This window comes from Bombus vosnesenskii, unplaced genomic scaffold, assembly GCF_011952255.1.
Source record: "Bombus vosnesenskii isolate JDL3184/JDL3185 unplaced genomic scaffold, Bvos_JDL3184-5_v1.1 scf7180000013383, whole genome shotgun sequence".
Classification (NCBI taxonomy): Eukaryota; Metazoa; Arthropoda; class Insecta; order Hymenoptera; family Apidae; genus Bombus; species Bombus vosnesenskii.
In genome coordinates, this window is record NW_022883012.1 from 579659 (window position 1) to 721404 (window position 141746).

Here is a 141746-nt window from a genome sequence, read left to right on the forward strand (position 1 = left end):
CGCAGCTGCTTAATTCGATCATGCCGCCGAATAGACGTATATACGTATTACGCGAGTTATAGAAAACATTGAAAAATCGTATTAGCGGTGAAACGAGACGCGTTACGATCTATCGCGTTCGTACGACTCGTAAAATTTGACTGATAACGATAACGACAGCTGTCCCGATACTTAGGAAGAAAAATGGACCGATAGAATAGCACGTAATGAAATTACGCGCTAGTAATCGAACGATCAGTTTCTTCGTTTCTCTCTCGCTTCGTCTCCTGTTTTTGGTCCGCGTTACAAAAGTACGTGCCCTAAATAAAATTTCAGAGATGAAAGCCAAGAGAGGAACTGTTTTATTTGCTTCCATGTTATTCAGTGGAGATTCTCCACCCAGGAGAAGGCAACCACGGGCGTTTAGTATATTGTGAGATCTCGCGGACGACGCGTCGCGATGAATAATGGAAGAAACAAAGTTAAATGATCCGTTCGGTCGAGTTTCTTATACCGTTTCCACTCCTACCGTAGAAACCTACGAAACACCTTTTGGATTCCGTGATAAAATTCTACTTGTCGCAGTTTTACGCGTCATCTATTTTTACCAGTGATGATAATTGGCTATCTAGGAATCGTGACGTTGGAAAGCTAGCGTCATACGTTTTTATATCGCGAAAGAAAACGGGCTTACGAGTGGACCATGCTTTCAAGAGTTTAAACGTGTCAAACTTGCCAACTTTGCTTTTTTTTAACTCGTACGTTTGATTACCGTACTACGTACGTGTATATCGTAGGTACGCGATGAACGTTCCATTCATAGATTCGTTTATCGAAAGAAGCGACGTAAATAATATCAAATTATATCGCGTTACCGCTAAATTCGTCGTTTGTCCGGGAAATTTGTCTCGAAAGATTCGGATAGCGAGAAAAATAGATGATTCGAAGCATCGATTCGTCGCGAACCGGTGGCCTGCTACAGAGTCGAAGAATACGACGCGTTTAACGTTTCGAACTTCAAACAGATCGGCTCTTCGGCTTTCGTCTTCCGCGTGATTCGACATCGTCCCTTCGACAACCGGACCAATCAAGCGACGAGCTCATCAGCCAACGACGAAACTCGCTTTTCCTCCTTCTCCCTCTTCTGTTTCCTTTTTCTTCTCGACCCTTTCTTTAAAGCAGCTGTTTCCTTCGCCTCTCCGGTTCTTCGTTCACCAAAAGTTCCTCCGTTAGATCTCGTTTCCCCGGCAACAGTCTTTTATGCTTTCGTTCGTATTAAGCCCGGACCGATGTTTAAACCATGAGTTGGTCCGCCGTCCGCCGTCCGCCGTCCATCGTCCGTCGTCCGTCGCGTCATTCCATCGGCAACGCCGGCAAATAGCATCGTCGGTGATTTTGTCTTCGGACTGACCACGTTTCTCATTTCTCAACGTCCGAGGCATTCCTTCGCACGCCATGGAACATCACCCACATAACGTGTGCGGCCGTTCCGTTCCCCGCCTTATCATTTTTTACAATTTACACCACTGTGTCTCTCAGTCTCGTGATCTAAGTCTGCCTTCTTCCCTTCTCGTTTCTCTTCTTTCGTTTCGTTGCCGTGGTCGATCGTACGAAGGGGCGAGAAGTTGCGTAGAAAGAACGGAACATCGACCGTCATAGCGAGGTGGACAAAGGACGTGGAAAGGGCAGAGTCGCAAGAATTCGATCGATCGAGTCTGCTCGTGCAAATTGATAAAGAGCGGTGGACGCGAACAGGGACGCTCCATTTTTTCTTTCCAACTTTTAAAGCGCGACAGGGGTCTCGCTGGTAAGTGACTAGCTAATCTGACCAACTTTTCACATGTACTTAATTTGTGACAAGTATCTGTGTGGAAGTACCGCGGCGAAATTATTTAGATTTAGAGCGAGATTTTGCGAGTGTTGGAAAAATTCTGCTCGCATCGCTCGTAATCCATTCAAAGTTGACATAAATTGCGCGTGATGAAGCGATGGAGCGTCGTGCGTCGCGCCTATCGAATCTTTCGCCGAAGCGACAACGGCGAGCTGCACCTTTTTCCTGCTGCACCGTGTTTCTCGAAACATTCGTCGCTCGTTGTCTGTTCGCGTTCGAGACGGCAAAGATCGAAGAAAAACGGTATGCTTGCTGCTACGAACAAATATCGCCTTAAAATCGATACGATATTCGCCGCTCGAATATTCTTTCGATTACGTTGCTTCGACGTAGACGCGCTGCTTCCACGAGATGACGTTCGTTGCGTACTGCGTTTGGAACGCGCAGCAACAAGATAGGACAACGAGTTCCTTGTCGTTGACTCGGTGAAAAGGCGGCCTTAAGCGAAAAGTAGAGAGGTTGCGATTATAAATCCGTGCCGTAAATCCGTATAAACGCATCGTTATTGTCGATTCCTCTGATCTTTGTTTTATTTACTTAGTTCGTGCATGCTCCGATCGTCTCCTACGGTCGCGTCTCGTCTCGTTACACCGCAAAAATGTAAACATGCACTCGTACACAGGTACGTAACTTTTTTACCGTGTTGTGTAACGCGAATCGCGTTGAACGAATCGGTACGATCCGTACGACGGATTCACCGTAAAAAATATAAGCCGATGGAAGTTTATAACAGAATAATGAATTCCTTGGAAAAAATAAAACTGAATAATGCATTACTTACGTATTCGTATTTAAATCGTTTACATGGTTGTAGAACGCAAAATGAACAGAGTACAAAACAGGCAGATTCGAAAGACCGAAGAAAGAAACGAGAGAACCGGCGGACAATGGCGAAACGGTATTGTCTTCCAACTGCTAGTCGATTTCCACGTAGCAAACTGGTGGCCGCATTTTCCAACAAAGAATTGCCAAATTTTCAATTACTCGTTCCAGTTTCATAATAATAATAATAATGATAATAATAATAATAATAATAATAATGATACTAACATTCCGATAATAATAATCGCGAGATTAAGATTTAACGTGTAGTTGAATTTTCAAAGTTACATCGTTTACCAGCGTTTGACGAATTTGTGCAAAAAAATCAGACATCGTACGATGAGTGTCGTAAATTCATCGATTAATGATAATATTTTCTAAGAAATTATTATTGTTCTCTGAGAGGGGACGAAGAAAGGATGTAGTTTTTGTTAGTCGAGCGATTACGCTATTAGTAAGGCGCTAATATAACGTTGCCACTTCTCTTTCTTCGTCGATCGCGTTATGCGATCGAACGAAAAACCGAGAGCAACGAAAGACGAGATACAGAACGAATCGATCCTCGAGCGAGTACAGGCGTCGAACGAATATAAATCCGTGTACGCGATAACGAATCGTCGATATCGAGAAAAACGAGGACAACGTTTTCCGTGAAGCCAAATTTTATTTCGGTGATTCAGAAATAAATTACGATATCTGCAAATTCGAACAAACGAAGAACAACTGGCGGATGTGTTTTCGTGTCTATCGAGGATCGTTGAAATTTCCGACTAAAGCGAAGAGTGAGTATTTTCGGTGGAACGAAACGGAAGTTAAAGTGACACACGCGTGTTTCCGATAAGATCGTGACGTTAAAAAAATTGTGCAACGAAAGATATTTCAAGAAATCGAATCGTATTTGAAGGATAAATCGGTATTTGACGAAAACGCGCCAAACATCGATTCTATACGTAGTAAATTTAACGAAACGGAGAACCACGAAAGTTTCAAAGTTGACGAGTTCGTTAAACGAGTGAAATTACCGAACAAATTTATCGATGTAAGAACAATTAAAGCTGCGATTAAAATTGACCATGGTAACAAGTTTTTTCTAAGAACTGTCACTAACTATTCCGCGATAAATCACGCGAGAAACGTAGATCGAGTAAGAAATAAAGGTATTAAAAATTGATTTTATGCGACGATATCGAAGGAAACGAGAATTGGTAATGCGACAAATTAATCCGAACGACCGACACATAGGAAATTGACGTTAAAATTAGAATCACGATGGAATATAGATTCCGATCAAGGGCGGATTGTGTTTCTACAATTTGAATCTTCTAATTGCTAGGCTGACACGGCATGCTTTTGCGAGCAATTGCCGTACCATGGCCAGATAGTTAACGGGATTATATTTCTTCGATTTTGGTCTCTCTCGAATGTAAACCGTGAAATCATGCGATCGGACTTCATAAATATTCACCGAACGATTAATAATTTCCATATGGCAACATTAACATCGACATATCGGTATAACGTTACGAATTCCTATTAAGATTATTCTCCGACTTATGAATTAAAAGAAAAAATAGTCTTACTACTTTTGTTACAAATATTTCACACGCGATCGAAGCGTAGGTATTCGAGGAGATATGTACGTAAAATCTGAATGGTTGAACGAAATTACAACTTGCAAACAAACGTTACCGTATCATCGTAAAATATACTTTGTCGTATCGGAAGAGGAGAAAAATGTTGAACGTAAGACGGTAAGTAGATGTTTGCGTAATATCGAATGATTTTAATCAAAATCGCCGTCAAAATAGAGAAATATAACTTTACGTGCAGACTCTACATAGACTAGACTATATAAACTATATAGCGGCACATGTATACTAATACAGATATCTGCGTACAACGTTGAAAACTCGTTCGTCATCTGTATTCGCTTCGCTAACAATGTACATTATTTAATTGCTTAATTAAAAACCATCAATTATAACAGAATAGTTAGTTTCCTTTGAATCATAAAGAACCTGTTTTAATATTTCCAACTCGTTAAACGATTACAGGCAGGTCTGGAAAATTATACGCTCGACATAAATCAATCGACGTTCGATTCTTAAATACATACATCGATATGTACGTACAGACGTACGTATGTGATACTTGGTCGTGGGGTTAATAGATTTATTCGCTACGTGACACGTTCGTTACGTTCGTTCATCTCGCTCCTCTAAGCACTTAGGCCAATTAACTCGATTCTATTTAATTATTCTCACACAAAACGATCGATACTTATCCGCTCGTTATTTTGTCGCAAAAATGACTAACACTTTACCATCGTTCGCCGTTCGCAACAAAAATACATCAACGACGTTTGAACGGCAAATAATAAATTATTTATAGCCGATTCTCGATTGCAAAAAACAATGAAAAAAGGAAGTTGATCAACGCCGTGATTCCCATTAATTATTCATTTTCGCTTTCGTTGATTATTCACTTTGTAAAAACCGAATCGCCTTCGATGAAAGGAAAAATACTGGTGAAAAATCCTAAGCAGTACGTACGTATCAAGAGTTGGTCGAGCAAGCGTATATCGGTTTCAGTTCTTTACAACTTTGTCCGCTTTGCTAAAATCTCTTTTTTCCTCTTATTTCTTTCGTACGACAGATATTTTTTCCACCGCTAGTCTCTCGACGATCGAATTTCTTTCGAACGAGACATTTATTTATCCGACGTATACGTTTGATTTGCTCGCGATCGTAATTCGTTTTTACGAAAGATGAAAGAGATAAGCATCTTTGTACTGCCAAGTCGTGACGCGCTCGACAGTTTCGGTTCGATTGCGCTCGGAAAATCCACGTCTCGATCGCAACGTTCTTTCATAAGCACGCGATAATCGAGAAAAGAAGGAGATAAAGACGGAGATAAAGAAAGGATCGTTTATTCGTAAATCTGAAAGTCGAGGAATAAAAGACGAATGGACGTGGTGCGAATAGAATGAAAACGGGTGAACAGAAGAGTCGGATAGCGTGTTGAACAAATGCGAGAGTCCGGCAAAGAGACGGTGGTGGCAACGAGATTTTGCAACTATAGCCGGCAGAATCTCGTTAGTTCAATTTTAATACGAATCAAACGTCTACCTTCCTTTTTTGCGAGTTTCGCGACCGGTCGAAAAAGGGAGAAGAAAGTATTTACGAGCTTCGTGAATGTAAAGTGAAATAAAATTCCGAATTATCTTTCGCGAATGTAAAGTTATAACGTATCGTGTTTTAAATTTTAAACTTTGGTATCTCGAGAGATACGCGCGCACATAACGTACGGTTTAAATTATAAGAAGATATTTTGTTCTTCGTGCGAATGCCGCGCGAGTATATTGCCTGAAATTTGCGATACGACGCTTTCTGTCTTTCGCCTACCGTCCTTGTAATCTCGATATAAGGGAATTTGTACCTAGGCGTTAAAAAGAGAAAGGAGACGTTGCGCCTAAATCTTCAAAATGACTTAATTCGTAACTCGAAGAGTAGTTACAGCCACGCGCATACGCGTAAAATATGTAGAGTTTGATTGCGCGATCGATTCCGTGGTCAGTTTCCAAGTTTCAAGAACTGCGAGATTCGATTCGACGACGAATATTCGTTATCCCGTAATGCTAGAACGTCGATTATTCGATACTAATTATCCGAATTTCCGATTCGGATTATCGCGAGACATTAAATTATCTGGACGTTGATATTCTGGTGATAGATCATCCAGATATGCAATTTCGAATTGGTTTCAAATTTGACCAATACACGGAGGAAACGTGAAAAATGCTTTACACGACGCATAGAAATTTGTAGGTTTGTTCGAACCTTTGCGCAAAATTATATTTCGCTTCGCGATATATTACGTATACGTATATGGTATTATAGGCGCGTATTTCACAAAGCATGGTGACCGCTACCAATTCCGAAAACCACGATTCGCAGGTACGATGCTCGACGAGACAAAAGTAACGCAATAGCAAGAACAATGGAAAACTCTGTACGATTACCAATCGACTTTATCACGTACGTATTGTCAGCCTGTGACAACCTGGCCGACTTCACCGATCAGTCTCGTGGCGTCAACCACACCCCTGACGCTCGGCCATTGCACAACATAAGCGAATTCGTCCAACTAATTTCCACCGGCGTGCTGAACAACGTGACTTGCCTGAATCACGCTCCACAGCTGACCAGAGTGGTCGTGGTGAAAGTGATCGTGCTCTCGGTGATCGCGATCCTCAGCTTCGTGGCGAACGTCGCGACTATCTACTCTATCGCGATAAATCGACGAAAGCAACACGCTTGGTCGGCAATTTACACGTTGATCCTGCATTTAACAGTGGCCGATCTGTTGGTCACGGTGTTCTGCATGGTAGGGGACGCGGTGTGGAGCTACACCGTGGCTTGGATCTTCGGCAACGTCGCCTGCAAGTTGTTCAAATTCGCACAAGTGTTCAGCTTGTATCTAAGCACCTTTATACTGGTGCTGATCGGAGTGGACAGGTTCTTTGCTATACGATACCCGATGAAAGGCATGAATACCGCTGACAGGTGTCTCAAGTTTGTCGTTCTGGCGTGGATACTGTCCTTTATATTCGCATCGCCTCAGGTAAGAGTCGCTACGAAGCCTTGTTCGGATTAGTCAAAGGGATGAATTTGCATTAGCGAAACTGCATTGCCCCGGTCCAAATCGTTCGAATTCAAATAAACGTGTGTACCTCGAACGGACGTGCGATAAATACGATCGATCGTAAAAGAAATTCGATACGACGGGCGGCAAAAATTCAGAAAAAATCGACGACCTCGTTTTTCAAGCTCGAGTCTATCGTCTTGATCGATATTTCATACTTATTCGTCTGCTTCGTTCGAACGCGCATTCCGTTTATTTCCTTATAAAAGTTTGTTCTCCGAGGTTCGCGGCAATTAAGATTCAAAAAGCGTGGATTCGCGATTTATTCGTCTTTAGTCGGAAGCGATTCGATTTTGTCGTACGACGATCATCCGCGTCAAGCTGCTTTTCTGGCTCTTCTTTTTACGTAACCTACGATATTCTAGTCTACGAATTCAAATGAAGTAAGAAACTCGTTTATTTACATCTAAACGGACGTAAATGTAGCTCTCTATGTTCATTAAAATTCATCGTTAAGATTTATTACGTTATTTAGTGATTTAGTAAAGGGAACATCGTGTTGTGTCAGCTATAATTACTAATGACTGCTAATTAGAAAAATATTAAGTTCGATATACATTTATGAGCGTGAATTGATTCGACGTTTATCGAACGGGTATCGTTTCGCTAACATCTGCCAATACCCGCGTAAAGATAAATTCGTTTAATGCGTATAACAACTTCGTTAAATGCAAAACACTTTACGAAGTTAATATCGAGTATAAATCAATTACGTGCAACATCTGAATACGTACGTAATATGTAAAACATAATGGAAGAATTGGTTCCGTGCTACGTAAATCGTAACGAAAGCAATCGCTCGATAACAGTTATTATATATTATAACCATACCTTTGTAATTATTACTTTCGATTTAACTTGGTTTCTCTTTTAACTTTAAAACTCGGCGAAAATTAAATCCTTACGAAACTAGTTACTCTGCTACTTGTATTCCATTGTATTCGATCTCGATAAAAAGAATCAATCCGATAAACGAAAGATTCGGTCGTCGATGTACGAGAGATTCGAGTATGACGCGACGCAAAATCGAAAAGTAGCCAGGTTATCAGGGGTCGATCTCACCCGTGAATTTGAGGCTGAACGATGAATTTGGCCAGCAACAAAGAATTACATAACCCTTACGTATTCTCAGAGTTCCGTAATTTCTTGAATCTTCGGCTCGACGATCTTTCCTCGTTGGTCTACGCGCGTCGATTAACGCGTCCCTTGCCAATTCCAGTTGATCGACGATTACTTTTTCTATTGTAGCTGCATACGGCGCAATTTATCGTCGCGGAGTGTCGTAGTGTCGCGCTTTTAATTTAGCCGAGAATAAAGCACTCGTCACGGGCGCGAACAGAGAAATTGTATAATGCTGGAAAACATCGCATCGAAATTGGAAACCGAAGCAACCACAGAACATCACGCGCCGCTTTCGCGATAAAGCCGAAATTCTGAATGGAGGCGTGTAAAACAGTTGCGGATGTCTGGATAGGGGAAAAAATTCAAATTTATATGTAAATTCGCGATAAAGTAAAACCGAAGCGTAACGATGTTACGTTGTGCCATGAAAAATGAACGTTTATACTAATTAAAAGAAGAAGCCAGACAAGAAATTGTTTTAAACGTCGGAGAAATTGATTTAAAAGATCGAATCGATATTCCGAACGCTGAATTTAATTAAAAATCCTGGCCACTTGGAATTTAGGTTCGACGAGTTTGATACGGTTCTTAGATCGAGACTCGTTGTTAATTGCGAATGTTACCTATATACGTATAACGATGGTGTGAGACAGGTATTAAAAGTGAGATTAGATCAGTCTCGAATCAATTTCGATAAAATTCCATTACCGTTTCGGTTATTCCTTCGAATACGTAAATCGAGATATACCAATGTGTTTGTAAATCGAAGACCAAATATACGAATGACGTATTTCAGCAGGATTGAGAAACGCTAAATATAAATAACGATACATGCTAAATCGTATAAAAGTCAACGAGTTATCTTGCGTTTAAAAAAACCCTATGAAAGGAAAATTTTCAATTAGCACTGAAATATTCGAGGAGACGATTACCGATATTCGCTAGTGGTATTAGTAGAAACAACTTCAACTGTATAATTTGTATATTTTTCCTCTCAAAGTTACAAAGTAAATGAGACACGACAAAATATTAAAGCCATGTCCTATAATATAACATCTACGCAAAAACGAAGTCTACTCTAAAATAAAAATGGTAATAGAAAAACCGAATGCACGCAAATATATAAACGCCTCTAAAGATGACGCATCTTGGAAAGATCTCGTATATTTTCGATCTTCTGCCCTGGCCTATACGATGATAATTTAATCTTGTTCTTCCACTACACGAGTTTACTACTTTTTCTTCCGGTACTGCAAAACATATCGATATATTAAAATGTATAAATAGACGCTTTTATACGCCTAATACGATACCGTGAGATATCTCTTTATCTCTGAATTAAATTCTGCTTCCCACTTTATCTATTCTTCGCTCTTTTATAAATATTGTCTCAGCAAATACAGCAAATACTCCGCCAATCGTTAATACCTTTCTACTTGTTTCAATTTTCCATCTTCCATCTTCCATCTACCGTTTGTAAACCATCCATTCGACCATCCTCCATTTTCTCCCAGCCATGTTTACCATTTTATCAATTTGTTACGAAACATAAGAACACACCCCTAAAGGAAAGCTCCTCGTATAAATTGCCGTCTTAAGCTTTGCTTTGTCGCGGTACATGCTGTCTCTGCTGCTGCTCGTCTTACACCTAAAACGAAAAGAAGTAGCTCGTGTACTTCGAGACGCTTCGAACTTTAAGGCAAAACTAAGCCTTTTCCGACTACGGCCCGGTTACGACCTACGAATCTCGAATAACGCGTAGATAAGTAAAACTCCATCTAGCCTGGTATCCAACGTATCCTACCTTCCGACACAAAAATCTTGCAAAAATTAAAGCGACCCACGATATACCTACCGATGAACGTTTCTAGTCCGTTGCCGAGGTGATGCTGGACAAAGAGGTTTTCTCGCTGGCCGCGGAATCGTAAGCCTCCGACGGTTCGAAAAGTCTCCCACTTGGAAAGTTTTCGGCCGCATGGGGCATTCCGGCCCGTTTCGTCCTATCTGGATCACCTCTCCTGAGATCTCTTCCTAGACCACCGCACCGACACTTCCTCTTCCTTCTCCTTCTCCTCCTTCCGCAAACTCTGCTTCGTCTTCTTACTCTCCTTCTTCGTCTCCGCCTACATCTACAGAACTTTCTTTTTCTCCTTCTACGTCTACGCCGTCTCTTCTTGCACTTGCAGCCCAATTTTTTCTGCATTCTGTTTCTGCGACAGACGTCCAGTAGATTGACCTCCTGTTCGGCAATTTCTTGGCAATTTATCTCGCTGTTCGTCGGTAGAATGTAACAGCCCCCGTTCTTCTTTAGGATACCGTAGGCGACGCCGCGCTTTAACGCGGTCTGCATCTGTTTGCGTGAAATTATCGTCGAGAATCGAAGGGAGTCGTTCGAACGATACGCGAATACGCGCGATCGGAACGGTTGCTAACCTGACGACGTGCCACATTTGGTGAAATATCGTAGACGGACGAGAGATAATGTAAAATTTCTCGAGAAGTCGAGCCTTTCAATTCGCGAAGATTTTTGATCGCCGTGACCACCAGGGCAAGAATTTTTGCCGAATCGCTCACCATGATTATATTCGTTCTCCAACTGCAAGCGAACCGATCAATCTTAAAAATGTTTGATCGTACGCGAATCTTTTTGTTCGAGGAAAGATCGAATTATGTCGTGCTTGAAAATTGCTACGCCACGTTTTTCTGCGTCTCTTCAATATTTTTTTAGACGTTGATCGACTTATTCGTAAGACCTATTCGCTCGAACAAAACAGGCAAAAAGTATGAGTTGTACAGCTGGTTAAGACAGAAGTAACTTCAAAGTACACTTTAAACGTTGTATTTTTGTTCCTGCATGCGTAACGCGTGTAATTTATAGAATCAATTTCACGTGGAATAAACGTAAAATTGACAACGTTGCGCGAAAAGTTCGATCTAGAAATTTCGAGAAGTTATTTCTTCGTACTTGACTACGAAGAAAAATTGTACGAAAGCATAAACAGTAAAAGCGGAGTACCTTAATTGGCAGCAGCGATTAATTGGCTTTCAGACGACCTAGACGCCACTTAGTCTTTGTAAGCTCGCTTCCATTCGGATCGCAACGTTTAATCCATGATTCGTTGATTCCACTTTCCACAGAAATTAACTAAATACAAGAAATTTTAAGATGATACAACGAGCCGAAATTTTCTTCCGTCACATTGCTATTGAACGATCGACGAACGAGCGTCGGCGTTTACAAATAAACGATGCTGTTTCGAGCACGATCGAAATAGCTTCGTTTGTCAAAATGGCGATGAATAATTTTTCCATCGAGGTCGTCCTAGCGCGCAAAAAACAGCTGAAACGTATGGTTTGGGAGAATCGTAAAAAGTTGGTGGTAAAAAGTGCCTACACGTGCGACTTACGATTATAAATTTTCATGATTAATCGCACAGCATCGATGACGAATGTCCTTCTCGCGCTTCGTACATTTCTACATACATATGTGCCTATGTACACAGTATAAACGAAAGTAGGTGTAAAAGCCACCATAGTGTGATTCTACACCTTTGGATAGGCGGAGATTTTTTGAAAAACAATCGTGCAAAATTGATCTTGACGATAAAGTTCAAAGTCGAATCTTTTCTTCGTTCCATCGTATTGTTCTTGTATCGGTCGCATAACTCCACCGTTCTCTTGGACAAAAATATTTAGATTGCACTTGTTATCGGTGCAGGCAAATAAACTTCGTCTTGAATGTCAACGTCTAATTTGCACCGACTTTTTACTATAGATCGCGTTCTTTACTATAGGTTCTTTGTAGGTTCTTTACGCGTTCTTTGTAGAAATATTTAATTTCTCATACTAAATTTGAGGGTACAAGCCCATGCGCGAATAAATAAATTAATAAACGAAGGTTTTAGTTATATTAATAATAACCTCGCGATGTTAATCGATCAGCTTATGGAAATTGCAAAATGCACGAGTTTACCGATCTGTAACAGAATAAATTCCGAAACGAAATCGAACATTCACGCTTGCATATATTTATATACGCTAGATTTGGATTTAATAATGTTTACTATTTCCAGATTTTCATATTCCATGTAGTTCAAGGACCGTTCATCGAAGATTTCAAACAATGCGTGACCTACGGATTTTACACGGAACCTTGGCAGGAACAACTTTACGGATCCTTCGTTTTGTTTTTCATGTTCCTTCTTCCTCTCGCTATACTCGTTGCTACCTACGTTTCCACCGTAATCACAATCTCTCGTACGTATTCCACTCTCATTACGTACGAACTGTACGTTCGATCTGAGCTGCGAGCAAAATAATTTTAGGAAGCGAAAGGATATTTAAATTGAAGCTAACTAATAACATTATACGTCACGTAAATGGGAATACAAACCGAAGAAAATTAATGCATCGAGCAAAGGCCAAATCATTGAGAATCAGCATCGTTATCATAACTGCTTTCATCATCTGGTGGACACCGTATTATACAATGATGATCATTTTTATGTTCCTCGATCCTGACAAACACGTAAATAGTTTAAATTAATCAGATTTACTTGACGATCTTCGCGAGAAGTCGATCCGATTAACAGATTGACTGCTGATTGCTGGCCTGGTTGCTGCCGGGGATGCATGACGCCACGTTGTCGTCACGCTCAAATTGTTTTCAAATGACGTCGGCGAGATCGACAAATTTTAAGAGAAAAAGTTTCAGTAACGATGAAAGACCACGCAACTTCGGCCCAACGGTCGATGTGTTAATATAATTTACTAAAAATCAATTACTTTTATATTTTAAGACGTTGTAAATATTTGAATCGTAGTGATTATAAAAAGCTTTGATATTTTCAGCTCAGTAAGGAATTACAAAACGTAATCTTCTTTTTCGGCATGACCAACAGTTTGGTAAATCCTTTGATATATGGCGCGTTTCATCTATGGCCGCGAAGGAAACGTTCCATTCACAGGTTATTAACATTATAAAAAATAACAATTCTCGTTCTTCCAATTATTATCATTGGTACCTGAATAAAATAGTTCTACAAGTTGTTCGTATATTCATCCAGGGATAGAGAATGTATTTGACAATATTTTGCAATTTTCAGAGAATTGTCTACCGTGCAACGCAGACTTACGCCAACCAGCTGTGAAGGTAACGGCAAACAAGAATCACGAGAAACACGAACACCATTTATACCGAAAAATAATTGAAATACTAATATCTAATCAGAGTTAACGAAACGATTAATTACGACAAATTCGGTCGTATTCTTCTGTTAGAGAGTTCAACATTTTCATATTCTTTGCGTCCATACGTCAATGATCAACGGTAATCACTAAAATTCATACTTAAAGTTTATCGTCAGATCTAGTCCTTAGTCTTAAGTACATATTAATTAAGATCACGCTACATCTATCGCCATTGTATACGAGTATCTAAATGTGAATTAAGTGTTTGAAAATAACAATAATAAAATAACAGTATAAGAACAAAGTAGAAGCAGTAATATAATATAATTGATGTACACAAACAATATTTACATATACGATAGTATTGTAAGTAAAAACTGTCCACGTTATAAATTCCTTCGTTTTGTTTTATTACGTGCTACATGCCTTATATGCGCACATTTGTTATTAGGTCCAAAACAAATTTATTTCTACCAAAATTACTAGTTAATAGTTGATTATAAGTAAATAAAAATGTTAAGTAGACTGTCACATTGCTCCGGACTGTATGAAAATGCATGGCTTGTACAAGCTTGACAAAATTAAAACTCCAACACGTTTACTTTTAACGCCTCGTACCAGATGGGTCGAAAATTTCATCAAAATCATTCTACAGTGCGAATGAAATGGAAAAGCGTTACTGAAAAGCACTCTCCATTAGATAGTTAGAGCTATTGTTTAACCATAGAATAAGATATCCTATAATTCATTCTTGTAACACTAATTATTAATAGACACTGCAGATCATTCGTGTTGTTTAGAAATATTTTTGTGAATAAATAACTTTCTTACTGAAAAAATGATTTAAAAATTCATTAAGTGAAAATGTATTCGTATATTATTTATTCTTCGTCTGTAGTTAGGTTAGGGGTTAGGACCTAACTGTTAGCTTTTGAAAACCTATGCGCAAGTAAGTACGTACGAACACGATCGTACAAACAGGTCTCGACGCTCATATACCGAAAGCATAGAAGATAATTGGCGGAAAATTGAAAATCAAATAAGCCGTCGTGAAATATCGACATGAAAAACAAGAACGTTCTCATTCTGCGCCATTGGGCATAGAAATATAGGAATCGAGTGACTGAAGCCGTTTCCGAGGAACGTGGTATTTTGGGGCCGCGTTAGTAATTAATTGCATTCATTCAACAAGCGCAGTCTTATTTTCATCGAGTAAGAGCGAGCCAGTGTAACTGGTCAACTGTTAACTGGCCCTGTGTGCTATGAACATCTCAGATAGAGACAGATGCACTCTACTCGTCTCTATCTATCTGGCAAGAACGAGAATTTCGTTGCCTTTCATGTTCATTTTTCACAACTCAAGTTTCGGACGCTTTTCCCTAGTAAATTTCCTAGAGATATTTAGTTTAGTTTAGTTAGATCGTGACTGCGATTATTTCCACGTGTTACAATCTATGTCTATATAGTATAACAGTCGCTTTGAAGAGGTTAGTTTGTTTATAGATTTATGGTAGTTATATGTAGTATATGTTACATGTGCTGCGGAAACAACAAAATATTTAAAATACTAGAATTGTAATTATAAAATAAATAATTTTATGATTCTATATTACTTATAATTTATTCTGACATTGCAATGACACTCTTTTAGAAAACGTCTAAAACGTAATATAATATATATATATATATATATTTACATATATATATATTAAGACATTAATTGAATAAAAACAAAAATGATTTTTTTTAGTAATATCGTAGAATAATTATTTTAGTTTTAATAATTAAAATAAACAGTAGTTTTCATAAATGAACATTTTTCAGATATGAAAATAACTTAAAGTGTTTGAAAAAAGGAGAAATACAAATGAATAATATATATTAGATAATGAATTATTACATGGTAGTAAATCTTATGAAATAACAGATGGAATTACAAAAGAAAAACATATTAACACAAAATGGAACTCCTAATAAGGGAGTTAATAAAAAATCATTGGTTAACAATGGAAATGTAAGTTCTGAAACTAGTCATGCAGACTTAGATTTAAAAAAAGGTTGCAGCAATGATGAAATAACAAATAAAAGTCAACAATCGATAATTAGTGTAAGAAAAATAGAAGATTTATGTAGGACCCCCCAAAAAAGTAATACATTGGGAGGTTTAGGAAGCATAGAGAACATTCAAATAGAAAATATAAATAGCTTAAAAAATTTCACTCCTAATAGTTCAGGTATAAATTTAATGAAATGGCATTCACAAACAGAAACACCATCGAAACATAAAAGAAAGAGGCAATATCTCTGTAATGAACATACACCTGAAAGAAAAATAAAAAGGGAACTTTGTAGCGACAATGATTATGATCAATTGTCTGATGCAGTCAAATTAGAATCATGTGATAATGAATTAAATGATCTGGAAGCTATTGATATGTTGCATGATCTCGATTCTGTGATGGATTTTGAAGAAAGTAAAATAGATACAGACATTTTTTGTTCGACGATTAATGAGACCATGCAAGACGATCAGACTGTAGAAACATCCAGAGATCCAGAAGTTGATCCCCTTTATATCACTGACAATGAAGAAACTAGTACACCTCATAAAAATATAAAAAACCAAGAAACAAGTGTAGAAAATAAGATTAGAATGACAGGAAAACATAAATGTAATAAAGAAGATACCGACAACGATTATGACGACTTGAAACATATTTTAGGAGAACTAGATATTGAAATGCCATTAGAAGATGAAGAAGAAGAAGAAGAAAGGGAAGAAAGAGAAGAAGAAGAAGAAGAAGAAGAAGAAGAAGAAGAAGAAGAAGAAGTAGAAGAAAAAGAAGAGAAAAATGAATTATCTGAAGATGCAATGAAGGTAAATATCTGCATCAGTCGTACTTCACATATATTAATTATTTTATATTAACTTATTATTCTTTTAGAAATTATATAAGCTAAAAGTAAAATTAATGCATAAAGTACCGAAACAGCATAAAATTGAACATACTGCAGGCTCAAAAACATTAACGAGAAGAGAGAAAGAGCTGTTCTTAAAACATGGACCACTAAAAAGTGGCATATTTACACCTAGCGAAGATAAAATTATCAAGGATAATTGGAAAGCATTTTGTAAAGTATGTCTAATTAATGTTATATATTTCTCTTTTATTGATAATCTTTCATATGCAGGCTCATGACTGGAATCCTAAATGTGTGAAACCCTTCATTCATATGAAACATGCTAATAGATTTTATATAAAAAGCATGGAAGAGAGACAAAAATTTACTCAATTTTTAGCAAATAATTTACCATGGAGAACACTGTATAGTGTTTTTCATAGATTCAAACACTTATATGGAAATCATGAGAAAATTTTTCAAAGGTACCATCCATATCAAAAGCTCAATGCATTCGTGTAATATTAATTACTAATGTATCTTATAGATATACATCAGTTGAAGATAAGAAAATTTTATCTTACATGAAGAATAAACAAAATGAGGAAAAAGTACACAGATTTTCAGAATTAAGTAAAATGTTGGGACGTTCAAGACATTCAATTTGGTCACGTTATCAACTGCTTAAAAAGATGCAGCAAGATGAAGACCGTAAGTTTCTTTCTAAATATTGCAATTTTTATAATATATGTCGGAGATGAAAGGACATTGGAGCCTTCCCTTTGGAACTTCGGGAAAATCCCTCAACACCGTAATCTAGATTCTATCATAGGCGTAATTAAACAATTGTCGTCATTCGATCCGATTGTATTTGTTCGAGATTTGTGATAATGAGCTTGACAACCAGTCGCCGAACGTAACCGCGGTCACGGGATGAATGCTTTGTCTGGCAGAGGCATAGAGTAATTCTATAGCTCTCCTTAAAAAGGAAATAGTTGTAACACTCGACATTAAACATTCCAACGGTCTCTGTCCCGTAGCTTGCCATTTGCAGACCCTATTCTTCAAGATGATTGCCAGACGTTGATGCGTTTCCACAGTACACGTGCAGCTTTCCCTCGAGGGCAGCTAGCATCTTTTTCTAACCACCAACATTAACAGCAACCAATTAACAGCAACGTCAATTTCCCTCACTATCTGAACGAAGGCTATCCTCGATGAATCCGATGATCTTGTGTCCTTAGACACACCCCATCATAATTTTCCTCTGCAGCATCATCGCGACGAAAAGTCATTTCTCTCGTGAAGTCGTATTAGCGAGTTACTTAGCGTCTTTACGCTCGGTGGCTGTTCCACGTTTTAACAAAGAGTTAGTTTAGTTAGTTAGTTTAGTTAGTTTAGTAGCCAAGCAAGTCGAGTACGATTTGGGCTTTGGAAGAAAGCGCATCCTGTTATCCCGTTAACCGCGGATTCGTTATTGAACCTAGGACCATTGCCATTAGCTTCCCGACTATCTAAGTACCACGGTTACTTGTCAAGTCCTGTAATAATCGTATTTGCACTAGTCAGTGTCTTCTCTATTGCATAACGACAATGTGTAATCCAAATGAAGATTCGTTTCACGCCCCTAATCCTAATTCTAATGTAAACCCGACATATATATAATAATAATTATAGTAATAAAACTAATGATAAAACTAATTCAATCGCGCTTTATTGTAGCATCGTCTGAAATCAAATGGACATTATCTTTAATTGGTAAATTTATAAAAACTCTCATGAGCATAACATTATGTGAGACGGTGGAGGATTTAAAAGATGCCATTATCCCAAAACCGGTTTGGCGCAAATTAGAAGAAAAGCTAGGTATACACCATAATACATTGAAGAAATTCTGGATATTTCAATTGCACATGCAATTATTTTGTCCAGAACCTATTTATTTAAATGATATAAAAATAAAATTAATTGAATAGTAAGTTAATAACCCTTCATAATACAGAAACTTCGTTATATCTCCTAACATAAGTAATTATTTTTTAATATAAAATATAGTAAATCTGCTATATGTATACTGAAAATTATATTGCAGCATTTATGGAAAAGGGATTTCGAATAGTCGAGAAATAGTCTGGTCAAATGTAGCGAAATATTTTGATGGAGTTACTAATATCTTTTTGTGTAAAATATTTTTTTATCTTGTGCAAGAAGCTGCTCTAAAAATAAATACAAAAAACTTTACTGGTAAGTTTTTAAATTAATAAAATTATGAATATTAAATGCTTTGTTTTATAATAATAATAATTTTCACTTCGTATTTTTTAGACATCGTGGAGTATTTATATAATGAAAAGATACAAGATATAAAAAATGAATTAACTGATAAATTTCTTCCTAGACTCTTTTATAATGGAAAAGTTAAAATTATAGATGAAGACTTAAACGAAGATATCAGTATATAATAAAATAGGAAAAGATAAATTAAGCATTTTGAATATTTTCTCATATAATTCATATTTGAATTACATCGTCATACATATAAGTTTCTACTAACTTTTTTAGTTTAGAAAAATTCGAAAAATAATATATTTACATCTATTTTTAAAAACACATTGCTATAATTTATTCAATAATATTTATGCAGTATACATACATTCCAATATTTTTCTTATACGGTTCAGAAAACCAAGATTCAAACTTTATTCTTCTTTGATTCCTTTTCCAATGCCTTCTCCTTTGCCCTTTGATATAGAGGCACTAACTTGCCCTCTTTAGCAAGCATTTTGAGAAGCTCCATTATCAATGGCAAATAATTATGCTTCCTTCTAATATTCTCAATCTGATATCTTTTAGATTTTCGAATTTCTTTCTCGATCAATGTTTGTAAACGTTCCAATTCTGCTGGATCACAGACATTTGCTATTTGTCGTTCATAAACTACTTTTCTATCTGTTACTATTGCCATTAAATTAAAATGTATTTCTCCTTCGTTATATCTGCAAACATAAATTGTACAATTACTACATGAAACAAATGAATACATTAACCAGGTGATATTTACTTATTTATTCGTTTCTGTATTATTGGTTTAGCTGATTGAACCCATTGATCGCCAAGTGGACAAGGACCTAAATCCATAGGTCCATCTTTTAATCCATCTAACTCATATAACCGTCCGTCAATAGGAACGTAGCTCACAAAATGAAATACATCATCATCTTTAGATGCTTGTTTTGAATCATATTCAAATATTGTTTGTCTACAATAAATAATGTTTATTTTATGTCACATATATATATACATATCATATATATATATTTTTAACATTAAGATATGCAAAACACACACACACACACACATTGTTATATGAAAAATACCTTGAGAAAGAATTATGTACTTCTCTTATCACATCAGAATTACTAAGAGCCAGACCCCTCATGTTAGCGTCAAAACTCTGACAAAAATTTTTAAATTCTTCCAAATTTGGTCCTAATGATACATCGGAATGTTTGCAATTCAGTAATACACTTAAGATTGCTTGCGTTGCACAAGCATTATTAATTACCTAAAATTTTCAATATTTTTATCCTCTAATTTACTATTGAGTAATATTTAATAATAATTATAAAAAATACCTGTTTTGCAAAAAAAATTTTATCCAACCTATTATCTAAAACAATACTTCCAGAGGGTTCGTCATCTTGCACCCATTTGAACAAAAATATCAAGCCATGTATAGGCCTAGTAAATAACAAAATTATTATTAACGTATCATAAAAAATAGGAGATTAATTAATTTAAATTCATTTATTTCCTTCAAAAGTTTACATGCATGTGGTTATAAGCTTATAATTTTAGATTTAAAATTAAGTTTTTACTATATTGTTATTGTTTATTATCAATACGAAAAGATATTAGATTACATTATAATTTGAGATATTCGTTTACACTACGAAACAAAAATAAATCAATATTAAATAGGTTATGTTATATGAACAAAATACTCACTTCAAATTATCAAATTGCTCATCATCCAAACTCCATAATTCTTCCACTTGGGCACCTTGAACACCTTTAATAAAGAGAAATTATATTAAATGCCTTGGAAATGTATAATCTTACAAGAAATAACAATCCAAAATGCAAGTGTTCAAAGCAATCGTCAACAGACACAGATACCTCCTAGCATAATCATATATAAATTATTTTCGACAAAATTAAAGTAATTAGAAGCAAATCTAAATAAAACCAATCAAACTTTACCAAATTCTTTTATTAATTCCGTAAAAACTCCAGGATCGCTTTCAATAAGACACCAATTGCCCGCTGAGTCCGCCATGTTTCATTTCTTTGTCATGCTCCAAAATGTGATACACACTACTCACTACTTATTCTTAATACTCATCTACCGCTTTTACAATTGGAACATGCATACCTACAAACCGATTTACATTGTAATATCACAATGTAACGAAAATTGTTTCCTTAACCAATATTTAACTTAGCATTATGGAAATTAATATTCATACACATTTGAAGAAAAGTAAAAATAAACATTGAAACAATATAATTCAAGTTCAAAGTCTATTGTATAATGGATCACTATAACTTGAAAAAATGAATTAAATAGTTAAGAAATGTCAATTTGAACTTGACAGAATTGAACAGTTCAAAAGCAGAAATAATATCATACATTGTTATGAAATAGAACAGACAAAAACAACTTCCCAGCATTAAAATATTAAAAAGTATTTACATAAAAATATGTAATTTCAGGCTTTCAATTTTTTTTAAAGCTTCTATTACACTAAAGATGGTATCTTGTAATTAAGATTGGTTAATTAAATGATCATAATTGAGGGTTGCATATAGCATCTTAAACATAAAAGTTTTACTCAAATTGCAAGCACAGCCTGATTTATTAAGTGATTGGAATAATAAAACATGAAAAAGTTATACAATCCTTTCTTAGTCATCAATCAATATTATAACACTAAAATACAATTTACACTATGTACAAGCAATAAATTAAAGTTTCAAAATATATTAACTAATTATCATTTACGCTGCTTATCAATTCGCATTATTAATAAGTCGCTCAACAGATAAAATACACTTAATTTACAATAAATTTGAGAATATAGTTTATGCGATAAAAGTAAATTAAAATAATTTTGAATAAAGATGTTTTGATTATTGGTGGAGTGATAAAAGGAACTAATAAAAAAAAAGAAATTGTAGAAAAAAATTGTACATCAATAAATCACACATACCAAATTACATACATTGGCAATACAGATGAACTATTTTTATTTTTATACGTTATAGATAAATCTTGTATTAAATCCAATTTTTTTCATAAGTGATCACAAGCAGTGATAGCATTTGGCTAAAAATTTTATTGAAATGCTCTTGCTGAAATATTGTGATACGTGTAATGAGAATCGCATAAATCTATGACGAGACACTATATGCTGGTTGTATATATTAACATTTCTCGTTGAAGCACCTAACATTGCATTGATTTCGATATTAGTTATTATTTTCTGTTTGACATAATGACGACAGAATATCCTCATACCGCCGCATATTTGTTTCAAATGTTTCCAACTGTTTCGTGAGATCTCCTACTTGTTCTGCAAGTGTTCTTTCCTCCATAAAAGCTTGAAGCTGGGGTGCACTTTGACACTCACGATAAAATGCTCCTAAATCGCTATTGGTGTTTGTTATTGCGAAGGGAGTCTTCTGTAATTGCAACATTTAAAGAGTTTAGTCAAACATTTCTAGTATCTTAAAAATATAGGAACGTTAATTACCAAATCTACCATAATAAAATCATCGTTGGCACTGGTCATTGAACAACTACTCCTTCTCGATCCATTTTGAGAGTTACACTTTGACGTTGTGTTATCATTTGTAAGTCTTTCATTGTTTCCATTGCTGCTATCCGTAGCAATGATTGTTGTTGCAGTCTTTGTACTTGTGGTCTCAGCCACTGAGACTGGAGGAGGTGAGGTTTGTCTAGGAGTTAGCAAAGAGCTAAAAGGTACATCTGGTATAACAAAATCATCTTCGTTAACAGTGACAGGCTTATTGACTACAAATGCTCCAACCTTGATAGTATCACTAAGCGATTTCGACGTTTCTTCGCTAAAATATGAATAAAGAAAGTTTCAATTAATCCAATAGAAACTCATTTCACTTCACAAAACAATTCACTTCACTTACCTTTGTTGATACCTAGCATGACGAGGACTCAAGTCAGAATGGAAATGATCACTTTTTAACATTATTGAATCACGACCAGTATGAGTAGGAGATATAGTCATTTTTGTCCTATATGATACTGATAAATGAATTGTCCCCACTGGTGTACACAACTGACCTACCCTAACATGTTTGTAATTATCACCTGCAAAAAATTGCAATATGTTTAAAATATTATCAATATTATAAGTAAACTTATAAATATAAATCTTATTTAAAAAGATAAAATTAGATTTTAATATAAAATTGATCTATTCTGTACCTAGTGTATGTAGCTGGGGTTCTCCCATATAAATCCTATAACAAATAACATAGGAATCCGGACCTTGCCTCCTACTTAATTTATAAGCTGGAGTAATTCTTGATACAGATAATAACGATTTGAGTAAAATACCCATTCTATTATATACTGTATATGTTACTCTTACAGTAGGATCACTATGCTCTGGCAATACACCCAAACTCCATGTTTCTAAAACCATTGTATCACCTTCAACAGTTCTTAATGAGATTTCGATGCAAAGAGGTATGGTTGAATTTACTATTTCTCCACATAATACTCTTTTAGCTTCGGCCAAAACTTCTGGTAGATCATGGATAGCAAGGTTGAACTGTATAATAAAAGGATATATAAGTAGGAAACTATAAACATCTCGATTAACATATTGGAATTAATATAAATATTAACTACATGTTTTCAATTATGTATTATACATCAATAATAATTTATGCGTTTGTTTGTTATGAATTTTGTATTTGCATAAATTCTTTTCAAACTTTTCTTCAGCATAAAAACCAATAAAATGCTGTTTTAACATATTGAATAAATAAAATATAATGTCATTTAAGAAATTCGAGAAAAGAATAAAAAGATGTTAAAAGATAAATATGTGCATTATCTCTAACATATATATGCAATCAAAATTATTATAAATAGAAGAACTTACCCAATCTGTTCCAGATGAATTTGGCTTGCACTTTGTGCTAACCTTTTCACCTGACCTCGACTGCACAATGATTTGTGCAGCCTTTAATGCCAAAAATTTGGTGAACTTGTCCAAGTCCTTTTTGTCCTGCGTACTCAATTTTAACGTGGACATTTTAACGCTGTTATTTTTTTATGGAGTTCCTTTCAAAGAAACACAGATGTCCAATCAAAAACATCGAATTCCACTAAACTGAATAGAATTTTGAACATATCAAAGCATCTCTTCTTGTCTGTGAAACTACATGGTAAAATCCTTTCTGACGCTCGCACGTGTAAACCATCGCACTCAGATTGGCAAACGATTTCTCCTCTTTCTATGATTCGCTAATGCACATAGTCCAGCCAAAAAACGATAATTTAACAACAGCATAAACATCATATCGTTGCATTGTGTTGCGTACAGCTGCGTGGCAGGTGATACAAGTTAGATCGATTCTGTTAACTAGAATCTAGATTATTGTTGATCAATTATGGAGACAAATTCGAAAGTTTTACTCAAATCGACTGATCAACCTGAATATCGCTTGTCTCGAATAATACGTGCAACTATCGAGTATATAGTTCTTATTTCGCTATTTTTATGACACACTGTGGATCGATTTTATTTCGTGTCGCAATTACCTTAAGATAGGAAGCGTTCACATGAATAACATACGTGAATTTGCCGAGTCAAATGTAAATTGAACTTTTTAAATATAATTTACATTTACAAGATAGAAACACAATAAACGCTTCCTTGTTAAAAGTTCAAAGTAAATTTCGAACCACAGTGCACGCCGCGTTCAGAAAATGACTGTTATTTCATTTTAGGCCTTACATCTGGTAAATAAATCTATCACTATTAAAGCATAGAGTTTTGTAAATTATAGTAAAAAATTAAAAAGTTATTATTTCTTACTTTTTTGATCGCAAATTAATTTTTTTTTTTAATTTCCGGATAGATTATTATATAATGTCAACGTTCTATCAGCTGATTGGTGTCAAATAATGTACAACAGTTGATCAAACCGAAACATCGTTTTCAAAGTATGATTCATACTACTCGTATCGCCTTCTTTTGTTTTATCTCTTCTAGGGAAGTTTTTCCATTTCCCTATATTTTTTACACATTTTGATTGCGGCAAAAGGATTTAGTTATAATTGACTTTGTTCAAATACATTATCTTATTTCGCTCTTTCATCAATTAAATTACAAAATTCAAGTAAATTAGATAAATTATAATCTAATTGTTACATTTAGCGATATATAAACATAAAGGACAGAGTAACGTTTAAAATTAATTAAATTATATTTTTATAACATTAAATGAACTCTTCTCTATAAATTTATCGTTAATATTAAATATAGTTCTAAACTAATATTTGCAATTAGATTAATAATCTATACATAACATTTAATGTATTTTATTCCTCATAATTTTTAAAAGTGTAAAAGATAGAAACAAACTTAATAAACAAAATTGCCTTGAATATAAATTTATATATATATATTACTGTCATGGAAAACAAAAATTACAAATATAGTTCGTGTTACAAAATCTATCACTAACATTATAGAACAGTAATATGTTATAATATGTAATAATGAAAAGCGCTCGAACAATATAAATACGTATACGTATAAAAAGACAATTTTTACATTGCAAGCATAATCAAAAGGTGCTAGGACGCAATCCTTTTCCTACGTGATTAGGACAAGTTAATAATATTTAGTTTTCTTAACAATAAATCATAGTTTCAAAATTGAAATTAAGATTATTATCGTATCTCTTTTAATTTTTGTTCTGGAGATAAAAAAGAAATTATCACTTGTTCGTGATGGATTTTGAGGTATACTCTTCTATCGATGTATGATTTGAGGTCTATTTTATAACCATAAAATTGACCTTCTATCTGCGATGTTCATATTTAGTGCTTATGTTGTAAATGCACGGTAGTTTTCGTAAAAACTTCACGTACGGCAATTGAAGTGAAATTTTGTGAATGTAGATACGTATAATTATAATATATATGTGTTCATGTACTGAATTATCCTTGTATACATATAGTTACCAGAAAATCTGAAAGAAGATAAAAGGAAGAAGTGAGACAAAGAACATGAGTACATATACATTGTATGATTGTACATAAGAATGTGAGTGATCTAATGAGATAATTAAGACTGGTATAACAACAAAAGTAGTTTATTGAATATTATGTACGAATCCTGAATGATGTAATGACACCACGTGACTCGCAACGTGGATGTTGAACATTGGCATTTCACCTTATATTCTTTTTTGTGAGGATTTGTTATACACCGTCTGTCTCTTATTACGCTACAAAATGTCCCATCTATAAATTAGAGATCTGTATGCAAAATAACAGATATATGATATACTTTTAAAACTTTTTTTTTTTTTTAATTGCAAATACCAAAAAAATAAAGACGCAAGATATCTCGTTCATAGCATACGATATTGCGTCGTGAAATATCTCGTTCATGAAAGCTTTCGGTATAAATTTGTACACGAAATATCTCATCCGCAAATGTGAATAGGTTAAGTCATTTCTGCGACTTTGTTATAATACAAAATTGTTTCTAATCATGATATAAAAAAGAAATAATGAATTGTATCTTGTAATAATATTTTCAATGTTTAATATAAGAAAGCCGTTACTTTTATGGTGGACTGTACAGTCACACCACACAGCATGCCAACTGCAATGGAAATTTCCACTGAAGCAGTCGATTGCCACCACCTTGTAGACGCTTTGTAGCCGCGCCTAAAAACCAGATTACGTCCGCTAGGAGACTAAACCGAAGGCCATCCTTATATTTTCAATCGATTAATTTCAATTGGTTAGATTTGCGGTTTTCTGAGGCATCTAGTAATTTGACTACATTCTTTTCAATATAAAATTTAATTACAAATGTCAACGACCGTTTTCCTTGGAGTAAATTTGAATTTTTAATATTATAAGAATTTTTTTATGATATTTTATTTAATTCATATCGACTTTGTTTTCTAGAATGACAGTGTAATAAAAATGTTATATTACTTGAATACTTATGTTACTATGAATTACGTACTGTTTGCATAGCTCTACACATGTCTCTTTAGTTAGGATTTAATCCTGAAGAATTTGAAATCCTCTCTATAGACTATATATACACTATATGCACTACAGACTTTAAATGTAATTATAGTACAAAGTTTCTTTTTTATTCAATGACATAAAAAGCCAGTACTGATCTAAGAAATAAAATTAGAAGAAAATTTAACAAACAATTTTGGGCTAGAAAAATAATATACATCGTAATTAAAATAACGTTCCATAAAATCGTTTATATGTAATCATTGCTTATTCGTATCCCTTTCTTAATAAAATTTGTGTACATTACAGTTAAGGTTCCTGCGCTGTGATTCGAAGGAGTGCCATTATCAGCGTGCAATGTTTCCATTCGTGGAATTTTTGGCGGCAACGGGTAAATATATAAATAAAAAGTAGAATTTTAGATCAATCTGAATGTATATAAAGAACTGAATAAAATAATACTGTTAAGCACATATATATGGATTAATTAATTGGTATCATTCAATCATAAACTGGCTGTGATTGCAATGGTAGTGACATAAACACAGTTGCGGTGATAAGTTGACTTTATTCATAGAATAAGAGCCGTACACTTTGATCGAAAATAAACTCCATCAAGCTGAATATGCAAAAGCTACTCTATATTCTATAGGAACATTAATTTTATTTTTAACTCTAATATAATTTATATGTGATAGAATTATGATCAAAGATACTAAAGATGTGCTGCGTTTAAAGTAAAATCATTCCACATCAAAATGTAGAGCCTCTTATGCGAACAAAGTTCGAAAGGAAATTGCGGCGTAACGAGGACATGAAATGGCCATGGAATGATGACGCAAAAGGAAAAAACTTGCTTTTGACTTTTCTCTGACGTAGAATCGTTCATCTCGATGAGAAATACGTTAGGAATTTTAAGCTGAAAATGTCGCGGCAGACGTCTCAAGAATAGAACGTCATATGCGATCTACGTTAGGAACATCACTTACTTTTGACAGGAAATGTACTCGGGGGTCGAGAGGCCTCGCATGGCCTGGTCCCCTCTCAAGATAAGAAGGCCTAAGGGGCCCGGTTGGACGTTTGCCATAGCGTTTGCAATACTTCCAAGTCTGTGTATTAGAAACGTACTCTGTTCGATCAAGCCAGGATACGATCAACCACATGTAACGAATGTCCTTCCTTCAAAAAGATTCATCCTTTATAATTTGAGGTTTCGTATACGATTCGAAAGTGCGAAAGCAACGAGAGAATCGCATACTCCATTAGAGGTTATGTTTTAATTTGATATGTCCGATAACCGTACAGGATACGAATAAGCTTTACTTCCTTACTGAGTTAAACGTTGGAAAAAGTCTATAGTATTTTCGCTTAATAGAATTGCAACTTTATCTCAATTCGAGGAAGCGTTAACATATTTGTAATTTTTTACGTGTTAAATCTTTAGGTCGTATGCTCTTTTTTGAGAGTAGGAAAGATATTTACGCATGATTAAGAAAAGAATTAATACTCCAATTATGTTACACGATCGTCGAGTTTCACCAAACATTGGATGATGTTACAAAGAAATACGAAAAATTCATACGACATTTTATAAAACATTAATAAGTGCGTATCAGTAAACTCTATATTATGCCAAACGAAGAGTATAGTGAATATATGTGTGTAATTCATGATAGAATAAATGCCATTTGTTTCGTTAGCAAGCAAGTAAATGAGTGATTTACGTGGAATGTAATGCGTAAATCACGTTATTGTATCTACAATAAAATATGTATAGCTCGGAAACGCAATTTTTAATCAGTTCATTTTATTCAATTACATCGAAAAAATGTAATTACAGGATATCGCAAAACTTTCAAATAAAAGCTTTAGTACATATAGGTTTTAGTGAGATAATTATTTGTTTAAACAAATCTTTATTTTCTTCATATTCACCTATACGAATTCTTGCAGTATCAAATAGTGCAGAAAGAGAATTCTACTAATATGTAGGTAAGAGTAAAAGAAAATTTGAAACTATAATTTGCGTATTAAAATAAAAGATCTACGCAAGCATTAAAACACAAGGTCGAATTTCGTACATACATATCTATGGCGTGAAGTCACGTTTATGACTGCAATATAAGCACGTGTTGCTACGTATCCGCTGCTATTTTACGATGATAACGTTAGTAAACGACACTCAAGTAGCAGTTATAATTATTATGACTCGATCTTTTTCTCGACATCGGTAGATCTTTTGATCCGACAACGCATTGTGCAAAATGAAGAAATAAAAGAATAAAAAAGATCGAAGAGGATATTAATTATTAATTATCAACTGTTAATATAATATTGTTACACACATTGTAATTGTAATAATGTTGTACACAATGCTATTATTTATCAGCTTTTAATACAGCTAATGCTAATACTGCTATGACACATTTATATGACACATTATATTTATCAATATTCTCATGAATATTATCGTATTATCATGCACATGGTTATTACATTATTACATATTTACATACAAAGACCTTTGATACTTTGATTTTTTATACTTATCGTGTGTAATCTATATTTATATATCTCTTGTTTTATTTACGAATGTATGCTAAAATGCTCTTACATATTTTTACTTTTACAACGACCGTGGTTGGGGTTCAACTGGCTGTTCCTTAGAGTGTTAGAATGTGCAAATTGTTCATTTATAAATGTTAAGTAACTGACGGTACTTTCCACCGATAACGCCAAAATGTTTCAACCGCATGTTATGCAATTGCAGAATTATGTAAGCAACAGTTTCTCAACACTTTGTAGTCATATTATATCTCCCAATAAGAAAAATTTCGTATGTGTTGTGTACATTCGAGGTATAAATATGTTTTAGAAACGTTGCAAGTCGTCTGAATTTTTTGGCTTATTCTTTTAAGTTATAACGAAGTAATTTATAGATCACACAATCACGAATTGCTTAATTCTGTTAGTTAGCGAGATGCCGAATAGTAATTATGTACTACTTTCTAGCCAGTATCGGGGAAAACTGGTTTTAATAAATACCTAAATTTCCATAAAATAAAAGGAAATCGATCGAGTTTTATCACGCAGATGGAACATGTATGCTAACAATAAATGATTGGTAACAGCATCTTGTCGTAAGCGTTACTGATTAAAACTATGAGATTATATTCTTATCAGACCTTTTAACAATGCTAGAAGGAAGTATGTATTCGTATGTAGCTCAATTCGTCTTCGTATATAGTTATCAATTTACGGTATCTCCAGTATAGTAATAAATCAGTAAATCTTCGCGTGATCGCCAATCAATCTCTGTTATGCTCTAACGAGTGCAATAAATCACGACAACGAGACTAATTTGTTGAAAATGATTTTCATAAACGACAATAATACAATCTGTCACGAAGTACATACGCGCGAGAAATACTGTATCGTCAAAGTGTATGTAAATCATTAATACCAATACATTGGACGAATGTATTGAATTTCATTAACAATATCTTCTCAATTACAAGCAAGATAATATAAAGTAGCAAAAAAAGAAAAAAAAGAAAAGAGAAGAGAAAGGAAGCAAAGGAGCTCTCTCATCTTCCAAACCATTTAGTAACTGTTACCGAATTTTCTAGGCCTCAGGTAACGTTTTATACAGCACATATACGACGAAACTTATAGCTGCACACAAAAACAAAGTCGAATATAGTTCTGACTGCGATCGTGGAAACAACTCAAGTGACGTAACGTAAACAGCATCATCGACATAATAGCCTATTTTCCTCCACTGAAAACAAAGTTCAAGTCTCAAGGACGGTGTTGTTCGCACGAGGATAGCTTTCGTCCTGGCGCGATGATTTAACCAAATCTGGCCTGGATACACACGCGCGTCCGATTCAAGGGATTCATGTGGGCGAAGGACCAATACCATTGTGATGCTTTCGCGAAGTTTTTGCATGTATCTGCGTCATCGTTGTCCATTTATCTTATTGCGACCTATATACAGGCCTTGGAAGCATCGATCGCAGACAGTGAGGCGCTCTGAAAATTCTCATTTGAATTCTGTCCGATTTTCGCACATCCTTGCAATATCTTTGGATTGGATCGACGAACGATCCATCATAAATAGATGGTGTTTTTTACTGAGACATCGATGGATGGCTCGATAGACAAACGTATGTACTATTTATTGAGTGTTTGCTTACAGTTTTGTTTGCGCAAAATGTTCGGGATTCTGTGGGTTGTTTGTTTGTGCATGGATATTGATAGTGTGATCGATGTGATAAGCAGCCTCGTTTGACAGGCAAATGAAGCAGTTCTTTGGAATGAATTCGAGATTTGAGAATGTACGATGGAATCTTTATCATAGAAAACAGCTTCTATTATTTATGTGCAAATACTAGGCTCGTAAAGCCTTTTCTTAAATGACGTACACTTACTGCCGGATATTTGAGTTCAATTGTATGGTGTCGGGTGTGAAATAGAAACGCTTTTTGTTACGCTTCCGTCAAGCAAGATTATCATATCGAGACGAATAAATGAAATCTCAGGTAATGATAGTATCGATGATTAGAAATCACTGGCGCATTTGCAGTTACGACGTTAATCCGTGCGACCAAATACGATTAAAATAAGAATGTCTGCAAAACTTTTGCAATGAGTAGAAATTAAACGGAACATGGACAGTATCTCGTGCACCACGATCGAGTATGCACGGTATCAAGTTTTTGCATTTAAACTCGGTATATTAGATTATAATGAAAACTTGAATGGATACTTTCACGAGAAATCGTTGATGGATATACAATTTCCCCATCGTTAAATCTTTGAAAGTTACGTTTTAAAAGACAAATGAACAAAAAAGAACGAGGATAGGCAATGAAAATACAAAATTATAATGGAATGTAGGTTACTCGCATATTTAAATTTCTTAATTTTCGACTATTTTGACATTTAATCAGGAATGCTCGCTACAAATTATAAGTATAATCATATACAGTTTGAATATTTTCCAAATAATATGGTAACTAAAGTATTTTCAATAATGCAAGTATGTTTACTTTTTTCGGACATGAAATAACTAAGTAGGAAAGATAAACTATAAACATCTATCCAAAATATAAATATACGCTCGTGTAAATGGTACATACATACATGATACATGCGATATTACATATATCAAAACGGTGTTCTCAATGCGCCACATAGAGGTCACCCATATTCTTATTTCTAACTAAGCTAAACCTAACCTATACTTTTATTCAAATAGAATACAGGAGTAATAGTATCTCGATAGTTTTATTCTTCTTCTTACTCTGCCTGGTGAAATCTACAGAATGTTTTTCAGATCAACTATCAGTATGATGTACGAACGGAAACAAGCAAAAAAGTTAATTGAAAATAACGAAGTTCATTCTAGCTGCACGTTCTGACAAAGGAAACCAAGTAAGTACGAACTTCGCGAATTCCTACCGGATGGCCTCGTAGTGGAAAATTTTCTTTCGCGTGGACACGTTGTGAAACGGAGCCAAGCGAGTTTCGCATTACCTACGATATCAGCGTCGTTAAATTCAAATCTTGAGCGTAATATCGTATTGCCGTGACAAAGCTTCGCTGCGCCACCGGTCAACGGTTTCGTATTTGATTGTGGCGCGATCTTTTACACGATGCCACCGCGAAAATATGCGTAGCCAACAAATCCACATGCTTCGCGGGCGCAACAACGTATACGTTGATTAAATTCATTCTGATTACGACGTATCTGCTCAATATGAAAATAACGCGGTTGCTTTAACTAGATCAGTGTTGGATAATGGTGACAAAATGTCATTCACTGATATGATCAGTATTTGTGTGTCTTTAATTTGACGTAAGTTTACTTACGCTCGATACGAGGTTATGAAATTTATATTTATATATATTTTAAAATTTATACCTTTCGATTATATGGAAGTTGTCGATGTTTGCATTTAGTACCGATTAATTTCATAGTTAGGATGAAAGCGAGAAAGTGAGATATGCAGTGGCTCATGAAAAAATATTTGAATTACATGTATATTATGTGCATTATACATTTGATGAAATTTTTATACATTTTATACATTTTCAGATCCGTTCTAAATTTTACCAATATAATCACGATACATATGCCCCGTTACAGTGCTAATGAGATTTCAAGATGTTCTGAATGATATATACGTAAAAAGTTTCTAGAAGCGTTCGAATGCTTTATATTCGATTAAATACTTTATATTTATGTTCGAGTTACTGTATATTTCAAAGATATTTCATAGGATTCTTTTCAATGTTGCTCATTTTATATACAAATTTCTGGTGCTATCAATTAAACGAAAGAGTAGCTGAAACAAGCTGCAGAAAAATGGATATCATATATCCAAGTGTATAAAAATCTTGGTGAAGTAAGTAAGATACTGTGTTAACAACTCGTAGATTTTGAATGCGACGGACATCCATAAACCATGTTAATGTTTTGCGATCTTAAAACGAAAGAACGTCGTTCTGGTACATGCATAAATAGCGTGTATTTGTTACGCACAAGTCATACGGTAACGTCGTGTCAACTACTTGCAGTTTTTGCATATGAAAGGGCGTGTCGCCACATAAAAGAATCACATCTTTCGTTTTAATGCGATTGGGATGCGTAACACGCGCCGATTTTTTATTCTGAATCAAAGACAACGAAATTTTACACGAGTGAAAGATTTCATTGAGCAGCGGCATAAAAAAACGACATCCCCAAAGTATTTTTGTCATAAATAACTCGATCCTAATTGAAATTTAAATTTTGTGTAACTTTTTAAAATTCCATTCGAGAAAGAATGAAATTTTCATATGAAAGTGTGCAGCAAAGTTGTTGAAATTGTTGTTCAACGAATTGTAATTAATTCTTAAAGTTAAAAATATTCCATCGTATTGCAGATGGAGACTGCGCCTGTTGTCGCAGTCCCTTTTCTCCATTTTACTCGAAATTTTCTTTCTTTATCGTTGAAAAGGGTCATTTTTTATCTTTTCCTTGAAACGAGTTTGTTAGCCTTTATCTCGCTGTTCAAGTGACACTGAATTTTCCTCGAGAGGTAAATCGTTGCATTAGTACTCTGTCGAATTTTTTTGTTTATTTTTTTTTAATGTTGAGAGTCTGAACAGAAAATTATATTTTCTTCTACCGTTAAATAGGCACGCTAAAATATTGTTTGCTGTACGAGATGAAACGCGAAGTTATAAATCGGTTAGAAAATGATGAAACCGTATCCATCTAGTCGAATACGATACTCGAAAGCGAACAGTCTTTAACGTGAAAAAAGTATGGAATGTAAAGCACGGTGAAAATATACAAAGTTGTGGTAAAGTTGCGAAATTGTTTCGCACTCTTTAATAATTCTCTATTAATAATTGGCAGACACAAAAATTTGTCTTGAAGCTATTGGACATACTCAAGTGAATTCGATGCGTTTTGATACGAGAAACTTCGATTAAGAGGAAACCAAGCCAACGACGCACTCCAATTCTAAAACTAATTTTTGTTCGCAGATCGTGCTCGCAAAAAATAACGGTGGAGAACCAAAGAGGAGAGAAGAAGATAACGAAAAAAGAAATTAACGAAGCCGATGATTTATTCGCGTCTGTTATTACCGGTCGAAAACGCCGCTCGATAATGTTAATGCGTCGATTGGTCTGAGGGATGCCGACAACTGTTCCCGTAATTGACAGAGGTGAAAGAGACGTCTGCGGCAATTCGCTCGAAACAAGGAGTCAACGATGCCGTTAACCTCGATCCCGAATCGGCCAAGTAGATCGGTACCGATTTACGTTGATCGAACGAATCGACATAACGTCGACGATGATTCTTTCGTTTCTAATCATGGATTCGACCTATGCCCACTATGTTTATTATTAGGCGATGGAAACGAACGAGTACGTGTACGAACGATTACGCGAACGTTAACCGGAGGTCTTGCTAAGGCGGCTCGATTCGAGCAGGAGTAATTAAGGAGCGCGTCGGCCGACTGGTTTCGATCTTAATTCTTTATTTGACGAATGCCAGTTAGGCGACGCTGTTTCTCTAGGATTCCATCGCGAGAAATACAGTAGTCGCGCAAAGAAACGGAAAATCGAACCAGGCTATTATGCGGGAAAATCCAACGACAGTGACTGCCAAATTAATGGGGATCGTTCGATTCTTTAGGAAAAGTAAAGAGGTTGTATTTTATAATTACTATTTATATATAATTAATATTTTATAATGTAATTTCCTCTTATTCCGTTGATATGTTTGTCCGTTTCTTGCTGGGGAAGCTAGTGTACGATAGCGCTTTTTCATAATAAGGAAGTAGAAATACGAAATACAAATTGTCTTACTATTTTAATTTAAACGCTGCTTCCGAAGGAAATGAAAATAACGTTGCTATATCGTATAACTAATCCTTTATCGAAATCAAATACGCTTTCATTTTTCTTCATCAGCTTTAATCCGTATTTTATTTCGAACAAGAAGGTGCGTCGACATTCGTGATGATACGTTTATCGATATTGTTAACAAAAGCTGTTTATTACGCGTAAAACGATATTGCGTGCATTCCAAGAAGACACACAGCACAGATACGCAAACGTTGAAGTAACAGACACAATAAAAGGAAGTGCAAATTGAAAAAAAAATTATTAGACGCATCGCTTTAATCTGCATTCTGCGCACACATCGATAGCAAGGTGTCAACGATGTTATTAACCCTGATCCTCGGAGAATTGGAACAGGCTCGAAATAAATAACGATGAGGTCATAAAATTGACGAATCTTGAATGTTGACACGTGCGCGAGCGGTTATCTTAGCGGTGTCGATGAAACGGGAAGCGGAAAATATGCGAAATTATGTGAGTCACCTATCACCGTGAGAATACGTATTCGTTAAAAAAACCGTATTTCAGCCGTAAGACAGAAACGTTGATCATATTTTATCTTGCTCGTATGAATTTTGACAAAGATCGTTGAAACCAGTTTCGAAGAAGGAGCTTTTAAATCGCGTTTAAATCAATTCTAGAATTGCAGCCATGGGCGAGATTCCAAATCATGCGAAAATATGACTAAATAAATATCCGATGCATTTAAACATTTCCAACGACATCTCCAATCAAAGTATGAAACGACGTATTGTCAGGAGATAGCAATTATCACGACGATATCGACATGTACGAGCGCGATTATTTGAAAGCTATTAAGAAAATGTTTCTGTTGTTGTGTGTTGTCATGAGAAATACCTACATATGTAGGTATTCGCGTGGCATGCGATAAACTTGCTTATGGATAGTGAAATCCGGTAATACCGCGAACAGATAATCAAATTCCATGATTGATGATCTACGTCGTAAAATAATCAAACGAAACTGTTATTTCTAGCTAAGGATATTTACGACTTCAAATATTATCTTTCTTTTAGAACGTTGTCTGCGGGGAAGAAACCCATGAATGAACGTATATATTTCGTAATTCTTGATTCAGATCGCAGCAAGCCAAGAAAACAGTTCTCCCTTTTCGTCGTCGAGAGTGAAAAGAGAATGAAATAAATTATAGTTGCCAGGGAATTTCAGAATCGATAATCCGTGAATCTGCGCTTTTAACGCGTATTATATATGATTTGCTGTTTCGTTCCTTTCGCTATTCGGACGATTCGTCACGAGAAACGATTTAGCCGATTTGAAGATCTCGAAAGGACTATCGAGATGGCTATTGAATCGCCATTTTATTTTTTTTTTTCGCTAATACTTTTATGCACAGTCGCAATATAAGTGCGTGTATTATCGATTGCATGGAAAACGTCATTGATATTTATTATTCTCAAATTTATAGACATCTATAGATAGACTAGAGTCTTACGGAGATTTACAGATAAACGTCTAAGGCTACAGAATTCCTTATTGTCGAGGGATGAAGAAATAACGAAATTCCAGAATTACGTCTTTTCTACGAAAACTCGTAGTCATTCGTTTTCCCACTTTTTGCGCAGAGACGTTAGTCTTATTCGATAAAAGTTTCCGCGTCGATTAACAGGGAAGATATTGGAACGTCCTTGGAAGAAACGAAGCAAATATATAGAACTATGCGCTAGTTGGCAAAATTTCATTTTAAACGAAATCGTCCTATCGATACTGCGAAACAACGTTTCTCCCTTTTGCCAATAGTTACGGCAAACAGATCGATACACGCATCGACCGTGTCCTTTGGTCCGATTCCAGATTCGGTAATCGGTGATTTTACGTTACGACCAATTTCACACTCAACGACGACGATTACCGATTGACTCCGGCACGGGATAATAGGGAGTTAACGAATGGAGGGAAAAGTTAAAGAGCGTGGGGTGCGCGAGGAATTTAGAAATTCAGAAATTCAGAAATTCAGAAATTCCTAGGAAGCGTTACTGCGCTGGATGTGCCAATCTGCCGATATCGTTAACCTTGATTCTATAGCAGGCCGAACATCGGCCGATGCAAGACGATTATTAAGCCTGATAGGCGGATAATGATGCAAAAATGCGTTCGACGTAAATGGATTTGGCATGTGCGATGGGAGTGGCGAATGGTTTCGCAGGCGAAAAAGGAGACGGGTGAAAGAAAAAGAGGTAAAAACGAGCGTCACGCGTCGAGCTCGAGGAGGGGGTGAGACGTATAGACGAGAAGGGAGAGGGGGGAAGGGAGAATCGTTCGGTTAGTTGATGTTATGTGACGGAGAAACGAGAAAGAGAAAGGTAGATCGAAGAAGAGGGATAGAAAAGAAGAAAACGCCGAAGCAGAGGAAGAAGAAGAGAAAGACGATGGAAGTGGTGGCAACGACGCTGGCCCTGCCGACGGTGGTGGTGGTGGTGGTGGTTAGCGTTGTCGGTAGAGGTGGTGAACATCGTCCGAGAACCCGGAGAAGTGAACGTTGACCGTGATCAGGAGGGTGCAGTGGGGGTTCGAGGTTGTGTGGAGCACGATGGTGGGGGAAAAGCATAGTTACCGAGAGGAGCTTAGCCGTTAGGTCGTTGAGTGGTTCGTGGTTGTGCGTGCGTGTTCTTGCGTGTGCGTGTGCGTGCGTGTGGGTCTGTATGCGTGTACACGTACGGTCGTGGGTACGCATGTATTCGGATACGAGGAAAGGGACGAAGGAGGTACTGCCGCGGAGAAGAGTGGGAGAAAGAGGCGACGGAACTGCGCGCCCGCGGCCTCCCACGTCGCGAATCATTCCTAGCCGAGTCTTTTCGACGCTCGCGACGCTTCTCCAGTTCCATTTCCAGAGACACCGATCCTTTTCGATATTTCGTCTTTATGCACGCTTGTCCGGAAACGACACGGTTCTCCACGTCGTGACAGCGTGTGCGCCTTCGCTGGCTCCGAGTGGTGTCGCGACGTTCCAAAAGCTGCCAATTTCCACGCACGATTTTCGGTTTCTCTGCTACGTATACACACGTACATCCTATTTAGCCCTTTTGCCTTTCGGTGGAAGTTTCGCCTGTTCGGTTCCCCGTTTCCCACACTCGCAGATTCCTTTAGCTTAGTCACATCCCCCAAGAGCGGCCGAGAGACAGAGGCAAGGAGAAAGCGTAGAGAAAAGTCTGTAAAGAAAGGAGGAGGATCAGTGCAAGCACGTCCGTTCGCGAGGTTGATTCGCAATCGTCGAAAGTAAAACGGTTCGTTGGTTCCCGCCCGACAAGGCTGTGTAGTACACGCGGTTCTCCTAGGATATATACCGACACGCCACCCACCGTTTGTGTATGTGCCACTTTGTCTGCACGCGTGTTGGTACCATACGATCACGGTTGCGGTGTTCGCACCTTCCAGAAGTGAATTCGACGATTCGGGCCGAACAGCAGCCGGACCAGCCACTTTAACCGCCTGGCTTGGTCTTCGATCGATCGATCGGAGAGAAACTAGCTCGTTAGAGCCCGAGGAGAGTAAACGTACACAGAGGCTCATTTTTGATACACGAGATCGATCGTGATTTTTGACCAGGATGTCGCACAAGATGCTGAGCCAAGGAGCGCCGGTTCACGGGGGCAGCTCACAGGTGAGTTTTTCCACAATTAGCCTGTTATTTTCCCTTTTCTTTCCTCTAAACGGTTCCGTTTACGTTCGATCCTCTCATCGATCGCTCGCTAGCTTTCTAATTATTCGCCAGTGTAACTGGAAAATAACGCGATTCTCTCGCATAGCTGTTGCGCGTTGCGTAACGATGTTCCATTAAAAATTCGCAGTGAAACGCTGACGAAACAGGTTTATTGGCGGATTAACGGTTACATCGTCGAATAGGAGCGGTCATTCGATTGCGTGAGAATTAATTAAATCCCGACGGAAGTGTGTTCGACCGCGGCACGCGTATAAATAGACGTGAGACATCGCGAGGGAAATCAAAATTAACACGACCGAAATGGAAGCGCCGATTTACATATAAAAATTCGCATACCGTTCGTAACCTGCAACGTACGAACTATTGCCAAACGATCTCGTTCGAGAGGCTGCAAAATGTAAGCTAACCAACCGATTGTACGGATCCTGTAAACGATTTACGAAGCGCTCGTAGTCTACAGTCTATATACCGTAGTGACGGTACGTAAATTCGAAACCAAGCAACCTAGTAATAGAGATAACGATGTTAGTCTTTCCGTCGGAAGCACGGAATTGGCGGTTTAATCTTCACCTACAGACCACCGTCTCGGAGAGCAGTTTGAATGTTTATCTCGTCGTCGTTGTTTCATCGATCCAGTGAACAATTTCAGGGCCTACTTTGGCGTACGAGTACGCTCAATTGGAAAACATCTTGATGAAAAAGTATCATTTTTATTTATTTATATTATAGTTATAGACGGAATAGTTGTTTATGAAATCGCGATTTCAACGAGCGACCGATCGAATTTTCATCGATCCGAAAAAAATCGGCACGCAAGTGAAACGACTTTCGTAGGCGATTCCTCGTTCGAATACGTGGAAGCCTCTGGTGTATTGGAGCATGCGATCGCCACGTGTTTCTCTTTTTCTCTCTGTCGATTGCCGCGAATTCCAGCATCGCACGTTGCTTACGAAGCATCGACTAATCAACCAATCGTTTCAACCTGAATTAAGTGTCACGTGAAATTAATAAAACGAGGTCGGGAAAAAGTGCGCTGTTTCGCTAATCGCTTCGTACTCTTTCCCCACTCTGTTCCCTCTCTTCTTCCTTCGCTTATTTATTTTTTTCTTGTCCATAGGTGTTTCGCGGATACTTTCCATTGTTACTCAATCGTGAAATCATTGCACGCAACCCGTGAGTTGGACGGTTATTAGAACGCGAGAATGTTTCCGTTTCGTAGCGGAAATCAAATTCCTCTTCGTTTCGCTTCCAGTATTACGATGAATCCGTTAAGACGACCTTTTTTTCTGGTATCGACCAAGTTTCGCGATCGCGTTAAAATAGATTAATTCGCCGTCTGTAAAAACAGAGGTGAAGTCTGTTAAAACAGAATGAAAAGGTTAGAACGAAAATGGGGCAATTACGTTCGAAGTTTGGAGCGGCGAGATACGTTCGTTACGATTATTTAAGATCGTATGGCGAGATTAACTCGTACAGTTGCGATGACCTAAAAGAAATTCATTTCTGATCATTGGAAGCGAAGGAATCTGCGTGGTACGAATCAGAATATACATCGGTTAATTTCTCTTTCTTTCCAATTCGGTACAATGAATTCTCTGCATTTATCCTTTATGATTTACTTATTTACAAATTTTCAGCATTATATTATCGATAATACACCGAAGAAAGAATAAATCTTTTTGCGATGAAAATACGATTAGACGTATTTTTTAGCGAAAGTTAGTTTTCCAGTCTTGGATTAAATCCGCTCGCCTGAATCAGCGAGCACTCGAAGACAAATAAATATTTCAGAGTATAGGTACAGTTAAATCAGAATTTTTCAATGACGGTTAACCGATACGGAAGTTGGAATCTGTTACGATAAAATTATCGTTTGTATGCTTTTCTTTTTTTTTTTTTCTTTTCGTGATATCGTGCGCGTTCTGTTAAGTAGTGCGATACGCGACGAGCGTTTAATAACCGTGATATTCGAAGGTTCGTGACACAGAAGTAGCCATTTTCTTCGGAAATATCAACGATGGATAGGACAAGGGCTTATCGAAAGAATTCGTCCAATCCATTATAGATACGGACTGAACGAAAGAAATTCGGGTCGTAAAGAAACAAAGTACTTTGTAACGTTCATCGATTTGCAATTGTAAAGTGTTGCCTCGTGATCCAACTATGACTTGCACATGTGCAATTGTTGCGATCAACTCTTGAAAAATTATCGTCGCCATCGTTATCTTTCGACGATTTTGATACCGGAGACATTGGCAAACCTTGGTTCGTCAACTCGTATTTGAGTCACCGATAAAACTTAATTAAGAGTAATTGTATGAAACGAGACGAAGGATAAATAAGAGAGCGTGGGTTGGTGGTATAGGTACGTATACGAAACGTCGTTAGAAGAGCGTTACACGCGTTATCAAGAGCCAAGTGATAAAATGCAGCGACGAATCACGGCCGATTCTCTGCCACTATTTACTTTCTAATCTCACGAATTCAACGGGTTCTTGCCACATCGTCCTGCACCAACGTCTGTCAATTTGATCGCGAGATCTAACGTCGAGGCGCTGTGCCCGGACCGCGATCGCGAGCTGGTTTCTCCTCCGTAAATCGCAATTTTTTTATTCCGCCAATACGAATATGTCGAATCGTCGGATTTAACGAAGTCTGAAATTCTACGCTCTTTCGATTCTCCCGGGGAAAAGCGAGAAATTCGAAAATTTAGACAGATCGTTATAACAGTTTTCTTTCGATCATTTCGTAATAAAAATTCCCAAGTAACTAATTTCATATCTTTTCGTTCGGCAAATTTTTATTGGAAGTCGTGTTTGTTCGGAACCTTTGCCGGAAGACGAAACAGCTTCTTAGAGAGCGCGTGAATTCGACGTCGTCATTCTGTTCTTTGCCTACTTTAAACTAGATGTGTCTTGTTATATGCAAGAGCCGGCTTTAAATTTAATCGTTAAATCGGACGTTGATAAGTGGCGCAAACGTTTCTCTCATTTTTACGTAGCCGTATCTTAAAAATCAATTTTTGGTGATCAGTCTTAATGAAATTGAAATTTAGGTACGCTTTATGATCTTCTCGTTGACATTTAACAATTTAGTTTTGCGACAGTCAAACGTCTATTATCGAATCAGCTTTACAAAATTTTGATTTTCATCGATAGCGCTCGAAAGACCATTGGCAAAGTAATCGTATTAAATAGAATTTACTGCCTTCGGTAAATTAGGATAACATCGATCGTAGACGGCAATCTCTTTTTTCCAGCAAGATAACTTTCTTCTCATCTTTGAGCGCGTTCTCGAATGAGAATAGTTGAAACGAAACTCGTTCGTAAGTCTTGTTGCCAGCCAAATTTACCGTGCAAAGACGCGTAAGAGGATCTCGTTTAACTTTTTCACTGGGCGAACGAGTTTTTCGAAGGGTCGTTTTACGCAGGCAGAAGTTGATCCCGACAGATATTTCCGGCGAACGACCTTGCCCGACTATCGTCTCCAACAGGCCAGAGCCCCGTTACGGTACACTCGAATTACATCCGTCAACTGACACTCGCGATACGACTCCGTTTATCGAAACTCCATTTATTGGGAAGAAATCTTAATTACTTTCTTCCAGACACGTTTCGTTTCGTCGAGGCGTTTTCCAGCGATTGTCAGTCACACGTTGTTTACACGTTGTTTCCAGTATCGTATAAACGAGACGGACAGTTGCTTATCGATATATTATAGAGTATTATGTATATTATAGAATATTGGAAGCGCAAAATAAGTCTTTCCGTGCTTTGTCTATCGATAGGAAGTAATATCGCTCGACCAGAATGGAAGCTTCGACGCGTTTCGGAACCATACATAGTGGGGATAATCGACAACTCTGGTTTATGTCATCTCGTTTGTCCTTCGGGTGTAGATAGGCGGAATTCTATTGTATTCTGATTGACAGGTTAATCCTTTTGATTTCGCTTGAACGACCATGATTCGTTTTAAAATTTCATAAATGCGAATATAACGTTTCTATGATCTCGACCGTGTCCTTTGTTTATCAATTTTCATTCGTATTTCGGGTATCGCATGCTTTACAAGGGAATAAAAGCTCGTTCTTACCTTCTGTGACATCTAGTTTCTGCTTCGACCTCGATCCATTATAATCGACGAATGGGCGTAGTTTTCCACGCGACTTGGTTACCGAACGTTGACTTCTTCCGTCCACGAACCGTCTGTGATCGATGAATCGAGTCCAGTTCGAACGATCGTGTTTTTCAGATCTTTTCGTTGTTTAGCTTTACACCGTATCACGTAGACAAGCAAGCAAGAAAATCTGTAGTATCGATGTAGTTTTTTTTTTTTTTTTAACGCTGATTAACGTAGCTTTCTTAGTATCGAACCACAAGTTTCATTAAACTCTAACAAATTTGTATCTTTGCTATAGAGATGCGTACTTGGGCTTTTTAACGAAATTTTGAGGAATTCTTGTCAGCGACCCCGTCGTAATCTCTTCTGGTAGTCGAGCAATGGCAGATATTTTTTTATAAGAATTTATCACGTAATTTCCACAATTTGCCATCGAGTATTTCGATTATCGCGTAATCAGCCAACGATTGCGCAACGGTGCATTCTGAAACATCTTTTCCAAGTGATTTGTCATTCTTTGTTGAAAGAGACGTTTATCTTTATTAGTCTTCTTAATTACTTGTATCTGTCATCCTAATATCCATAGTGGCAAGATAGGTACTGCAATTCTGCATTTATTAAATCGTTTCAGCCGTTAAAAGTTAACATCTTCGTGTTTTTTCTTCTTCTGTTTACATACACACGAATGTAACAAGTGGAACGCGAGAATTCTTTAAAATCTTGAATTAGAAAGTAGTCGCTAATAAACGACACGGCCAGTACCTTGTGTCAAGTTGGCACATTTTTGACAAATAGAAAGTTGCGCGCGTGCGAATATTCCCACTCCTCCCAATCTGAATAATATCTCGACACGGTATAAAACATCTAAATCGAGTCGAGTTTAATAATCGTCGACTGCCTGATAATTCTATCGAAATCTATCGATCGATAGAAGCATCGATAATCCTGATTTCGTCGAATCCGATCGTAACAGATATTTATCCACAAAGAAAAGAGAAGGAGATGCTGTTAGAAGAAGAGGGACAGAATTCGCTATTAGGCAGAGAAAGATCCGTCAGTGGGACAGAGAAGAATCGGCCAGTTACATTTCCCTTGTAACAGCGGATTGCCAAGCCCGTGAACGGAACAAAGGGGTCCGGGTAGGAAGAAAGATTTCTCTGGCAACAGGATTTCGAAGAAACCGGCACTCGTGCAAAACAGTCTTTCATCAGACCCTTGCTATGTTCTGTCCACTAACCGGGTGCCTCGTTATTCACGCGAACTCGCTCCGACCCTTCTTACCTTCTCTTTCCCCTTGAACCGTGTTCTATCTCGAAAAAAGAAAAGAAGACGGGGACGTGAATCTATGAACGGTGGCGGTCGTCGGGACTTCGACCCTTTTGTTTCGTAACCGAAACTAGTTTGCCGTGTGGCAGATTTCGATCCTCGAAACCGAACAAGTTTCGGTCAATCGCCGACCGACAATGACGCGTGCTTGGAATTGGAAGTCATGGCGACCGACCACGGCAGTATGTGCAGCGTACGGCTACGTCATGGAAATTTCCTCGTCGTCGAACACCTTTCCTCCCCTCTACGCTCGCTTTCGCGTTCTTTCTTGCCTTTTTCCCCTCCTTCCTTCCTTCCTCCCTCCCTCCCTCTTTTGTCGCGGCCCTCTCTATTTCTTGGTGCCCCTTCGTTCGTTATTCCGCCTTCTTAACGTCCATATCCCCTTCCCTTCCGTTCCCGATCTTATCGCTTTTTTTCCCCCCGCCTCAAAACCGATCGATGACTTTTTTCAACCAGTTTCGACCGTTGACAGACGAACGTTTTCCGCGTCTCCCTTCCGAGAATTTAATTATCATGCGAATGGACTGAAACGTCACTTTTCCGTTCGCTTCAACCGGAACGTCCTTGCCTCCAAGACCTTCCTGCGAGCGTAATTCAACGGCGATCGGCCTATGCTCACGTGCGCGTGTCGAGTGAAAGATTTGCGGAATAACGCTATGAATAACTATGCTTGAACGTGTTAATTAACGGAGCTATCCGCGCTGGCAGGTTCCTGCTATGAAACGTAATGGAGCAATTTGTTACGCTGCAAGATTCCGATCCTTCAATGTCTCAAGATTTTAAAGCAGTTAGCTTCTATAGGGAATCTTGAACTCTGTCACGGGGATTCCAGATACCCTCGTTTTCACTATTCCTGGTCAAAATGGATTATTTCTACATGCCGGTAGCACATCCAACGCCTTATCAGAAAATAGAGACTAATCGCTACGTCAGTGTCTTTGTTTATCCTAGAAATTTCACTGAATAATCATCTTGTAAATTACATTATCGTATTTCGCTCTACTAGCGCGAATATGCTACGATACTAATACGGTTTTACCGGTTTATAAACAACGAACTGATAAATTTAGTTGCGAAACTACTCTCTCGCGACGTTGAGTGCCCTGGTTTTCTTTCGCTCGATGATCGTGTGTATTTTTCCGAATTTTCAATTCACCGTAATTTCCGTATTAATGGCTCGAGGATCGCGAGTGTGGCCAACAAATGTTAAAACAGACTCGAGGAATTCCTCTTATTTTCAAAAGTCGGTCAAGTACACGTATGCTTAACGTACTCGAAGTATCTGGTTCAATGACTATTTACTGCGTCCGTGACTTCGATAAAATTTTTGTAAAAAGTAATTCGAAATTCACATTCGTCGTTTAATTATCCGATTTCTTGAATTTCCCACCGAATCGAGATTTATACGCCGTACGATGAAACGACCGAACGAAAGAACGTTTTAATTTTACCACGACATTCCTTGTTTCCTGTTCAGAACGGCAGTAACCGTTGCGATTATTCGCAGCGCGATGCTTTGCTGTTTTTTCGACGACTCGAACAATAAAACGAACATCCGTCATCGTCAGCGTTTTTTTCTCTTTCTCTGCTATTCGTCAATTCTTCTCCATGGTCGTTTACGAGTCGCGCGAATTGCCTCCTTTTTTCTTCTAAGATGATTTCAAAGAATTGCGTTCGTCTTTTTTTTTTTAGAAAAGAACAGACCACTTTATCTTTATCGCGCAATTCGCTTCGTACATTCGATATTTAAACATTTTTTCCAATATGGTTCGTATCGTGAGAATATTTACGACGAGATCTTGAGAATCAAGCCAGTGGATCGTATTTTAACAGTTAATATCACGTTTGTTTTCTCTCGTTCGACGTTGGTATAGAACGGAAGATGGAGGTTCGTTAAAAAGAAAGTTCGCTTGTACATTATGAATCGCCGGTGACCTACGCAGCATTTCTCTTGGATATCCTAACGAAAACATAATCGTGTATTAAGAGAGAAATTGCTTTGTAATTGCAACGAGTCTTTGGCGAACCAGTTTCACTCGTTCGTCTTGATATCGAACGATAAAAGACTCGTTAAGAACGTTCGCTTCCGGTATACTTTACCATAAAGTAGTTCCGGTATACCAGCTTATATCCGAACGAACAAACGAATTTGTGACATGAATTTTTGCAAAATCTACAATAGGGATAATTTCTTACGCAAAGCGACTCTATCGCGCATCTTGACATACACCGCTGTACTTATCGATTTATCGAAAGATGAATATCGTCGAGAACAAGATGCGTTGGATCTTACTCGTATTAGCCATTCGTGGCTCGTGAGTAACTCACACGACGCAAATCGAGACAAAGTCTCGCTACAACGCACCTACGTATAAATGTATTTACTCGTGTCGTGTGTGCAGGCTAAGGTTAGATAAGAACCGGTGCTTCTAATATAAATTTTCCACGGCGCCAGATGATTCATCCAGCTGTGTGCGTGTTTAGTCGCCAGTCACGTGTATAATTTCATTGAAGTACGGAGAAATCAGTAGACGCGCAAGTGCGTGTTTCGTTCGTTAGCGGAAGATTTTCTCGCTTTCTTAGAGAGACAGAAATTGCGGAGACAGTCGTTGGTCGTTCGAAAATCCATAGAAAATAAATTCAAAACGTAACATTATCGAAAAAGGATTTAAAGGCCGATCCATATATAGTCACGATGTTTACAATACCCTTTTATCGCGCGTTATGCGGTCTAGTATCGCGGAGAACGTCGTGTACAGGAAGTAGATCCGTCCGTGTGCATATAATAGCAGGAATGATCCATCTGTTCGAAAAACGACGTATCGAGACTTGTTTGTATCGAGTTAGAATTACGTAACCAGTACGCTATATTATCGAAAATAAGAACAGAATTACGTGTAGTATAAGGAATTTTTTAGCGTACCGAAAAAGAGCGCCTAAATTAACATATACGATGATAAATCAAAAATTAAACGCACTAATGCTCGAATGCTAAATTTGGATAGCGTTACATCTTCGTATATATCTACGCGTGTTGGCTGACGCGTAAAGAATGATGTGCGATGTCGGTAAAAACTTCACCGTACTCTCGAACGGAGAGGTTCTCAAATGAACATTTCCGCGCTTTTGTCTTTAATTTTTAACCGGATTTCCTAAATTCGGTCCTGGTCGGTTTCGTTTTCGTATCGAGAATTTCTTTCTTTTTTGTCTTTCTTCGAAAAAGATACATAAAATACGGTAACTAGACATACACAATCGCAAGACTATGCAAAATACTCGATGTAAAATATCTATTTAGATTGCATTTCTTTATTGGTAAAAGTTCAAATTTATACACAGATTCGCTGATATTCTACGATCGATATAGCAATATCCTAGGTTAGGGAGACCAAGTCTTCGGGGGTGGTTTCGTTTGGGAGAAAAGTTGGGCGGCACTGGTGGAAACAATCGCGTCTCTCCAGTTCTGCAAAGCATGGAGGAAGGTATATTAACATAACAGTACCGGTACACCTACGCGTGGTCGTGTTTGCAAAGGGTGGAATATCGCCGCATAGGCATCGCTAGTGGAAGGAGGGGCGAGTTACCGAGTTCGATCGTCGACCAGGGCGAGTTCACTGGTCTCAAGCAGTAGAAGTCACGCGAGTATACGTCTAGAGTTTGGAGTTTGTAGACTTCCATGCGAGGCACGATACGCGGAACACGTGTCGCACATACGTACGTATAGAATCGCACGGTGAACATAGCGAGACGAGCAGTCTTACACTCGCTAGATACATCTTGTGTTACGGAATTGGAATATTTCGGATAGACCGAAAACCCATTATACTATTATCAAAGTAGAATCAAAGTATTATCAAAGTAGAATCGATAAAAGGTAATTAGCGGGCTAAAAATCGTAAAGGTGTCTACGAACGTACTACTATGTTTTACTTTGTGCTCGTTAAAACGTTTCTTGCGCGATTGTTCCTTTGAATTGTAACGATAGAATTTCTGAAATTTGAAGAAATGTAAAGTAAACTAAAAAAGGTACTCCCTAGCAAGAGGAAGCGAAACATCTCTATCAAGAAAGAATCATAGACATTCGCGGTTTTGCGTCTGGCGAGGATATAAAAATTGTACGGTGGATGTCCGATCTGCTGTGAAATATTCGCGACCATTGCTTTGTCATTGTGTCGAAATCACAGATTACGCACGATCTACTCGGCAAAAAATGAAATATATACCTAGGATGGGTGCTGTGAACAGCGTATGCCCACGCGACGCGAAACAAAGAGGCCACCGTAGGTGGTCAATGATTTCGTGCGATGCATAATACGAACCTCGTAGTGGGTCATTGATGAAACACCATGGTACGTAATTCGTCATGAATCATCGACGACCTATGCAATTCGTAATTATATTGTTCATGCGTCGTGATTATGTAACCGTCCGTTAATTCTTATTACCAGCACTTTAAACGCTATATGGAAATACTTGTACAATTATGCTTCGAAACCAGTTACACGACTCGTTAAGCGTTATGGATCATGAACTTCTTATCAGAGTACTTCGGAATCTAGATGGAGATCAGCACCAGGAGGATTATTTCGATCCGACTGTAACTACTTGGAATTAAAGTATCGAAAAATGGTAATCGTCGATAGAGCTGTTCGATCGACTAACTGCGTAAGGCGAAACGCAAAGAACGTTACTACGATCTTCCTGCGAATCCACGCTTATTCGCGATCATAATCGAATAGGTGACGGAATCGAGAAACTTGGAAAAAGTGGAATTAATCGGGCATGGCGCGCGAGAGGCTCGATCTTCAAAGACTATATACAAATGTGCATGTATGCTCGATGTAAAAACGAATCTAGCTCGATAAAAAGGAGATAAAGCGCGGAATGGGTGATCTGCAGCTCGATGAATCGATCATTGGAATTGGAAGCGTCGTTAATCGGACGATACGCGGCTGTATCCCTAGTCCCGAGTTCTCAGGACACGATGCAATCGCGATAGAAACGGTTCGCTTCTGTCGGATTTATCTGGCGTTGTAATCAAATTAAAAAGGTCAATGCTAACCAGTTTACGGACGCGTTCGCGTCTCGACGCTCGCGGTGCACGCGATTCAGCGGCGAAGGCAGTCGAGAATAGCAAAGTAGAAGCGGCGCGCGCGTCAGACCGTCGCGTCACGCGTGCGTCGCCTCTGTATTCGTTGTCCGTCGCCGGCCGGCCGCACGATCTGGCGTTCGATCGTCGAGTTCACTGCTCTCCTAGAACTAGAAATCACGTGAACGTGTCTCGAGACTGCATTTGGCTATCCTTGCATGCACGCCCGATTTATGTATAGGGTGACTCCATAAATATCGTCGATCGCGTTGCCAACCAAATCCCGCACGCTTTACACGCTCTATCGTTGCAGCTTTGCGTGTTCGTTGAACGATAGAGCGTCCTTTTCCAAAGGTTTTCGTTTGGTTCGAAGAAAATCTTACGATTGTTAGAACGTACCGGTCATCTCTGTTCAATCTCTGTTTCTTCAAACGTTTCGTATAGAAATTGATCGCATCTCTTACGTTTAAGGAATTAGAACAGGCATATATTTTCCAATCTCTCTTATTCGCTATGCAGTCTGATAAAACGTTAGAAAGGTAGAAAAGAGAAATTGCCCTCGCTGTGCAAAGAAACACGGATTTAGATTCCGCCGATTTTGCAATTTAATGTCGCAATTTAATTTAATCGTTAAAATCTTTTAAAATAGAGGAAAAATACGTTTCTAGAACGCGATAAATATTTGGCAGTACGTTGACTGATTTTCGACCAGTTGCTGTTTCGCCGCGCGTAATCGACCGCGTCGATCAACGCGCTATTATTTCATATCGACGGTATATTTTACGCATAGTCGATCGTCGCGCAAAATCGAGAAAAAAAGAGTCGAGATTCGCGTATCAAGTACCAGTCCAGACACCGTTCGACCATTTATTTAGAGCGTTTTTTCGCGCCGATAAAAAGTTCCTGCCGCGTATCAGATAACGATAGCGATTGCGCCATTCTACGTGCGATTGATCGATAAATTCACCGAGGGAAATACGGTCGATATCCTTGCCGCGATAGAAACTCGTATAGACGTACCTTTATCCGATAAAGCGAACGCATTTTACGTGGATAAACTTAACGATACGTTTACGCGTCCCACACTCGAAGGAAAGGAGTTGCAGGCCAGACAGATCGATTGCAAAGTGGATTGTATGAATTTATCGGATGCGTGACTATCAAGTGCTATATAAATGCTGGTTGCGCAAAGAATCGCGTAGTCGATCACGGTTTTGTAATTAAGCTCTAGATAGAGCGAAGATGGTCGCTTTTGGAACGATATCCATCGTCGCGAGTTTCATAGCAAGACTTTGGACTATTTTTAAAAATTACGTTTCTCGTAACTAGAATTTATAAGTGCGACGACATTCATGGTCGAATCGAACTTTTTCATCGTTAAGGCCGCGTTCTGCGAAAATCGTCCAAGCAGCAGATATTTAAAAGAATGTCATTTTCAATAAATAGCTAAACCAATAGCGAACGAATAATATCGAAACGATTCGGAATCGAGTAGTTGTTCCTGCATTTTCAGTAGCTTCGAGATTTATCCCTGGATTCGCGAGATATCATTTCGTAATAATTGCGCAAACAGCGGATTAAACAAGCGTACGATTTAAATTAAAGTTTACATATCGGCAAGATGTTAAAGATCTTGCGTATTTTTGGTTCCCGAAAGTTTCAACGAGAATTCTTGCTTTTGCGAATGAAACTTTTTTCGTTATTCCCTTAAAAATGGCTTTGCGATTTTACGAGAAGCGACGGATGATTTATAGACGTTGAACGCACATTCGTGCGGTTTAGTCGAGATTAGATAAGCACCTCGTACCGCGAAAGATAAAAGTGAATGTCATCGTTCCGTATGTAAACTTGCGCGTGTCACAACGATGTTATAATCGCGTTCTCCGCAATTTACAAGATCGATCTTGTGACAAGTGTTCGCAGTATTGCGAAATCCCTTATTTTAATAAGAATGTCACGCATACTTTTGTCACTTTTGTACTAAAAATTTCACATACGTCATACTGTACAAATATGTCATTTTTATTGCAAACGCATCGCAAGGACGCGTTGCGTAACTCTGGAATCTTTGGTCGAAACGTTCATCTACGAGAAATAGACTGCTAATAGATTTGCTTTTAAACAGAGACTTTAAAGATTTAAGGACTCCTAATAGGTTTGCATTGGCAAAAATTCATCGGTTTATTTTTCATTTTGCGATCCTGTGGTCGTTGATAACAGTCGCCACGATTGGCCTAAATTAAAACGTCGGTACGAGGTCATAATCGATCCACTTATTAATACGCTCGTTAACTTTTTACTTTCAATTCAGCTGGTTAAACCAAAGTCAAGAGAAACGTTGGTCGAAACAGTAGAAATGGACAGATTCGATTTTCGCGAAGAGGAATAATCTCGTAACGTCAACTTTCCACGCGTCGTTATTCGCTAATACCGAATATTTACGATCGTCTAAGACGACTAGATGTACGATTAATTTATGCAACGGTTTCCACGTAATCTACGTTTCTTGAATTCCTGTTATACGTACTCGTAGTCGTTCTACGTAAATGGCGAACAGCCGACTAGCGGAAAATTTCGATCGGTCGATCGTTTCTTTGATAATTTTTGGCCGATAAGCTTGTACGACGGTTAACGAAAGTATTCGTACACTTGGCACAGAAATTCGACCGTCAAAGAACTCGTAGGAATGTGCGAATACCTTGGTAAATGGCCGTATAAAGACGAAACGTGTGCGTCCTAACGCTTATGAACGAGGGTGTAAGGTCACGATGTTGCGTTCGCGTCTGGCCAAAAGCGCGCGATCGAATCAAGAAGGTCAATGCTGTTACGGAGCAGGAGCACCGCAGTGGCATAGCAGCGATTCATCGTGTATCCGCGCGGTGTAACCGGTAATTCAGAGGCAGAAGGAGCAAGAGCGTGCACAGTGCGCAGCCATCCCACGCGTGATCCATGATCGCGCGTCGGACCCGAGATGAGGATGTGACGTTACTCTCAGATTTGTTAATTTGTTATTGCGCTGGCCGCGGTTGATTCTCGTATTAAAAGAAGCACGCGTGCGCATGTGCCAGCGAACGACTCGTCATTGAATCAGGCTGATTCAGCGAACGATCCGCCCCGAATCGTAGACCTCGAAATTAACACCGAATCAGCAACCGACGACACCTTGGATCACGCGCGCGCGCAATCTCGTTCGGCGAAACGAACGGTCAGATAGCGACAGGTTTATTATTCCACTTCTGTTTGATCGTGCGAGAATCGATCGTTCGAGGAGGAACGAATCGCTTCATCGACGTTTGACCTCGATCGTCGTTCCTTACATTCGTATACGATGCATCGACCGTTTCTTTTCTCCCTAAGTCACGCCACGCTTCTAATTGCTGCTGAAAGATCGGTCATTGGTCGCTGGATAAATACGTTCAATATTTCGCAGCTTGTCCATGACGGACGATTATTGGCTATCGTTCGTCCGTATGCTCCTTTTTCTAATTCGTAGTCTAAACGGGTGTTGATCTTTATCCGAAAATTCGATCGAGATTTTGATAGTTTCAGCTTTGGATAGTCGAACCACGACCCGAATGACAATACGGAAATATTATTACAGTTGGATCGCGACTGTGTCGTTATCGAATCGTTATCGTAAATCAAAGCCACTGAATCGGTATCCCTTTCGTTGCGAATGCGTGACTAATAAAGACGGCGCGACGTTGTACACTTAATCGGGAACTTGCTTAACGTTTATCGCCGTTAGATAAACGTTCTCGAGAAACGATGTTTGACTTTGGTAGCGCCGTAGCATACGTCGCGTATGATTTCTAAGCTGATGTAGCGACTTCTTAGCACGCGCCATGTCCCCGAGCGTCCTTTAGATCGCTGCTGCGGTATAGATAAGAGAAGAACGAAGGAATTTTTGCCTACAACCGCAAACGCTTCCGAGGCTGATCAAAGTCGCGAAATTGAAGACGAGGAAGTCTCTGATCCAGTTTGTCGTCCCGTGGCGGTAATTTGTGTAATTGCGCGATATCGATGCACGGTTGACGCGACGAATGCTCGCGCGCTTGTCATAATATCTCGATTTATGCGGACGTGTTTGTTCGTGCATACTTTAACGTCAACGACGGAACGACCATGGTTGATTAGCCTTCAAGGACTCGGGGAAAAAGGCCGCGTCGGGGCGACCCCTCTTTCGATATCTCGCTCGTCCGCCTCGTTTCGCCATTTTCTCTGCTCCTCCGTCGAACCATTCGACGACACTCCGCTGCAAACCCTCTGCGATACGCTCAGCAACGCAGCGTGCGTCTTTACGAAGTCATTGAAATACGTTATCCGAACGTTCTGGCTATGTTTCCGTCGATTGGACGAACGGAGGAAGCAACGATTCAACGAGTGTTTTAATTACACTTTGCGATTCGATCGGTGCGAGAGACTGCTGCGAAATAGCAGAACGAACCGCGTTCAAAAGTCTCGCGACTGTTTGGAAAATACGGTCGAGGACGCGTTAAATATACGGAAGAGCAATAATTGCGGAAAACTTGCGAAGTAGATTGTTTCCGATTTATCGTGTATTTATTATAGCATTTCCGTATCATTTCGTTGTTACTTGGTAGCGTTTTTGTACCACTGTAAGATAGTATTATCGTATTATGCGCCGATACTTTTTGCATCCAGCGTGCATGGAATATCGGTTTGACAACTTAATAAGAGATATAATCGAATGTAAAGACGGAAAGGAAACAATGTATAGCGCTTGAAAAAGAAACATCGCAGTACCGAAACGACACGTTCGCGTGTCGCGTGGATCACGTTGTGGCGCCATGACTAAAAAATAATCTCGCAATACGTGCCAACGGTTCGCGAGGCTGAGCGGCGTAACCTACGAATTCGAAAGGTACACAAGAGCTATAACCGCGTTTCATAACATCGTTAAATATTTACGAGATGCGGTTCAATAGCGAACCAGTTCGGCCGACTGTTATATATATATAATGATGCTGACTTTTCACATCGTTAGCGATGTTCGAAAATAAACAGAGCACCGCGCTATTATCGCTACGTTAATTCGTTGAATAATTACACGTATATTATTTTTGAAACAGAAAGCGTATAATTACGACTGTTTTCTTGGATTTAGAAAATCATGTTTACTTTGAAATGCGCGCGTTTCCTCGAAACGTATGTTCGTAGGATTCTCTCTTAAGTATACCGTATTAATCGCGGTCTTACGATACGAGGACAAAGTACAAAAATATCTGTACGGATCGTTTTAACGTCGTAAACCCGTAAAATGGTTTGTTCGACGAGAAGCTATAACGTCTTTTGTGTTTCTTTCTCGTCGTAATTTTGCTATTCGTAGCATGCTGAATCGACATGCTGAAACGTAGGAAAATGGTACTGCAAACTGTATCACGTGCCATAACGTCGACGCGTATTCGTACTTCTGATTAAAATCGAAGAACGGTCGGTACGAGATTCTTCTATGATAAAATTCCTTTATTCTTAAATGTGCGTCTGTGATTAATTTTCATCCGTTTTAACGAGAGAACCGGGCAATGCCTTTGAACGGAATGTCGCGAAGACGGCTGAAACGAAGCAGCAACGACCGATCCGTAACACAGTCGGCGGAGGACCTAACCCGCGGTGAAAATTCTATTTTCGAAGCATCTCGCCACGAGCTTCTCCGAATATCTCGAAACCCTAGGTAGCATTCTCGTCTCTCGATGAAAATAATTCCATAGGTTCGTGATGCGTGGCCGCTTTCTACGGTGTAAACCGACATGGCGCTCGCTCGCTAATTTTTCCACCGTGATTTCGACGAAAATAAGTAAGTCTCGTTTCAGAGTTAAAGATACGGAGTAAAGGGAAATCGTAGAAAATTCTAATTTCTATTATACATAGAGGTACTTTAAGAGCGAAATCGTTTGTTCCGAGTAGATCGAAGTATCCTACACGCAATGAAAGGAAGTTTGCGAGGTAGCAGAGAAAAATTGGCCTTACTTAGGTTTAGACGAATAAAACGCGACATCCTCCTCTGTGGAGAGGAGAGCTACTCTCTCGGTCGCGGATAACATTTGTAAAGCGACATTTGTGATCGTTCCATTTGCAGCGGCAGCAACTGGTTCTATTCACCGTTAAACGAACTAAGTGGCAGACTGCCGGTGTAAAGGGTGAGACGCGCGATAGCCATCGTTTCACGATAGGATATGCCTATAATGCCGCGTAGAAAACGTTTCCTTTCTTATTTCCTTCGAGTCATCGAGTGCCTTTTAAGGAGAGAAGTAATCGACCGATCGAGTTGCTGAATCGAGATTTTTTCGCTCGTGCTTGCGGGTGCTTTCCCTGCTAATCCGTCGACGAACGTTTTCTCCCAAATTTCTGAGCGTCGAGTGACTGTCGCCTACTCTCTATGATTTGTATAATATGTATATATGTAAACAATAACATCGATCGATCGCGAGTAGTATTTATTCCTTGTTATACCCGTATGTTTGTGCGCGACGGGAGAGTCTAATATTACGGAAGTCTTGAACAAACTTATTAACACGTTTCTTGGCAAGCGACGTTTGTCAATCTCTAACGCCGTTGCATAACTGTCCGAGATCGCGTTTTACGAGGCGCGATGTATTTCTTTCATATCGTGTCAACCGATCGCAATTCGGAACAACGCTTCTACACAGGATATGCACGGCTCTCGAGGCGAAAGCTACTCTAGCGTGTTTTCGCGGGTATCTTTAGGACACGCTATATCGTTCCGGAGTTAAAATAGATTCGAACAGGCTAAAGCGAACGACGAACGACGCAGGACGACAAAGTTCTTGACACTCGAGCGCATCGACAAATTGACAGGCGCCTCTGCCAATTTTATTCCCACCGACGAAACTGGCGCTCGTGAATTTATTTTGTTCGCTGGAGACGTTTCAACGCCAATTTATCGTAGATCGCAGGTGCAAAGAATCGGAGAAACGTGGTTCGCGTTCTCGCGATTATGCACTCAACTAGGGATACTTAGTTGCTATTATAACGAGTTTAGCGACCTTGGCACTAGGAATATTTCGAGTTTGCAAATATCGTCGTGAAAACTCTATTCGACCAAACTACAGAGAGAGATAGATAGATAGAGATAGATAGATAGATAGATAGAGAGAGAGAGAGAGAGAGAGAGAAAGAGAGAGAAAGAGAGAGAAAGAGACGGTCGTGAAAACGGGGATTCCATATCGATTCGAAGGAAAGTCACGTGCGATCGTTAGAACGTTGTCTAATTCCGTGGCCGTCGTGGACGTAGGTGACGCGAACGTGTCCATTTGTCGCATAATTCAAACAGAGGTGTTCTGTTAAGCTTGGTTAGCGGTGAGACAGAGTGGAACACGGGGAAAGAGCGAGACGAGTTGCTCACGTGAGACTGCTACGACGTCTATTTGCTCTTCCTATTTTCGTAGCCGTTTGGTATATAAGGAGCCCGTCCTCGGAACATTGCCGAAAGATTTGGCAGCGATCCGCGATTTTCTGCGCCGCGGCACTCGCTGTGCCATAGATAGAGTCGCTAGAGAAGACGAACACGAGCATAGTTCACCCGGAGGAATCGTGCCGGAGATGCGTTGTCCGTTTCGACGGGAAACCGCCTCGAGTTGCTCCGATTTTCCGGCTGGACTTGTTTCGCGTTCTTCCTCCTCTCGAGCCTATCTTTCGAGTGGGGAGATCTCAAGATAGATCTTCCTTTCCCGATCTGGTTTTACTCGCAGTGAAAAAGCGAAGATAGCGTTTTCGCGATTGCGTTACTGCGATGTTTCGGCAGTTTCGTCAACGGCGCATCGACCACGCAACGATTACTTTTGTCAAAGCCTCGTGCAAAGGTGACAGGAGTTGGTTCTTTGGTGATACTTGGTGATATTCCGCGAAGATCGTACGTCCGAGCTGTTGTCCCCCGCGATTTTATTTGGACGAGTAACGTCGACAGCTGCGGCTGCCAGCGAATTGGGACAATTCGGATCTCGTCCGAAACGGCGCGCTCTGGCGTACACGGCATCGGTGTTTGGCACCAATGGAAGATAAATAAAACACGTGGCACACGCACGACTGGCAGCCGTGCTCGGCAAACGATCTCAGAGGGTTGAAAGAAACCGGTGGAGGAAAGAAGGCGAACAGTAGTCGGGAGGAATGTCGAAGGCGACGCGTTCGACCAACTGAACAATGGGGAACACGGACAGCGTGCACGACGTAGAGATGAGCTCCTTGTCCTCGACAGCCAACGATCGTTCTTACATCAGGGTGAATAGAAGCGAGCAACTTGATTCGAACCTGGTTTGTCCCCTTTGTTTCATCGTGGATATCAAAGTGATTAACCGCATTCGTTTAAAACGTTCGTTTGAAACGATATTGGCTCGACGGTAAAGCAACGTCTATCTACCTACGCGAAGCCGACGAGTAACTATTCGCGGCTCTAACTCGAATAACAGCGATACGGCGTTATCAAACGATAGGTGTTACCGTGGGTTACCGGGCGACAGATAAAAATCGAGCAACAGGAGCTTCGTTCGAACAAGTTGTAGAGGCAGACCACGAATTACGTATATCGGTGTCTGGCTTCGTACAGGCGCCAACTAAACACAGATTTCCGTGTATACTAGCAACTGCTTGACGCGCCAGACGATATATATCGCACCTTTTGTACGGAATCGGATGTATTCTAGATCGCGCAAACGATATCGTTCGAGGTTTGTTGCTTCGTCACTTATGCCACGGAACGTCGATAAATTCGCTTCTTCTCGTTTCTCTTCGATCGTTTCCCTGCAAACAACGTTTATACGCGTTCTCGCGTATCGAGTAATCGTTTGCGTAAAAGCAGAAGAAAAATTTTCCTAAAAGTTGTTGAATTCACTTTCAAAGTCGTACGTCGATTTCCAACAAATTGTTGGACATTATCTTATCTAAACTGTCACGTATGTATATTTCGGTATTACGTATGCGTGCATATCTTAAAGTTAAACTCGGTGTTTGACGGCCATCTATTTGGTCGCAACAAAGTTTCCGATACTATCCGATCGTGCAACTTGGAAACGCTTGTTTGTAAACTGGTCGGCTTATCTGCCGACATTAAAGCTATCTATCTACAAAGGGAGCGCTTATCTCGTTCGATCGACCGCCTTGCTACACGGTATCGATAAAGGTTACCGATACCGGTTGCTCGATAAAGTTGCGATTTACGTAACACGCGTTAGCACCAGTAACATCTATTTTATCGGGAACGCGAATTTCAAGTTCTTCCACGTTTTAGTTGGCGTTTGTCGCGGACAAGGCGAGTTACTTCGTTTTCATTTATTTTTAAATGCACGCCTGGGAGACGTTTATAATCGAGAAACGACCCACTTAACGGATCGTAATAGAAAATCAAAGTTTCGTCGGGAAACAGGGAAACAAACCGTGTCGCGTGGAACCGAGGAATCCGGTAGAAAACGCAATGTTCTCGAATCTCTGTTAAAACTCAAGTACAACGATTTTATTCCGCTCAGTTCCTCGCGTTATCTCTCACCCGAGCAAAAGTTCTTGCTCGTGATTATTTATAACGTTCTCTATTCGTAGTCTCATTGTCAAGATCGGAAAATTTCTCTTCGCGTGTTTAGAACCGAGCCAGTTAATTTCATTTACATTTCCTATTTTTCACTATCCTATTCACGAACGACAGTCCTATTACTTATGCGCAAAACGAAACGACAACTCGGCCAAGACGTGGCAATTTTACGTTTCCACGATACAATGGTAATTACCCTTTATCCGCGATTCCATTGTTATCGAACCAACTACGTAAGGTGAGTAATTTGTTGGTTACGTAAAAGCACAGATAATTCCCACTACCGAACACGCTTCCGTTTCGGCGAACATGGCTACGCTTTGTCGTTTTCCTCCAAACTTTAGAAATCGGGTCGAAACACTCGAGACGATGTTTCGCGTTGTCAAATAACTTTGAAATCGACGAATCCTCTTGTTCGTGTATCGTGAACAATGATTTTGTGCGATCGTCTTATCGAATCCTCTCTATGCAAATACGTAAGATACCGTGGAAGAATCGTTTTTTAAATAAATGTCTGATTCGTTGCAGAGAACGCCAATGCGCCCAATGATAGCGGAATACGACCCAAAGAAGCACGGTGTGAAAACAGAACTGTCAGACACGGTTCTTGTCAAGTAAGTGCGAAAACTTGGTTTACGAAACCAACGCGAACGAACGGTTCAACGATAGTCGAGCGATTCACTATCTGCTACCACGACCAATCATCACCATTGCTTTCTTGCCAAACTCAAATGCTCCGTGCTCAAGCAAACGTGAGTGACAACCCGAGGATCATATATTGTGCATTATATCGTATATATGTGTATTCTCTCATTCTCTGTGCTCTCTGTGATATAATTTATTATTATACATAGATACATACGTGTATATATATATATACATACATATATATATATTTATTTATTTATTATTTATTTATTTATTTATTTAATACGATATTCCATAATATATAGAAATAACTTCACAACTAATTCGTGCATACCGCCTGTGATCGCTGACGTAGAATTCGTAGCGTAGCCTGGCACCAGGGATGCTTGACAATCGACTGCTGAATCGTGACGATTCTGTTATCGCTGGTTTGTGCAGAAACGCGCTTCCGTTTTTATTTAGCGTGCCTGCCATGTACTCGTACGTTTGACAATTTTACTTTTCTCTTGGTTTTACTTTCCTGTTTTTATCATTTTTCTGCTTCGTCTCCATAACCCGTTTAAATCCAGAACCAAAGGCCACCTCGTTTTGTGCAATCTTAGAAGTCTGAAGTATTTTTCCTCTTCTTTTTTTTTTTGAATGAACGAACGAATATCGTTAATTTTATGTTCGAACGTTATCGCATGCGTAGCGATATCTTCTCAACGTATCGTTGTTTACCTTGGGAATATCGTAGATTGTTTCAAGTATTTACAGGCACCGCCGAATAACATCGATCTAACGTCGTGATAGTATTTTTATAATTTGGAATAAAAAATAGGTTATCATCGAAGAGTATCGGAGCTGATACGCACAATGTGTTGGACACCGTAAGTGCTGGTGTAACGTGTTTCCATTTCACGAATGCGTAATACGAGTATACATATGTATCTGTATAGCGGTCGTTAGCGAGATCATCATTAGAATCGTAACAAGAGTTTTGGCAGCACACGATGAAGATGCTATAACTACGGTATACTTAAAACGCAAAGTAAATTTTACTTTCGAATCGATTAACGTTCGAATATCTTTTGAAAGAAAGGGTTGAGTAAGCTGGCAACATTCTGAACGATACGATCCTAATTATCATTTATGTACCTTGTTAAACAATGGCGGACTCAATGACGAATTCAAGTTGTATAATTCAAAAAGCAGGTTCCCCGTTTTCCTGGTTATCGGCGATATACGTAAATAAAAGCTATGTAATCTGCCAAAAGAGTACTTGTTCTTAAGAAGCAAGAAGAACCAGGAAAAGGGAAATGTCGTCGAAACGTTCGATCGTCCGATGAATTTATACGATTATGGTTTATTCAAACCATACGTGAATGTACATAATACGTAGTCCCCTGTAATAACGATTTTATTATCTTCGTCTCTGCCATATCGCGAACAGAAGTAGCAAAGTGATAAAGAAGGGCCTGGAAAAAAGCAAAAAAGAAAAAAATGAGAGGATACAATATACGTAAATCATGCATAAACGAGCGATTCTCGATCGTCGATTTGGCTGCGACACGACGAAATCTTTGGATCCTTTGCGCAGAGGATGGAATTTCTCCTTACTGCACCTTAAGAAACGTCGCTTTCTTAATGTTTTCCTTCCAGTCTTCGCGCGCACGTTTCGCATTTCTCATATTAATCGCGTCCAGTTTTCTCATAGCGATCATAACCGATCGTTTGCGACGATTATAAAATACGCTTTATAACGCGGAAGTAATCGGTAATTATAACTCTTCGGAGTAATCGCGTTTATCCCGCTTTTTTCCATAATACGCGCAGTTACATAAACCTATATACGTAGCGCGATCACTTAATTAAAAACGCGACTGCAGCTAATTTTGAAAGATCGTTTCGCGAGAAATACGCGTCGTTTTGATTCTCGCTCGTATAAGCGTTCGGAAATTTCGTGCCGAAGATAATTAGTCGGCTGGTCGGAAACGTTCGAACGATTTACCGCGGAAACGCCGCGTTTCGAACGAATTACGCGTTCCTTTTAGCGTTTCGCGGTATATACACGCGGAGCCATCGATAGCCTGTAACAGTATGCAAAGAATGGGAATGCAAAGAAAAACGGTAGAAAGAAGTTACGAAGCCCAGTTTTATCTCGTATTATGTTTTTGTCGCAATTTTACGCAATATTTTATCGTAGTTCTTCGATGGAGATTCCAATTTTTCTCGAAGCTCGTCGATTTCTTCGCGATATGGGCTTTATCGTTAGTTGAATCGCTACTGCGCGCAATGTGCTGTATCTAGATCGTGTAATTCCGCTGATATTGCCATTTAAAAGATAACGAAATGAGAAAAAGCAAAAAATGGTAGAGAGATGGAGATACGGAAAAACGAGGGAAAAGGAAAAAGGGGTTCGAGGTGCAGAAAGGAGAGAAAGCTCGCGGCGCGGCGGTTTCTTCGTCATTGGCTGAGGATGCTTCGTAATTGAGGCCATGCGGTATGCAAGCAAACTATGTTCCTCTAAAGGATTATGATAAAGATAAAATCTGTCTTTACTATATAATATGTGCATTTATATGATTCCAGACTTGCGTATAAACTGCGGGCATAGATTCGGGCTCTATGAAAGTGCTCTGCGAATAACGTGAAAGTGACAAAAAGTAAAACATAAAGTATAAAGTAAATAACAAAATATATATATTATACATATAGGTACACACGGTACCGTTTATGAGAAAGAAACGGCACGGTCTCTCTGATGGACGATCGCGGGTTCAAAACGCGGATTTATCGTGGCGGTTTTGTTACGATCGACGCGTAGGTACTGGCGCCAGATGCTCGGTCGAGCGACGGTGAACGAATACGCTTCGTCGAACGAAAGGACGAAAAAAGCAACATTGAGATTCGAAACAAAAGACAAAGATGTAAAGATTAGAACGAGAAGTAAAAAAATACGTGAACGCGGGGTTCTGCGACACGAGACCGGACGCAAACGCGACGCAAACATACCGACGGACGATATCAACGAAATTACGGAAACGATCCAAAAGTAAGAAAAAAAAAAAAAAAAGAAAAGAACCTAGAGAGAAAGAAAGAAAGAAAAACGCAAATTACTGGACGTCGTGCGAATTGGTGCTTGTCGAAATTATTCAGAGACAATGATACCAAAAGACAAGACTAAAAAACAAAAATTGGCATTGAAATTAAATAGACGATCGTTCGACCTGCGTGTAAGAAAATACGGATCGAATCTAAAAAAAAAAAAAAAGTACCGAAAAGTAATGTTAATAGAACTAATTAAAAAGACGAAAAAAGAAAAAGAAAAAAAGAAAAAACACGCTCGGCGAAAAGTGCAAAATGTCGAAAAGCAAAGAAGGCTCGTTAGTCGTCGTACTGCGTCGTGGCGCTGGGCGTCGCGGTGATGCAGTGCGGTGGTTGCAGCTGCCTCTGAGCCTGATCGCGGCGCGTGAACTCTTGTCACGTGTAACGTGACACACACAGACCTACTACTGCTACTCTACTACTACTACTAGTACTACTACTACTACTACTACTACCATTACTACTACTGCTACTACTACTATTACTACCACTACTATTACTACTACTACTAGTACTACTACTACTACTACTACTACTACTACTACTACTACTACTACTACCACTATTCTATCTCGGAGCTTTCTCAACTAAGAAAGCTTCGCACGACTAAGGAGAGAGACTACCGCACCTCAATGGGTACCTATATGCCTACACACCTACTTTTTTGCGATTTTTTTTTTAAGTACATCCTACTGTATTATGTATCTAGTCGTTACACGCGAGAAATACACACACAAGTACACGCACACGTACTTACTACGTGATCCTGTAAAACGTAGAGTATTCGGTAAACGTAAAATCGTAACAGATCTTGATGTCAATCGAAAAATCGAAACGTTAAAACGTCGAACGATAACCCTCGAACGAGTCCGTCCGATTGTCCATCTCGTCTGATAGATTTGCTCGTTTTCCCGTTTTTCAATCGCGAACAACGCTGCTTTCGTGTTCGAGATCGTTCGTGATCGAAGTCGCGTTAAACTTACGCGGAACGTTATCAACATCGGAGAAACAGTGCATGGCAAAACGTGAAGGTACTTGGTTTCGGTAACTTAAAAACGCGTTAATATTTAGTAGCAGCGACTCTTTATGAAATTACGTAGGTTTACCTTTTTAGTATAATATTAGAAATTCATAGATGAAACTAGTTTGCCACGATATATCGCGAAACTGTTATAGCGAAACAGATTTCTCAGAAATCATTCGATAGAGTATCCGTGGAATTGTACAAGCTCCTCGCTATTTTCTATAAATACGTCCATGAATTATTCATCGTAAAAAGCTGTGGCTAAAGTACGATGTGTTTGTAAAGAGAACGAAACCGATGTAGCTACGAATAATAAGAAATTTCGAGCGAAACATTCACAAACAAAATGATTTTACGTCTAAAACGGAATTACGACTACGATAATACTCGCGTTTCTCTTAAATAACCGAGGGAAACGTTCGTCGGTGTTAAACGACTGCGATAAAATTTTCAAAACTCGACGTTTCGCTAGAAATAAAATCCGTTGGCACGTGTTTGCGAACATCTCGCGAAACTCGATGCGCTCGAGATTATTATTCCACGGATCGGACATTTAAAATCGGTTTATTAATAAACGACGCGAAACAAGCAGAGACAGACTTTTGGCAACGTTGTCGTTCGTACCTTATAAATCGTTAGATCCTAATCGTTCCGAGTACGAAAGAGTAATTTTTATCGCGACGACGAATTCGTCGCATCGCGTCGAGTTTCGTTCGAGAAGAACAAGAACTATTCCATAAAAAGTCCGAGTAATCGATCGATAAATTCGGCGTGTAAAATGTAAAGAGCGGTGGCAAAGATGATTGTTGGCCCACGTTCTAATTCCGCGCTGTGAAAGCTAAATGTCATCTCGCGAAACACGTTGCGCCATGCACTTTTTCCCTCGATCGCGTAAGACGATAGAACGAGTGCACGATAATGGAATTAATCAAGAACGATAGAACGAATCAGATGCACGAAACAATACGAAACGAGAAACGTCGAGTCGGGCACCTGCGTGATCCTCGACTCGAGAGTAACGATTTAAAAGTATACGGATGAAAAGAAAAAAAAAAAAAAGGGAAAAGAAACAAAGAGAAATCCGCGACGTTTTCGAGAGATTTTGATCGAGTTTCCGCGATTCTTTCGATCGATTTCCTCGATATTCTCTCGGCACGTGCATAAGGGCGGAAAGTTGGGCGACAGAAAGGAAATCGAAGGAACCGTTTGTCCGTAGAAACGTGGATAGAAACGTTGGTAGAGACGCGCGTGCAAATTCATTACGTCAAACGGTTCTTCGATGACGGAGTAGTTTTTTTACTACTCGATGGGAAATCCATCATCGACCGACTGACAAGCTCGCCGATAGAACGTTTCTTTCGCTCGGTGGAAAGCTCGATCGATCGAAATTGGCATTCCACGGAGTAGAAATTAAATTGGATAATTTCACCGAGGAGCCAGAGAGTAACGTCGCGATCTTGTCTCGATACAATCTTAATAGGATCTAACGCTGTTACGATTAATAATTTTGAGAGAATAAACGTCCAAGATCGATAATCTCTTTGCCGTTCTAAGAAATCTCCCTTTCCGGTGAAATTTTATCGAATATTATCGTTAGCTCGATTAAAAATCGATCAAAACGAATCCGTACTTGTATAAAGATTGTAAAAATAAGATCAAGAGTACTTAGAAATCGTTTTCGACGTTATTCGCTGGCACCTTTCGAACCGGCAACGAACCGTAAGTGCACAGCGCGAAGAATAAACGTAAAACCGATCGATATTACTCGAGATCGTGCGCTGCGAGAGCCGTTAAAACCGCGAGATCCAGCGTTAAGCGTAGCGTTAAGTACGCTCGTTGCTACCTTCGTTTCCTCTACTCTAGAATTAATGCGCGTTACGAGTAGTGTCCAGCTTTTGCACGATCGAAACGCGTACGTCTCGCCCACGAAATCACGTCTTTATCGCGTTATCATCGAGTTCAGTGCAACGTTTAACTCGTAAGCGCGCGTTCAATGGCGCAGTCAGACGCTTTCCTCTTTTCGAAATCGTCGTTTAGAGTCGAGCTATTGAAAGAATAGTCGTACGCGCGATCGGCGATAAATAATCGTAAACGTATTCACCGGTATCCTTGAGAATGATAAATCGACGACTGCGTAAGACGGCGTAATTAATTATTTCGCGATTAAAGCGAATATCAACGAACGAATATTTTACGTAATTCGTCACGAATATCTTACGTAAACGAGAAAAACTCGATGATTTATAAATATCTTTCTCGCTTAAAATAAAAAAAGCGAAATAAGGGAAAGAAGGAGAAACGACTCGACGCGCGTGGAAAGGAGAAGCAATTTTCGTCGTCTGTGTGAAAATATGATACAAAGATTGCCCGTTGCAACGTATCCCGCTGTAATTACCCTTTACAGGCTGTTCTTCGACCATCGAAACAAAAATAATCGTTAATTACGCGTCTGACTACGGCATTCCGCGAGTTTTACGCGTACAGTCGTTCTACGGATCGTAACGCACGGTCGATCGTAATCATCGAACGCTTCGATCCTCTCTGATCTCCCTACTGATCCGTGATCCTTGTGCGTGGCGTGCACGCGGTGCGCGAGTACGAGAGGAAAATCTCTCACACGCGCGTCGCTCTCTACGCTTTCCTCGTCTACGCGCTCGTATGTATGCGTATACACTTACACACTTTTTTTGTTTCCTAATCCGAACAAAGAACACTCGCGTATAATCGGTGCGTGAAAAAGGAAAAAAACACGGTCGTGTCGTACGTACCGTAGCCGTAAATGCCCGCGTCAGACACTTCTTTACTCGCCATCTCAAAACTATGATATTAAATGTCCCTTTTATATCGGACAGCCGTTAACTCGACCGGATACTAACGACTTTGTTTTGCAGATACAAGTGCGAGAAAAATGACATACCGATTACCGTCACGAACGGCTCGACGTTACCGCTCGTGGAAAGACCGAACGACGAGGAAGCGGCCCTTTACAATCCGTTCGAGCACAGGAAGTTGGCCCATCCGACTTCGGATCTGGATACGTTGATACATCTTCTGAAAGGAAGCTTAGGAACGGGAATTCTAGCGATGCCAATGGCCTTCCGTAACGCCGGTCTGTTGTTCGGACTGATCGCTACCTTCTTCATCGGTGCTGTTTGTACCTACTGCGTTCATATTTTGGTCAAATGCGCTCATAATCTATGCAGGCGGACTCAAACGCCGAGTCTAGGGTTCGCCGAAGTCGCGGAAGCCGCGTTTCTGGTCGGTCCTGAGCCGGTACAGAAATACGCTCGCCTAGCCAAGTAAGCTCTCTTCTTTTCCTCCGTTACGTTCGCGTTATCCGAGTCTTTCGCTTTCTCTGAATCTTTTTGAAATTCGTCCTACTTTGGTCGTTCTAAGAAATCTGCCAACGACTGCCACGATGGCCACAGTGATTGTCAACACGTTGAACAGTTATAATCGGACCATTAGATCACTGTTATCCGTCGTCTGTCGTAGTTAAGTTTCCGCTGTCCTTTGTAAAATTTCAACTGTTCGTTCGATAAGCATCGAGTAAGCTTTCGTGCCGCTCGGCGGCCGAAAATCAGCATAAGAGGATCAAGGTAAGACTCGAAAGTAACCCGTCTCTGGAATTTTTTCAGGGCGACGATCAATTCGTTCTTAGTGATCGACCTGATAGGCTGCTGCTGCGTGTACATAGTTTTCATTTCAACCAACATCAAGGGGGTGGTCGACTACTACACGGAGACCGACCGCGATGTTCGATTTTATATGGCGGCGTTGTTGCCTTTCTTGATCGCTTTCTCGCTCGTGAGAAACCTGAAATTCCTGGCGCCGTTCTCCATGATCGCCAACATATTGATCGCCACTGGAATGGGGATCACGTTCTACTACATTTTCAGCGACTTGCCCAGCATCAGCGATTTACCCAACTTTTCGAGCTGGTCTCAGTTACCTCTGTTCTTCGGCACGGCCATCTTCGCTCTCGAAGGCATCGGTGTGGTAAGTACGATCGACGAAACCCGATCGAATCCTCGTAAATTTCCTCTTTTCCTCTTTTCTTCTTTTCTCTGTCAATTTCTGTCAATTTCTGTCAATTTCGTCGTTCTCCTCGTTCGTGTATTACGAAAAGTCGACGATATTCTCATTAAGTTATGGAGTTAATCGTTGCTATGGCTCCTGAATAACTCAGCGTCATCTTTCAAACGATATTTTCACGTCACCGATATCTTCTCACGGAATTTAGCATCTTACGTAGTTGGTGAGTCCATTTTATAGAGTCGAGCATATCGTTGGTATTCCGTTCGAAGCACGCTCGGTCGCGAGCATAGCGGTTGAATCGCGTTTAGTATTTCGATCATGCGATAAACGGTTACGAACGTTTGCCGGCTAGACGAACGATCGCGATCGCGATGAAATTCACGCTTCGATATTGCGCGCTTCTCCAGCGGCCTTGAAGCTTTGCGATTTCTTTTCCTTTTTTTTCGTTTCTTAAGCCGATAGAACGTTCTATAGAACGACGATCGATCCCCGATAAATTTCCATACTTTTTAACGTTGAAACAAAACGTTGTAGCTGCGTACGATTTAACGATAAAGATCGAGGATTAATCTAATCTTGGCTTTAATCTATCGGATTGAAAGTTACCGTGGATTAAATCGCAGGATACTCTTCTTTAAGTACCTACTACCAGCGCGATAGATATTGTGTCTAGCTTTCTAGTAGAAATGTCATTGTCATAGTCGTAGGAGTCGAACGGATCGCGTAACCGTAACAGGTAGAGCGTGACATAATCGTCGATGCGATTTAAGGACGTTCTTCGAGTTCGTTGTTCGAGAGGTTCGCTAAATTCCGCGATCGAACCGTTTCAAAGTTCTGCGAGACGAATCGTTCTGGACAGAGATAAAAGGGGAAATTTAAGCAAACCTGTAAGCTGGATAAGATAAATCTTTGAATCGTGAAAATGGTGTTTTTCACAGGTGATGTCTCTGGAGAACAATATGAAAACCCCGACGCATTTCATCGGTTGCCCAGGTGTGCTCAACACTGGTATGTTCTGCGTGGTATTGTTGTACAGCACCGTCGGTTTCTTCGGCTACTGGCGGTACGGCGAGGACACGAAAGCCTCGATCACTCTGAACCCAGAGCAAAACGAGGTTCTGGCCCAATCGGCCAAGTTAATGATCGCGGTTGCCATCTTTCTCACCTACGGTCTCCAATTCTACGTTCCGATGGAAATTATCTGGAAGAACCTGAAACAATATTTCAGCTCGAGGAAACTCCTCGGCGAATACCTAGTCCGTATCCTGATGGTGATCTTCACGGTGGGCGTGGCGATCGCTATTCCAAACCTAGGTCCGTTTATCTCTTTGGTAGGCGCTGTGTGCCTGTCCACTCTCGGTTTGATGTTCCCTTCTGTAATCGAACTGGTCACTGTATGGGAACAAGAGAACGGTTTGGGGACGTGCTACTGGAGGCTCTGGAAGAACCTAGCCATCATCCTGTTCGGTGTATTGGGTTTCATAACCGGAACCTACGTCAGCATCCAGGAGATCATCGAAGAGGACAAATGAAGCGCCGGGTTCGAAGGAGCTGCGGTGCGACGGAATAATCGCTCAGCGCGTACCACAGATGCCGGCGTGTCGTTGGACACCTTCCGCGCTCTCGTCGAGCGAACTCGTCGTCCGACCAGAGGAACGACGATTACGACCACCGTAAGGAGGGTGGGTGATGCTGCCGCGGCTGGATCATCCAGCGAAAGGTCATGCGAGCGCGCGAGCTCTCGACTCGTAGCTTCGTCTCGCTCCTTTTATACGTTTCACTTCACGCTATTGATAGCACGACGACTGTATCGACGACGAAGACGTTATCCGTTAGATAGGATCCATCGTCGATCCTCGGATCTTTTCTCTCTCTGTTTCTTATTTCTTTGCTGTAATCGTGCGCGTGTATCGTGTCTAGATACTAAGAGGAGTTTGCGTATCGAATTCCTATACGGAAAAATTACTTGTACGTATTTCTTGGATCTCTACTTTTCCGAGCACGAGTTTTTCTTTCCTTTTTTTCTCTTTTGCTTTTCTTATGAAAAAACTCAGTTCCTTTCAAGGAACGCGAAAGAAGCAAATTCCGTCTATCTTGTTCTCGGCTGATTGTAATTTCGAATATACGATCGTTGCGACGATAACGATAATACAGGAAGAGATACGCAAATTTCTTTCACGCGCAAAGCAACGTTAATCGAGCAAAGAGAATCCTCACCACTGCTTCGCCACTTTCCATGCGACCCGCGTAATCGATGTACAACGCGTACGACATGAGCGCGTGGCTAGATATCATAGAAAATTCGATCGATCTTCAGCGATTTACGTCAGAATCGTCGCTACTGACGTCGGGCTGTACAACGCCGTACGCCAAGTGTACGGTAAGAATCATTAATGCGGTATGTTGACCTTTGCGTAGGCGGTTTGATACGTTCCATTACGCAACGACTCTGCGAATAAATTAAATTTTCGTATTATATCTTTCAAATTGTCAAATTCTCAGTTTCAACTTTCGACTTCTTCGATCTTTCGTTTCGTATCTTTCGAGTTTCCGAATTTCGAAATTTTCACGCGTTAACAAATTTCACACGTTGACAAATTTCACAAATTTTCGAAAACTTATTTCACATCGTGCGACATCAATGATTTTTACCGCGCATTCCTATACATTCGAGCGATTAACCGAGCAAAGTCAATAGCACAACGTGGCTCGGAGTACCCGGATCCACGAGATCGTCGATTCCACGACACGCGGGATCCGTGAGAATTATTGAGACGAGTATCATCAAGTACGTGGATAGAGGCGTCCATTTTCCTCTGCCTTTTTCTCTCCTTCTCTCTCTCTCTCTCTCTCTCTCTCTCTCTTTTATTATTTATTCGCGTTGCGTCGATCGTGCGCACGACGAAGCTTTACCATCGACTTGACACAACTGCGGGACGGTTTCTTTTTGTCGTTTTTAGTAGCTTACGCGCGTATTATGTACGAGTATAGATACGTAAATTATACTTAAGCGTCATTTATACCTACGAACAAGGACCGTTCGCGTTTTATATTTCTTTTCTTTTTTTCTTTCGCATTGACGTGCGTTCGTTCGTTCAATTTCGCCGTGACAAAAGAGCGATCTGTGAGATAAAGAGGTTTCCGAGGCCGATCATCGATCGAAACTATTTTATAGCTGATAATGAGAAATTATCTTCTTATCGTAGAGCTTGCTAATCACATTCAAAAATCAGAACAGAACACAACGGAACACAACGGAACAAAACGGAACAAAACGGAACAAAACGGAACAGAACAGAACAGAACAGAACAGAACAGAATAGAACAGAATAGAACACAGCGGAATCAGTTACTATCGATCATTAACAATTTTTAATACGCGAAGATAATAAATCATTGAACCGAAATAGAAGGTTGATCGATTTAACACCGCCGGAAATCGCCAATCTGTTCCTAGTGCACATTGCACAAAAAGAGACGAAAGAAAACGTACAAAAAGCGTTTATTAATTAAGAGTAAGAAACGTAATGGCACGTAGGTGTGATAATATCGCGACATGCACGCTTGCTAGTTTGTAAGAAGTTTAGCGAGAGGCGCCGACGTTTGCGCGTCGTCGTGCGAGATTAGCACACTAATCGAACTAATCGAAAAAACGCCCATTTCGATCACCAAGGCGAGTTCGCAACGAATATGCCGAATAGACGCGTAACATCGATTTGTCGAATCGTGTCAGGGTCTTATAGAATATCTTCGACGATACAAATCTCGTGAAAATCTCAAAGAAGATCGTTCGTTCTATCGTCGAGTCGTCAGAGTTGGACGAATACTTGGCAGGACAATAAAAGTGAACTTTTTTATTAACGACGAACGAAGATGACAATCTTGTCGAAGAATAGTACAAAGACTAAACAGAACGCGTAACGATCCGTTTCTCACTCTCGTTTCCGTATTCGACTCGAAATTAATTCGTAGAATTTTTGCATCGTTCGTCGTTTAGATCTGACATCTGAGATTGCACGATCCACTCGACGAGCAAAGGATCTCGACGAAATTAAAACCGCCAATTTCGACCTTCGTTTCAGCTTTATATTTTCTCGAAGAGCTATTTTCATTCGAAGAGTAATACGCTTCGCGATACGCGTCGCACAGCGACGGATCGCGAGGGCACGATCGTTCGTCGCTTCGACTATTTTCGAAGGCACGCGATACTGTCTTTTTAGTGCCTTGATTCTTTCGCCTCGCGGAAATCGTAGGATGTAAGACTGGATTTTGTGCAGAATGTGTAACGAAAGTTGTTGTAGATCAATATCGCTGCGAGCAAATTTCTTTTACTTACAGCGTCAAGCTTGTTAGACCGTGACAACTTTAGCGATGTATTCTGCGCGTTAAACGAGAATCTAAATCTCGTCGTGTTCTGTTTCGATCTTGGAACGATTTAAGTGATTCTTCGACCGCGACAATGTATTTTGTACGAGAAGAAACGACGTAGAAAGACACGGTTCATCGAGAATACAATAACCAATGCACGGTAGTTATTGCCATTTTCGGAAAAATGTTCGTATCTGGTGTACGCGTTTCGTTCGGAACAGGGTAGAAACGAACTGTTCCTCTTACTTTTTCGAGCCACGGAAAACTGCTGAATTTTGCCAAACTTCGTCCATGTTTCGTCATTTTCTCTACTCTTCCATTCTTTTTCCATCGAGAGTCTTTGTTGTCTTTTTTCTCTTTTTTTCTTTTTTTTTTTTTTTTTTTCTGTACACGATAGCACACGAGAATAGTTCGGGATAGTTGTACCATAATTTTAAAGCCAAGAAAATTCTGTCGTAACGAGGACTCCATAGACTCTAGGTAGGATCGTGATTTATGCAACGTATTTAAGAGACGAAAAATTGCAGACATGTATAGATATACCGTTCCGCCGCTTTTTTTACCTCGGACTTCCATGATGAATCGCGCGTCTTTGTGGCAATGGTTGCCGCGCAGAGGATGTCGTTTCACGTGCACGCGTGTTTCGTGCATGCCGTCAATTTTTGTCGGTCATTGTACCAAACGATGTTATGAATATTTAATACACAACGATTTGCAAAAGAATACAGTGTCGCTTTGTATCCAGTATCTTTCGCCCTTCCTTCCGTTCCTCGACCATTCGACTTTTGAATAAAGGAAACGTTCGATTTCTGCCAAAGATTATTTATCTAAATACTTGATTTATATTCGATACGATACGCCATGCGTATCTTGCCTTCGTATTGTATTTATATTGCGTTTCTTCGGTATTATTACACACGCAAACGAATTAAACTATTCTAAAAGTATTGTAATCATAATAGATCATAGATCAAGTACCTGAAATAAAATTTGTACGGTGCTGTTAATCAAATGGAAAGTTTCTCGACAAGAAAATATATTTCGCCGTATTAATTTCATTCCAAGGTGAATTATCCAGTACCAAGGCAAAAAACAGAACTAAGAGTAACGTTATCATTCGTGAAAGTTTCCATGGTGATTGTTGTCGTTATTGTGCAAAACGTACGTACGTTCTTGTTCCGCACACCGCACATTTGCGTCATTACAACGTAGTATCACACCTGTAATAGGAAGCATTAAAATTGATAACGTTAATCAGCCTCAGGATGTAAAAATACCGTTCAAATAACATGTAATTCTAGTTAACTCGTATGTCTGGAAAATTCCTTCGGAGCGCGAAATGAGATAATTGAAAAAATCGAATAGAAGATACGAGCAGTTTTCCGCTATTAGCGATTCTTGTTCCGCGTGTTCTATGTTTCGCAATAATTCCTATTATCGTTTTATATAATAATTTAATAACTTTTATACCTTCTTTTAAAGAAAGAGGGAGAGGGAGGGAGGAGAGCGAGACTGATCAATTACGAAAGCTATAATAATAAATCAATTCCGCTCTTTACTATCGCTTAAAAATTCACATTCATTTGGATATACATACACCAAGAAACGTCAAGTTTTCTTTTCTTATTCTTCAAAATAAAATTAAAAAAATATTATTATTGCATCGCGTTATTATAGCAAGGCTTTTTAACATACTTGTTCAAAAATATCTATACGTACATAAACTTTATTTAAAGAAAAGGGAACGATATTTATATCTTCAAATTTTTATTCCAAATCCATTTGGAACTAAACCAATAAATGTAGTGTATTTTTATAAAGCGTTAAGTAAAATTTAAAAAGAACCAATGTTTTATATTTTCAAGTAGTTGTCATATTTTAGTTTCAATTCATACTACTGTTCATTGACAACCGTTTAAAAAGCGGAAACTATCGTTCGAACGCACATAGAAACTCGACTTAAAGATTGTCTTTGAGGCGTGAGGAGAACAAAATGGCTAAAGCGACAACAATAGTCTACGCTATTAAGTGACAGAACGCCATACAACTTGAATATTATCAAATAGAAACATTAATTATTCGTTTGAGATATATTCAGTGCATATCGATAGCTCGGCTTTACACGGTCCAAGGAACGTAACCATGTTAAACGACGTACCAAAGAGATTAACACGAAGCTCTGAAACAACTGAGGTACGTTCAAAACACAGTCCTAGGTATAGATAAACTAACAACTCACTGGTCAAGGTTCGTAAGAAGAAGACAAACAGGCTAATCAGCTTTATTTATTTATTTATAATGCGTCTTTATCACGGTGTATGTCAATAATGGAGCACGCGATGTTACTTCCAAGTACTTTCTACTATATGCTTTATGTTTAGTAATATCCAATTTATTTTCAACTTTTTATCTTTTAATATGCCTCAATAACATCTTCATTTACATATTTCTTTATTTATCTCTGGTTTAAATACTTTAATCTAAATATTATAACCGGACATCTCTCTCTGCTAGTGGCCCTCTGTCGGAAATTGCTTCTACCAGCAACCGCGTACTAAACGGAGAGCGGGAAAATACGACCTAATAAAAAAATGAAATTCAATCGAAAATGCATTGCAAACTATTTTCAGGCCGATGTTCGCGAAGATGAAGAACAGACGAAAAGATTTCAAGATATTATCGACTTACTTCTTGCAGCAGGCTATTTTCGAGCCAGAATAAAAGGATTATCGAATTTTGATAAAGTACGTATGAAATGAATTCCCTTCGACTGTTGTAAAGAACATACTAAGACCAACAAATATTATCCTAACATTTAGGTAATTGGCGGAATGACGTGGTGTATAGAGTCGTGTAACTTCGATGTAGATATCGATTTATTGTTTCGAGAAAATCTTACTATAGGCCAAAAGATGTAAGTAAACTTAGAAAACATTTGAAATATTCAGTGTCTTATACATTTTATATTACAGTTCATTGACCGAAAAAATTGTAGCTATGCTACCCAAAATGAACTGTCCATATCGCATAGAACCACATCAAATTCAAGGCTTAGATTGCATTCATATTTTCCCTGTTATTCAGGTAACTGATTCGTTTTCTCGAATTTCAGCTTTTCATTTTTTCAAATTATTTTAATAACCGACAATAAATTTTAGTGGTTGGTTAAACGTTCGATGGAAACTCGAGAAGAAACGGCAGATTTTGTACGATCGTTTGCTTTGAGTCAATTTCACAAAAAGCATTCCTTTGTTCAAGATTCGTCTATAGCAGAAACTGGCAAAGAAAATTTAATAAAAAGTATTCGCTTGATTAAAGTAAGATACGTTATTTTCACAGTTCCGTTTAGGCCGATATTTGTAATCTAAATAGTTAGAGATATAATCTTTTCATAGAAATCGTACGAACCTCGACGTCTTTTTAAGCATAAAGATGATGTTAAAAGAGAAGAATCTACTAAATTTCTTGGTACTGTCCTGGAGTACGAAGCACCTTTGTATTCTATAAAAATTGCTTCTCCGTCCGCTGAAATTGCTTCGTCAGATGTCAAAGAAAATGAAAATAAAGAAGAGCTAAAGGAAAAGGTAAACGTTTTGAAATAATGTTCTGTCAAATAAGCGTTTAACGAAGACTGAGTCAAATTTGTTTTCATAGGAAAATACAGATCAATTAACTGGGAACCTAGCCGCTATAGAAGAAAGTTCAGTGAGTAATTGTATCAGTATGATCGGTATGATAGACACTCATTTTTTGTGATTCGTACAGGCTCGTTTAAGCGTAGTAGCCGTAGGTAATATCGTTGGTATCCAAGCCCAAGAGATTGCCAAAGTAACTGAAGAATATGCGGCGATGTCGATTTCCCAACCTGAGGTAAATCTTTTCCAATTTTAAATTTAAACAATACAATATTCGTTACAGACTTAAGTAATTAAATCATCTTCTACATATTCAAATAACCACAGGAACCTAGTGGCACAAATTCCTCGGCAGCTTTGACTGCATTAGAGAATCAAAGAGCTGCGCTTCAGAATCGTGTTCGTAAATTAACGAAAGAGAAAGACGCTTTATCCGCTAAGCATTTAGAATTAATCGAAAAACTGAACGAGTCTCGTACAAAGCGGCAAGCTATTGAGCGTTCGTTAAAGAAAGCAGAAGAAATGGATATCAATGAAAACGATAGGCACTTATCTTCTTATTATCCTTTTACGGTTTTACATCTTTATAATCGTTACGTAACTTTTGAATAAAAACGAAATGTTATTTGTTTAGTATCTACAAACGATTGGAAGAACTTCTTTTAGTCCACGATGGTTTGAAAGAGCAAGAACATAATTTCCGAGAACAGTGCAAATCCGATTTAAATCTCTTGAAAGGTAAGTTACAAGAAATCGAAAGTGGTACATCGGAAGAGGAGGAGGATCGCTTAAAGGAGTACGAGCAGCAAAAGGAAGAGCTCGCTAAAGTCAGATTGCAGTTAGCTAAAAAGAATAGAGCTATTGCATCCTTAACCAGACAATTGGACGATGTTCCCGGTCGTTCGGAACTTACGCAATATCAAAGACGATTTATGGAACTTTATAATCAAGGTTTGCCAATTTATTTTTATACATCGGCATTCGCCTACTCATCGCGTGCACCAAATATTCTCTCATCGTCGTTAATTTTCAGTTTCGGCAAAACATAAAGAAACAAAACAATATTACACGTTGTACAATACTCTGGACGATACAAAAGTTTATTTAAGTAAGGAATTATCACTATTAAATTCGATTCAAGATAATTATAATGAGTAAGTAGTTGGTAAACCTTATATTTACGCATGTTATGCATCGATAACGGTTGTTTGCATTTCTCTTTTTTTCCACCGTATTCACCAGAGCAATGGCATCAACAAGCGGTAAAGAGCAATTTCTTAAACAATTCGATGAGATCGTCGCAGGCGTAAAACGCAATAAGGCGAAGGTGAAACATATATTTTTTACAATTTATTCCGTAAAACTCGCGTTTCAAAAGCTATAAGTATTGCTGCAGCAAATGAATATATCTCTGAAAAAGGGAACTATTCGACTTTAAAACGGGCTTTAAAACCTAATTCTAAGTTGGCAATAAAATACAAGAAGCTTTGCTATATTCTAATAACAAGATCGTGTCTCATGTAGGTGGAGAAACGATGTGCTGACGAAAAAAATAGAAGAGATGCACTTAGCCGGCAACTGGTCACTCTGATAGAACAACAACGTAAATACGTCGCTGCGGTCAGACAACTCACTATTGAATGTCGTAAAAATGAGGCCTTGCTCGCGCAACTGCGGGGTCCGTAGATACAGATTTCATTTCCGCTTATCTAAAAACGTATCGGATCCTCGTATTTTTGCCTCACGATTTTTTATTTCGTTATTAATATGATGCTGAAATTGTGTCGAAGGAATGGATGCGTCATCCGAACAGTACAATAGTTAAGGCTCAACATTGAGAGCAAGACTGCGAGGAACAAGCGAGGTAGCGGTGGCTTCTATTTATATTCACGCTATGTACATACCATTAATACATATCAAATTCCTGTTATTTTAGATACATATTCGAAAGGGTAGTCCGGTGTTAGAGAGGCTTTTAAATGAAACCATTCCTTCGCTCCGTGTAATATTAATCTTATGAGAAAGAATATATATGAACTCACTGGAATGTGGTTTTCCGTTCACCTCCCGCGTGTTATTCTTATACATATATCAATCTTTATTAAGACAGTAGCCAATGATGTATCTGATATATCGATAAATTTGCCTCAAAAAATGTATTTGCGCGATTATGAAGCTGGAGTCGTAATTAAACGAAAAAATTCGTAGCATTGTAGATACCACAGTCATATGTAGTCGTACAATTTAAAATAGTAAAATGTCAAAGTCACATGACGTACGTGTACAGCAAAGAGTATAGATGATTACGATATATAATATATACGCACCTTGGAACAATAATTTTAGTCCAATAATAGATAGCTACTTACTGTTTTCTTTTTCACGCTTGGCAAGTCGGTGTTTTCCTCGTTACGCCGCCAGAGGCCTCTTCGTTCGTTACTTTATATTGGCTATCGCCATTGTTCCTTTCACAGTGCTTATATGTTCACGTGTTTTCTTGGTCTGTCCGAAGATCTATCGTAGCCATTATCGGTGTACGGTGATCAGTGACCAGTGATCTTTTTCTTAACGTCTTTTTTAGAATGTATCGTATATCCAGCGTAATGATCTGGAATAGACATGTAATATGACAATCGCGTCGGGTGCAAAAATTATCCATTTAAACTCCTGTTCCTTCTAAATTGAAGAAACATGTGCTATCTACGCGGTGGCTATTAATGTGATTTATGTGAAAGAAATATTGCGTGTGACATGGCAAAAGACGAAGGAGACGATCTCTTGCCAGACAAGGATGCGGCCAAAGGATTTTATGCGAAGTACGAGCCCAAAGAAATCCTTGGAAGGTTCGTCACATGATATCTCGATGTGGAAAAAGAAACATAGCTTACTATTTTTATGTATCATATTTAGGAAATACGCGCGTAGCATAATAGATACGTTTCCGTTATTCGATTCTAATGTATCGCGATAAATAAATCGAGGAATTCACAATTTCTGAATAATCTAACAAACTAATCTGTACAATTATATAATTTCTCGGAATTAAATTACATTCAATTTGACTGATAGTTCCTCGTACATATATATATTAACAAAGCAACGAAACTTGTAAACTTACGAAATGCTAATTCAACATACAGGACAGGTTACGATATTGACGAAACGTTGTACAAGAATAAGACGTTCCTTCCTGTCAAACACTAGTCATCGTTGTATTATTTAAAAAATCTGTGAAACGTTTCGTTTCATAGATCATAGGAGAATTTACATTACTTTAGTATCATAAAACCACTGGTATTAAATAAGAATGCATCTATATATTATAATTATTATTCGAAAGCTATTTATATTCTATTAGCAATAACTTGAGTACAAAAATTTCACTGCACACAAATAAACATGAGAGAATATTACAGTGATACATGTATGTTTCATCATTTCTCAGTAGTCTTATTCTTGTTACTCTTATTAATAAAACAGGTTTCAACTAAAACTAATTGGTCCCATATTGATTTAAGTACGAATTAAATAATGCGTTAATATTTACAGAGGAATATCTTCCACTGTGAGAAGATGTATAGAAAAAGAAACTGGCACAGAGTATGCAGCTAAAATCATAGATATTAGTAATGAGACTAATGAAGATGGTCATACCATGAAGGATGCTACGTTACAAGAAGTTCAAATTCTTCGTAGAGCAGCTGGTCATCCATATATTAGTAAGTTTACAATATTTCGTGTGAGATAAAATTAATTTTTATGATACACTTTTCTTATAAAAAATTTGTTTTTTTTTTAGTTGAATTACACGATGTCTTCGAATCTAGCACATTCATATTCTTAATTTTCGAAATTTGTAAGAATGGTGAGCTATTTGACTACCTCACGTCTGTTGTTACTCTGTCAGAAAAAAAGACCCGCTATATTATGAGACAAGTTTTTGAAGGTGTTCAACATGTACATAATCAAGGAATAGTGCATAGAGATTTAAAGCCAGAAAATATATTACTTGATGATAATTTAAATGTAAAGATAACCGATTTTGGGTTTGCTAGAGTATTAAAAGCTGGAGACAAATTATATGGTACGTATATTTAAAATTATTTTATTAGATAAAATATATATAATTATTAAAATACAAATTATTAAAATATATTATTAAAATTTGTATAATTCATAGAAATATATTACTAACATCTTTTTCAGATCTTTGTGGCACTCCTGGATATTTAGCACCAGAAGTGCTGAAGTGCAACATGTTTGAAAATGCGGAAGGCTATGGACATGAAGTTGATATGTAAGTTGATGAAACATAATGAGGGAATATAATTATGATCATACCAATCGTCTTAATAAAGGATAAAATCGTTACTAATGTTTGCCTGTTTTCAGATGGGCCTGTGGAGTGATTATGTTCACTTTATTAGTTGGTTGTCCCCCTTTCTGGCATAGGAAACAAATGGTCATGCTTAGAAATATTATGGAAGGAAAATATTCATTTACATCTCCAGAATGGGCGGACATAACAGGTACCTATTGTGTACATAATAATTTTTACAAGAAATAACAGTTTGTGTTTGGAAACAGTGGAAAAATATTGTTTCTTGTGGCATGCAGAGTAAACTTGTGCTTAATTAACGTAATGCATGTGTTTGTATGCATCATTTTCGGAGGCTTTTAATTCAATTTCGTCTGTTGTAAAAGATGGATACTATCGATCATACATTGGAAGTTATAAGATACGTATACACGGTTTTATGAAATTGTTCTTTGAAGTATGTAATATATTTTTTTATGTTGCTTCGTTTATAATTGGAGCGATAATTATCGTATTATGATAAGCAAATACACAATAGGTTTTTTTAAAAGTTAAAGCTGGTACAATATACAATAGTCGGAGTATTGAAAAATTTGCGAACCTGTGCAAGACACAGTGTTACGACCCGTGACTCTCTACACAAATCAGACTCCATAACTCGGGCAAGGTGACTAAGCAAATGTCTAAACATCCTTATTGCGGACCCTCGACAGTCTTAAGGACCCATCATAAATCTTATCATTTTCATAATTAAGGTCCTTCAGACCACAAGATTATCTTTTAAGTTGAAGTATTTCTTAGATTTGCCCATTAGATTGCCCATTCCGAGAGAACACAGGAAAGCGGTTCTTCCCATGTACAATGCCACCCAGGGGCGACCCTCGATCGGAGGCGGACAGCTCCGATCCTTACTCACCAGCCTTTTCCTCCTTCAATTATCAGCAATGACCGTTATCCTCACTTTCCTAACGAAAACTGCCATCAACGAATCCGATGGTTCCGTGCGCTAGGCACACCCATCAATAGTTTTCCTCCGCTACAGCCTTATCACTGAACTTCACTGGTTTTTTATCTTTAGATCAGTCAACATCCTGACTGGTTTGTTCTTTGATTAGTTTATCATCTTAATTTGTTATTTACACTTCGCTGAGAACACATCTACGTGCATCGCGCGTAAAGTAGTAAATCTACAAAGTTGTTGAAATAAAGTGTATGTTTTAATCTGTTAATACAGTGTTATCATCGTTTCAACCACCTCTATTATCTTAACCGAAATAGGGGATCGACTAATTCGTGGCATCGATTATCGTATCGTAACGAGAATTTACGACTGTCGTGGGCGTGATCTACCGCGACCGCGACCGCGTCTCTCCGCGAACGATCGAACACACAGACATACAATTTTATCTCTCTGTCATTGAATTGTATCAACAACAAGCATAAATTATAATCCATGATAATATCATCTTGAGTAATCGTCAAAGGTGTATCACCTCGATGAGCTGGTTCATACAAGGAAAATATATTGAAGACAATAGTTGTTATTGTCAAACCTTTGAACATGATAAACATTATTTTTCTAAATGAAGAAGATAATGAAGGTGCTGTTATATGTACGTTTCTTAACACGTTGAATGCCATGGGGTTACACGGTAACCAGCACTCAACTTGGCCGTGACGCCGTGGGAGTCACCGATGATACCGAATGTCAATAGTTATACATTTTTTATTATTACCATCGTTACTACAATGGTGTAACGAAATTAATGCAGTATAACACATATAAAAATAATTTTATTTATGCATGAAATATGGATCTATTATGTCTTATTATGTCTATTATGGGGGTCACCGGTGACCTCAGTGAGGTAAATTCATTAATGATGATTATACGCTGTGACATATCTCTTGTAAGTAATATTTCAGCATTATATGTATCGCATAATAAAAGGTTCATCGTGGCGCCACGGCCAAACCTTGTAAAACTGGCGTGGCATTCAACGTGTTAATGTATCGATATAATTTTTTATTTTACAACATAATCTTCAATATTTATAAATTTTGTATAGTAATTAAGTTTCTATTCTGTTTTCAGAAGCTCCGAAAGATCTGATCAGAAAACTATTAGTTGTTGACCCGAAGAAAAGAATTAGCATCAAAGAAGCTTTGGAACATCCATTTTTCCATACAATGGTAAGTATTTTAGCATAATACATACGTGATCGTGATATATAAATATTTAAGCAAAGAAAGTAGAATATGTACGAAATATTTATTATTCCACGCACTTAAAATATTTGTATTATACTTCTATTTTTGTTTTTATTCGTTTGCTTTATATGTTCAACTGCCTATATCCATAGTGACATGCTTTTATAAAATATCAAACATTGATACGCAAATTTCTGTTTATATTAGAAAATTTAATAACTTACATATGTATATGATTAATCTGAAAGTAATTTTTTAAAATAAAAGAAGACAGTCTTACTACTCTGATAAACGGAAAATTATTGGAATTACAGCTATGGGATCAAGACATCGCTCCTTTAAAACGTTCACTATCGACTAATTCGCGGCGTCTGAGTAGGATATCTCAGTTAGCTTTGGTAAATTATTTTTTGTTTTTATTTTGTTTGTCACTAAATGTGGGTTTTTTATCGTAATCTTTATGTAATATGTTTATAAATAACAAATAACATTTTAACTTTTATTAATGTTTCAACTTAATCAAAATGAATAATGATATCTATATGTATTATATTTTATTTTTGTTTTTGTTCATGACATATATTATTTCACTAAAATATTTTTATATACTTAGGGAGCAACGCATATAAATTTGTCTCCATCGGTTATAATAACACATAATTGATAGATTATAATATTTCAGAAAAAGCACAGCATGCATGTAAAGTGAGTCAATATTGAAACATAATTGAAATAATATATATGCATTAATTACAATGTTTGCGTGTTATATCGAAAAATTACTATAAAAATGCAATGTTTGAAGCTTTATCTACATATAATATGACTCCTATTTTATTCTGTTTCTCTTTCTGCTACTTTTCAAAGAACTTGCCATCTTCTCGAAGATTAAGATAGCATTCATTTGCTGTTCACTATTATAACAGCTGTTTACTATGCCGTTACTTTATTATGCATATCCTAATATTACCTTTCTACTGAATGCAACGTATATGTATGTAACATACATGTTTTAACATTGCATTAACATATTAACATTATTGTGTTTAATAACACTTTTGTAATCGAAATATGTAATTATACATAGACTGTAAACATTTTCAAAGTTTTTATCTTTTCTTACGTTTTATACAGGAATTAAAGGCAAAATCATTTAATGCAAGGAAAAAGTTCCAGTTAGCAATTATTTGTGTTCGCGCGGTCGTTCGTATTAAGCGTCTCCATAGTACGCCTGAACCTCTTTCGACTCACGTAGCGTGCACAGACCCTTACAGGATCAAAATTTTGCGGAAGGTATTTTCCCCATTTTCTTAGCATGTCTTACTCATCGGCTTGTTATCCCATAGATTGATGAAATAATATTCACGTAATTTTTGTTATAGGTTATCGATGGTTGTGCATTCAGAGTTTACGGTCATTGGGTAAAGAAAGGAGAGGGGCAAAATCGAGCTGCGCTTTTTGAAAATACGCCAAAGACAGAACTTAAACATCTCTATGTTAGTAATTTGAGCAGATAACTAATGCTTAACGAAGCATTATCTAGTTAAAATTGTTATTTCTTATGTTAGTCAACATTTACAGTATCTAAAGAAAATATTCAGTAAGAAAAAATGAAAAAAAAAAAAAAATACATAACTTACATAAAAGTTTTTCTTAATTTTGGCTGTAATACAAGTAATTATTTAGACGATCTTTATGATAACTATAAAGTATTTGTTTACTTTTATTATTGAATGTGCAGTATCATAAGGTAAATCATATAATGTTTTAATTATTCTAAATGTTCCAAAGAAGCAATTGGATTATTTAGTTTTTAAATTCCTTCTGTGAAAAAGAGTTTTAAATGTTATTTGTTTCTAAGGCCTATCATATTAAGCCTAATTTATTATTTTTAAAATATAGTAACATACAGTAAATATGAATTATATGCAACGTTGAAAGAAAAGCTAAAGATTGTGAACAATTTGCTTAATGAAATGACATTGTAAATTATTAGTATCACACCCTTAGAACTATGTTTCGTCTAGAAGAAGTATTACACAGAAAACAGTTTGTGCAACTATGTTTTGAATGTTCCGCTTTAAATCTGTAATAATTTTCTTCACAGTATTTTTCGCTGTTTTCATAGTACGATATAACATAAAATAACTTATATCGAAATATCGAATAAGTTCAAATAAATTCTTATATGTGCTAGAGAAGGAAATAGGATTTAAAGATGATCATTAAATATAAATGACGGTGCTGATACGTACAAACGTAACAACACGACATATTCTGTTCCATGACACCTATTTTTTATAGTTCGTACGTTTTTGTTAAGTGTATTCAACAATTGTGTAAGTAACACACATATGATTTATTACAAATCAGCAATTCACACAAAATTAAATTTGTACTAACTTTGAAGTATATGCATGTTCTTTATATTTAAATATTTAATATGTAATTTCAATAGCAAACAAAGGTTGAACGTCATTTAGAATACTTACAATTAACGCACGGGAATTGAAGTCGTATAAAAATTAGTCAAGAATATACGTATAATGAATGGAGGATTTAGAAAAATCGATAGGAAAAGAAAATCTAGAATTATAAATTTCCTCATGTTCGTAGAAAGAAAACGTGTTCCATGATAATATTATTTACCGAGATCTGTATGTAGATTGTAGTATATAATATTTTGTGCAAATTCTAGTCATACTTTGTATTACTGAATTTGTTTTAGATTATAAATTGCAGGAAGAAAAAATATATGTGAAATCAATTTTTCATGGAAAATGAAATTACCAACTTCTTAATAACGAAGCAAATTACAGTGAATTGAATTTTATATATCATTTAGAAGGTTACAAGTAATAATTAAATGTATGTAAATATTTAAAATTATATATTACATATATTTTGTGCAAAATGTATACAAAGTAAAATATTTTTAATAATATCTAATACCTTATATTTTCATTCCTCTCTGTTAGAAAATAATTGCGACTGTACGTATTTTATATAAATTTAGTAAATTTCATATTTTAGGTAAAATGCATGTATAAATGTATTTTTATAATACTTACAAATATTTTATTTATGATATACAGTCATGGGATTACAAGGCTTTCGATTGACTCTCTTACAGATAAGCCAAGCCATGATTTTATACTAAACACATTATCATTTATGCTAGCTTAAAACTAACTTGAGCTAATTTTATTTACTATATAATATAATAGCTTATAATATATATATATATATATATATATATATATATATATATATATATATATATATATATATATATATATATATATATATAGTGATAATAATTTACAAAACAACGATGAACATTAATCTTTATATTTATTTTTAATCTATATTTCTCTTAAATATAGATGCTAAACATCTCTCTGGTTTACTTTTATTAATAACATTTCTGTTTCAATAAAGACGTATGTAGCTTAAAAACGTTTTATACAGTTATACACCATTAAAAGTATGTATACCACATTTCAGGACATCAAGTTGTTATGATTATCTTTTAAATGAACGTACACTTTTAAATTGATGAAACGTAATTATTTAAACATAAGTAAAATTTTATTAGTTCAAATAATATTTAGTAGAATAGTAGAATGATCTTTTGATTGCGTGACAAAGATTTGACAGACTATTAAAAAAGATATCTCGTGTAAATCGAAAGAAAGGAAAAGGAAAGGTAGGAAATTAGGTAAGAAAAAGTGACGGGACGTGGTTTTGGCGCGCGCGCAAAAGTAAACAATGAACTGTATGGTTCTATATGGTAGAAGTGGCAACAGCGTAGAGGTCCGATCCATGTGACAGAGAAGGAACGTGACAAAAGGTGGCAGAGGGTGACGCCGCCGAGATCGGAGTGAGTGTTTGCCCGGGCGAGCCGGGTGTCGGGTGTGCTGTGTACGATTGTCGCGATATTCGTCCGTTCTGGCGTCCACCGGAAGGTAAGCGTGTTCGTAAAAGATATCGTCTGGTTCCGAGACCTCGGTTCGATAGATTTTTCGCAATGGTACCGAAGAAAACGTGAGAAAATCAGGAAAAAAGTGCACCAACTAACGAGCAATATACAGCAGCTCGACACTTCTCTTACACGCCCAGCGGAGTGCTGCGTCACATGGGCCGCGCTCATTGGTCGATACAGCCAGGTGACGTCATGAACCGCGCTTTGATTGGTCTATACCTCGGGCCCCAGACACGTGAATCGTGGCCAAGCAAGCATGGCTGTTGATGCGCAGTGGTTAGCACTTGTAAAATGTTTCTGCCACGCGCTAGATCGATCAGGTTATAACCGTCGTGTATCGTAAAACGTCGCGAGATCGTCCGCTGTTCAAAAATTGACAAGTGCCTTGTGATTTTCCTCATGTGTCGCGTATTTGACAGGAGAAATATCGTTGAAATTCTCGCAAGAAATTGATTTCTACCGTGAAAGTGGGTTCCAGCGTGTTTCCATTGTGACCGAAATATATTGGTAGCGTACCTGTAAGTTCCTGATTATTTTCCAGCGGTTTCTGGCGTTACCACGCCCGTTTAAAACCCTCCGCGGAACATTATCTCGTCAGAACTATCGCCTATTTAATTAACATGTGTATAGGTGGTTGCGTGGCGTGTTTTCCGTGCCATAATAGACCTAGCCAATCGCACGGTACTTCAACTCATGACGTCACGTTATAGCAAGCTCCTATTGGCCAACGGTGCGTGCGTCGCCCGTCTAACGTGTGTGTCGCTTTGTCAGTTTAAGGAGCTCGTTCGGTCTACGGCACGCTTCTTGACTTTTCGTATACTCTTCGATAGACAGAGCCTTTCCTTTACTCGAACTCGCAGCACGCAGTGCATCGTGTTCTTCTTTCCTATTTTTGCATGGTTGCGCCTACTATGGAATGCAATTGTATCCGCTTGTAATCGTGGTACGCTTTCGCGATTACATTGCCCGGGATATATCTACTTTTCAAATCAGCGGCGGAACCTCGTTTCTCTGCGTCGCCTTTCCCGCCTCTGTCTCGTCAACCTTTTTTCTTCGCTCACTGATTTCTCGGACTGCTCGCACCCGACACTCTACACACTCTACACTCTACACTCTACATGTTTGTATTCGCGAATACGCTCTTGCGCGTATCAACGCCACGTAACGACTCTCGTTTCTGCTATCGACGCTACATCACAGGAAAATTAATCCAACTCGTTAAGATGCGACAACGCCTCCTAAAGCCACTGCGTATCTTCTCCTTATGCTCTACTATGATTTTAGTGTCAGTGAATGTTTAACCATTACAAAAGTGTAAAGTGCACTCCATAATTTTCCATTTAACAACATCTAGTTCAACTTCTATTTAATTGAAATCTCCCAAATTTCTGTTCCTTATATACTTTTGGGATGTCCAGCTTTATCATTCTCGATTATTTTATTGAAATTTGTTTCTTTCATTAATGTTTATAATAGATAAGACGTAAACATAAAGAATACATAAACATACCGATTTATCGTTTGTCATGTTGATTAATCTTCAATCTATTAATGCTGTTACATATAATATATCTAAAATTTGTATATCATGCATAAGATTTTCCTTACAATTTATTATTTCATCAGTATCAAGATTATGATAGATGGAGAACAACTTTTTTGTAAAGTACATTCGCAACCGTGTTTCAAGCAGTAAATTGCGAGATATATATTATGAACGATATGAACGGCGTCTCTTCGCGTTATTTTCTTTTTGACTGTTAGATTGTTTCCAGCGATCGGAACTCAAGATGCGTGTTAATGCTCTGTGCTCCAGGAAAGCGCACGTTGCGCTTGCGCACCTCCTCCGTGAGGTATTACGAAGACGGTACGTGGGAGGGGATAAAGCTTCCCGCGCGACTGCGTTACGTCACGCGTACGTCACGTGACGTATACTCAGACACCGGTCGTGTCCGTACCGTCTGCAGCTCCGTACGAAGAAGCTAATAATATTATCGAACAACAAAGTGTCAAACGTTAAGGAAAAATAACGATCATGCAGTTGAAATGGTTGTTGGTCGATCCGAAGCCGTGTCCTCGCAAAACAAACGAGAGGATGTGACATGTGTAATTTTTTCACGGTAACAGAGGTTCGCACTTGCCGTGGCGTCGATTAAGTGTCGTACCATGTCCAGCTAATTGGCTTTCTACCTCTTTCTTGGTGTATCATACGCTGGTTATTAAATAAATCGCGGACGATGAAACGAACGCGAGTATTTACGTTATTACATATGTCTTCTCCTCTCGCGTTTGCCAAGGTCGACAAATCAAGATCCAACGAGTTGCTACGTACCCCCACCCTTCGCTCTGAAGTGACACTGCGATCCGGTGCATTTTCAGTATAACTAAATGGTTATTTTTTGTATTTTGTGGATTGTAGATTGCCACCCGCGGCTGGCAGCAGCAGAAAAAGAGGAGGTTTGAGACACGAGAACGGGCTCTCGACTTCTTCGTCCTCGGCAGCCGGCGACGGGAATCGACGGTCCGATCGCAGAGTCTCAATCTCCCGAAGGATCTTGAAAAGGAACAAAGCTCGTCGTGGAGCGAATCGGCAACGTCAGGATGAGCCTGGAAACGTTGCTGGAAGCAGCGCGGTTCGTCGAGCAGCAGGAGAAAACGAGGGAGCGCCTCGCAAGCAGCTCTTCCTCCTCCTCCGATCATCCGCTCGCTGTAGCTCCCCACTCCAACCATCACAACTCCAACGAGCCACGTGGTGAGTACCACGCGCCACTTTTCGGCTACCGTTCACAATACATACAAATACGTAGAATAGCTTAACGCTGCGAATTGCTTCCTGAAAATCTTCTACCGGCTTGATGCTCGTTTCATGCACGAACGAGTGACAATACAAAATCCACGTTCCACCCAAACGCGAATTTCACCGTAAGAAATAAGCTTTGAAACAAATCGTAAAATTATATAGATTTGGAGAAAAGTTAGAAACGTTTGTTTCTTTTGGTATACTTTATTGCTTTATTTGTTTTACTTATTCTGTTAGATCTTTGAAGATTTGAGAATTTTTTATGCAAACTTTTGTTAATTATTATATTTAAACTTTTGATCGTCACAGTGTCCAACCATAACGATAGATTCGATAATCGCGTATCAATGTCGAGAAATAGCCCTATGGTACTTTGTAGCAGAATGGTTTTCTCAGTACTCGAAAAAATATTACGAAACTAAGAGTTGCTTTATGAGCTTAGAATAGGAATTGGCATTGGGACGGTATCGCAAAAAGCGACCGTTAACGTTCTCGCTGCTGCAAAGAAAAAATATAATTGCAAAATACGTGTGCGGGGAATGAGAAACACTGCAGTGTACATGCGAATAGCACGCGATGACCCATGCGTTCACCGCCTCCAAATTAGGTATGATTTCCCTCGCAACAGTGATTCTCAAACAGGTTGACGGGCTTTTACGCGTTACGCGCTGGAAAGTTCCATAAAAATAAAATCGTGCTACAAAATCCACGTACGAATTTCTCCTGCATTTCTGTCCGAGTTATCGGTCTATCTCGATGAAACATCTTTTAGATGGGTTTCTCTGTTTAACGAGCTCGGTGATGGCTCTAAGGCGGTAACGAAGACACGTTAGAGCTAGATGGTTGACGCGATAATAATCGCAAAAGCGTTCGGTCGATCGCTCGAGGGGTACCATCGTCGTGTCCCTTTGATTCCCGCGTTTTCCCAGGTCAATGACTCAACCGACCGATCCTGTAAAGCGAGTCTTAGCACACGCGAAAGAGTTCTCGGCGAGCACGAAACGCGCGGTGACGGCACGCCACTATGCCATCGGTCTCTTTCTCTACGATTACATTGACTTTACCCGAGTCAAATGATTCGTCGCGATAAAGTTTCGCGAAAAAATCGCTAAACCAGTCGCTGCGTGGCTGATTACGAGTTATACGATCATTGTCGAGGTGAACCGGTAGTTCCGCCAGCTAGTACGATCCGTTCCGATAAAAAGTCCTCGCCTCGATTACCTTTTACGTCAACTCCTACTATAATCCGCGCGATATCGAAATTTCGGAACATGCGAACGCCCGCATTTTTCTCAGAAATTTTTTTATCGCGAGTCGGTTTGCGCTCGGATTGATTAAACATTATCTCGCGATGAACGTTAAACTCGAAGGCTTTTCGCGTTAATATCGTTGCGTGAAAGTGTATCGCGATTGACAAGCGGTCAGGCGAAGTGTTTACAAGTTTCAAGGAGATAGAAGGTTGAAAAGTCAAGAGAGAAGGTAAAGAAGAGAGAGAGAGAGAGGAGAGAGAGAGAGAGAGTGGGAGTGGAATCGAGCGAGGGGAGAGCAGGGGTGGAGCGGTGCGATTTAGTTGACCGTATGCATCGGGTTCCCCTCTGGTCGTCGATCCAACGTGAACCAGCCATCAGAAACGTGCACGTACAGAGGCCACTGGGCACGTATAAAGGCAAAGGGTGGCGGAAGTTAGGCTTAGGTGGGAGCGTACGTAGAGGGAAGGGTACACGTTAGCTTGTAGCGGGGAACCGCGGGGTAGACGCTGCGCCAGGGAACTGAGACGAGGAGAAAGGGCGGAAGGGGTGGGAGGAAGAGGCGATGGTGGATTAGAGAGGTGGGGATACGCGATATCGCTTTTGGAGGGGTAACGATGGTGACCGTGGTGCGCTACGGTGACGATGACGGTAGGAACGAACCTGTGTACACCAAGGTATAGTGGGGAGTCAGAGGACCCCCGGTCACTGACTCTAGAAACTACGGCAGCTTTTGTACTTCATTCACGAGCGCGCCACCTACTTGTACACGGCCGTTTATGTTTGCCAGCGCGCCTTCTCTTTTCCTACCGCTCTTCCCCTTTATCTTTGCGTTTCTTTGCACTCGTTCTCCTCCTTTTCGCTGGAATCCAGGAGGACACCTCTGGCTGTCCCTTCGTCGGTGGTCCTCTGTCTCTTTCCCTTTTATCGTCCCGTGTCGTTTCGCGTATCGATACCACGCTTTTTCTCGCTATTGTCTCACTCGCGCGATATTCATGCAGCTTTTTCCATCGTTATCGCGCACGCATCTGATTTATCGCGCGGTTCGTTACGATCAGCAGCAATTCTCGAGCGTGCGCCGCTGGTGCGCACACTGCCACACACGGTACATAGAAACACGCAGTGGACACTGGCTATCTCCGGTTAGGGAAGTGGAACGGCGGAGAGGGGGGAATGAAGGAGATCGCGCAGGTAGCCACGCGTGGTGCGTTATACGTCCGCGGAAGGAAGGCGGGCAGGCAGCCAGGCAGGAGGCAGGCGGGCAGGCAGGCGGGCAAAAAAAAAAAAAATACACGTACGATACAGGTCAGATCGATCTTCCCGTTTCGTGGGTTCGTGCGCGTCAACGCGCGTCTCAATGAACGTGTCAGGTGAACTGGCAAAAGGCAGTTTAAATTTGGGTGCTACGGACGAGACATTCGGTGCTATCTATATTCGTTCATCCTTGTATATCGACGAGGTATAAATCTTATCTGACATTAATCCTTCGATCTGGGGGAAGCTCATTTTTCGTCGCATATAAGATGTAGCAGAAAGATCGGGAACGATTGATATCTCTATCTTATAGAGATATGAGTTTTTCTGCAATTATTAAGGAGAGAAGTAGAGGAAAAGAGGCGGTTAGAGAGATAGAATGAAAAAGATGGTACGGTATATAACGAGCGTATGTAATACCGACGTATTGTTGCGTTTGTCTATTTTGCCTGTGGGTCGTGATGAAATCTTAAAGGAAGGTGAATATACACGCGTATCGGGGGATCGATCCCTTGTTTTCACGGTCACGCCTCTGTGCGCACGGTTGAAGTGCGACAGGAGAGACGGGAAAATGCGCGTTTCGCGATACGCCTCAATTTTATCCCTGTGGCTTGATTTTCTTACTGACAACGTTATCGAGCGATCCCTCATTATCGGGTAACTCGGTGATAAATGCGTTGAAACGAAATTCCTTACAAAGATACGCGCGTATGATTTTCCGATAAAACCTTTCTTGCACTCTGTAACGATGCATTTTCTTCGTTGTCTTTATAAAATAAACGATCGGGTTTTTTAACGAATTCATTTATGAAAAAGTTACGAGCACGTAAATGCGCAAAAGAAGAATCGAAAGTTGTGCAAGTTCGATATATACCGGCTTATAAAGTGGAAAACCACGAGTATATACCGGTCTCGCACACGAACACGATCGTAATACGGATGATTTAAACGTTGTAATTCGCTCCCTATCTCCGCGCATCCGGTCTGTTACCGCGTTGCGCGTGCTCGCTGGCACGGTGGTGCGTGATATAACAGGCAATGCGCATTAAACGATAATTTAAGTCTGTCTATCGTGTTGCTTAAACGATGCTTTACAATTCAGCTTTACAACTTCATAACGCACGTAGCGTGCGCGTGTTTAGCACGATAGGCGTGCGAAGCGTAGATCCCAAGGGAGAAGTACCTATGTGCGTTGGAGGGATTTAATTTTCCTCCATGGTTACGCGTAATTGATTCAAACCCGATCGAAATTTCTCAAAGACCACGGATATGCAAATTTTACACATTTTTTGGGCGTCGAGGTAGCTTTTTCTTTTTATTCGAATAATACTTCTGACGAAGCTTCGGCGTGTACTAAAGTCCGTTGGCATTAAAATCGGTATCGCTCGACTATCCCAGGACTTTAAGCCTGCGATCGACCGCTGCATCATCGCTAACCACTCCTACCGCACAGCATCAGTCGGAGTGCGTTGTGCGCCGTTCTGTAAACTGTCGTAGGGGCGCTCGTAACCCACTGGTCGTTACCGACGAACATTCACACTATCCGCAGATACGCGCGGATTAGCTGACTTTGTGCGAGTCTGTATCGCGAAGAGGGGAAAATAGAGGACGAAAGTACGAGAGGATGAATTGCGTGGCAGAAAAATAGGCGAAACGAACACGAGAGCAGTTTCTAGAAGGACCTTCGGTCACGCGTTCGCCGTTGAAACAACGCGAACGGGATAGAGACGAACGAATTCGATCGCCGATCGAATAGATTGAGAGAAAACAAAGTGGGTTAGAGTAGAAGAACGGGGTAAATAAGGGCAAAGTAAAACGGAGCAGAACGCGCAGCGGTGCACTGTGTCGGCGAACGAGCACGCGGGCAAATGAGTCGCACGAGTGCGCATGCGCCTTGTCCCCGGCAAGCCCCCACCACGCGTGTCCGGCCGCGTGGCGTTCTGATCAATTGCGACGTTGCCGAGTCCTCGGCTGACCCGGTGAAAGAGGGAGGAACAGAGATAAAGCGAGACGGTATTCCCCGGCGTTTTCGTTTTTCCCCACCATACCGTTCAATCTATCGTTGCCGCTCAGCCTGCTAAACTAGGGGAATATCCTTGTCCATTCCCCTACCGTGTTAGCACGTGCAGACGCGCCTCCTTCAATTTTTCATACCTTATCGACCTGTGGATTCAAGCTTATACGCTTATACGCCGCGGTGAGATGCGTCGAAGAAAATCTAACGAAGGATCGAGACCAGGAACGCGATGGAAGTGCAACGGAACGGTGACGTGTTGCGCTCCGGTGCGCCGCTGGTAGTTCAGTCGCTGTTCTCCTGTTCGCCGCTGCATGCTGCCGCGTTTATCGGTGACATTGCGCGTAGGGGATGGAAAGGGGCACGTTGCATTTTTAAGGCGGAGCGTAACAATTACGATCCGTTGGGTATTACAATTAACGTTTACCAAACATTTTGTCGATCTCTCTCTTCTTCTTCTCCTTGATCCGAAACTATCGATTTTCCTTATTACGTTTTCAGGTGCCAAGTTAAAGCGGGAACGTACAGAGCAAGATGACTTATTTTGCGAAGAGAAGATGCTGATTATCGACGGTAAGTGTGTCAAAACAGAAACATTACGTGTTTAAGGAACGTTATCTCGATTGAAACGAAGTAAAGCGACGCGGGTCGAAAACACGTTGATTCGATGCCTCGATCGAGCACAATCGGACACGCGTGCATATTGCATATTAATGTGCGCGTCCTCGCAGTCGGGGGCCTCGTGTATTCTTAGCTACAAAATTCAGAGCGCACAATAACTGTTTTTTTTTTGTTTTTTCTTTTTCGCCATTCCGAATCGCACAGACACGCTGCGCACAGACGAGACGCGCGCGTCGTGTTAAATAAGTAATCGATTGTTCTGCCTATTACGGCGAGCATGCATAATTCACTGGGTTCGAACGATTCCGCGCGATCGCCTTCGATTCCTAATCTGTCGACGATCGACGAGGATCCAGTTTCTCTACGTGACGGGGCACTGCGTCAGTCGTTCTTTAAAACCAACCATTGCGTGCCAACGAACACGGAAGAACAAGAATGTAACAGTTACTGAACAGGGAGATAAAGGAGCCTGCGTTGGAACGCGTTTCGAAGTCGAACGACTCAATCGAAACGTCGTCGACTCTCTCCGTATTTCTCCCTCTTTGTCACCTACGTCGACGAGTTTCTCTATCATCGAGCGTATTCGTTGTCGAGCGAGGCTAACGATTCTCGTTCGCTCCGATTACGTTTCGAAACGCACACGCGATTTCGCGGCGGCCGTTTCGAGTTTCAACACGTCGTACATCGTACATAGTACTTTCGTATGTGTGTGTGTGCGCGCGCACGCGCGCGTGCGCGTATATATATATGTATGCATGTATATATGTATATGTATATGTATATATACGTACAGAAGGATTCCGACGAAGAGATAGACAGCGTGCCTTCGGGCGACAAGGACAGAGTGTCGCGGGTGACTGGAGGCAACTCTCGCGCGAACGGAGATGTGACGGAAAGCGGCGGCGGAGGGTCGAGAGGAGATTGGTCGGCGTCGCTGCTGCCATGCCGTCGCCACTGGTGGCGTGCACGGGCCGATGAGGTGGGGTAAGGGAACAGGGGATCGTCATCCTCAGGTTGGAGGCGGTGGCACTTACGTTTAGACTTCAGTCGGCACCCGCGACTCACGCGGTTACGAGATTCCTTCGTTTGGCAAATTACACGGGCGATCGAACGATCGATACGAGCGACCGGTCGTTGTTTCTTTAAATCGGTTTCTTTAAATTGGTAAGAAGGACATACCGACGCGATACTCGTTGATCGATCGACCTTGTGGTCTCTCTTATCAAGCTGGCGGAGTCGTCGTGTCGTATAATATAGATTGGTTTTAGAGGAGCAAGTCGTAGAGCCGCGTATACATACATACATGAGAAGTCAGACCGGCTGTTAGATACGCGCAAAAGGTCGCCGGTCTGGATGTGCGTCGTCGTCGCGGATTCACGGATACTCGAGACGCCGCTTTATCAGTCGCGATTACACAAGTGCGATCCGTCGAATAAGAAATCCGTAGCCGTGTTGCGATCTAGGATAGCGTGTTTGGATTTGCTCACGCACTATCGACACTTCTAGAAATCTTACGCGTATTGTCTCGGAGAGTCGCGGCTATTCTCCGAGCTAAATCGAACATGGACGAGTCGATGGAACGTTGATTTCGATAAATGGGCATCGATCGTGTTTCGAAGACGTCGGTGACCATATATAATCGCGAAATCGAGGAACGTATACGATCATCGACGAGCAACGAAACTGTCGAGACGAACGTCGGTCGACGAGGATGCTCGATCAAGGATTTCTGGATATCGAAACTGTCGATGTTGGTTAGTCAAAGAGGAATTTGAACCCGTGGAGACTGGGGCGCACAAGGAGATTCGTCGAACGCGACACCACGACGCACGAGACACGGTGTCGCGAATGTTTCGAAAGTTGTGATTTTTTCTTGCCGGTATAAACAGCGACCTCGTCGTATTCATTCGTCGTAACCGTTTCCCCTCTCTGAAATGAAACTGTGACGCAGCCCTCTCTCTTTTCCACGCGCTTCGCATTCCCGGTCGTTTCCACTTCTTTTCGAGCGACCGCTCCGTTCGACACGTCCTGGACGACAGTTTTATCGGTCGTCGCAAGGCTATGCGTTCTCGAAAACCCGACCACCGAGCAACGACGTGTTTATCTACCTCGTATACTATACTACCAGGCCATTGGTTCGTCGCCGTTAAAGGGAAGCTCCTCGCTGCTGGTGTAACCGTGCACGCATACGGATCCAAGTTCCTATCGAAGAAAGTTCCAAAGCCATCGGCATCTATGTATATTGGAAAGTTATCGTGGTAATTACGGCTGTGCTGTGCGGTACGTGTACGTCGTGGTGCGGTCGTCGCTCGTAGCGCCGTACGCCTCGTTCTCGTGCTTCGGACCTTAACCGTCGTCGTAGTACCGACTACGAGCGCGGAGCAAGAGGGTACTGTCCCGACTGCGCGGCACAAGGGAACGCGAATCTCGCTATCGTCCCGATCGGAAATTCACGGCTGTGACGAGGAGGCATCGCCGACCCGATCTCCGATTATAGAGAGTAGAAAATTATCGGGCAGCATCGCGAATTGGTCGTAGAAACTGTCGCTTGAATGTACCGAAAGGGAAGAGGAACGTCCGTACGTCGATCGCGTGTATCGGTGCGTGTGTATCCGTGTGCTCGTTATTTTTCCTTTTTCTCTTTTTCGTTGGCGCGCGTGTTGTACGCAGCGGAGAGCAGCGTGCGCGAGAACGCGTGTGATCGTCGGGAACATGGGAGTTCTGTTGGTTTCGGATGGCACAGCGGCGGTTCAACCTCGTATGAATTTGAACGCGGTCAAAGCTGCGGGAGCGCAGCGTGCGATCGACATCGCTAACGAGACGAATAACAATGTAAACGGACTGAGAGATGCGAATAGTCTGATGCCGACGCAGGTCGTCGGTATAATCGACGTGGTCGTCAACGACGAGCCGGTACGCAGCTGGATGCCGCCCCCGCCCAAGAAAAAATGGATACGACATTATCTGCTCGGTGAGCCAAACTTTTACCCCTCTACACTCCCATTTCTCGTCTGCCTTTCGCTCTCGAATCGAACGCCTTGGATTTTCAGTCGCTCCACCGATCGTTCTTTCTTTAGAGTAAAGTTTCACCGCGTTCAAGTTGGATAATTCGACATCGAGCGAACGTCCGAACCGTTGACGATCGTAGCTCACCTTGGTGAGATTTATTCCGTGCGACCTCCTAATTAATCCTAATTAAAGTTACGATTACCGGAGATCATCGGGCGAATAACGCGATCGTCGAAGATTACGCGAATTAATCGCGACAAAAGTTTCCAAATACGTGTCAAAAGGAATTAGCTTATCCGAGAAACGAATAATTGTGTTAAAGTCGAGCAGTTTTTGTCGAGCAGTTGCACTTGCCGGCTACTTCTTTCTTCGTTTGCGGTACAGCGGTCTGTAACTATACGCGGGAAGGTCGAGGGGGATATTTTCACGCACGAACCGCACGATGATCACGATACATTTATTCGAAAGTCGAGAAGACGCGATAAAGTCGCGATTCGCCGATAAAATGCGTTTCGCGCGTTTATTATCGATGTATTGCTCTTTGTAGTTAGAAAACATCGTATCGATAATGAATAGAAAGAGCGGTGGTACTCGCGATTAACGCGATTAGGAGCGTATTTCAAGGTTGGTTAAGGGGTAGCTCGACGTTTGTCCCGTGTTTCCTCGCTTACGAACGAATGGACGCGATAGAAGAGGCTCGTTGAGAAACGATCCGTAACGGGCAATAATCGTGACCTTGTATCGTTCCGCATATTTCACGCTATATCTGGCTATTGTTCTTTCGTTGAATATTTTGTTTTCTTTCGAACGAATGAAATCGAAATGCAAATTTCCGCTTACTTTTGCTGCGAAATTCTTTGGACCGTTGTGTCCGCCGGTCTTTCTGCTAAGACGGCTGGAACAAGAACAGGTAAGGCGTATGTATTCGGCATTCTTTCTTTGTAGTTGCATTCTCGATCACCGTGTATATCGGGCCGATACGAGCATCGAAACACAGCTCTAGGTAATTGTAATTAATCGTAAATAAACTGGTTTCGGTGGTACAGTAAATGTGTACGAGAGGTTACTAAGTTTATTAATCTTGCTTTTACGAAGTTGTAAAATATCGGAAATGTAATTGCTTAATCTTCGTGTACGCGGTACGTACATCCATCGATCGAAACAGAGAAGAGGAAAGAGTAAATTCTATAGAAAAAGACAGCGGTGATCTTTGATACGGCTACGTACACCGTATCGTTCGATTTTATTAAAGCGATTGAACAATTGGCGACCCGAGCAACGTGCACGCGCGACTCGCCTGCTTTATCAAATTACGTCATACCGGTTCGATGCATATTCGATGCACGCTGTTTAGCAAAAATGAATCGTTAGATATGTCCCTCGTACCACATAGTTGTAAATGTCGCCTTCGAGTGCTGCAAAATATCTCAAGTTTTTCCAGTTACGATTGATTCGATCGTACCAATTACGTTGTACGCGACGTATACTTTACGCGGTTAATTGCATTCGATCTATAGACATATCGAATTATAGATAATATGGTCGTATTAACGATATTCGAACTTTTCATAAGCCAAATCGATCGATTCCGTTTTTCTTTAATTTCTCAATTTCCTAAGAACGAAGGATTAATGTTCAGTTTTCAAGATAGTTTATCGCAAGAGGATGACAGAAATAACGATAAAATTTATGGTAAACTTGAAAAGCGATATTCGCAACGTGGTCGCTGGACAGCGAATCTTTACGCATTTATGAGAAATTTGAAAGCGAAAAATTGTAGAAAATGCGCGCAATATGGAAAACTGTGTAAAATATCGAAGATGTACGTAGCTCTGTTTTCATAATGCCTTTTCGTAATCCGAGATCTACTTTGCGAGTTCTATCGCAAAAACTAGGAACGCGCGTGAAAATCCGCCATCTAGTCGCCGCTTTTCTCTACCTTTTGATTTAAGCGGTCGGCGAATGTGGCTTGCGAAATTCTTATTTATCGATGACGTTATCGGTAGCAGACTCCATACGACAAAGGACGGTACATTTTCGATCGCCAATTCGATTCGCGAATTCGATTCGCAAAATTGCCACGGGCTGGCTTCGTTTCTAATTTTAAAGGCAAGTCGGTTTGGCGTGACATCAAGGCAATTATATATACGCGCGCATTCAGCACCCTGTGAACTGCACTGTCCCAAAGCCCCCGCGATCCCACCGATTTCCTATTTTATCTTGCGCACGAATACCCGCTGCTCCGGTCGTTATCTCGCTGGCACGTGGTCGCTCGCGACTCCGTATCGCGACCGTGACACTGCACTTAACCATCGACTAGCAGTCATAACGATTCCCGGCGGTTAGTTTTCAAGAACGGTGGCGGTGAGAAGCGCGACGAGCAACCGTGTCGACGGTAAACCCGCTCGTCGCGAAACGTGTCGCGCTTTTTATCGATCACACACCATCGCGACCGATGCAGCGTTTCCACGCGGTTTGTCGCTCCGTCTAGCGATCTACGCGCGCGCATATGTATGATCCGTCGTAAAAAGTGCATCTAGGAAATATCAATGCGTTTTAACGAACGCTCCTTCGAACGTATCGAGCTGTCGGATAAGTCTCGAGTCTCCTGAATTTCCTAGCTCGCGTTTCTCCTCGAAAACACGAGAAATTCTACGATAATAACGACGAAATAGCAGCGCCACTCGATAGATTGACAGAAGATCAAACAGAATGGTATAAACACATTTGCTTTCGTCGCATCGCTGAAAGACGATGGAGCAAAGTCTACTGGTATCTGGAAAAAGTTTAAGACTCGGCCGATAACTCGATATAGATACGGTTGCGTGCGATGTAATATCGCAATACTTGGCTCTAGCAATAGCAGCGACGAGCAGGTGAATCTCGATACAGAGGCCGTTCGAAGATTTTCAACTAGATATCGACACTATTATAAATCACTTTGAACATGATTCGATACTTGGCGTATATTATCAGTTTTATGTACGCGTGTATTCTGGATTTATTAGGGACGAGAAATGGAAACGCGTGGCACGCGTGACGTTCGAAAACTGATGGACCAAAGAATCACGACTAAGCGGGTACACGCGCTTTTTCGCTCGAGTCGTGCACCGCGTGATCAGCTCGAAACGAACTGTCGTAGTATGTATTTTTCTAAGTGTAATTTTCGTACGGCTCGTAGCAGCTTTTTCGAATTTTCAAACAGCGAGTTATTTTTATAACCTTCGATCGTACGATCGTTTTACGACTAGACGGATACGTTTTTACAGTTGGTATGTTTTGCGAGGTGATAGTTGATCGAGGTTCGTTATCAGGATAGTTTATCGCGACGATTTCAGCCGATTTTTTATTGGCAATGCAATTGAGCCGTTCCCGTTAGAAAGGGGTTCGTTCGAACAGAGACACCGTTAAAAGGAGCCGTGTCTTTTTTTCTTCGGCATCGAGGATGCTTCGACTTAAAGTGGTTACGTACGCACAGCCTATAAATATTCTTTAGCTGGACGTTGGGTTCTCGCGTTACAGCAGGACCACTGATTGAGCTAGCGACGCTAGATCGGTTAAAACTTTAAATACCGGTATGCACGATCGCGCTTCTATCCGCCGACTATCGACTTCGACGTTTGCTGTCGTAAGGAATTTTTTAAAGAATGATCGGACATCTTCGTTGTCGTTACGTTCCGTAAAGTGTAAATCTCGATCATTTTCGTATACATTTACGTATATATGGTGTATCATTTCTGAATAAGGAAAGTTTGCCGCATGAGTCACAGGAATTCTACGTACACGTTTAGCGATTACATAATATTCATCGAACATCGAGTTTGCAAGAGAAATTACACCGCAACCAGATGGTAATTAACCAAAAAAGTACAAACGATTCAAATTGTAAATATCTTTGCCGATATTTTTTCCAGCGAATTGCCGATAAATCTGGAATCGCGAACGTCTAAGGATTTCGTCACTCGAACGGATTATCGCATAAAGTAGCTATGGGTTTTGATATTTGGACGTAAACAGGCGTGCTTACATTTACATCTGGTTAGTTTGACTTCGAGCGGTAAAGGCTGATTTCATGCCGATTTTGCAGATAAAAGAACAGTCACGTTCCTTCGTCTCTGACCATTTTAGTTCATCGCTGCGAATTACCATCCGAACGTCCGTCTAGACAGGCAGGCTCGCCTCTGTCTGTCCGTCCGTCTCTCTCTCTCTCGCTCGTTCGCTCGCTCTGTATAGTCTTTAATCCGAGCGTGCGCCTCTCCTTTTCCAAAGGATTTTGTTAAAAGATCCGTCGAACAAGGGCCATTGGCAATTTTAATATCTGCCAGGATATCGATCACGGTCGAGTCGCGTTATTTTATCCATATTTATTCCTTAATTCTTTTTATCCTTCGTATCTGTCTTTTTGTCGTATTTTTGAAGTTTAATTCGAGTTTAGCCGTAATCGAAAGATTTGATTCGTACTTTGGTGGAAAATCGACGTATATGAATTTCGCGATACGATCCTTTCATCGACCGTAAAAGAAATTTCTCGCACGACCAAATAATTCGAGTCACGACCGAGAAGAGTAATTTTTTTACGTCCGTTTATCGAATAAATAATTCTTAATTCGGTAAAACGCGCGTCGCTGGTCTGACAGAGGGAGAAGCTCTCGCGTGTTTCTCGTTTTTGCCAAAAATTCCACCTTCTTAAGACGATTCTTCGTGGGTCTTTCTTTCAAGCACGATCGTTTTACTGCCGCTTTTTTCTATAGTTTGCGTTCGTGGCAAGTTGTGGCTTGTGCTAGAAGATTCGCTCGACGTACAGCGATCATCCGCGTGTATCCGTCAAGAGCTGGTTTCGTTTATGCGATATCCAGGATAAAAACACGATCGTCCGTTTCGTCTTATTTAACGAACGACTTTTGGCTGGTAATTCCATTTCGATAAAATTTATTGCCACGTTTCGGCACTAAACGCGACTGTCTGTAAACGGCGGCAACGGTTCGGAGGAGAGGGAACCGTTGTTCGGTAAATTTGCTAATAGATGAATCGCGTCACTGAATATCAATTTCGGAGACAAGAAATTAGCGGAGATCGCTATTTTTAGGTCAAGGATCTGCCATTCGATTCGTTCATGCTCCACTTTTATTCGATTTTTATCCAACGCTGTTTTTCCTCTTTGCTGCCCGTTTTCTATCGCCCAATCTCCTTTTAAATATCTTTCTTATTTTTACGTTTTATATTCTTTTCGCTCGTGGAAGAAGCGTTTCTTTCGCTGGTTTCGCGACGTTAATTGTCAAACTTTTTAACAGGACGTTACTTCGACGAATTTTACAGTCCATTTCCAGTTTCCTGAAAAATCTCGAAAGATCGCATATGGTAATTTTCTTGCAAGGAAAAGAAACGAAAGATAAAAGTTCGAAATAAGTTGACGCAGATACGAGAAGAAGATAGAATGCAAAATACGGGAAGATTTAACCTGTCGAATGCGTCAACCTTGTTACGCAAGAGCAGACTTCCTGTCCCTGTCTACAGAGATTTATCGCACGAAGTAGGCCACTCGATAAAGGCCAACGACGAACGATCAAAAATATATACTAAAAACTGCGAACTACGTTGACAGCGTATCTAAAACCTTGCATCCTTGCAACCTGGCTCGATATCACATTTTTAAGTTATTCGTTCGTCGTAATATGCTCAGTATCAAACTCTCTGTAGATAGCGAAATACGGAGATCTTGCGCGAACGAGTTCTCGAACGTATTCGAGCATTTTAGAAAAGAAAAGGAGAAGAGACCGTTTTCACCGGTTGATAGTCGGACAGTAAGTGTAAGAAAACCTTGTTCGGTAGAGATCGTGTAGTCGCGTTGCGAGACACGTTTTAGCGTGTTATTCGACGAAGGCAGCGTTGCAAGCGCGCACCGAGTGCAAGGTATATCGCCGGTGCTTTCTTGCTTCTTGTTCTCGTGATACGTACACGCCGTCTTTAAGCCCGGAATAGATTTAGGAAGCGTCGAGCTATGCGACGAAGCTTTGCCAAGTCTCTTGGTACATGAATGAGTTAGTTGCATGTGCGTACACGTGCTGCGCTAATTTATAGCATCGCGACGAATGGAGCGGCGGCCCTCCGAGCACGAAAATTGCAGATCCTACAGGATCGTCGTAGCGAAACGTTTTGGTCGTTCGTGAACTGCGATTTTAGACGGCTCTACCTCTTAGCTCTACCTTTTAACCCCGCCTTTGTCCTTTCCATCCTTTTACCGGTCCAGTCGCGTTTTTTCGTACGCGCAATTTCTTGTTTCGCTTTCTTAGCAAAACTCTTCTTGCAGCATCGTTTGCTCGATTTTTTTAAACATTTTCATTTTACTTAACGGACTTTGCGCGCAACGTTGCGACCCATATGATCGAACGGATATGCGTATAAATAATTTTACGAAGAGGAAAAATTGAGTCGCATCCGAGGATCGAAAACGAGGATGGAAGACGTAGCGATTGATGACTCGTTGGTGCAAGTCGAAAGAGTCGATCCTGGTACGGGTATCTGTACGTATCGAAGCCATCGCCACTCCAGAGAAGCATTCGCTAATCTTAGGCGAGAACATAGTCATTCAGGTTCGAGTATAGAATAGAATGAGCAAGGGGAGCGTCGTCTGCACCGTAGAACGCGAGGAATTGCTGTGCCTCCGTGAATGCTATCCAGAATGAAAGTTTCGAGATCGGGCAACCGCTTGGAAATTACCCCTGTAAAATCCTCCTTTCGTATAGTTCCTTTCCTGAAAAACTATTTACCTGAGAGTGTCTCGTCGGCGAGCCGCTCGAATACATTCACCTGTACCATATTTCTCTAAGAAATCTCACGTTCCTCCGGTGCTGTAGATTTAGAATATCGTTTCAAAACGACTTATCTATCATCACCATTCGTAGGATATGAAAAGAACAATTACTTGCGAGTTTCCGAAGTTTTAAGAATCGTTAACCAGCGTTTATCGAATAGACGCGATGATAAAAGTAATAAGTATGTCGGAGACGAAAGAACACCGGAGCCTCTGCAATTTTTGATAATCCCGCAACATTGTAATCTAGAGTCTACGATAGCTGTAATTAAACAATTGTAGTTATTCGATCCGATGGTAATTGTTCGAGATTAGTGATAGTGAGCTTTGGCTCGAGGCGACAGTCTGTCGCCGAACGTAGCCGCGGTCACGGGATGAACGCTTTGTCTAACAAAGGCACGGAGTAATTCCATAGCTCTCCTTAAAAAGGAAATAGTTGTAACACTCGACAGTAAACATTCCAACGGTCTCTGTCCCGTAGCTAGCCACTTGCAGACCCTATTCTTCGAGTAAGACGATTGTCAGATGTCGATGCGTCTCCGCGGTACATGTTCGGCTAGCCCGAGGGCCCGTTATAAATCTTAAGATTTAGCCAACTAAAGTCCTTCAAACGGACAAACAGTCTTTGTCTCAACTACGGGAAAATAGGGGAGATCTGTTTTTCAACGAGCGGCGTCTCCCACTAGCAACTTTCCCTCGTGGGCGGCTAGCATCTTTTTCCAACCACCGATATGGAGATTGATCAATTAGCAGCAACGTATATAGTTTTCCTCTGTGGCATCATCGGGACAGAGATTCATTCCTTCTTGCGATCTCATCCACGAAAAGAGTAACACCTTACGACCCGTGATTGTTACGCGTCCGACTTAGATTTTGTGAGCACGTTCATCCCGTCGACCGCGGATTCGTTATCGAACCTAAGATCATTGTCATTAGTTTCTCGAGTATCTAATTACCACGGTTACTTGTCCGGTTCTATCGTATAATCGTATTTGCACTAGTCGATGTCTTCTCTATTTCATAACGACACGTGTAATCCAAACGAAGATTCGTTTCACGCCCCTAACCCCGATTCTAATGTAAACCCGACAAATAAATTATATCGTGATATAAATAACTACGAGATTTTGATTAAACCGTATCGAAGATCCCTTTTGGACGGAAGAAAGAGAGCATAACGAAGTAGAAAGTTTTATAATGGTCAATCTTCAGAAAAGATTGATTTGATTTATTTTTCAGAGGAGGAGCCGCTAGAAAATAATAGAACGAACGGGAATCACTCGACAGGTTCCCGAGGGAGTCCCGTGATCTCAAGCGCGCGAGTAACGCCACCCTCGGCGAACGCAAACACGGCGCATCTGGCCGCCGTACACTCTACGTCGCACCACCATCTCCATCATCATCAACAGCAGCAGCATCACCAGCAACAGCAGCACCAGCAACAACACCAACAGCAGCACCAGCAGCAACACCACCAGCAACAGCAGCAGCAGCCGCAGCAGCAACCGCAGCAACAGCCGCAGCAGCAACAGCAACCGCAACAGCAACAGCAGCATCACCATCACCATCATCACCATCACAACAATCACAACAGCCCGCATAATCCTTACGTGGAAAATCATAATACGAATCACTCGCAGCAGACCGCGGGCAATCTCGTCGTCGACGTTGAACCCAGCCACGACAATAAGAAGCATCGAAACGGGTAAGATTGATGCAACTATTTCTATTTTATTTGTAATTCGTTCGATGTATGTCGGTTAATTTCGTTCGTGCGATAGATAAAAATAAGTTAGCTAAGATAAGCTTAATTCGTACACATTATATGTTTAATTTAAGTTTTAACCCTCGTCCGTCCCTTGTAACGAACATATAAATTACGAACACGAGACAAATATCTCTCTTTGTTGCTTTACTTTTTCCTCTTACTTTTATCTCGTTTATCGCAACGCGTGTCAAATTGGCATAAGCGACGGCCGACGGATGTTGGTTAAAGTGTTAAGTTCGTATAATTTGGGATAATGTGCATAACCGTCCTTGTGTATATCTTGTGTATATTTTGTGTATATCTGTGTTAAGTTTAGTTACTGTACTTTTAGTTACTATAAAGTAGATCTAATATAGTTTACGTCGACATACGATTAACATTAACGTCAACGTATGCGAACATATGCTTTCTAATTTTTGTAAGGGTGGTAGGAGAACTTTGAGTCAGCTTTTTTTTATTATCGCGGCACATTGAGTTACAATCTCAAAATTGGATAAAAAGGAAAAGCAAGAGAACTAAATAATAATAGGAACGCATAATGTTGGAATGAAACGAATTTGGGATTATTCGCCGATGTAGCGAACAGAATCACCGAACACCTGGTACGAAAGTGCTTTGTAATAACTTTAAGAATAACCGAGTTACCGTTGCAACTGTGACTGATTTTATACGGAAAAACTTCTTAAAATCTAATTATAATTGTCCTTAGAATAGTTCGTTTTACGGAGAATGAGAGTTGATCCGAGTTAAACAACTTAGAAATCGAATTAACTTCTCGTACTTGTTTGTTACATCGAAGGTTACGCGTGTTGCAGATTTGCATCGAGTAATTTAATTACCATTAACGCATAATTAGGTGTTGCATATACAGCGAGGGACAAAGGTATTCGTACACCTTTTAAAGCAGAATAACTTTTTAAAGCTTGGATCGAACGACGAGTGTCTATACTCCCTGACAAGTTACAAGGATCAGATTTCTACGCGACGCGTAACATTTTTTTTTTTTTTTTTTTTTTTTTTGGAAAAATTGCAATTTGGAGCTTACTTTTTACAACTTTTTTTATCCAAGCCTGTAAAAAGAATTTAAGCAACACGATTATCGAACATTTATACGTCGGTTATACAATTACGCTGAAAATTTGATGGAAATCGGTTAACGTTGCAACGAGTTACAAACGGTTAAAAATGCCTGACGCCTGTTTCCGCATCGACCGAGTTCGCTAAAATTTTCAGTGTATATATCGCACAACTAACGCAAATCTTCAAAACGTGCTGCTGAAATTTTCGCTACAAGCCCGGATAAAAATGTTGTAAAAGGCAATTTTTTCAAAACATTTTTAACGCGTTATCTAGTAAACTAATCCTTTGTCAGTTTCTCGGAGAAACTCGGAGAAAGTCGTTTGGTCAAATTTTAAAGGATGTACACGAGGTACGCTTTTATTCCTCGTTGTGCGTATTACATTCTTTTCTTTATAAACGATTAACACGTTCTATGCCAAGAAAAAAGATCATTTTGGCCGTATCTTTGGTATCTTACACGCGCGTCACTGAAAACGTTACGCTAGAAAGATTTAATTAGAGGAAAATAAATGATTTTCTCCGTTTCAACGCCATATCGAACAATTTTTTTATTCGCCTTAGAACGTGTTGATATTTTATCAAATGTTACATCGATAAAATTCCATAGTATATAACCCGTAATTAACATTGGATCGAACCAAACGTTACTTTCTTACAACGAAATACAACACATCTACACCCCTAATTCTCAAGAAGTTCATTTCTATCTCCCTGTTCGTCATCTTTCCTCTAAAAATTTCTTTTCGAACTTTTCCCCCTCCCTTTCCCTTTCTGCTCCATCCCGCATTTGCTCTCTCTCTCTCTCTCTCTCTCTCTCTCTCAGCAGCATCAGCAGCGGTAGTATTTTGTTTCTTGTCGCGAATTCTCGTTCGATATATTTTTCGACGGTTGCTCAGTCCACGGTGCCGTCAACTTCGCCTGCTTCTCGCCGTTTTTCCGTGTTCTTTCTGGCTGCCGATATGCCAGCCTGTTGCTTCGCGCGCTCTCCCTCTCCGTCTTGTCCGTTCTCTCTTTTCTCGATGCACAGGCAGGAGCGTCGAGGCAACAGAGTCTTCGCTACCCATTCACGCGGTGCACGTGTCCAGGGTGAATGGCACGTGCACGGTGCGTCACTTACCACGTCGTGAGACCGGGGACCGGGATGCGTACTAACGCGCCGCTGCCATTATCGCGTACCACCGCATGCGTGCTGCACGCTCGTGCCTCCTCCCGCTACGGATTATCGTAATTTGTCTGCCACCTTCCGATTAAGAACGCGATTTCCATGTCTGTGTACTTCGCTTCAGAGGTGCGCGAGGATTGTTGCTTTATCTGATCGATCACAGAGATTATCGACCGTTTACGCTCGCTTTATCGTCATACTTTTCTCTTCTTATTTTGCATTTCTCTGTTTTCTGTTATCCGATAGCGTTCCTTACCTGGATCTCTTACTCTTTTATCTCGCGATTTTCTCCGATCGTATATCTCACTTTAATTCTCTAGATGTAAAGAGTGCATGCGAACCTGATTAACAAAATATTGCCAGTAAGCTAGTCGCGTTGCTGCGATCGTGTAAGAAAATGATGCAAGAATGGTATTATCGTTTGGGGGTGGGAGGGGGGGGGGATTTTCGCGTCAACACGTCGCGCGAATCGATTCGAAAATGCCTGACAAGTTGGAAGCAGCGTAATGTAATTTGCAGAAGGACGTAACTTGCACGACTTACGTTTTACTGGTGTCTCGATGCTTTTTATTTAAGGGCCTGTGAAATCGCTTCGATAGAATTTCGATAGATTTCATAGTTCGCCGGAACTAATTTATCAACGGTTTATCGGTTCCACATAGATGTAAATATAAATGGAAAATATCGCGTGTCTACATATATCCGTTTCTTTATTCTAGACCGTGTGTAATCCGTTCTGGCACCAGAGAAGTGCATAACAAATTGGAGAAAAATCGAAGGGCGCACCTGAAAGAGTGCTTCGAATTATTGAAGAGGCAACTCCCGTCGCAGGAAGAGAAAAAGTCGTCGAACCTCTCGATTCTTCACGCTGCGATCAGGCATATACAGGTATGTAAATTGATACGTGTAACGTGTTTTACGATTCATACTCTTTTCCCGTTCCAATTTATAGATAAGTTTAGTACAATTACCATAATATTCCTTGCTGTAATGTTACATGCTGTTTACTTTACATAATAGCGAAATCCTGTCTCTCGCAGAGAGTATGCTTGCACGCGAAACGCTTTGCTATCGTAAAAACTGTTAATTATGCTCCCTGTTATGCCGCGATGGTTTCCAGTGTCGCAGGTTAGCCGTGTGACCTAGCGCGAAATGTGTGGTCGTGGCACCTGAATATAAAGGCCACGTAATTGTTCCGTTCGATTCGTACGGTCAATGTATCACGAGTCAGTTTCGATTTACGAATTTTTCGAAAAAACAGAAAAAGAGAAGAAGCAAAAGACAGAAATAATCGCCGGCTTATAAGGGTGGGGGGGTTGTGACTGCGGTTACTTCGCCATGCAATAATCTTCGGTACGTAAGACTCGACCCGATTAATCTTCCATTCTATTAATCGCTTTCGTTAATATATTGCGTCTCACAGACTATGTATCAACGAGTGATGTAATATACCATGATTGTAAATACCAATTAGCCGATAGTAGATAATAATGGCATATGGTATCGGGCCGGAAATAAATCATTTTACTGTATCGATAAGGGTATCGGTAGAGACCGATTGCGCCTATTTTATATTCAGAAGGAAATTTTGACTTCCCCTTGGTACTCGAGTTCGATCCTATCTAATTCTTTTTTCTCGAAATTTCGGAATTGCGAAACCGGGCATTAACTTTTCGCGCGACGGCCAGAGAATCGGCCCGATGCGCGTCCCCGCGAAGGTCGACCATACGTACCACCTCCTTTCCCTTGTTTCGTGATTCAACTCGAATCCTACTATCAGCCGTTTGGCCTCTTTCTCACGCGCTTGTGTGGCTTATTCTCCGTGTCTCTTTCTCCGTAGCCTTTCGGTCTGCGCATGTCTCTCTTTTTACCTATTTACTATACGATCCGTTTGTTTCTTTCCAATATGCGAACGGCATACGCGTCGTTTCCATCGTACGTGCAAACCCAGGGTATCGTATTTCTTCACCTTCTTTCCTCGTTTCCTTCGTCTTCTCCTTTAACCAGATCGACCAATTTACTTACGATATATTATTCCGCCTTTACGCGAGAATTATTTTTCCCTTTTTACTCGCTCTTTACAGTACAGTCGTCTTTCCTCCTCGTCCGATAGTTTCACTCTCTCCGTTGCTCCGTCTGCCGCACGAGGTCGTTTCTAGAGACACGTTGTTCCCCCACCACCGTCTTCTTTCCTCGTATTTTCGTCTTTGTCTTTTCTGTCTCGCGATCCCCACTTCTTTCTAGTCTTGTCTCTTGTCTCTCGCTCTCTGTCTGCTCCTGACCTCTCCTCTTTCTTTCCGCGTGTATCTTCTGTCTCGCGTTTCCTCTTCGACCGCGTTTCGTATCTGTCGTTTCTTTCTCTTTCCGTTCCTTCGTCCTCCTCCTTCTCCGTTCGCCCGTCTTCGTCAGAACGGCATTGTCTGTGTACTCTTTCGTCTTCGTCGATCGTCGTCTTTCCCACTCTAGGTCATCCTTCGTGTTCCCCCACCATACGAGACGTTCGCTTTCTTCGTCTCCGGTTCACTCCGTGCAGTTCGCGCGTGTGCGTACACGATGCTTCTCCACGTACAAGGTGTACCTGTATTGGTTCCACGTGATTGCGCGGCCATCGGTGTCACGCAGCATGGCACGTACGGCGTACGCTGCTATCCGAACTTTTATCGTTCAGAGCGCCATTGTTGCCGACTTCTAAGTACGAAACGGATGCACCACTCCGACGTGTCGAAATTGCACGTTGGCTTACCGTAACGTCAGGTTTCTGCGTAATTACGTGGAATTACCCGTTCCATGTTTCTGTTGAGCCACCGATCAGCTACGTCTTCCGAACGATGTCATTGACGTATACCGTTATCAACCGAAAACATTTCGTTACGTATTTATTAATAAACGTTGTCAACAGATATACGAAATCCACGAAACACAATCGTTACGTCTCTTGCCATTATACGGGGAAACGTTAATAAAATATATGTATACATATATATGTATCAAAGACTAGCTTCTTAAGAATAATTTTCGGTCTCAGGTACAATCATGCTCTATTGTCTCCTTCGGGGTCGAGGATTATCCAAAGTTCTGTGAGAAACGTAGCGACTCGCAAATAAACCGCACGATTACCGACGCAATAATAACTTCGTGAATAGCTGCCAGATTTTCAAGATCGTTAAGTATTTCGGAAAATGGTGCGGTCGTCACAGATACTAAGCATCGTTATTTCGTTTCAGTTCGAAATTCGAATGGCAAAACGAAACCTATGGATCCCGTGAAAACGTTTCGTCAATAACCATCGACCAAAATATACAACGTGATTATTAGACCTTAAATAGCGTAATAACGAAACGTTCCTTCTTAACAGCTGACGTATGGGGACAATAAGTGTCATCGTATCGGGACAATGCTCGATCGAAATGTAGATATTTGAATTTAAAAAAGAAAAGAAGAAAAAGCAAGATATATACATCGGAGATACGAATGAAAGGAAACCGGTAATCCACTACCGGCACGACGACACTTTAAACGGGTTTAACTTACTCCATTCTTGTTAGTCGGCGAAAAATCCGCCGGATTCGCGCGCACCCGAGTTCGATAAAGTATAATAAAGTACATGCGCGATCTTCGCGGCACGTACGACGTGGCAGATAGGGGAGATGTAGAAAGAAACGAAAACGCTATTTGCGTATATCCGAGAGCGCAGTATTGTGTGTGCGAATCCTGTTGAAGGCGGTTTACCCACGTGCTTGTAAACCGCGCGTGCGCCTATTCATGCAACGGCCTTCGTGCACCTTCCTCCTCATCTCCACTTCTGTCGTCTTTCTATCTCCTTTTAACTTACCTATCCTTCGATACGCGTGTCTGTCTATTTTTGTTGTGTTTCTCAGCCTTTTTCGCAACGTATATTCCCCTCCTTCTGCTTTCTCCCCTCTCCTTATCTCTAGTGTTGCGTTCTATCTTTGTTGGTAGCCCCATCTTTCTTCGTATTTACGTCCTGCCCCGTCTTCCTCTTCTTCTTCTTCTTCTTCTTCTTCTTCTTCCTCTTCTTTTTCTTCTCCTCCTTCTCCTCCTCCTCCTCCTCCTCCTCCTCCTCCTTGTTCTCCGACCAAGGCGATCCTCGTCTCCCACTTACTTTCTTTGATTATCACTGTGTAAGTTGGCGACCCCGGTCGTGTCTTTTCTTTCCGTCTGCGTTCCCTTCTGCGCGCGGCTGCGTTGCTCTCCTCTTTCTCCTCCTCGACGATCTTACCACGTGTATTCTGTATCGTGCGCGCCGGTAGCGCTGCCACTTATTGTCACGTGCGTTCCTTCGCGAAACGTTCCTGCCGATACCGAATCGAATGCTTCTCACGTTTTGACGGAAAGAGTCGTAACTACTCGAGATTTCTGCTGTAACACGTCTAAGTTTTTACGTCTATATTGTTAGTCTTGCGTGTTTTCACGCTCGTTTCGTTTTACGTTGAATTCATAGTCTAACTTTAGAATTAATCTTAGACAGCATCGTTTCGCTCCAAAAATATTTACCGGTAAATATTTCATATATATATAAATAATATATTAATAAACGATTTAACATCGGTTAATGGGCATTTCCATCTATTTTACATCGCGTTGAAGCTATGGTTTGTACCAGTTACTCTGAGTAGAAGTTTAGCCTAGATTAAGTTCTATAACGGTATAAGGTTGCGTTTGCTGACACGAAGATTACAGGAAAGTTAAATACATATGGGCCAAGACGCGAGATCGAATTTTGTAATTTGTACAGCAAATGATGCCGATTCTTCGTTGGAGATTCTTATCGTGGTTCAAAGTTGCCGCATCGTGAATTTTCTCAGCACTTGTGGCGCGAAACGAGCGATCAGGTTCGAATTTGCACACGACAAGAATTTCGTCCTTGCATATTTTCTTTCTCCTCGACTTCTCTCGAAACGCATGCATCTCGTTCGCTGGGTATCGGAGCTCGTTGTCACGTGCACCCGTGCACTCGTGCACGGTTCCTTCACGCATGTTCGTGCTGACGTCAAACACAAGGCTTATCGTATTTCGATGGAGAGTTGTCCTGAATCTGCAGGAGTATCGTGTGACGCTCGCGTTATGCTATTCTCGAAAACGAAGCCGGGATACGTATAATGGGTTTTCGTCCGCTTTTTATCGTGCGCACGCAATTTTTCATAAAGATCTACCGGAGTGTGCGAAGAGGATCGCAACAACTGCAATCGTTTCCGTGAAACTGTGAAACACGCAGGTTTGATAAACAAAGATAATTTCATGTACGACAGATTGCGTAAATTTTAGAGTTTTGGGATCGCAGAAGTTTCGAGGGGGCAAATAAATATATATCGCGTTATCGGTCGAAATATATTTGCGCTTTCTCGTTCGCGAATAATCGGAATCTGTCTAGAACACGTGCTTATATAATCGCGGGAACGTGTTGTATTTTACATCGTTTTGGTCGAAGGACTAATTAATTTTTCTGCTCGTTCTATAAAAAAATGCGAAACTTTTTTCTACCATCGATTGCCCTGTTTTTTTAATTGCGGGGATATCGTTGCAGATGTTGAGAAGGAAGGAACGAGATTACGAACACGAAATGGAAAGGCTTGCTAGGGAAAAAATTGCTGCCCAGCAAAGATTACTAGCTCTGAAGAAGGAACTCGCGGCTACTTGGGATCACATCGACTTTAATACTCTTTTACCGGAACAGAATGCGGCTGCCGATGTAACGGCCACGAGAAGTAGTAAGTCTTACGATCGAAATGGGACATTCGTATACCTTTTAAACGTACTCGAAGAGAAACAACAACCATCGAAGCGAACCTTTTATAAAATATAGAATCGACGATAAGAGAAAAATGTAAGGTGGCAATTTCTGATTTAAGAATTTCTTTTTATTAAAGTTTCAGAAAACATGGAGGTTGATGTGACGGGGCTCGCACGGGGTGGTACGAGGTACAGTAGTACCAGCAGCCTGAGCAGCGCAGCTACGGCTAGTTCACCGCAGGCGCTTCAAAGTACTAGCGCGACTTCCAGTATCCACAATCAGGTTGCCACTGCGGCGGTTGTCTGCCAAGCGCAGGGTATGAATCTTGCGCCAAGTTCCAGAGAAAGTCCACCTGCGAGTTCGAGTCCTGGAACGCCTGCACCCAGCATTCCTACACCAGCGCAGGTACGTCCCATAAGAGATTGAAGACGATATCGAGCACAAAAGTTCTACGGCCGGTTGTATTGGCTCGGTCGGTTAAGTCCGCGACTGCTAATCCGAACGTCCCTGGATCGAATCCCAGTTTCGGCTAAAATCGTAACTAACCGTTTTTATTCGCTTCGAAATGGTTAGATCGCGAAGTATATATCGTCGAAGCATACTGCAGCAAAACAAAAAAGCAGAGCAAAGCGTTAGTATAGCAGCACCCCCTTGGACACAACGTTTGTGTACCTTTTAACGTTGTGTGTGGAACAACGGTGCAAGATTCAAATGCATTGCGAATGTGTTTCATATAACTGGTTTATATAGATATGTATAAATTAGTTGCCGACCAATGCAACACAACATTTATTTTTGTAGATTTAGAAAGGAATTAGAATATACATTGCAGAATTATATATTACATATGAGAAAGTCGAAAGCTCGATCCAAAGTAATTCGTGAAATTTTTATCGTAGGAGAAAGTTAATACTTCACCAACGAGTATAGTGCAGCAGCCGCACCAGTTGCACTTGCCGATCAGCGCTCAGATATTGAACACCAGTCAAGGCTTGCCGACGATCGTACCGACCCTTCAGCACCTCGGTCCGAGCTTGAGGGTGATACCCGGTGACACGAGGCAACTTCTGGTCACTCACACTACTGGTAGCAACGAATCCAGGCCGCTCACGTTGGCCGTGCAAAACTCGCCGGATCAATCGAGGCCGCTTATTGCCGTGCAATCGAACACTGGAAGTGAGCCAAGGCCCGTAGCGCTGGTCGTTCACTCGTCCACGGCCAACGACAACAGGGTAACGTTTGTGCATTCTAATCTGTCCAACAACGACAGGCCGTTGGCCCTAGCCGTGCAGTCGTCCGCCAATGACGTCAGGCCAGTTACATTAGTGCATTCGGCAAACGAGGGGAGGCCGTTAGTTTTCGCTGCGCATTCTCCTGCACTGAATGTTACGAGTGAGTAACTCGAAACGATCCTGTCTACGTAGCGTAATTACGAGTTCGCTGCTGTCGTTTATTTAAAAAATCTTCGTTTGTTCTAAAAATATAAAAAAAAATATTCGATCAAGTATTTGCGACGCATGTCGACGCACGTTTATTCAGTGCTGTTCAAACTACACCACGATATCTAGAGAACTTTTCTTATTTTTCTTTCATCTTTGATAGCAATTAAGTAATACGACTGCGTGAATTTGTTGGCTTTGCTACTGTGAAATTTGACGAAACATCCTATCCACGAAGAACATCGATTTATTTTCTCGATCGTGTTGGATGATATCGTGCATTGTGTACGTTGCAGATGCTCAAACGAGGATACGAGCGGGTGACGCGCAGACCACGCATAAAATGGTCGGTGGTGTGACACTGGTAGGTGGAAATGGATCGGAGTTGACTAGACTTCCCGGTGGCGCTGAATTGAACATACTGCCTGCAAATGGTAATGCTTTACATTGGATATCTTTCGTTCTTTTCCTTTTATATCTGTATCATAGTTTAAACACGCTGATCTTTTCTATATTCGCCACCAGAGGGCAAACCTACAGTTCCAATTTCTCGTTAGTTATCGCGTATCTCTCGGTTTCTATAAAAGCAAGTTTTGATCTTATTTCTTCGCGTTTCTTGTATACAGCACTACATCCAAGACGAAATCGTACTGTTACGATCTTGTAATGAAAAACGGTGCTAGAAGAAAAATGGCCATTTGCAGAGCGACTCGTGTTGTATTCGTGTACGGGGTTGCTTTGAAAATGGTGTACAAGTTTTTTTTTTTTTAATATTTATTACGTTATTTATTATATTTATTTTTAAAGAATCGTCCCGTAAAAAAAGATTTTCAGTAACGGTGCATGCTCGCGAATAGTTACAAATACCAATCGTAGAAAGGTATATAACAGGTGAAAACGATCTTGAGCGCAAGGGATTCAAATTATTCTCTTGTTCGCGTTCGTTTTGGCCGAAAGAAGACAACATATCTTACCGTGCAATTACCCCTATGGGTTGCAGGATTGACGCTGAGCCATGCAGGAGTGTCGCTTCAAACCACAACAGGTAAACCAGGCTCGACAGTGATGCAAAACGCTCCGTCCACAGAGGGTATAGCTCATATCGTTGGCCCGCACACACCTCTCTCCGGCCTGACACCGATCGTCACGCCGATGACCGTTGTCTCGCAAGGAAATCAAGTGACTGCTCATATCCTAGCCCCCTCTAGCCTTGCGGGCAAAATGATCACGACCCCGATCCTCAAATCCGTGGCGCAAATGCCGATCGTGAACGCCCAATATATCAACACCACCACTCTGGTGAAGCCTGTAGTTGTCGTCAGTTCACCGTCAACATCAACACCACAATCGACGACGGCTTCCAGTACGCAACCTTCCTCCACCACGCACTCGACCGTCTGACAGAATCAAAAGAAAGTGAAACTAGTTTGAGAAATGGCTCCCGCTGGGTGTACGGAGGCGCGGGGTCGCAGAGATTACGATAGATCGGTGTTTAATCGACACGTGTCCACGTTCCGTTATCGTCTAACGCGTTTCGCGTGTATAGCACCGACTACTATACACGATCGATTCGATGCTTCAACGAGAGATAAGGTCAAAATGGAGGATCCGGTCAACGGAAGAAGAGACATAAGAGACGCGATAATTCTCTCCGTGGTGGTATTTCCAACAACGAGGGAGGATTTCTTATTTTGTAAAACTTCGCTCGTGTCCCTTCGTGCTTTGGATTTCAAATGGTTCTGCTCTTCCAAGGAGTGAGACGACCGAGAGATGCGAAGGTGTTAAAAATGCCGTTGCTCAACTCGCGCGATTGTGCATGGTACCTTGAATGCTTCAGAGAAGTACTTATCGAAGGCAAAACTCGCCGGAAATGGGTCAGGGAAATGAACGCGACGAGGCCGCTTCGCACGAAGATGATCTTGTTCGCGTTTTCCGGAAGCGTAAGATGGAAGAAAGTAGGCCGATGTACGCCATGGAATTTCTCAGTGCGATCGTTTAACGTTTGTAAATTCAACGTTTCGCTGTTCCATTTTTCGCACGATAAAATCCTGGAAAATAAAACGGTCGATGATCGTTGGTATTACGTTGTCTGTCGAGAGATCTCTTTTTCTAAATTATATACGCGATCGTATATAGCAACGTATCACGAACGAATTTCATTGAAAATCACGAAAAATCATAAAATCGATTTGACTCGTGATACTGGAATCTTATTTGCACGATTTTTTAAATATCTCGGCTGTAAAGTACAACAGAGCTACGTTTCTTTTTTGGTACCTTGTTGCAATTGAAGAAGTTAGGCAAAGAAGAAACTAAACTGTGTGTTTACAGAGTGATGTTAAATTAATGAATTGTATATGTAAGGTTCGTTTAGATGTTTGAAATTGATCGAAATCTTGAAATCGGATGGATGATAAATATTCTTGCGTTTTTAAATTAATCCTTTGCGTTAAATAGTGGCTGTGGAGAAACGATTATCCTTTACGCCTGTAATTTACTTTCGGGAACTTGGATGATAAATTGAACTTACGTCGCGTTCAATGCACGCCAAGGAAATACGCATACGTTTCTTTCTCTTCTTTTATATGTCTATACATCTATCTATCTATCTATCTATCTATCTATCTATCTATCTATGTATCTATCTGTCTATCTATCTGTCTATCTATCTGTCCATCTATCTATCTATCTATCTATATATATATGAAATATATATCTTATATATATATATATAGATAGAAGATAGACAGAGGTATAGAACGTGCTCAAGTATTTATTCGTTTCTATTTATTTTACAAAGTGCAACACTGGGCATAAGCAAAACGTTTGCCTTGGCTTTGTGGTCCTGATATCTTTATCGGATTCGTTTCGAAAGGACGCTCAGCCGCGGCTTTTCTCGAAAGTCTGAAAACAAAAAAAAAAAGAAAAGAAAGTGACAGACAAAATATGTATGTGTACGTTTTTAACGATATGGTAGTTTTGTTTTTGGAGAAACGTGTACATACAGGTGTTCGGACCGCTGACGAAACGTTATATTTTGCATAATATTTTGCTGCAATCGATCAGATAGATAATCGAATTAGGGAAGAAAAGTTTCCGATTTGCGTTGCAAGAGGAACACGGAATTATCGTATACAACATACACTTGGTGGTTTATCGTACTATTTTAAATTGTTTTTTCTATGTGTAAGTAAAGGAAAAAGAATTTACGTTTCATCTTGCGATATTTTAAGTTTTTTGAGCTTTCATTCGATATACTCGATGCGAGACCGTTAACGGTTGTTTACTCGATATAAATAGAACGTACGATGCGAAATAGCAGTACGCAACGTTTGTCCCTCGAACGCCACGAACATACTTTTGCCCGTACATTTCGATTTATCTTTACACGATTGCGATTATCGACGTAATCGCGATGCTGTAATCCGTCGTTCGAGATTTCTTCGCCTACCCGTAGCTTGTCAAGTCTTATTGCAAAAGTACAAAGAATAAGCTCTCTCTAATAAGGATCGCGCATCTGTTAGATTTCCTCTTTTTCTTTTTACATATCTTTACCTGTACGTTTTTGTAACGCGATTAATCCCATTTTTCCGTTAACAAATTTCCAAACACGAAGATCGAGTCGAAAACGTTTTCCAAAAATCTCGATTCCTGCGTTACGATATCGTCTTCGACATCGTACATCGTCGCGAGCAATTTCCTTCGGTTTCCGTATCGGGTAATACATACTCGAGGAGAAAGATCAAAATTCAATTAAGAACGATTTGGAATTCGCGAACGACGCGCAAAAGCGAAGCTAAGAGTTTGAAAGCGGTGTAGCGAAGAATTTTTATACGCGCGTGTGTGTGAGTGTACGTGTGACCGTTAACGGTCTCTTTCAGAATATCACCATTTGTACACTAGTATTATTCTTAACTTGTATCTGCGTATACACACATATATATCTCGTTTTTTTTTTTTTATTTTTTAAATTATTTAATCAAAGGCTTTGGTCGGTCAGTTTATGCGCTGATTATGTAGGTATATTATATACGCGGACGCTGTGTATTTCGATCTACTGCGAAAACACGTTAAAACATGTACTAAGTTATTGGTTAGCGGAGGGCGAAATATCGTTTTGCAGGGCGTTTAAATGCAGCATGGGACTTGCTCGACCCTGTTATCCCGTAGATGCGTAAGAAACGTTGAAAACGTCACCGTTAGTTCGAAAGAAAGTTTTAACGCATTCGTGTTACGCTGGATCTTTGTACTGCTCGAAATTCGATAGCGCTATACTCTGCGATGATTTTTATCGAATTTACGTATCAAAGTTTCGAGTAGTATTCCGTAAGTCTGACGTTTCATTCTGCTTTGGCACGCCAAGTATCTCACTTTGACAAATCGATGTTTTATCCCGTTGCTGCTTATTCTCGCAAATAAACGGAACAACGAATGCGTTAAACGAAACGAAAGAAAAAAAGAAATTTCGTTCGTTGGAAATTATTTCGGTCGAGCATCGTTTGCGAAATAACTGTAATCGTTTACGATCGAGTACTACTAAATTAGCAGAGTTTACGAACGATACTTCCGAATCAATGGTATCGCGTTCGATCAGCGACTCGGTTCCAGTACCTACATAGTCTCTGAATATTCAGGGAATCTGCACCCGTTTTCAGATTCTTGGCAAGACTCGTGAAATTTGCTCCTGTTTCGTATTACATCACTACCTCGATTTAATTAATCCGCTCTCGATTACCAATCTTTCAATTCCGATAACCGATTCCTCTTTTGGTTGCCCCGATTCAATCTCTCTTTCAAAACTGTTCGATTTTGTTCGCGCGGTAATAGCGATCGTTGTTGCAGCTGTACTCGCAGGTAGATGCTTCCTTCGAACTGTCGTAAATCCAATCGCTGTTTATGCGAAAGCACAAGTATTTTTTCCAAATGACTTTGTTACTATCACGTAGGTTACTTTTAATCTACACGTATGACAATTAAAAGACGGCACTACGTCGTAACACGCAATGTAATTAGAAGGAATATCGTCTCTCGCAGCCTGTAGCTACGGTGACTTTTTTTCGCGTTTCAACGAAAGTACAGATTCGAGAGCTCGTCAGGCTTCGATCGTTCACACGCGAGACGTCGTTCATTTCCTCTATACTGCTATAACTAGTCGCTGGTAAAGCGTCAGTCGGTCATCCATAGCCGATGACATATCGGGAGTTTTCGCGAAGAAGATAAAATTAAAACGTCGTGTCTTTCGGGGGGATCCGTCTCTATTTTCGTCTCTTAACTTAATGTAAAGAACGTGTCGGCAGATATCGTAGTTCGTATAAAAGAGATTTCGCAGGATTTTCCTGCGGGATGATAAATTGCTGGAGAATATGAAATTCGGCGCGCGCGCACTAGTCATTTCCGTTCCCTCCTTGTTTTTTTTTGTTTTTTTTTGTTTTTTTTTAACACGAATCAACAACGCTAGGCTTTCGAACTGTAGTTCGCCACTCTGTCGTATCGATCTCCTTTCCTTCTTTTCGTATCTTTTAAATCCAATCTTACGAATCGTGCAATGCATGTAAATACTCGTACTAGATGTTGGGGGCATTCTTAACACGTTGCGCAAATCGAGTAAGTAGGAAGGCGAGGATCGTTGCTTCGTTCGCCGAACGTGCAAGACGAGTAGCAACCGTCGTTTTATCGATCGTTATCTTTGCTTAAAAAGAAAAATTAGTTTTCGAGTTCGAAAAGATCGAGTAACGAAAAGATCGATGGAAAAGTTACTTTTTCGTAACGAAGGTTCTGGTTATTTATGCGAGGAAAACGTCACGATACCGACAGACGTTTACTTGTTTGGAAATCTAACGATTAAGCGCATGCTACTACGATCTTGCGTTTGGCGAAGGAAGAACACGCAGAGGCAGGTGACAAGCAAAGTAAAATCGAGAAAGAGCGAGAGAGAGAGAGAGAGAGAGGAGGGGAGGAAGAAAATAAAAGCGATAAAAAAACATCCTTTTTTTGTATATAATTAAAGAAAAGTTAAAGGAACAAAAAAAAAAAAAAAAGAAAAAGAATCTCGTCGACTACTAGGAATCCTCGGGAACAAAATCGATCGACGGGAAAAGAGAAAGTAACGGAGGAAACGTGCGGGGAATCTACATGTACATGAACAATGTGATATAAATAACTGACAAAATTACTTAGCACTATTATAGCGTTTAAGCAAAAATAAAACAAAAGAAAGGAAAGAAACTGTTAAATCGTTTACAGCGTAGACGTACGATGCTAAATATTATTCGCTAACATCCTAAAGAACGAAACCCTAATTGTATATAGAATTACGAGAGGCAGAGAGAAAGAGAGAGAGAGAGAGAGAGAGAGAGAGAGAAAGCGAGTGAGAGAGTGAGAGGCAAAAGGTGAGAAAGGATCGGAGAGAATGAGAAACGGTGTGAGAGTGGAAAAAAAGTAAGAAAAAAATTACCAGCTGTAATTATTACGTTGAGTATGACAGAGTGAAAGAGGGTGAGGCGCGAGGGGGAAGGGAGAAAGAGAGAGAGAGAGAGAGAGAGAGAGAGAGAAAGAACGTGTTGGAATAAAAAAAGAAAACTGTAACTCTAGCGTGTCTTGTACATCTCTCGTGATAGTAGAATATCTGTACATTGTATTTCTCGTGTGAATGTGGCGGCATGACGTAAAGAAGAAAGAAGAAATAAGTAAATAGAAAAGCAAGCGTGTCTGTGCGTCTTAACAAGAGTGTCGCTATCGTTGTACTCTATGTCGAATTTCGTTGTATATACCATCGCTGGTATATGTGAAAATATGAGAAACACACGGTATATATTAGGAACCTCTTCGAAGGACTCGTTGCGCGTTGTTGGAAATGTGAGAACTGGAGGGAAAGACACGCGCAACACACTATGTAACGCGATAGAGGCGCGAAAGAAATTGAAAAAGGATAGCGTGGCGCACGAGGGCCGGAGCATCCAGCCGCGTGCAAACACTTTTTGTTTTCAGAAGCAGTGCGACAAATTTCAATACAATCTATCACAATAAAAATTGAAGCGTGAAGCGTTGCCCAGTCCTCCTTGCTTCCGCCTTGAACACTGTCTTTGCTCGGCGATTCGATCGAATTTCGACGCTTAGCGAGAAATTACGTCAAAGAGTACCGGTGGTATTCGAAGAGAAGCAAAAAAAAAAAAAAGAAAAAAGAATAGAGCAACTCGATGCGAAGGGGTACGAGTGATCGTGTTCCAAACGGTCGATGCATTTCCAATTACTTTCGTTCGTCGAACGAAAAGGAAAACGAGCGTAGGTATGGCGGAGATTGAAATTTGCGAGCGACAAAGTCAGTTACCGATACCGATGCTTGGTTTTTAACTTTGAATATGTACAGCGCTGTGAAATTTGACAAGGAGAAGGAGGAAGCGCGAACGTTGCGTCTAAACGCAGAGGTTCGAACACGTTATTCCGAACGAGCTCTACGATATCAAGGGAACTTCTTTTTCCGAAGAAATAGCAGTATTAGATTAACTTTGTAATTATTAGCGATACTAAGTACTATATGCAGTATCTCGGGTTTCTTAATCGCAAATTATTACGCGGTGTAACGAGTTTCTTCGATCACGAGTTATATACGAATGTCAAACTATGAGTATATTAAATATGTTTTTTATGAATATCAGAATTGGTAGTATCCGTCGTATCCCTTCGCGTGTGACTTATCGAAATAACGAATCGCCATAAGAATCATCGATACGAACCGTCTGTCGCTCTATCTAAATATCTTTGTTTAATTCGCCTTTCTTTACCGTTGCGAACTATCGATAAAACGTAGTCGAAAGTTGGTGGATGATTCTCATGGTGACTCGTTATCGCGCAAATAATCGCGAAGCGAAAGTAAACGACTTTGCAAGATCAAAGGATCCGCGATAAATAATCCGTCCTACTAATAACGATGATATTCCGTATTTCGTTGACAAAGGTACGTAAGATGGTTTGATACGAAAGGATCGGATATTTTCTCAAAGTTATTACACGACCTCTCTGATCGTACAAAATCGTACGTAGCGTCGAACTCGAAGCGTCGAATACGACGAGGACGAAAGCGTAACCACGATGTCGCAAAGTCGAACTCTCGATTTACCTGGACGATCAGGTGGACGATCGTCTCTTCGGTCGTTGGTCTTGGCGGAGCATATAGGTAAGGAACGATTCGATCTAGAAGAAAACAGGTTCGATAAAGTGGAAATAGAAACGAAATTCGTCGTTCGATCTGAAGCGCGAACCTTTGGTCGAGGAACTTCGACTACGACTAAACGTTTTGCTTGGTTTTCGTTAAACTTTTCGATTCGTTGGTCGAAGGAAATTCGTTCGTTCTTCGAAAAAGAGAACAAAGCTCGACCGAACGAACGACCTAGGCGAAATCGTTTTATCACTGAAAAACCAATTTATTTTCACTCGATCATTGACAATTATCGTTACAAGGGAGAGGGCGGTAATTACCCGTGATTAATTAATATCGGCATCGATCATCGCATACAGGACGACAGACGTGTTGTCGAAGGCAAGAAGAATAGAAACGAGAAAATTACAATAGCAGCGACTCGCATCGCGACGATCGCGATCCTGCGTCGAATCGATCGATCCGCGGATTAATCGGAAATTTCTCGGCTCCGTGTATCCGTTTATTAAAAATATCCACTAATTCGTATTGCCTGTGTATCTGTACACGCGTACGCGGCTGTCTCTCCGTGTATGCGCAAATGTATGCATGTACGTATATAGTGTATATAGGTGTGTTCCATTACTTTCAATCAGAGTAGAGCACAACACGATCGTTGATATTGTCCTCTCTATCTACGGGTTTAGACGCTTCTAGCACGTAATTCTCAAAATATACGATACTCTCGTGTTTCTCGTTTACAAAAGACTAGATTCATTCGTCCTAGAATTCCGAACGATTCTCTTTTCTTTCTATTCCTTTTTTTCTTCTTTCGTCTTTCTTTGTCTCTTTTTTCACTTTTTTTGGTCGGTTTCGCAGGTATTCTCGCCCGTCGAAGATCATCGCAGTTTCGTTCGACGCGCGTTGCGTACGCGTACGTATACATACTATACATATACATAGACCGAGTATAATAAGCTACGAGTTTCACGAAATCGTACAATTCTCGCGACGATCTACGACTAAGAGTCACGGATATCGTGTCGATCTAGTTCGTCGAAAGAAACGAGAAATATTCAGGATTTCGGTGAAAATTCTAAACCGAAGGAGTGTCCATTGCGAGACAACGGGATAATACGTATACGTACTTGACTTTCCATGACTTTTAGTTCTCGCGATGATTACACTTACTTTGCAGTGTAGCTCGTACGAACGGAATCTTGATAAACGTAAACGCACGATTATCGATAAGAACGAGGAAATTCTCATTTAAACGCGTTGTATATTTTATACGTATATCTTACTCGACGATCGTAATCGTAAATTGACCAACGATCGCGTACTTTGTACGATCTTGCCGATCGAAAGCTATTCGGTTGCACCGAAGTAACGTTGGTGTAAATTATTACAAAAAATTCAAGATACATAAATGGCGATAAAATAAGCATGATAAAAGTAAGTATGTACATGGTAACTGTAATATATGATCGAACAAAATATATCGCTAATATATATATATATATATATATATATATTTCTCTACGTGGTAAAGGTACCGTCGACTAAACGAGTATGACACTCCGTACTTGCATAAAATCAAACGCATGTATCGGCAATCGAATTCTCGAATCAGAGCCGTGCGATCTTTCTCCTCTTTGTTCGGTATTTAAATTTAATTAAATTCATCGAATTTATCAAATTTATCGTTTAGAACAACGTATTAATACGATAGTTACGCTATTAATAATTAATTACTAATACTATTTACCGCTTTAATTATTACCTTAGAAAAGGTATTGTCAATTATCACATAATTTATAACGGGTAAGAAGGATCACGAGTATAACAGTTGCGTATAAATTCGAGAATTCGTTCGTGATAAAATATCGTCGAAACAGCTTAAAAATCTTGCAAAATTGCCGATCGTTTTTCACCGTATTTATCGAAGACAGCGGGTAAAATGTTGATATTCCTCGGTGAAATGCAGGTATTCCGGCAAAAAAATATCGAATTACGGAATTATCGATGACAAACTAGTTGATAAATTAGCAACAAAGTTCTTATTCCGGCTAAATCTCTATGTATTGTGCGCTAAAAAACAAAGTTTTCTCTTTAACGTTTTTTAGTAGCCTGTGAACTCGATCTTACAACGAATAACGAAATACGACGTTTGCGTGTATAAAAGACAGTTGCCTCTTCGATATACGATTAATTACGGTAGTTCTAAACCGCAAGCGCGAAAAAGAAGAAAACGTAAGCGTAAAATATCTTGACAAAGGTACATTAATATTTTTAGTTTCGATTGGCAACACAGTTTCCTTTTACGTAAAGTAAAATGTGTACATATATATATATATAGATGGAAAACCTAAACGATTGGATTCGTAATATCTTAGAAAACTTCTTTCTTATCCACGCGTTCGAGTCGTCGAATATTTATGCTGTGTACGTATACATACACGTTTGAAGCTTTGTTCGTCGATCTGGAAACGATGATTCTCGATCTCGTGGTCTCGATTTCCCATTCTCATTGAAAACGAAACGCGGCGTAACAAGAATAAGTAACAGATAGGAAAAATTGAACAAAAAACGAGTTGAAAGTTCCGTGAAACGGTGGTGTTGCTAACGAAAAGAAAAATATTAAATCGTAAGAAACGAAAGCACGATCGTGACATTTGCGAGATCTATTTGAATAATCACCTTTACGATTTCCTTCGTTTCTGCGAGATCAAAATTGCGCGCACTAGCGATCATCCTTGTACGATACGAGATCTTTCCTCGATCGATACTCGATTGTTCAGACGTAATGGACATTTGGTTAGCAAAGTATTCGCGAAAAATCTCATATAACGGTAAAACAAATACTCGATACGATAAACGAAAGACGTAGCTACGCTACCCTTTTCGTCATTCGCTTAACTAGGCTAGAACGACAAGGCGCGTATTCCTCTTTATCACCCTTCCATCCTGTTTTTCTCTTTTGCAACTCGCGTTACGCCAAGATAATTTGTAGTATTATAATAGAAGTAATACGTCGACGGGATCGCGACTCGCTCGGACATATAGAACCTCGTGAATCGTTATACAAGCTACGAAGAAACTCTTTCGTTACGTCGATCGAAGATTGGTAAAAAATTCAGGAAGTTATAGAACTCGTTTGTAATAATAGAAATCGTCTGCGCGCTCGTTCGCGACTCGGAAGAAGATTTAGCCGAGAAAAGTTTCAACTTTTAATTGGAATCCGTCGAGGATAAATGTCTTAGGACGCGATCGAAAGAAATCGATGGTCAGATATGGCCACAAACAATTTTTCGTGTTCTTAATGGATAAAGAAAGGCGACCAACTGGTTCTTTTCCTAAGTCTCGAGTATTATTTCGAGGAAATAAAATTATCAACGGGCAAAATACAAGTATAAAAACACATCCACTCGGATCGTGTTAGAAAAGTTGTAAGAAATCAGACGTTCTTACGACTTTACGAATCTTACGAGTCCTCGAACGTCGCAGGATTCTTGCAACTACCTAAACCTCTTTGTTCCATCGACGACGATCGATTTATAGATCGCTGTAATTATTCGATTTAACGCGTCGTCGATCCTGCAACGAAAGTCGAACACTTTGAGAGAAATTTATTTCGATGGGCGCCAGACGATAGTTTTCAGAAGCACATAGACGTCGGTTATCTTCATTTTCTTTCTTCTTTCTTATCTTTTCGCTCGCGCGACATCTATACTTTCGGGGATCTACGATATCGAGAGAACGAAGAACATTCCGAGGCAATTAGAACTTTAAACACGGCGAGTTCTCGCATTGACTACCCATCGGAACGGGTGCGCTAAACGTTTACTAAAAATAGCTTATATAAAACATTTGTTTGGGAGAAATAGAACCTTCTACTTATCTTTTCTCTATCTCTTCCTTTTTACCCCTTTATATAATCGGCATTTACACTTTCGATCGCTTATTATAATAAAAATACTATATAGACGTGGACCTTGCACTTACGGATCACGACTTCTTTAATTTTCTTTTCTTTTTTTTTTTTTTTTAACTTTTCGTTCGATATAATCGTATTTTGAAATTAGTTTGCTCTGTCATCTCGTTTGTACTGCTCTAAATGTACTATACTTTCTTATCTTCTTTCTCTTTTTTTTTTTTCTTCTTTTTCTTTTGGGAAGACTTTAGTGACGAATGACGGTTGTACGCTTCCCTTTTTTCCTTTCTTCCTTTTTCTCTCTTTTTTTTTTTTTCTTCTTGAAGAAATAAGTCACGATCTGTTTTGCTCGCGCAGGTTCGAAGAGTCCTCTCTCGATAAGAGCGTAACTTCTACTCTTAAAATACGTTTTCAATAGGAAAAACATATATAGATATAAAAAATACGAGTAAAATCCTATAACGAGTAAAAAAAATAAACGAATAAACGATTTCCTAAAGTAGAACGAGAGAAAAAGAACGTCGAAACGAATTTACACGATCAGACCTTTTTTCCTTCGAATTGTCTCTCGCGAGCATATACATCGGACAGGACAATGGAATTTGTACTCGGTGACGCTCGGTCGTAATCAGCTATACGAACGACGATTCGATCGTCGTAATCGCAATGTCGAGGACACGATGGACGTGATTTTCGCGCGATAGAATACGTCGCTCGGAACAAAGATTATCGCGCGTACGGGCTTTTCTCGGATGCGAGCACTGGATCGCGAACCGAATCGGAAAAAACAGGCGCGACACAACGGAACGCTCGTTACGCGATAGAGAATTACCATTCGCTCTGCTACACGACTCCGGCAAGACGATACCGTATTTACAAATTGGTTGGCACTTTCTTCGGTCTGGAGAGTAGATCTGGCGGCGGGAATGCGATTGATTCCGATGCGTGGTCAACCGAGAGAATTTCGAGCGCGAACGCGGTTCGAACGAGGATACTCGAACGCTCGTTCGCGTGTTCCGTCTTTCGGCACTTTTTTAACTTTAAATTTGAATCTTCTCGAATTAGCAGATATTTTCGTGTATCTTGTTATCGTTGAAGTTGTCGTAACTTTTACCCGAAAGAAGAGATTTAATCGCACAGCTGAATGGAAATCGGAGTGAGAAACGTAGAAATTAGACAGAGTGACGACCGATGAAATATCGATTCTATACATCTTATTCTAGTGTTTGCACGCACACGCACACACGATAAATACAACGGTCAACGCGTATCAAAAAGACACGCGGTGCTACGTAGAGAAGGTGGCTATACTTTTCAAATAGAAAGTCAAATTCTAGGAAAACACCACTCGAAAACTTTTATCGAATTTTTACATAAATTTTCATTTAAATATTTTATCAGAAACCACTCTGTACAAGTTCGCTCGAAATCTTTCGGAAAACGACGGAGATATTTCACGCGACAGCCTCGATTCCGTCGAGAATCTCGAACGTTCGAGGCGTCTCGTTCCAAGCAATGTAAGAAATTTCAGTTTCTATGATACACACGTTACTACGAGTATGTACAACGACTACGAACAGTTAATTTCCACGTCGCCTACATCGCACGAACGATGATTTTATCATCATACTCTCTCTCTCTCTCTCTCTCCTTTCCCTCGTTAAATTTCTTATTTACGAAGTTGAACACAATTATCGAGAATCTTCGATCACGATAGATTCGGAAATAATAGCGATATACGCGTATCGTGTACTCGATTTCCTCTTCCAAGGAGTTCTCCTAAGATTCTTCTTTCTTCGTTCTCCTTGCTTATGCTTCTATCTTGTAACTTGACGTTGCGCGACTAACAGTTGCGTCGATCAGAGTTCGGTCGTGAAGAAAGATTCGGTAGGATCGAGGAGATGTTCGAATCGACGTGCACGAACGACGACGAAGCGGAGACGTTTTATGTGCGTTGTATAAAGTGGTCCAGTATCGCGTAACGAAGCATCGAATTTGCCCGCGTATACGTTCGAAATTGCAATCGACGTATTCGTGGCGGAGACGTGACCCCGATTCCACCGATTATGTTCAGCGTCGCTTCACCTACGTCTGAGGTAGAGTAATTCGGGAAAGAGAACGAAGCGGAGTGTCACCGTTGGATGACGCAGAGTAGCAGAGAAACCTTTGGCAGTATAACGTTCGCTCCTTTCTTCACCCGATTCCAAGTGTCCGCGATCGCATGGTCGCCGTTGCTCCCCTTTCATGCTCCGCCATTACTTTGCTCCTGGTATCTTGCTTAACACCTGCAAACGATTCGAACGTTCGAACGTTATTTCGCGTGGAAACTTTACGCGATCAACGAAACGAAATCAAGTACGATCAAAGGCGCGCCGCTTTGCGATCACGCCACTGTCACATCCGATACGTTAGATATTTTTTCGCCATTATTCTTGTCGATTTAACCGAAACGATAGAAAGATCGTCTCTAAATAGGGAAATTGATTGACTGAAATTTAAACTACGATCCTTAATCTCCAAATTCTCAAGCGCTCGTTAGAATATTTAGCAGAGTAAAGCGAGCGAGGATTAAGAGCGAACGTTGCGTCAACGCAGCATTTCGATCGCGATCTTTGTTCGGTTAACCGAAGATCGTAGATAACCGAACGGTTTAACGTACCTTTGGTTATTATCTTACGAACATTTTACGAAACAGCAACGATCGGAATACTCGCGACGGCACCGCGATGAATTATATCTTTGAAATCATTTTTTTGTTATTTCGTGTTTTAAAGTTGGCGCTGGTTCTATCGAAAACGGTAATTTCGATAGCGCGCGTTATCTGTATGCAGATAACCAGCGGGCCAGTGGCCTCTAGAACGTACTTTTGAAAGATCTACACCGGTCAGTGCTTGGACAGCTGGAGGTACTTGCCCCACAAGGCGCGTAATTTCACCGCTGGTCGTATCGCTTCCGCCCAGAAGCACGATTTCCTCTGTTCTCGCTAACGGCGCGGCCACCTCCGCGGCAATCTGCAAAAATATATATATCACAGTTGATAGTACGTTTGTTCGTACATACGCGGTACCAAGCATAGGATTTTTACTTTCTTTCTTTCGCTTAAGATCGAATTATCGTCGCGATCTCTTACCTTCGGCAAGGCGTTCAGAGCAATGTTGAGAATAGCAGCCTCGCCGTACTTCTTGTAGACGGCGGCTTTCATTCGCATACGTTCGGCTTCCGACATTCCAACCGCCTCCAGAGCCTGGGCCTCGGCTCCCCCGATCAAACGAATCCTCTCGGCTTCGGCTATGGCCGCGTTTACCGTTTGCGTTCTAAAAACCAAGAAAATTCGCATCGTCGTATCGTTGTCGTATTTTGATCATCCGCGTTTCGACGTTCGCGAGTCGTAGGCGTTTAAGGATATTTCGATACGAGTCAAAGTTACCTTTTCCCTTCGGCCACTTTGCCAATTTTGTAATGTTCAGCTTCCGCGGGTAATCTCACGGTGCTCTGAAGCTCGTGTTCCTTGCGACGTACCTCCTGTTCCTCTACTTCGATCTGTTTGCGCCTCTCCACGATCTCTATCTGAATCTCTTCGTTTCGTATCCGTTGCCTTATTTTCGCCGCTTGAAGCTCGTAAGCCAATTGCGCCTCCGCTTTCTATATATCGATCAAATCGGTTTTCATTCGAATTCGCGTCTAACTACGACCACAGAGAGGGTACGCTTCGTCCAAACCGCTACTTACCGCCGTGTTCACTTCTTGGTCGAAATTCGCTTTCTGTAACTGGAAGAGTCTCGCGTTGTCCTCGATCTTCGTGTCGGTATTGTACTTTATGTCCATCGCTGCTTTCTCGCATTCAGCTTCCTATCGATTCGCGCACGAAATAAAGTAAATACGTTTCCACTCTAGATAAATATACGGTATGCGGTACAACGGTATCGGACCGAACAACAGGTACATACGTGCAAGCGTGAGCGAGCTAACTTCTCGTGGAAAAACGAGAAAATATAGAATACAATTTTTTGAAATAGAGTAACGAATAAATTTGAACGTTTATCCTACTCGCGTCGCGTACCGGATCAATTTCGATTTCCATTTCGATTTCTCGATGATTTTCTAATACGTTGTCGGGGGCGCGATTAAACGATAAAACGTCGATCGGTTCCTAGTTTCCGAGATATTTCGTATTTATATTTTCTATTTATTTTATCCAATTATTTCTATTACGAATTGAACTTGCACCGAATTCGCGCGTATAAAGCTTCGACATCGTTGGGCATCTTCGACGCGAAGTTTCCTTGTAAGCGTCTAATTTTTCTCTAAGCTAGTCCACGGCTTCGTTCAGCGACTCTGTTGTCTGCGACTCTCTCTCTCTCTCTCTCTCTTTTTTAAGATACTGTACGCGATAATAAAAACGCAAGGTATCTCGCTGTTCACAGTCAAGGAGATCGCTCTTGTTTAAAAAAAAAAAAAAAAAAAAGACTGCCAAACAGACGAACGCAAAAGGGCACGGGCTAATTTCGAGTGGACACAGAATCTCTGAAACGGAGCTCGATCTAACCGTTTAAAGGGAAACGTTATTCGGAGGTTTTCTCGAAGACCAAGCGTCGAACGAACAAATTTTATCGCGTGTTTTCTTCTTATTTTTCCACAAGGGATACCTTATTACGGTCGCAACACGACCGATGTATGTACACGTAGGCGGTCGGATCTGGGTCGCACGCTCCTATATAGAGCTTTGCGTATGAACGTACCCGAATGCCAGCGTCGCGGTTCGCCTCGGCGACGCCAACGTCGGCGTCCCGTTTAACAGCCGCAGTTTGCGCTTTGCCAAGCGAAGCCAAGTATTGAACGTCGTCGTAGACGTCTTTTATCGTAAACGATAGAATTTCGATGCCCATGCGACCGACGTCTGGCGCGGCCACCTCTCTCACTAGCGTCGCGAATTGATCTCGATCTTTGTACACCTCCTCCACCGATAGCGTGCCTGAAAGTTTTTCCAATTTTTCCTCGTCGTTTCGATATCGTACGCATCTTACAAGATACTTTCGCCAGCTGTAAACTTTTTCCAATTTCATGCGCTGCGATATCGTTGTCCGTAAAACTGCGTAAGCTCAAAGTTCGCGTTCCACTTGCTCGAAACAGCCGAAGCATCTTTAACTACCGCGAAACGGTGCAAGGTATAGATACTCGATCGGCAAAGTACAAGATAGCTGCGCCGAAATTACCATTCCGTCGTGCCAGATGCGAAGACGACAGAGGGCCGTTATCGTTTCGAGAACGTTACAAATATTATGGCTATCGATTCGAAACGTCTGGCTGTTGTACAAAAGTTAAACTACGAGAAGTTAAAAGCGCGTATTCCAGAGATACTAGAATTTCGTCTTTTCGTTTTTCGCACAAATTACGATAGCATCTGTGAAAAAGCGCGAATACTTGAGCGGCAGAGTCGAAGATCTTCCATCTTTTAGCGCGATTGTCGCAAAAATTTACCTAGTATCGCACGAAGATGACCCTCTAGGGTAGATAGGATGGTCGATTTGATTTCGTAAACGCTCTTTCCTAGAAATTGTTCGCTGGCAGTGTGTAAAAGCTCGTCCGCCTTCATGATCTTGCACTGTGCTACTCCAGTGACGGTCAACGGCACACCTTGCGCGGTTTCTACGTTTTCGCAGACAGGGTTCAGTGTCATAACCTCGAGGGACAATCGCTGGACGTCGGTAACGAACCACCATGTGAAGGCGTAGCCACCGACGATCGTTCTCTTCTTCATGGACCCGCAACATCCTCCTAAAAACACAATCGAGAAGGAAATTTAGTTCGTCTTTGTATCGATGAAATCCAAACTTTGTCCATTCTTTTCAGGTATCCGACCTAGAAGACAACGATCATCAAATTGTAAATTTATTCAGTTCGAGCGAAATTTAAATAAATCGCGCTCGAATAATCCGTCGTTTAAGTCGAAATAATTCGATTACTTGTTATGGTACGTTTTGTAAATATCGCGGTAAATCCATGGTAGTAAACGAGAACGATCTCTGTAACCGTAGCAGACTGCCGATGTACGGCTGTACGGTGTTGCGTTTAACAGAAACGGAAATTGTTCGAATACCGAGTAATAGGCGTTGGCGTGCGCGAACCATCGTAAGTCGCTTAAAATTTCTTCTAAAAGCACGGTAATTACGACCGATGCGTATTTAAAAGTAGAAAGCATCGCGAACTTTAGGTAGAAAGTACGACTTATTACGTAGGGTGAATCATCGCGGTCGCGATAAACATCGTCTCCTTTTCGAATCGGATTACCTTTCGCGATAGAAACTTTGAAGAAAATAATAAACGGCGAGCACCGAGCAAGCGTTTGACGAGCCGAGCTCGTCGCGAGACTTGATTCCAATTTAAACGACTGTTTCCATCGGATGTCTATGAATCGTAAAAGCGGCTGTTTCATTGATCGCCCCGACCCCTTAAACGACGACGAGAAAAGCGACGGATTAAAATACGAGTTTAATGAAATTCGACCGAACGGGCGAACTTCTTCCACGTCGTTTGTCAGGATACAACGGATTCGATTTGTAATTCAACGATCGTTAAACGTAATGAGGATGTTGTTGCGACAGTAAGTAGGTCATTGTTGTACGGCAGCCGGTGGCGTTGCGTCGCCGACTTTTTACCGTAAGTCCATCGGGTGACGTCAAAGGTGATTCCTCGAACGCAGGATATCGCGTTCACCGCGAACGTGACGCGTAGCACGTAATCTACTATCTCGGAAATGAGAAAAGAAACGTTCGATAGCTTTCGAATCTCTTTGCCTCTGTTTTTCGCTACAGCTTACCTACGTACGCGGATATAGATCTTTCGTTTGCTTTCGAGCGGATAATAAATATAGGTCAGGGGAAAAAAGTTAACCTCGCGAAGAGTGGGACAAGCTCGGAAAGATAGCGATTAAACGAAATAACGTAAATAAATACCGATATTGCGCAAAGCGTGAGATTGGCAACGATCGAGGATCGTTAACGTCGCTCGCGTATGCTTGGAATACGTATCGAGAAATTTTCGTTCCCGTGTCACGGTGATTCAAATTCCGTTTACGGTACACTTTGGTGTTTCTAAATTCCATCGACGACGGTCCAGTCTCGCGGTCGTATCTTTTCTGGTTATTTACGCTAGAGCGCATCTCGAAGCAACCTCGAAATAGAGAAAATACTCGAAACGTTGATGTTGACGACATATTTCAAGGTCGTCGTTAGCCAACTTATTACGTTTATTCTCTGAAACCGTTAAAGTTCGTTTACGCCACACCAGCGTAAAATGTACGTTTCTAGAGCAGAATAACGCGATAGTTCGTACAACGTCGGAACAAGCTATCGAAAGTACGAGTCGTATTCGACGCGATATCTGGCCGTATAAGCGATACTCCATAGTTTTGTACGTATTTTTATTTTTCTTGGATGGAGAGGCGAGGCATTTTGCATCGCTGACCGAAGGAAGGAATATGTGGAACACACGGCTAGGACATGGAGAGTGATTCAACGTTTACCGAATTCCTCGGTGCAAACGTAAAGTTCCATTTCTACCGGGCGTAGACCAGAGGCGGAAGAGTACGTTAGGCGAAGATGCGCGTCGAGAAAGAGCGCGAGAAGGGGCGAAAGAGAGGTCGAAGAAGAGAAGGAGGCGGAGGACCGTTATGCGGCACGTTCGACTTCGAAAGGTTCGTAACTTGTTCTTGTATTCCGCTACTCGGATCTCGATGAATCTATCGTGTGAAAAGTAGCGACAGGAGCAAGGTCGCGGTCAGTGTTACACCGTCTTTTAACCGGTCGCTCGTCGTATATCGAAACCATGGATCTTCCAAATAGTTAGTGATTTTCGTCGAGTTTCGCGACAGTTAAAGTTCGAGTTGTCGTTGAAAGAAGAAATTAAAAGTTCGAAACCTTTGCCGTTATAATGGACTGCAACGCGCTCGCGTTACGGGCTTCACCGACGTTTCGACAGTTGTTTCATACACAAGTATTTGATCGTTCCTGTTCGATCGTTACGAAGAGCGCCGACCGAGTCTTTAACCCGTTTTGCCGAACTCGTTTCGAAATGACCGGAAAAAGTTCGTCGTTTCCGAAATTATCGATCTAACTTTGAAATATATCCTCGCAGAGGTTTTTTTTAGTATATCGAGTATTCGAAAAATCAAAGTCGGAAGTGAAAAAAAAAAAAAAGGAAGAAAAAGACGATGTAGCAACAAGAAAACTTCTTACGAAATCAGCGAATGAAGAAAGTCGGAGAATTCGTAAATCGTCGAGACACGTCGATCGCGATTAAAGAGCAAAGACCGCTTAGACCGTGGATTTACCGACTGCTACGATCTTTTAAGAATTGGAAAGAATCGATCAACTTTCGATCGTAATGGGTAACGCGAAATTGCGCGGATACTAGACGACTAAATATCGAAAGACCGGTAGTCGATGCAAGAAAGCGGTGACGCGACAAAAATCTTGTTTCTGGAGCACAAACTTGCAAGTGTATCGATTATTTAGAAGAAAAGAAGCTTCTAGATTCCACGCTATCCACCGTTCTTCGAGAAGTAGGTGAACAGGTACTGCTTTCCTTTTCAAACTCGTCAAAGTTTTATCGACATGCCGAGATTTAAAAATTTCGTACACGGTGCAATTATCCAGCGTGTGGTAATACGTACGAACGGCAAACGACGATTCCGTGTGAAAAATAACCGAAGAGCGCAGCATAGCATTTCCTTTTTACGTGAGTTTTTTATGCCTGATCTTTGCTGACTATTTGTTCCTGGCGCGTGATTCATCGATTATCATATACGAAACCTCGAGCGTTTAGGAATAACTCGGAATACAAAAGACTCGAGGGACTTTGTTATACCACGCAAGTCATAAAGATTCCTTCGGTGGATTTGACCTCGATTAGCACGTGGTTTGTACAATTTAACCAACTGTCAATTCCGACCGAGCGGATCGTCCGAGTTTCCAATTCATCATAGGTCCTGTCAACGATCGTGTAACTTTGGTTAAACGCTATTCGGACAAACGAATAACCGGCCGTTGACTGACCGGCTGATCGGAGACAAACGCATACCTATATCCCGAAAGCTGCTTTTTCGTTATCGAAGAAATTCTCAAGACACGTTCGAGTCGTCGGTTTCGCCCGTTTTCGCCCGTTTTCGCCCGTTTTCGCGAGATTTTGCGCACGATCGCGCTATGTTTCGACAATAGGGTGTACGTGAGGATTTCCGCCACCGCGCTGACCGCGTTAGTGCAGAATTACTTAACAGCTGAAAGTTTCACGTGTCATTGATATTCCTCTCGTACGCACTCGACCCACGTGTGTAGTTGCCTCGCACTTTTCTTCGACCGATTTCTACGCGGCTGTGGATTGACTTCGATTCGACAGTATCGGGGGACAGGTCGACCAAGCCGGTCATCCCTGTGAATAACCGTGAGAATACAGTCCCGATTCTGTAGCGGTCGTTTCGTTGATAACAAATACCGTGGTCGAAAATCGCGATACCGACACGAGTAGGTTGGATTTTTCATTTATCTTTAATTAAACAGTAGACGATCGGCAGTAAATCGATCGATGAAACTTATTCGAAAGTGATAGTTGCCGAGCGTACCGTAGATCCGAAAGCAACTTTGTAGAGATAAATAGAAAAACGAGTTACAGCGTTGAATAAATCTGATTTGATATTTAGATCGAAGTCGTAGCGACTCTTGATAAATTACGAAATATTTAGAAATGAGGTTTGCCTTTTCACCTTAATATAGAAACGAACGAACTCGCCGACGATCTAACGTCGCGAAACTTGGTGTTACAGACGATCGATAGAACATGGGCATCGAAAGCGTTTTAACGGGAGGTTTGACCTCCGCATCCAGCGGACTATCGTGGTTCTTCCCGGTGCTCGCAGCGGCTCTCGTCTACTTCGAGTACGAAGTGATGGACAACGAAGCGCCACCGATTAATATACCTTCGGAAGTACTGCTGCCATCGTACGACTTTATCGTTATCGGATCTGGTTCCGCGGGTATGTTTTTCCTCGTCGATCGATATTACATTTTTTTTATCCCGACTCTTTTTACGTTTACAGCCATCGGAACGTAAAAGTCTAGATACCGTTTCGTAGGAATATAAAACGTCGTAAAATAAAAACGTTGGCTCGAGGAATTTTGTCGACACGTTAAGACGCATATCGTTAAAACGCGATACGCTTTATTCGCTTTCCTTAGTGAAGAAAATTTGACTATCCTTGTTGAATTTTTATTTAAAAAGCAAGCAAAAGAGAGTATCTGTATGGAAGCGTAGAAATAGTAGGATTAATATCGTATTAACGTCAATAATGTCCTGGTATTTCGTTGGCGTTGGAAGAATTAGAGATTCCGTTAATTCCGATGTAATTTTATTCGCCGATTTTTGTTTAAATTTCTTTCAGAGATACATCGACGATAATTATATCGACGTGAAAGTATAAATTAATAACGTAGCGGCAAAATGTATTTCTAGTTTCTTTGGTAACGCAGATGCACAAAATTTGATAGGTATACGTAGATAGATTTGATAGAGGCTATTTTCTGGAAATTCTCTGTCAGCCAGCGAGATGAAATAAAAATTAAACGTTATTATCGTCTCGTAATAAATGCTAATACGATGACGCGATTAATCCTTCAAATTCGAACGAAAAGCTACGTTTGAAGATTTTTTTCTGTAATTAAAACTCGAATCGTTAACGCGATGTTCTTTTCGCTTTGTCCTCCAACTTTCCAGTTCGCATTTTTACGAAAGCTTTCTCGATCCACGTTCTTCCACTTCCTGTAAGATCTTGCATTTCACGGGTGACAGGTTCTTATCCGGTCTACAGCTTCGTCGGTCTTGTTTCAGGAAATGTTTCGCGAGTTTAACGGCGTTTCGTTCATTTTCTTTATATTTGCTTAGCGTCTCCCGATAGATTTCGCTCGCGTTTCTTAGCGTTTCGAATATACCTTCGAGGAAAGTTTCCTTTAACGATATCTCGATTCTACTCTCTGCTATTTCGTTTCTCTTTAACAAAACTTAGATCGTTGGATCGTCGTCGAAGCTTCTTTCAAGCAACCTCCCTAACGAGATTCGAATTTACGTAATTTATTATTTTTCAAACGTACGTCTCGCGTAAATTATTTTCACTGCGAATTTTCGTTAACTAGGCTCGCGTCACGATCCGATTTCGTAAATCTTCGTTAAGTTCTCGTAAACTTTGGCTGCAGGAGCCGTGGTAGCGAGTCGCCTGTCGGAAATAGAAAATTGGAACGTGCTCCTTCTAGAAGCTGGTGGTGATGAAACGGAAATCTCCGACGTTCCTCTTCTCGCCGGTTATCTGCAGCTCAGTCAATTAGACTGGCAGTACAAAACGGAACCCAACGGAGAAGCCTGTCTAGGTAAACGATATATTGACAGATTGATTATTTCGAGTTAGCAGATTTTAAAACTGCGGTTCTTTATGTATTCTTGCACAATTGAAATAACCAAGGGTGCAAAGGTTCGCAGAATGTGAATATAATATGCAAAAATATAGAAAATATTCAAAATAGAGTACGTATTGTAACGTTTGATAGACCAACGAACGAACGGATTAACGAACGAATCCGATTTATTTTCAATTTCTTTAATTACGTTCGTACGAATATAAAAATGCATAAATATCCGCAGTGTAATTCATCTACGGACAATCGCAAGAACGATCATCGAGATATCTTGGAAAATTTGTATTCCATATATCGATTTTTTGTTTCATTTCTTTTTTTTTTTTTTTTGTCGCAACCACAGCGATGGAAGAGGGTCGCTGTAACTGGCCACGTGGGAAAGTGATCGGAGGCAGTAGCGTGCTCAACTACATGCTCTATCTTCGCGGCAACAAAAAAGACTATGACATATGGGAGCAGCTAGGCAATCCAGGCTGGTCTGCCAGGGACGCTCTCTATTATTTCAAAAAATCGGAGGACAACCAAAATCCCTATTTGGCCCGAACGCCGTATCATTCGACCGGGGGTTATCTAACCGTTCAAGAAGCACCGTGGCACACCCCGTTGGCCGCGGCGTTCGTTCAAGCAGGCCAAGAAATGGGCTACGAGAACAGAGATATTAACGGGGAACATCAAACCGGCTTTATGATCGCTCAGGGAACCATCAGACGCGGCAGTCGATGCTCCACGGCGAAGGCCTTCCTGCGACCAGCCAGGCTGCGCAAGAACTTACACGTCGCTATGCACGCGCAGGTCACCAAGATTTTAATAGACGCGAAATCGAGGAGGACTTACGGCGTGGAATTCGTCAGGGACGACAAGATGTTCCGTATTCGCGCTAAAAAGGAAGTGATCGTTTCCGGAGGTGCTATCAATAGCCCGCAATTGCTGATGTTGTCGGGAATCGGACCTAGAGATCACCTGCTACGACACGGGATACCGGTGATTCAGGATTTAAAAGTGGGCGAGAATCTGCAAGACCATGTCGGTTTGGGAGGTTTGACGTTCATGGTGAATCAACAGGTTTCGATGGTGGAGAAGAGGTTGCACAGCGTTCAAGCTGTGATGCAGTACGCCGTCTTTGGAGACGGTCCTCTGACCGTGCTGGGCGGTGTCGAAGGCCTAGGCTTCGTCAATACGAAGTACGTGAACGCCTCCGACGATTTCCCGGACATAGAACTTCATTTCGTATCAGGATCGACGAACTCCGACGGTGGTAGGCACATCAGAAAGGTTCACGGATTGACGAAAAGATTCTACGACGCTGTATTCGGGCCCATCAGCGATAAGGACGTGTGGAGCGTGATTCCTATGCTTTTAAGGCCAAAAAGCAAAGGCGTTATCAAGCTTCGAAGTAAAAATCCTTTCGACCATCCTTTGATTTATCCGAACTACTTCAAGGAACCGGAAGATATCGCGACACTGGTCGAAGGAGTCAAAATAGCAATCGCCCTGAGTAGAACCGCTTCGTTCAGACGCTTCGGAAGCGAACTAAATTCGAAACAATTTCCTGGCTGCAAACACATTCCTATGTACAGCGACCCGTACTGGGAATGTATGATCAGGCACTATTCCGCCACCATCTATCATCCCGTGGGCACTTGCAAGATGGGTCCTTACTGGGATCCCGAGGCTGTGGTAGATCCTCAGCTTCGAGTTTACGGAGTTACCGGACTCAGAGTCATCGACGCGTCTATAATGCCGAATTTAGTTAGCGGTAACACCAATGCGCCGATTATCATGATCGGCGAGAAGGGTTCCGACATGATAAAAGAATTCTGGTTGAAGAGAAGAGGCCGAGGGTGAACATCGCGGTTCTCGTAGACTAATTTAAAGCGATCGTTTAAAGCGTCGGTGATACGCGATAAAAACGTTACCTCGAATCTTGCGTATCCCTGTACAGCCACGGTACGGATTAACCGCGTCGTTGATTTAAGATGCGAATAAAATAATTACTACGACTGCGTCGACGGTGGTACAAAGTTACACCAAGTTTTCGAGTACATGTAACGCGTAAGTGTCGACGCACGTTTTGCTGCTAAAGTAATAATATTCGTTGATCTTTCCCGACGAACTTGTACCATTTATGTACAGCGAAAGTTAATACAGCGGCATTCTACTTATTCCTCGAGTTATCGAGAGACAAACCTCAAGGATCGTACAGCGATTGAACCTTTGGTTTTTCGTTCGTGCGTTATCGTATCGTCATTGTAATTCAAAGTGTAAGCAAAGCAGCATAAAGGATGACAAAAGCGTACAAATAACAAAATCGTCGAAAGGAAAAGAGTTATTAACGACGTTGGTTACTCTCTTTTGAAATTGTCCTTGCTTTGATCTTTAAATGTACATAGTTTGCGATATACCTGATAGAACGTAGCCAATTTTTTTAACGGCGCGGCAAAATGTAAATTTTTCTTTTTAATGTAAATACTACGTATAGATTTATCATATCGACACGAATAAAAGAAATCGAATTCTCGTTGCTTGTTTCGTAAATAATACGAATTATTTCCTTGTCCAGTTGTTTTCATTGTTGAAATGATTTTTGTACAGAGTTCCTTCCCGTCTCCCGTTCTAGATATTAGACGTGTCGTAGACCAACTAAAGCTCGGACAGAATCGTTATCGATGACAACGGTTGTACGCCTTTAAAATATAGGCTAGCGTATTTAAAATAGCGACTAACAACGGTGAGGTGAAGTCTTCTTTATCACCGTGCTCCGGACTGCTTCCGGAACGTCTTCGGACGTAACGTTCCAAAACTGGTCTAAA

The 141746-nt window shown here is 40.3% G+C and overlaps 11 protein-coding genes and 1 long non-coding RNA gene across 30 annotated transcripts in view; 8 read left to right on the plus strand and 4 right to left on the minus strand.

The window, feature by feature from the left end:
• The first annotated feature begins 2987 nt into the window (after positions 1–2987).
• On the plus strand, positions 2988–14229 carry LOC117237588 (gonadotropin-releasing hormone receptor). 2 transcript variants are annotated; one of them, XM_033501700.1, is made up of 6 exons: positions 2988–3474; positions 6649–7315; positions 12592–12775; positions 12844–13046; positions 13370–13485; positions 13624–14229. In XM_033501700.1, the coding sequence occupies exons 2-6, from the start codon at positions 6692–6694 to the stop codon at positions 13727–13729; spliced, it is 1233 nt and encodes a 410-aa protein (XP_033357591.1). In that variant the 5' UTR covers positions 2988–3474; positions 6649–6691; the 3' UTR covers positions 13730–14229. The 2 variants fall into 2 exon arrangements, with proteins under 2 accessions (XP_033357591.1, XP_033357590.1); XM_033501699.1 differs by lacking the exon at positions 2988–3474 and adding an exon at positions 4362–4443.
• On the minus strand, positions 9742–11724 carry LOC117237593 (protamine-like protein). Its single transcript, XM_033501715.1, has 3 exons — positions 10952–11724; positions 10374–10868; positions 9742–10166 (listed from the first exon to the last, which is right to left on the minus strand). The coding sequence occupies exons 1-2, from the start codon at positions 11093–11095 to the stop codon at positions 10386–10388; spliced, it is 627 nt and encodes a 208-aa protein (XP_033357606.1). The 5' UTR covers positions 11096–11724; the 3' UTR covers positions 9742–10166; positions 10374–10385.
• Positions 14230–14328: 99 nt separating the features above from the next.
• LOC117237587 lies at positions 14329–19219 on the plus strand. 3 transcript variants are annotated; one of them, XR_004494034.1, is made up of 8 exons: positions 14329–15195; positions 15533–16586; positions 16654–16845; positions 16901–17094; positions 17157–17320; positions 18332–18475; positions 18702–18853; positions 18935–19076. XR_004494034.1 is itself a non-coding variant. In XM_033501697.1 (8 exons), the coding sequence occupies exons 2-8, from the start codon at positions 15636–15638 to the stop codon at positions 19069–19071; spliced, it is 2043 nt and encodes a 680-aa protein (XP_033357588.1). In that variant the 5' UTR covers positions 14329–15195; positions 15533–15635; the 3' UTR covers positions 19072–19219. The 3 variants fall into 3 exon arrangements, 2 of the variants coding, with proteins under 2 accessions (XP_033357588.1, XP_033357587.1); XM_033501697.1 differs by having other exon boundaries at positions 18332–18584; positions 18935–19219; XM_033501696.1 differs by lacking the exon at positions 14329–15195 and adding an exon at positions 15202–15283 and having other exon boundaries at positions 18332–18584; positions 18935–19071.
• On the minus strand, positions 19204–21020 carry LOC117237592 (ubiquitin carboxyl-terminal hydrolase isozyme L5). Its single transcript, XM_033501714.1, has 6 exons — positions 20873–21020; positions 20618–20681; positions 20245–20350; positions 19987–20174; positions 19671–19868; positions 19204–19605 (listed from the first exon to the last, which is right to left on the minus strand). Exons 1-6 carry the CDS (start codon positions 20946–20948, stop codon positions 19302–19304), a joined length of 936 nt encoding a protein of 311 aa, XP_033357605.1. The 5' UTR covers positions 20949–21020; the 3' UTR covers positions 19204–19301.
• LOC117237589 (autophagy-related protein 13) lies at positions 20907–24514 on the minus strand. Of its 4 annotated transcripts, XM_033501704.1 has the most exons (6): positions 23824–24511; positions 23139–23487; positions 22838–23021; positions 22426–22759; positions 22191–22354; positions 20907–21044 (listed from the first exon to the last, which is right to left on the minus strand). In XM_033501704.1, the coding sequence occupies exons 1-6, from the start codon at positions 23974–23976 to the stop codon at positions 21011–21013; spliced, it is 1218 nt and encodes a 405-aa protein (XP_033357595.1). In that variant the 5' UTR covers positions 23977–24511; the 3' UTR covers positions 20907–21010. The 4 variants fall into 4 exon arrangements, with proteins under 4 accessions (XP_033357595.1, XP_033357594.1, XP_033357593.1 ...); XM_033501703.1 differs by lacking the exon at positions 20907–21044 and having other exon boundaries at positions 21559–22354; positions 22850–23021; positions 23824–24514; XM_033501702.1 differs by lacking the exon at positions 20907–21044 and having other exon boundaries at positions 21559–22354; positions 22435–22759; positions 23824–24512.
• Positions 24515–25700: 1186 nt separating this feature from the next.
• LOC117237613 lies at positions 25701–28763 on the plus strand. Its single transcript, XR_004494035.1, has 2 exons — positions 25701–25998; positions 27252–28763. It is a non-coding gene; the product is annotated as an uncharacterized LOC117237613 (long non-coding RNA).
• Positions 28764–38832: 10069 nt separating this feature from the next.
• On the plus strand, positions 38833–73029 carry LOC117237596 (proton-coupled amino acid transporter-like protein pathetic). Of its 3 annotated transcripts, none has more exons than XM_033501728.1 (5): positions 38833–38988; positions 59670–59755; positions 66792–67199; positions 67539–67899; positions 68877–73029. In XM_033501728.1, the coding sequence occupies exons 1-5, from the start codon at positions 38935–38937 to the stop codon at positions 69468–69470; spliced, it is 1503 nt and encodes a 500-aa protein (XP_033357619.1). In that variant the 5' UTR covers positions 38833–38934; the 3' UTR covers positions 69471–73029. The 3 variants fall into 3 exon arrangements, with proteins under 3 accessions (XP_033357619.1, XP_033357618.1, XP_033357617.1); XM_033501727.1 differs by lacking the exon at positions 38833–38988 and adding an exon at positions 56980–57841 and having other exon boundaries at positions 68877–69470; XM_033501726.1 differs by lacking the exon at positions 38833–38988 and adding an exon at positions 57764–57874.
• Positions 73030–74448: 1419 nt separating this feature from the next.
• Positions 74449–77627, plus strand: LOC117237595 (coiled-coil domain-containing protein 93). Its single transcript, XM_033501725.1, has 13 exons — positions 74449–74499; positions 74937–75050; positions 75126–75220; positions 75279–75390; positions 75465–75623; positions 75702–75890; positions 75961–76011; positions 76072–76176; positions 76269–76486; positions 76576–76892; positions 76975–77095; positions 77184–77268; positions 77466–77627. The coding sequence occupies exons 1-13, from the start codon at positions 74449–74451 to the stop codon at positions 77625–77627; spliced, it is 1779 nt and encodes a 592-aa protein (XP_033357616.1).
• On the plus strand, positions 77481–85215 carry LOC117237598 (phosphorylase b kinase gamma catalytic chain, skeletal muscle/heart isoform). Of its 3 annotated transcripts, XM_033501729.1 has the most exons (10): positions 77626–77805; positions 77878–78784; positions 79491–79660; positions 79741–80025; positions 80148–80238; positions 80334–80470; positions 82355–82452; positions 82785–82868; positions 83605–83763; positions 83853–85215. In XM_033501729.1, exons 2-10 carry the CDS (start codon positions 78693–78695, stop codon positions 83985–83987), a joined length of 1251 nt encoding a protein of 416 aa, XP_033357620.1. In that variant the 5' UTR covers positions 77626–77805; positions 77878–78692; the 3' UTR covers positions 83988–85215. The 3 variants fall into 3 exon arrangements, with proteins under 3 accessions (XP_033357623.1, XP_033357620.1, XP_033357621.1); XM_033501732.1 differs by lacking the exons at positions 77626–77805; positions 77878–78784 and adding an exon at positions 77481–77619; XM_033501730.1 differs by lacking the exon at positions 82785–82868.
• Positions 85216–86250: 1035 nt separating this feature from the next.
• Positions 86251–117852, plus strand: LOC117237594 (homeobox protein B-H2-like). 8 transcript variants are annotated; one of them, XM_033501718.1, is made up of 10 exons: positions 86251–86973; positions 88875–89207; positions 94272–94343; positions 105451–105916; positions 108941–109109; positions 113767–113950; positions 114110–114378; positions 114873–115365; positions 115709–115846; positions 116413–117852. In XM_033501718.1, the coding sequence occupies exons 2-10, from the start codon at positions 89057–89059 to the stop codon at positions 116811–116813; spliced, it is 2343 nt and encodes a 780-aa protein (XP_033357609.1). In that variant the 5' UTR covers positions 86251–86973; positions 88875–89056; the 3' UTR covers positions 116814–117852. The 8 variants fall into 8 exon arrangements, with proteins under 8 accessions (XP_033357609.1, XP_033357611.1, XP_033357610.1 ...); XM_033501720.1 differs by having other exon boundaries at positions 86251–86639; XM_033501719.1 differs by having other exon boundaries at positions 86251–86438.
• A 6543-nt stretch (positions 117853–124395) lies between these two features.
• Positions 124396–141746, minus strand: part of LOC117237607 (flotillin-2) — a 91917-nt gene continuing 74566 nt past the window's right edge. Inside the window, exons 2-8 of the mRNA XM_033501746.1 lie at positions 132959–133255; positions 132220–132452; positions 131210–131329; positions 130908–131122; positions 130611–130794; positions 130345–130491; positions 124396–129765 (exon numbers count right to left, since the gene is read on the minus strand). Coding sequence (XP_033357637.1) covers positions 129736–129765; positions 130345–130491; positions 130611–130794; positions 130908–131122; positions 131210–131329; positions 132220–132452; positions 132959–133255 — 1226 coding nt within the window. The 3' untranslated portion in view covers positions 124396–129735. The remainder of the gene's footprint in view (positions 129766–130344; positions 130492–130610; positions 130795–130907; positions 131123–131209; positions 131330–132219; positions 132453–132958; positions 133256–141746) is intronic.
• On the plus strand, positions 134888–141454 carry LOC117237604 (glucose dehydrogenase [FAD, quinone]). 2 transcript variants are annotated; one of them, XM_033501744.1, is made up of 4 exons: positions 134888–135173; positions 137298–137507; positions 138721–138891; positions 139280–141454. In XM_033501744.1, exons 2-4 carry the CDS (start codon positions 137312–137314, stop codon positions 140779–140781), a joined length of 1869 nt encoding a protein of 622 aa, XP_033357635.1. In that variant the 5' UTR covers positions 134888–135173; positions 137298–137311; the 3' UTR covers positions 140782–141454. The 2 variants fall into 2 exon arrangements, with proteins under 2 accessions (XP_033357635.1, XP_033357634.1); XM_033501743.1 differs by lacking the exon at positions 134888–135173 and adding an exon at positions 135675–136052.

Excerpts from the sequence above, each read along its gene's own strand:
- LOC117237588 (XM_033501699.1), top strand. Across the intron at positions 7,316-12,591 it reads TTATATTCGCATCGCCTCAG|ATTTTCATATTCCATGTAGT; the intron begins GTAAGAGTCGCT and ends TACTATTTCCAG. Across the intron at positions 13,486-13,623 it reads AGGAAACGTTCCATTCACAG|AGAATTGTCTACCGTGCAAC; the intron begins GTTATTAACATT and ends TGCAATTTTCAG.
- LOC117237593 (XM_033501715.1), bottom strand. The coding sequence starts at position 11,095 with ATGGTGAGCGATTCGGCAAAAATTCTTGCCCTGGTGGTCACGGCGATC. Across the intron at positions 10,869-10,951 it reads CAAATGTGGCACGTCGTCAG|ATGCAGACCGCGTTAAAGCG; the intron begins GTTAGCAACCGT and ends TCACGCAAACAG.
- LOC117237587 (XM_033501697.1), top strand. The coding sequence starts at position 15,636 with ATGGAATTACAAAAGAAAAACATATTAACACAAAATGGAACTCCTAAT. Across the intron at positions 17,321-18,331 it reads GATGCAGCAAGATGAAGACC|CATCGTCTGAAATCAAATGG; the intron begins GTAAGTTTCTTT and ends GCTTTATTGTAG. Across the intron at positions 18,854-18,934 it reads AAATACAAAAAACTTTACTG|ACATCGTGGAGTATTTATAT; the intron begins GTAAGTTTTTAA and ends CGTATTTTTTAG.
- LOC117237592 (XM_033501714.1), bottom strand. The coding sequence starts at position 20,948 with ATGGCGGACTCAGCGGGCAATTGGTGTCTTATTGAAAGCGATCCTGGA. Across the intron at positions 20,351-20,617 it reads GAGCAATTTGATAATTTGAA|GCCTATACATGGCTTGATAT; the intron begins GTGAGTATTTTG and ends GTTATTTACTAG. Across the intron at positions 19,869-19,986 it reads GTACATAATTCTTTCTCAAG|ACAAACAATATTTGAATATG; the intron begins GTATTTTTCATA and ends TATTTATTGTAG.
- LOC117237589 (XM_033501701.1), bottom strand. The coding sequence starts at position 23,976 with ATGTCCACGTTAAAATTGAGTACGCAGGACAAAAAGGACTTGGACAAG. Across the intron at positions 23,488-23,823 it reads ATTCATCTGGAACAGATTGG|TTCAACCTTGCTATCCATGA; the intron begins GTAAGTTCTTCT and ends TTTATTATACAG. Across the intron at positions 23,022-23,138 it reads ACCCCAGCTACATACACTAG|GTGATAATTACAAACATGTT; the intron begins GTACAGAATAGA and ends AATTTTTTGCAG.
- LOC117237596 (XM_033501726.1), top strand. The coding sequence starts at position 57,764 with ATGGGGAACACGGACAGCGTGCACGACGTAGAGATGAGCTCCTTGTCC. Across the intron at positions 67,200-67,538 it reads AAATACGCTCGCCTAGCCAA|GGCGACGATCAATTCGTTCT; the intron begins GTAAGCTCTCTT and ends GAATTTTTTCAG. Across the intron at positions 67,900-68,876 it reads CTCTCGAAGGCATCGGTGTG|GTGATGTCTCTGGAGAACAA; the intron begins GTAAGTACGATC and ends TGTTTTTCACAG.
- LOC117237595 (XM_033501725.1), top strand. The coding sequence starts at position 74,449 with ATGTTAAACGACGTACCAAAGAGATTAACACGAAGCTCTGAAACAACT. Across the intron at positions 75,391-75,464 it reads ATATTTTCCCTGTTATTCAG|TGGTTGGTTAAACGTTCGAT; the intron begins GTAACTGATTCG and ends AATAAATTTTAG. Across the intron at positions 76,487-76,575 it reads GATATCAATGAAAACGATAG|TATCTACAAACGATTGGAAG; the intron begins GCACTTATCTTC and ends TTATTTGTTTAG.
- LOC117237598 (XM_033501729.1), top strand. The coding sequence starts at position 78,693 with ATGGCAAAAGACGAAGGAGACGATCTCTTGCCAGACAAGGATGCGGCC. Across the intron at positions 79,661-79,740 it reads AGCTGGTCATCCATATATTA|TTGAATTACACGATGTCTTC; the intron begins GTAAGTTTACAA and ends TTTTTTTTTTAG. Across the intron at positions 80,239-80,333 it reads TATGGACATGAAGTTGATAT|ATGGGCCTGTGGAGTGATTA; the intron begins GTAAGTTGATGA and ends GCCTGTTTTCAG.
- LOC117237594 (XM_033501717.1), top strand. The coding sequence starts at position 97,104 with ATGGGAGTTCTGTTGGTTTCGGATGGCACAGCGGCGGTTCAACCTCGT. Across the intron at positions 105,917-108,940 it reads AATAAGAAGCATCGAAACGG|ACCGTGTGTAATCCGTTCTG; the intron begins GTAAGATTGATG and ends TCTTTATTCTAG. Across the intron at positions 109,110-113,766 it reads CTGCGATCAGGCATATACAG|ATGTTGAGAAGGAAGGAACG; the intron begins GTATGTAAATTG and ends ATATCGTTGCAG.
- LOC117237604 (XM_033501744.1), top strand. The coding sequence starts at position 137,312 with ATGGGCATCGAAAGCGTTTTAACGGGAGGTTTGACCTCCGCATCCAGC. Across the intron at positions 137,508-138,720 it reads TATCGGATCTGGTTCCGCGG|GAGCCGTGGTAGCGAGTCGC; the intron begins GTATGTTTTTCC and ends CTTTGGCTGCAG. Across the intron at positions 138,892-139,279 it reads CAACGGAGAAGCCTGTCTAG|CGATGGAAGAGGGTCGCTGT; the intron begins GTAAACGATATA and ends TCGCAACCACAG.